General features: G+C 44.0%; 1 protein-coding gene and 2 non-coding genes across 3 annotated transcripts; 2 read left to right on the top strand and 1 right to left on the bottom strand.

The window, feature by feature from the left end:
• Positions 1 to 37,561: 37,561 nt before the first annotated feature.
• On the top strand, positions 37,562 to 37,675 carry trnal-caa (transfer RNA leucine (anticodon CAA)). The gene is made up of 2 exons: positions 37,562 to 37,599; positions 37,630 to 37,675. It is a non-coding gene; the product is annotated as a tRNA-Leu (tRNA).
• Positions 37,676 to 38,982: 1,307 nt separating this feature from the next.
• Positions 38,983 to 39,099, top strand: trnal-uaa (transfer RNA leucine (anticodon UAA)). The gene is made up of 2 exons: positions 38,983 to 39,020; positions 39,053 to 39,099. It is a non-coding gene; the product is annotated as a tRNA-Leu (tRNA).
• A 6,643-nt stretch (positions 39,100 to 45,742) lies between these two features.
• Positions 45,743 to 84,188, bottom strand: LOC140208010 (uncharacterized). Its single transcript, XM_072276542.1, has 7 exons — positions 84,125 to 84,188; positions 80,854 to 81,188; positions 73,450 to 73,555; positions 70,835 to 70,930; positions 61,294 to 61,611; positions 51,924 to 52,050; positions 45,743 to 47,983 (listed from the first exon to the last, which is right to left on the bottom strand). Exons 1-7 carry the CDS (start codon positions 84,186 to 84,188, stop codon positions 47,980 to 47,982), a joined length of 1,050 nt encoding a protein of 349 aa, XP_072132643.1. The 3' UTR covers positions 45,743 to 47,979.
• Between the last annotated feature and the right edge of the window lie 59,991 nt (positions 84,189 to 144,179).

Here is a 144,179-nt window from a genome sequence, read left to right on the forward strand (position 1 = left end):
ACTTGTAATAATGATCAGTGAGGTACAGATAATCTGTGTTTACCGACAAATAACTTTGATTGTCTCAATGTAGATTCATAGACTCTCTACATGTATGCGCCCTACTAGAATCCCTGACTCTCCATGAATAGTCAATAATGGGAAAAGCTATTACCCGATATCACCAAGTAATCGTCTCCAAGTACCTGTCTTTTCTCCATAATCCTTAATTACCCTACTATGCAAAAATCTATGCAACTTATTCTTTCCGATATTTACTGGGGTAGTCTGCATTGCTACATTGGGCAGAGAGTTCCGTAGATTCACCACACTCTGGGAAAAGCAGTTCCTCCTCATCTCCGTCCAAAATCTACATCGTGAGGCTATATCCCCAAGTTCTAGTCTGATCTATCACTGGAAACAACTTTCCTCTCCCTATCGTATCTATCCGTTTTATAGTTTTATGTGTTTCTATCGCGTATAACTCCAGGCAAGGGTCTTCGAAAGCATCTTGAAAAGAAAGTAAAACAGATAATATGGATAGAAATTGAGCTCCTTCTGAAGATGCAAGCAAAACAGATTCCGTTAGGCTCCATCATCCTCAGCTCCGCCCTCTGATTATAAGGGAGGTATCACACTAAATGACTATACCTTCACTCCATCATTAAGGCGTTAAAGAATAGAGTTACCGATTGAAGGTGCGTGTGACAAAGATCCAGTATAGTCCAAATCTGTTACTTCAACGGTGGTAATGGCCATTTTAAGCCTGATACTGTGCAACAAATCGATAACGTACTCTCAATCCTATGTTTGGTCAGTGATTGGGGATGAGAGCAGACTTAAATCGTTGGAGGTGTGGTCACGTGGTGACATCATGCTTTTATTATGTTGAATATTAACTTGCGCAAGACACATAACTACTAGCGCCCTTTGCCTTAGACTTGAAAGAATTTCTTAAATGGTGTATGATACTAATCATAGATTATTTGTTCGCTGTTCAACGCTAAAAAGTATGCTCTGCGATAGACTGAAGTTTGAACGGATTGAGAATGTTAAATATTTCACAAGGACTGGACATTTGCGAGTTCAGTTGAAAGAGAAACACTGATAGTCCGTACGCGAATGAACCGAAGTTAGTTGTGTGATTTTTAGGACTGTATTGCAAAGATGTTTGAATTAATCCTTTCTTTCACAATAGGATCTCACTCATTGCAAAGGTCTGCTTTAATTGGTTGAAATAAATTTGCAGGAACATGTGAATATCAGAGACTGCTTCCTTTACCGAAGTCTTGGTGTATGGAGGCTGCAATCACCCACATCTGGATTCCCTGTGTTCTTTAGAATACTCAATAAGGATTTTACTCTCCGAATTTCACACTGGCCATGTGAAAGCAAGGTTAAATTGATCGATATATGAATGTATTTATTCGGGTACGATAAACACGCTGTTCAAAGGTAAATTAACATTCAAACAAAATCGTGTGTATTTGAATTAGGAATTTGAAATTCGCATTCTGGGAGGCTTGTTCATTTAGGAAGCGCCAAAGGATGCTGCAGAAAACTTTGAAACGCTGGTTTTGAGTAGTAGTGTTCCATTGGAAAAGATTGTTCTGATGTAATCGTAGCATCTGCCCTGTAATAAGTACACGGAATTTCAGTTTAGATAGCGTGCAGTTTCACTTCGGATTCAGCATTTTGCTTTCATCATCAGCCTTAACTCAGTAAATTATACAAGTTCTGCAGGATGGTCAATTTACAGTCAGTCTAAGAACGCCGTAATAATACATTCTAGCTATAGTTGTAGAGTGTACTAAAGATATATACCTTCCTTGCGGAACATCTGCATCCACTGCCTCATCGGCCTTCCCTTGCTAGCCAGTTCTGATTCTGAGCAGACGGGTTTCATTAGATCCCAGGCCATCTGACGATCTGAATGCGTGCAGCATGGGGAACCCAGTCAAGCAACTTAACAATTAATATACCTCAGTTCGACTGTTCTGACGTCATCTGTCTATTTTGCACTTGCTCATGAAATTATTCTGGCTCATAAGGAACGACCTTACCTTACAAAACCGTGCTGAATAACCCTAACCAGGATACCTTTCTCCAGAGGCTCATAAACACTATCTCTAAGAAACGTTTTGTATAGCTTGCCCACCACTGACCGGCGACTCACTGGCCTGTAACTCTCAGGACTCCATAATATTTCTGGATAAGAGGAATAACATTTGCCATTCTCTGTGGCCAGTGATGACACAAATGTCACGTCCTAAAGTGCAGCATATCTTCGCTCGCTCCCTCTAATTACCTGGATTACATACCTTGTAGCACCTGGGAAAGATATACTTTCATGTTTTCACAGGTTCCAGCTCGTAATTCTAAGCGTCTGCATGTCCCAGCACATCTGTCCTTTCTCCCTGCATCCACATTAATGTGGCACTGACTGGTGAATATCGAAGCAAAGTATCAGTAAGGACCTGCACTCCCTCCTTGCACTCCAGAGACATGCTTCCTCTTTTATCGCTGATCTCTCCCACTCTCTATTTAGTCATCCTCCTATTTTATACCAGCCTTAATGCGGCTCTCCGAGGCCTTCTCATGCCCCCTTCTAACACTTCTCGGTCCATTGCTAAATTCCTCCTGGCTATATTGGGTCATCCATAGCCCTGCCTGATCCTTTCTTCCCAAACTTTAAGTTTATTTATTCCTTCTTCTTGAAAAGGTGTTCCTTATCTCTTCTCAACCATGGTTACTTTAGGGGCCATCCGTTTCCCGCCTCAATGAAACAAGGCTATATTGAACCCCAATCTAATGTTCCATTTACATCCTCAATACTTCAGCTGTGCATTTGAAGGTACACATCACGTTAATAAATTCGGCCTCCAAGTTCGTACGTAATAGCATCAATTCCTCACTGTCTCCTCCTTTCCCAGCGTAAGGTATTAGTAAATGTCGAATAGCTGTGCTCTATCGTTCTGAAATGACCTGCGGAGAGATCTGTTTCACTTTCCAGCACTAGATCTAGGATGGACATTAGTGAAGTTTCAGTTGCCTTTGACGACAGCCGTGTTAAATGGCACCGGTCCAAAATCTATCTCCCGATCTGTCACTGTCTCTGTGTGTTGTTTTCGTTTTGGTGATGGGAGCTCTGTACAGAATAATCTCAAACGAGTGTTTGTTCCCTTCCTGCTTCTGAGTTCTACTCACAGTCCATTAACATACAATCCCACCACATTGTCCCCGCTTTCCGCAGCTGTGATACCATCACACCGTCCCTGTGTTTAAAAGGCGTTTCCTTTACTCTCTTTTACCCGACTAAGAACATTTTGAACGATCCGAACCCAAGATGTCCGAAAGTCATTCCTCCCCTTGAGATTGAATTGACCTTATTTCCTCTGCAGACATGAGGAATAAAAATCTTTAGGTTCCTTGTCCGTCAAAATATACAATGTGCAATCCTAGTAATTTATAATAATTTAAACTGTCAATGTAGATAGCAAAACACTCAAATCAGCGTGAGTTAATCAGTTTTATGGCACGGTGGCTGAAGCTGTCCCGGTGCTTTTGGGTCTGCCTTTTATGCTGCGTTACGTTTTCCCGGATGATTTTCAAGTCTGGCGATAGTTTGGAATTTGTTCATTTCAGGATGACCAGATAAACGAATGTTTGAATTTATGACATACTTGCCAAACCTACTCATTTTGGAAGTGTCTTATTGGAAAACTCCGCTGAATTTCAATTAGACATGGATGTTATCTCCACAGATGGCCATTTAATGTAAACGCATACTTCATTCCATTCTTCAATTCTTTTCTAAATTTCCTCTGTGTCAGTGTATAGACACTGTGGTTCTCAACCTCGGTATCCTTCTGATTATCACTGCTGTTCCGAAGCCCTTTGCGCACTCTATTTGCCGCAATGATATGTCTTACTGTTAACCCATTGAACACTAAAATTAAACCGATTGGTAACAACGGTGTTAACATGCTGTCCAGCAATTCGTGTCCTTTCCATACGGGTGAAGTAGCGTATTCAAGTGTGAGGACGCAACGCCACGGTATGTTGTCAATGATGACGTAAGGTTCAAAGGCAAAGTAAAACGGGACACTTCTCCCGCAGCTCACTATAACCACCGTCACCATAACCACCGTTACTGTTCTCTCAGTGCAGTACCGTTCCCGGAGCTTTCGACAACTTATTGCAATGAAACGATCGAAGGTAAAACTGACCGTAAACCAAACAGAACAGTCCATTGTTACAATCCTAAATACAGCTATCAGAGAGCATACAGGAGTGATGAGCAGGAATCTGGAATAAATGTGGATATTGTTGGTCTGTTCCACTAAAGCAACAACGATAACCACCATCAGATCCGCTGTTGCCATTCCAACCAGGTAACGGGTGATGCATTTGGAGAGTCCGCATTTTCCCGGAGATAGGATCACAATCGCCGTTAAATTCACTACAAGTAGTTAGAAACAAAACAACAATATCGTTTTGGAAGTGAAAAGCTGAAATTCAATGTGTGCCGGCTCCATCGCTAGACTCCTGCTGGAGGACCACAATGGACTGGAGACGTTCCGACAATTTAGAGCGAGGCATCTGTTTTCACGACTCACCTCCCGTGAGCGGTCGATCGCTCCAGGAAACATCACCATGAGCAACCTTATTTCCATTATTAGAGGTAAAACAGCGGAAGGGATTATTTGAAGTGAAATTCAGGAAGTTTAAAGCATAATTTAGTGATTTGTGGGAGAACAGACCCGCGTGTCGATATTCGACTGGCCGGTCATTCGAAAAACCTGTCCATCTGGAAAAGCGATCACTGTCGCTTCTGAAAGCCGAGCAAGGTCCAACTATTAATCTATCGGCAACAACGTATTCGACAAAAGAGAAGAGAAAAAAATCACATGGAGGAAATATGGAAACGGAATTTAAAAAAAATTGTCAGATGCTTGAATCCTCAGTTCTGGAAACAGAATTCAGGCGATGGCAGTATCTGTGCTGAGTAAAAGTCCGAACAGAGCAGCGGAACAAAATGAAGACAACGGCGATATACATATAGTGACCAGCTCCAGTATCTTACCAGGGACATCGATCGCTACAATTGCAGGATAGAAAACGCCCGCGATGTAGTAAATCGCTGGATATCCCATATTCCGTCAGAGGCAGCGTTCAGTTGTACGGAACGTTCCAACTGCTCATATGGACGGGTGATTGGTTTTACAGAGTTATATGCAATTCAGAGTAATTCCACTGAGGCAATTAGTGTGGTTATCACATCTGTCGCATTAGGATCAAACAGCAACACAGACAATTACATTAAATTGTTTTTCTCACTCTGTCATCGAGTCATGAATTCGTATCCCCAAGGGATGTTACAAGTTATTAACTTTTAAACAAAAGATAATTCGAACGTTGCTAATTTAATTTCCAAGACACCTGGCTTCAGCTGTTCAAATGGGACATTTTATAATCAGTGTGGTTTCTAACGTAAACAATCATCCTGAACAATGAACACGCACAATCATCTGCCAACAGATTTATTTTGTCACACCGGCGGAGCACATTCGATTCCAACGTTGGGGTCGGGACATTAGCTCGGCATGTGAATGGACTACGCGTCATTGAAGGGAAAGATAGGGTCATATGTTTTACGCTTGTGCTGCTCATTTCCAGTCATTTGAATGACGAACGTCACAGTAATAGCTGATGACATGTTTCACAATAAAATACACTGTACGTATGTTCTTCTAAGCATATTAATGAGATCGAGAGCAATATTCCAGGGACATCTCATAATAAAAAATTAAGGCTCATAGGACTTTATCAGCGGATTGTGAAAAGAGTAATAAACGTTCTTTTCTGGATTAGCAGAGAGTGGATGGTTGAAGTTTTGACTGTGACAAGTATACTGCAGGGATTGATGTTAGGTCGGTTATTATTTATCATGTATTTTAATAACTTCGATGTCGATGTAGAAAACTGAATCTGAAAAAAAATCGGACGAATCCTAGGTTGGGGTCGTTGTTACGGCCAGGAACTCTATCCAAGCTGTGGTTTGATGTTGACTGGCTGGAAAATGAGTTGAAAATGGCAGATGAAATTCAATAGAGGCAAATATCAGTTCGTCTGCATTGTGAGGATGGATACAACAGGTTAAGATGCACATTGAATAGGTGGAATTTAGTGTGCAGAATGAGACCTGCGAATATAGATCGATAATTCCAGGAAAGCAACGTCACGGCAGATCGGCTTGTATTGAGCTCTAATCTCTTCGACCTTCACAGTCAGTTCACTCGGTACAGGAGTTGGGACGTTATTTTGAAGCTGTACAACACATTGGCGAGGCCATAGATAGAATATCGTGGGCTGTTCCAGCCACCTACCTACAGGTCTACAATGTCAATAAGCTTCAAAGTGTGCAGCGATAATTTGAAAGCAAGAGCTCGGGAACTGAGGACAAGAGGTAGAAGGAACTGTTGAATTGGAATTTATTCCATTGATAGCAGGAAAATTAATGGTCATCTTACAGAAGTATGCACGTTTGTGAGAGTTACGGAAAGGGTAATTTCTTCACAGATTTTCCCCACCCTTTCAGGCAAAGTTTCAAGGTAAGTGCAGGAGAGACGGGCCGAGGGTGCAGGTACATGGGCGAGGCGAAGGTTCACAGAGGGATGATCCAGATGGGCGGAAGAGCCTACTCCTCTGTAGTAATAATCTCTGTCTCCATGACTATCTCCGTCCCATTACTCCATTCAGTGTCTTCTTACTTTCCACTTCGTCACCAATTTATGTACTGCGTGTGCAGAACTGTGGATGTGTTCAAATTCACATTTCAACCACACTTCCTTCTGCTCTTGCAGTTCATCACTCTGTGCCTATTGAGAAACTCGTAACGATGAGCGGCTCTCGGCTTATTGGAAAAAACAAGTCTCACCGCTCTGTAGCCATTGTGGAACTAGGATCGCTGTGCGGCCCTCTGATCACTCTGGGATGACTCACTTCTCTGTATCCATCGGGTGCTGGTATCGATGAGCAGCCGTCAGCCACCCTGCATTCATTGTGGAACTCGTACTGATGCGTGGCCCTCGGCTCATCTGAGAATTTCTCAGCGCTGATGCACGCTTTCCGCTCTTACACTTTGAATACTATTTGTGAGGCTGACTGCACCAGTCTCATCGTTTTACTCACCTTTTCTTGTGACTTATTTTCACCCCTAACTCGTGAATAGCTGCTCTTTTTTTCCAACAGCTGTTTACTCAATTCCTACTACGCTATTTTATTGCCAACGGCGCCATTAATCAATACATCGGATTAATTGATTAATATATCCGCGCCAGCACTGGTTTTGTTTACTTCTCTGATATATGCGTTGTTACCCAGGCATCATTTATCATCTGTCTCCAACTACTCCTCAGATGGAACCGAATACCTTTTCTTCTGTACGATTGCAGCCCCTCCAGTAGCGGATGGAAAGATGCAGACCGAATAACAGTGACGGACGGAGATATTATTTCTGGCAAAACATGTGTCTGACTCGCACGGGATTCCTGAGGTGGCGAGGTTTCCCTGCAACTGTGGTCATTGCTCCAGACGCTTGAGATGCTGCCTGGACGATCACTACACTGGATGCACAGTGCCGAATGAAATATGATAAAGAGGAGTTCCTTTTCTGGATGGTATTAATCATCCTGCAACTTGCTGAAGACCCATTTACCCGTTTAGCAGGCAATATTCAACCATTACGCTTGCTGTGTGCCCTGTGTGGATAGAAAGTAGGATATTTTAAGACTGGAGTTACAGAACAAGTCCCCACCGTGAATATGTTTCTCCTGTTGCAGGACAGTCAGAAACTCAATTTCCAGCCAGCCTGAGAATCACTGGATTCCATGCTTATAGACCGGACGCATATCCATTTGGATAGGAGAGTTGTTTACACTTCCATTCGCTAATGCAAAGGCCGTGGATTGTACAGGGTGACTGCAGACGATGGGGTTCCACAATGCCGAACCCCATCTACATTGGGTCTCATCAATGTGGGGGCTGCCATAGCGGCAGAACCCGATATATAAGCCTGACCTGGAAGGCCAGATTTCCGTGAATGGTGGCTGGTGAGGGAGGAGGTGTAGATGCTGGTGTGACACTTGCAACGGTTGCAGGGATAAGTGTCAGGATGGAGATCAGTAGGAAGGGATGGTGGGACAGGGATTGTTGCGATACCTGCAGATAGCGTAGAAGGCGGTGGAAGTGGGATAGGAGATGCGAATCAACGTAAGATCCTTTTGGAGACTGAAGGAGTTGCGGAGGATGAAAGGCCGTGGTATGATAGGTGACGATATGAAGAACCTTTTCCCAGTTGTGACACGGGGAGATGGTACGAGGTCAAACTGCCTCTTTAATTGTACACAAATATGAGCGTATTCCATAATTCTGCAAGTGCTATTACGGGTTAACTGCATCCAAACTTGTGCAATAATTCTCCCTTGTTGTTATTACACAGCCCGATTGAAACAACGAAAATAAACACGCACATTTATTCGCAGCATTCAGCACATTTTTCTTCAATAGCTTTTTCTTTCAACATATATTTAACATATGATTACGTGTACACAGCGTATTTGGACAACTATATTTACTATTTCATTCCTGCTGTGAGACATCAGAGGAAATCATATCGGTTGTGTGAAGATGATGAAAGCTCGGCATTCGCATGTTCCCCGGTGGTTTCCATATCTGAACTGACTGAACACAAGTTGCATCGATTCTCGTCAATGCGGTTATTTATCCGCCAACACACTGTCTGGATTTATTTTCGTGCGGACTGACTAAATAAAAGACTGTAACAGGACCTGTAAATAAATTTGCACCGAATTTCATTTAGATATACGCAAATAAAAATGTGGATCAATCAATATATAATTATGCGCCCAGTGTGGTAATAAAAATAATAGAGTGAATATTTTTCCTTAACCGCCGGATCACTCCTGATTTCTGAATACGAAAGTAGGAACAAATGCTGAGGTTTAATACCTATAAGTTGCACTGCTATTTTGATCAGTGGCCGCTCATCTCTCTCCTCTGAATGTACAGGAAGAAGTGCAAGTCCATTACGAGAGGATGCACGGAAATTCTGTCCCGACACTTCAGCCAACCCCCGCTGTGCAGAGTGCTATAAATATTATTAATGATTGCACATTTTGAGGTATTGATTTTGCAGCTGGTAAGTCGTGCATTATTAGCATTTTAATTTGTTGCAAGGGAGCGGGCATTGACAAAAACATTCATGACCGATTTCTTCTGATATTCAGTGACAGTGTGGTCAGTGACTACTGGGCGTTATCACTAACAGTGTGATTGTGCTGACAAGTACTTTATGAAGCGGGATATTGTTATGTTTTCATTGTCTTATGGTCATATCTTGTTTTTGCGGTGTCCATCGTGAGGCTGGACAAACAATGATATTACCGATATACTGACAGATAGTTCCGAATAAGCAGTGATATTCGCTTTGTCTGTTCAATCGTGGGGCAGAAAGAGCTGTGATTGTAACGTTGCAGTATTGACTGAACTGGCAATCAGTAAACGTATCTATCGAACGGTGGCATGTCAGAATAAGCGCTGATAACGCCATTGTGGTCAGGATTGTGCCTGTACGGTATAGACAGTTGTGTTCATTGCAGTAATGGATCGTTCCTCGTTTGCCCGTTGTAATTTCATGCAGTCTGTCACTACGCATGGGGTTCAGTGACACTACTATGGCTGACAAGTGAATTCAGAGCCAAAGTAAAAGCAAAATAGAGGACATACAAGAAAGCCAGAGCTAGTGGAAAGATAGAGGATTGGAAAGATCTTAAAAACTTGCAGAAGGAAACTAAGAAGGTGAATGGGAAGAGAAAGATGAATTCTGAAAGGAAGCTGGCAACTAATATCAACAAAGATACTAAAAGCTTTATTTTAAGTATATAAGGATAAAAGACAATAGAGGGTAGATATACGTATGACCAATACAAAATGATGCTGGAGATATTGTAATGAGAGATGCAGAGATGGTACAGGACCTGAATGCGTATTTTGCATCAGTCTTCACAGTGGAAGAAGTCTGCAGTATACCGGACATTCAAGAGTGTTAAGGAAGTTGTTCGTGCAGTGAAAATTACGACTGAGAAGGTGCTCAGGAAGCTTAATGGTCTGAGGGTGGATAAAGCTCCTGGACCTGATGGAATGCACCCTCGGGTTCTGAAGAAAATAGCTGGAGAGATTGCGGAGGCATTAACGATAAGCTTTCAAGAATTGATAGATTCCGGCATTGTACCGGATGACTGGAAAATTGAAAATGTTACTCCACTAATTAAGAAGAGTGGGAGGCAGCAGAACGGAAACTATAGACCTGTTAGCCTGACATCAGTGGTTGGGAAGTTGTTGGACTCGGTTGTTAAGGATGAGATTACGGAGCACTTGAATGTACATGACAAGATAGGCCAAAGCCAGCATGGTTTCCTGAAAGGGAAATCCTGCCTGAGAAACCCACTGCAATACTTTGAGAAGACTACAAGCAGGGTAGACAAAAGAGATGCAGTAGACGTGGTGTACTTGGATTTTCAGAAGGCCTTTGACAAGGTTCCCTACATGAGACTGCTTAGCAAGTTAAGAGCCCATGGAATTCCGGGGAAGTTGATAGCATGTGTGGAGCATTGGCTGGTAGGCACAAAGCAGAGAGTGGGAATGAAGGATCTTATTCTGGCTGGCTGCCGTTTACCAGTGGACTTCCACAGGGGTCGGTGTTGGGACCGCTGCTTTTTATGATGTATGTCAATGAATTGGACTACGGCATTAATGGATTTGTGGCTAAATTTGCCAATGATACAAAGCTAGGTGAAGGAGTAGGTAGTACTGAACAAACGGAGAGGCTGCAGAGAGACGTAGATAGTTTAGGGGAATGGGCAAAGAAGTGGCAAATGAAATACAATATTGGAAACTGTATGGTCATGCATTTGGTGGAAGAAATAAACGAGCAGACTATTATTTAGACAGGGAGATAATATAACTATCATTTCTAGATGTATAGAACATAAGAGCAGGGATGTGATTTTGAGGCTCACCAAGGCACACGTGAGACCACACTTGGAATATTGCGTGCAGTTTTGGGCTCCTTATTTTAGAAAGGATATACTGACATTGGAGAGAGTTCAGAAAGATTCACAAGAATTATTCCAGGAATGAAAGGGTTGCCGTATGAGGTACGTCTGGCAGCTCTTGTGTTGTATGCCCTGGAGCTCAGGAGAATGATGGGGAATCTCATATAAACATTCCAAATGTTAAAAGGCTTGTACAGGTAAGATATGGCAGAGTTATTTCCCATGGTAGGGGATTCTATGACAAGAGGGCACAACTTCAGGATTGAATTTCCATTTAGAACAGAGATGCGGAGAAATTGCTTTTAGTATGAGTGTGGTAACTCTGTGGAATTTTTTGGCCACGGCTGACTGTGGAGGCCAAGTCATTGCGTGCGTTTAGATCCATAGAGCCATAGAACCATAGAACATTACAGCACATAAACAGTCCTTTTGGCCCTTCTTGACTGTGTCGAACCATTTTTCTGCCTAGTCCCGCTGACACGCATCTGGACCATATCCCTCTAAACACCTCTCCGCCATGTACCTGTCCAAGTTTTTCTTAAATATTAAAAGTGAGCCCGCATTTACCACTTCAACTGGTAGCTCATTCCACACTCCCACCACTCTCTGTGTGAAGAAGGCCCCCTCCCTAATGTTCCCTTTAAACCTTTCCCCCTTCACCCTTAATCCATGTCCTCTGTTCCCGCCGCACCCCACCCCCTGCCCCCCAGCCTCAGTGGAAAAAGCCTGCTTGCATTCAGTCTATCTATACCTATCATAATTTTATATACCTCTATCAAATCTCCCCTCATTCTTCTATGCTCCAGGGAATAAAGTCCTCACCTATTCAAGCTTTCTCTGTAACTCAGTTTCTCAAGTCCCAGCAACATCCTTGTAAACCTTCTCTGCACTCTTTCAACCTTATTTATATCCTTCCTGTAATTTGGTGACAAAAATGTCACACAATGCTCCAGATTCGACCTCACCAATAGCTTGCACAACCTCACCATAACATTTCAACCCTTATGCTTAATACTTCGATTTATAAAGGCCAATGTACAAAAAGCTCTCTTTACGACCCTATCTACCCGTGACGCCACTTTTCGGGGATTTTGTATCTGAATTCCCAGATCCCTCTGTTCTACTGCACTCCTCAGTGCCTTACCATTAACCCTGTATGTTCTACCTTGGTTTGTCCTTCCAAAGTGCAATACCCCACACTTGTCTGTATTAAACTCCATCTGCCATTTTTCAGCCCATTTTTCCAGCTGGTCCAAATCCCTCTGCAAGCTTTGACAACCTTCCTCACTGTCCACTACACCTCAAATCTTTGTATCATCAGCAAATTTACTAGTCCAATTTACCACATTATCATCTAGATCATTGATACAGATGACAAATAACAATGGAGCCAGCACTGATCCCTCTGGCACACCACTAGTCACAGGCTTCCACTCAGAGAAGCAATCTTCCATTACCACTATCAGGCTTCTTCCATTGACCAATGTCTAATCCAATTTACTACCTCTCCGTGTATACCAAGCGACTGAATCTTTCTATCTAACCTTCCATGCAGAACCTTGCCATAGGCCTTATGAAGTCCATGTTGACAACATCCACTGCCTTCCCTTCATCTACTTCCCTGGTAATCTCATCGAAAAACTCTGATAGACTTGCTAAACATGATCTACCACGCACAGACAGAGATAGATAGGTTCTTGATGAATCAGGGCATCAAAGGGTATAATGTGAAGGCAGGGGAGTGGGGATGACTGAAATAATTGGATCAACCCATGATTGAAAGACGGAGCAGGCTCGAGGCCGAATTGTCTACTTCTGCTCCTATATCTTATGGTCTATAGAAGTTCCAAAGACCTCATCCCTCTCTATGTTAAAAAATCATGACCTATTCATCCCCTTTGAACTTATTGGAGAGAAGTATAGGGAGATGTCAGAGGTAAGCTTTTTTACACAGAGTGGTGGGTGTGTGAAATGAGTTGCCGGGGTGGAGGTAGAGACAGGTACTTTAGAGACATTTAAGAGATTTAGATTGGTACGTAGAAGAACAGTGGAAAGCTATGTGGGACGGAATGGTTGGATTGACCTTGGACTAGGTTGAACGTTCAGAATCTATAGCTGAGACACCGGATGATTAGAAGCTGCGGATGTGCAAGTGACTTGTTATTATGTTATTGATTTGGATCTAATTGTTTCTCTGCATTTAAGTTACTTTGCAGTGGCTTTATGAAAAAGACCAGTTTGATGAAGAGTCTTGGTCTAAAATGTTGACTGTTTAATCATTTGCATAGATGATCCCTGACCTGCTGAGTTCCTCCACCATTTTGGGTGTGTTGTTCAGTTTCGTTAATTACTTAAGGTATCTCAAGCTGATCCACTGAAATATAACCCTCAAATATATAAAATTGAGAGATATCTTGGAGGATTAAAAGGAGAGAGAAGGTTATGGAAATAATATGTTCATTCATGCTGCTTCCCTCGCAAGTCCAGTCCATTGCAAAGAATGCAATGATCAACAATATGGAACTTTTTATTGCTGGAAATCCCAATTGTCAATTTATGAACAGCAAGGTCTCACATGATGCATAACATGAAATCTGTTTTTGTGGTAGTAAAGGATACAGATGGCCTAGAAATTAAGGAAAATATTTGCCATGGGATCCTGAACATTCACTTTGGCAGTTAAATCAGTTTAGTATCCCTTATGTCTTGTATACAGTGAAAGAAAACTACTAGAGTGTCCCATGATCCTCTCGTATCCCATTTGCCTATCACCTGTCCAGCTCTTGGCTCCATCCCTCCCCCTCCTGTCTTCTCCTATCATTTTGGATCTCCCCCTCCCCCTCAACTTTCAAATCCCTTACTCTCTCTTCCTTCAGTTAGTCCTGACGAAGGGTCTCGGCCTGAAACGTCGACTGCACCTCTTCCAAGAGATGCTGCCTGGCCTGCTGCGTTCTCCAGCAACTTTTATGTGTGTTGCTTGAATTTCTGTTGTTTGCGTTTTTAAATTCACTACTGCGAAGCCTCTTCCGGTGATGCCTACACCGAAGAAGTTTAGATCCTCTCTTCGAGGGGAGTTTAGTGAAACCATCTCTCACTGCTCCCCATCTGTAATTTCTTCAGCTCTTCAACTTTTCGACCACACTTTGACTCAGACTCGCTATCACAGCCATATATCCTTTCTTGGGACGTGCCTCCGTCGCCAAATTACTCCAGTTGGCTTTAGGATTCGTTTCCAAGCCTCTCAATTTGGACCCTCTGAGGATCCCAGGTACTCACATTTTATTGACTCTGCCTCTCGTCGCTTCTCCCGTCAAGCTCTGAAGGTGACTCGCTCCGCCATGAGGAAGTACTTGGTGTCCCTATCCCAGACCCTTCCACACCTTCGGGACACTTTCTTCGCCGTCTGTAATGGTCCTACCCGTTATTTCATCCTCCGTCGGATCCACCCCTGCAATTGCCGTATTTTTGACTTTGTCATGTTAGGCAAAGATCGCAAGATCCTACATCTACGGACTCCAGAGCCTGCTGGCCATGAAACTAGCAGGCATGAACTTCAGATTGCGGCTCCTGCCATTGATCTCGCCAGCTCCAACATCTCAGGGCATATTCAAAACCCGGACTCCAGCAACGACCATGGACACCTTCACAGCGATCGCGCAACCACCAACTGCGACGCCAGCCTTGAACTCCAGGCCAGGTCTTTACGTGCTGCTGTTGTGACTCCCGTCTCCCCTTCCCCCACCACCACTCCGCAGCCCCGTCTTCCTCAGATCTCACCGTCAACTCCTGGGCCCTCGGAGGCTCCATCTTCCTCTCACCCCAACCCTCCCCTCTCTATTGACACCCCCAGCCTCCCACCTCCCCCCTCTGATCCCAGCTCTCATCCGTGCCGGGTCTTTACCATCCCCTCCGACCTTCAACTGTCGGAGGCAGAACGCTCTGTTCTCAGTAAGGGCCTCACCTTTGTCCCCCTTCGCCCACACCTCAGCGAGTTCCGTGTTCGCCATGATGCGGAACTTTTCTTCCGCCGTCTCCGTTTCCGAGCCTACTTCTACGGCAAGGACTCTTCCCCCCCACCGATGACCCCTTCTCCCGTCTTCAACCCTCTTCCTCTTCATGGACACCCCGCTCTGGTCTTCTGCCTGCTCTGGATCTCGTTATTGCTAACTGCCGACGGGACATCAACCGTCTCGACTTCACCGCACCTTGTTCCCATTCCAACTTCACTCCTTCCGAATGCTCTGCTCTCCACTCCCTCCGCACTAATCCTAACCTTACTATTAAACCCGCCGATAAGGGGGGTGCTATTGTAGTCTTGCGTTCTGACCTCTACCTTGCCGAGGCACAGCGACAACTCGCGGATACCTCCTCTTATTTACCCCTCGATCGTGTCCCCACTAAGGAGCACCAGGCCACAGTCCCCCACACCATCACCAACTTTAGCCGCACAGGGGATCTCCCATCCACTGCTACTAACCTTATAGTTCCCACACCTCTCACTTCCCGTTTCTACCTCCTACCCAAGATCACAAACCTGCCTGTCCTGGCCGACCTATTGTCTCAGCTTGTTCCTGCCCCACCGAACTCATTTCTGCATACCTCGACACGGTTTTATCCCCCCTTGTTCAATCTCTTCCGACCTATGTTCGTGACACTTCTCACACTCTTAAACTTTTCGATGATTTTAAGTTCCCTGGCCCCCACCGCTTTATTTTCACCATGGATGTCCAGTCTCTATATACTTCCATCCCCCATCAGGAAGGTCTCAAAGCTCTACGCTTCTTTTTGGATTCCAGACCTAATCAGTTCCCCTCTACCACCACTCTACTCCGTCTAGCGGAATTAGTCCTTACTCTTAATAATTTCTCCTTTGGCTCCTCCCACTTCCTCCAAACTAAAGGTGTAGCTATAGGCACCCGTATGGGTCCTAGCTATGCCTGCCTTTTTGTTGGCGTTGTGGACAATCTATGTTCCGTGCCTATTCTGGTATCTGTCCCCCACTTTTCCTTCGCTACATCGACGACTGCATTGGTGCTGCTTCCTGCACGCATGCAGAGCTCGTTGACTTTATTAACTTTGCCTCCAACTTTCACCCTGCTCTCAAGTTTACCTGGTCCATTTCCGACTCCTCCCTCCCCTTTCTAGATCTTTCTGTCTCTGTCTCTGGAGAGAACTTATCCACTGATGTCTACTATAAGCCTACTGACTCTCACAGCTATCTGGACTATTCCTCTTCTCACCCTGTCTCTTGCAAAAACGCCATCCCCTACTCGTAATTCCTCCGTCTCCGCCGCATCTGCTCTCAGGATGAGGCTTTTCATTCTAGAACGAGGGAGATGTCTTCCTTTTTTAAAGAAAGGGGCTTCCCTCCCTCCACTATCAACTCTACTCTTAAACGCATCTCCCCCATTTCACGTACATCTGCTCTCACTCCATCCTCCCGCCACCCCACTAGGAATAGGGTTCCCCTGGTCCTCACCTACCACCCCACCAGCCTCCGTGTCCAACATATTATTCTCCGTAACTTCCGCCACCTCCAACGGGATCCCACCACTAAGCACATCTTTTCCTCCACTCCCCCCGCATTCCGCAGGGATCGCACCCTACGCAACTCCCTTGTCCATTCGTCCCCCCCATCCCTCCCCACTGATCTCCCTCCTGGCACTTATCCGTGTAAGCGGAACAAGTGCTACACATGCCCTTACACTTCCTCCCTTACCACCATTCAGGGCCCCAAACAGTCCTTCCAGGTGAGGCAACACTTCACCTGTGAGTCGACTGGGGTGATATACTGCGTCTGGTGCTCCCGATATAGCCTTTTATATATTGGCGAGACCCGACGCAGACTGGGAGACCGCTTTGCTGAACACCTACGCTCTGTCCGCCAGAGAAAGCAGGATCTCCCAGAGGCCACACATTTTAATTCCAGATCCCATTCCTATTCTGATATGTCTATCCACGGCCTCCTCTACTGTAAAGATGAAGCCACACTCAGGTTGGAGGAACAACACCTTATATTGCGTTTGGGTAGCTTCCAACCTGATGGCATGAACATCGACTTCTCCAACTTCCGCTAATGCCCCACCTCCCCCACGTACCCTATCTGCTACTTATTTTTTATGCACACATTCTTTCTCTCACTCTCCTTTTTCTCCCTCTGTCCCTGTGAATATACCTCTTGCCCATCCTCTGGGTTCCCCCCACCCCCTGTCTTTCTTCCCGGACCTCCTGTCCCATGATCCTCTCGTATCCCTTTTCCCTATCACCTGTCCAGCTCTTGGCTCCATCCCTCCCCCTCCTGTCTTCTCCTATCATTTTGGATCTCCCCCTCCCCCTCCAACTTTCAAATCCCTAAATCACTTTCCTTCATTTAGTCCTGACGAAGTGTCTCGGCCTGAAACGTCGACTGCACCTCTTCCTAGAGATGCTGCCTGGCCTGCTGCGTTCACCAGCAACTTTGATGTGTGTTGCTTGAATTTCCAGCATCTGCAGAATTCCTGTTGTTTGCGAGAGTGGCTGTAGCATCTCACAAAAATAATAATTGGGCAGGTAATTAACGAATCTGTTTTCAGGTGAAGTTACAGAAAAATGTGATGTCATGTTCCCTTGCTGTTACCAAGAGGAAGGAGGTCCCATACAATCTTGTTCAGAAAGTTATTACAACTCTTTGCTACCTGGCCTGCTTCGTTCCCCTGTGTTGTTTGGATTTCCAGCATCCGCAGATTGTCTCTTGTTTGCGTATGTATTTATTCGTTCGTTTATTTATTATTTGTTTCTTTTGCCTTTGCACAATTTGTCAGTGTTTGTGTGCAGTTTTATTGATTCTATTGTACTTGGCCAGTCAGCGGACAGTGGTCGCTCCGTGCTCTCCTGAAGTCAACATCCATCTCTTTTGTTCACATTCAGAGACAGGGTGTTGGCTCTGCAGCGGTCCGTTAGCCGCTGCACCTCCTCTCTGTATGCTGACTCATCGTTCTTGCTGATGAGACTCACCACGCTCGTGTCATCGGCGAACTTGATGATGTGATTCGAGCTGTGTATTGCTGCACAGTCGTGGGTCAGCAGAGTGGACAGCAGTGGACTGAGCACACAGCCCTGGGGGCCCCCGTGCTCAGTGTAATGTGTTGGAAATGCTGCTCCCGATCGGGACTGACTGAAGTCTCCCAGCCAGGAAGTCTGGGATCCATTTGCAGAGGGAGGTGTTCAGACCCAGCAGGTTCCGCTTTCCAATCAAGTGCTGAGGAATGATTGTGTTGAATGGTGAACTAAAATCTATGAACAGCATTCTAACATACGTGTCCTTTTTGTCCAGGTGGGCGAGGGCCAGGTGGATGGTGTTGGCGATGGCGTCGTCTGTTAAGCGGTTGGGACGATACGCGAAATAAATGGGTCCTGTGATACACGTCATCAGTCGTTACTGTGAATTTCGTCATTCAAGTTAACTGAGTGGTTGTTGCGCCAGTTGTAGATTCACTCGGAGGATGGGAAGAATCTCCGGGCATTCACCCTGTCTGTAACTCTCACAATTGTGTATACTTCTGTAAAATCTCCATTCATTTTCCTGCTCTCAAGCAAATAATTTCCTGACCCTTTCACCCTGTCCCTCTAACTCTTGCCTCAGTTCCCGAACTCTGCCTTTCAAATTATCGCTGAACACTTTGAAGCTTATTGAGATTTCAAACTGTAGGAGAGTGGCCAGAGCAGCCCACGATATTCTATCAACAGCCTCACCAACGTGCTGTACAGCTTCAGCATAACGTCCCAATCCCTGTACTCCGTGAACTGACTGTGAAGGCCAATGTGATTAGAGCAAAATGTGAGCCGATCTGCCCGTGACTCCGCTTTCCTGGAATTATCGATCTGTATTCCCAGGTCTCGTTGTAAATACTGCAAACTGAAGTCCAGTTATTCAATATCTGCTTCATAACCTGTATATATTTCCTCTCAACACACACCACCTCATACTAGTCCGTATTAAATTCCATCTGTCATTTTTCAACCCGTTTCCCAACCAGTCAACATCAAGCCACAAGCTTGGATAGAGTCCCTGGCTGTAACAATGCCCCCAACCTAGGAGTCGTCCGCAATTCATCTGATTCCGTTATCAACACCGACATCAAATTCATTAACATGCATGATAAATAACAGCGGACCTAACACCAATCTCTTCAGTAGATGATCAGAGTCGAAAAATCAACCATCCACTCTCTGCTAATCCAGAACAGAACGTTCATCAATCCGTCCACAAGCCGCCGCTAATGTCGTGTGGGTGAATACCTTTTTCTTATGAAATGTCCTTGGAATATTGCTCTCGATCTCTCTTATATGCTGAGAGAAACATATGTACAGCGTGTTTTATCGTGAAACATGTCATCGGCTGTTACTGTGACTTTCATCATTCAATTAACTCGAAATGACTAGAACTAACGAACGAAAAAAATAGTCGTATCATCCATAAAACCATAAGACAAAGGAGCAGAAGCCGGCCATTCGGCCCATCGAGTCTGCTCCGCCATTTTATCATGAGCTGATCCATTCTCAGATTCAGTCCCACTCCCCCGCCTTCTCACTATAACCTTTGATGCCCTGGCTACTCAGATACCTATCAATCTCTGTCTTAAATATACCCAATGACTTGGCCTCCAGTGTTGCCCGTGGCAACAAATCCATAGATTCACCACCCTCTGGCTAAAAAAAAAAAATCTTCGCATTTCTGTTCTAAATGGGCGCCCTTCAATCCTTAAGTCATGCACCTTAAGTCATGCAGTCATGCCCTCTCGTACTAGACTCCCCCATCGTGGGAAACAACTTTGCCACGTCCCCTTCAATGAAGTGAACTCCATTTCACCTGCTGAGCTAATGTCCCGCTCTCAGTTCCAGAAGCGAATGTGCTCCGCCGATGTGACAAAATAAATCTGTTTGAAGGTGATTGCCCGTGTTGATTGTTCAGGATGATTGCCTATGTTAGATAAAACACTGATCAGAAAATGTCCCATTTCAGCAGCAGAAGCCAGGCGTCTTAGAAAATAAGATGGCAGCGTTTATATTTTGTTTAAAAGTCAACGACTTGTAACATTCCTTGGAGATACGTCTTTATGACACTGTGACAGAGTGAGAAAAACACTTTGATGTCAGTGTTTGCGGAGTTGAATGAGCCTAATGTGATGATGTGACAACTACACTAATTGCCTCAGTGGGAATTACCATGAATTGCATATAACTCTGTAAAACCGATCACCAGTCCATAGGAGCGGTTGGAACGTCCCGTAGAACTGAACGTTGCCTCAGACGGAATATGGGATACCCAGCGATTTACTACATCGCGGCCATTTTCTATCCTGCAATTGTAGCGATTGGTGTCCCTGGTAAGATACTGGAGCTGGTCACTATATGTATGGTGACGACCTCTTGCATTTGTTCCGCTGCACTGCTCGGAATTTTACTCAACACAAATGTTGCCCTCGTCTGAAATGTGTTCACAGAATTGAGGATTCAAGCATCTGATAGTCTTTATATTCAGTTTCCATATTTTTTTTTCGGTGTGATCTTTTTATTTTCTTTTGTCAATTAGGTCGGTGCCGATATTGCGGTAGTCTGTTTGACCTTGCTCAACTTTCTTAAGAGACAGTGGTTGCTTTTCCAGATCGGCAGCTTTTTCAAATGACCGGCCAGTCGTATATCGCAGGTCTATTGTTCCATAATTCACTAAATTATAACTTATGCTTTAAACCTCATTAATTTCACAGAAAATGATCTCTTCAGCAGTTTCACCACTAATAATGGAAATAGCGTTGCTCATGGTGATGTTTACTGGAGCTATCGACCGCTGACCGGTAGCTGAGTCGTGGAAATCAGATACCTCGCTCTATACTCATGGCAAGTCGCCAGTCCATTATGGTCCTCCAGCCGGAGTGCACCCAATTCCTGCTTTTCGCTTCCATATAACATACCCTACATAGCATTGAAAGAATTCTGGACATTCAGACAGTTGTAGGTAATGATGATTCTATTTTTTTTTCGGATTTCGTTTAGTTAATTTGACGGCGATTGTGATCCTACGTCGGGGAAAATGCGGACTCTCCAAATGCATCACCCGTTACCTGGTTGGAATGGCAACAGCGGATCTGATGGTGATTATAGTTTTCGTTTTAGTGCATCAGATCAACAATATCTACATTTATTCCAGATCCCTGCTCATCACTCCTGTATGCGCAGTGACACTTGTATTACTTCTTGTAACGAGGGACTGTTCTGTTTGGTTTACGGTCAGCTTTACCTTTGATCGTTTCATCGCAATATGTTGTCGAAAGCTCGGGGAACGATACTGCACTGAGAGAACAGCAACGGTGATTATGGTGACCGTGGTTATAGTGAGCTGCGGGAGATGTGTCCCGTTTTACTTTACCATTGAACCTTACGTCATTATTGACAACATGCCGTGGCGTTGCGCCAGCACGTATGAATACACTACTTTACCCGTGTGGAAAGGATACGAATTGCTGGACAGCATTTTAACACCGTTGCTACCAACTGGCATAATTCTAGTGTTCAATGGGTTAACACTAAGACACATCATTGCGGCAAATAGGGTCCGCAGGGGACTTCGGAACAACAGTGATAATCAGAAGGATACCGAGGTGGAAAAGCGCAGAAAATCGATGATTTTGTTGTTTGCTATATCAGCTAATTTCATATTACTTTGGATGCCCTATGTAGCTCATTCGCTCAAGTGGCAAGTGATAAATTACTTTTACCTGGACAGGTATTTGAGTTCCCCTGTATATATACTACAACAATTTGGTTCCATTTTGCAAATTCTGAGTATGTGCACCAATACTTGCATCTATACACTAACACAGAGGAAATTCAGAGAAGAGCTGAAGAATGGACTGAAGTGTGTGCTTACATTAAGTGGCCATCTGTGGAGATAACACCCAGGTCCGATTGCAAAAATGACTAGGATGGCAAATATGTCCTAAGTGTAAACAACCATGTGTCTGGTCATCCTGAAATGAATAAATTCAAAACTATCGTAGAGACTTAACAATCATCCGGGAAACGATACCGCAGCATAAAAGGCATGAGCGACAGGTTCCGGCACAGCTTCTTCCACCAGGCCATCAGACTGATCATCTCACGCTGATTTGTGTGTGCTATTCAATGTTACATTGATTATTCTACTTATTGTAAATTACTGTGATTACACCTTGAACATTTAGACGCAGACGTAATGTGAAGATTATTACTCCTCATGTCTGTGAAGGATGTAAGAAATATAGCCAATTCAATCACAAGGGGAGAAAGGACGTCCGGACATCTCGGGGTTCAGATGTTTCAAAATGCTCATAGTCGGGTAAAAGAGAGTAAAGGGAAAGCCTTTTAAACACAGGGAGAGTGTGATAGTATCGCAGCTGCAGAAAGGGAGGACACTGTTGTGGGATTGTATGTCAATAGACTGCGCCTTCACTGGACACAGGATTGAATGCAAATGTTCTTTCTTGTTCAAGAAATGTGATAGGGATAGTCCTGAGACTTACAGGCCAGTGAGTGTTCTGTCAGTAATGGGCAATCTATTCAGAGGATTTTGAGAGACAGAATTTATGAGTATATGTAGAAACGCATCTTGGTTGGGGATAGGCAGCATAGTTCTGTTAGGAACCTCATTGAATTATTTGTAAAAGTGAAAAATAACAAGATAGAGTTAGAACATTCGAAACTCAAAATCAGCATTACAACGTCTTCAGCGTATCTTTTGGTGCACCCCATATGAAACAGCCTCCCAAAATGGGAATTTCAAGTACACAAGGATTTGCCCTAATGTCAACTTACCTTTGAACAGTGGCTTTATCATAACCGGAATAGATACACTCACATCCCGACCTCTTTAACCCTATTGCCACGTGGCCGGTGTGGGTTACGCGTCTCCATCTGAAATCAGTAGCAAAACAAACACATCAGTAGCAAAGCAATCTAACTGTACAGGTAAGGCAAAACAAAAATCTAAGCTTGCACTGTTTTACTTTCAAAACCGTTGCAGGTAACTGGTGTATAGAGAACAAAACAATTAACTGCCAGAGTGAAATTCCTTATCAAGTATTCTAAAGAGCACAGGGAAGGAAGACGAGTGTGGCCCACATACACTAACACTTCATGCAATTTCGGAAAGAGACGCACCCTCTGAAGTTCACAGCAGTTCCTGCTAATTTATTTCACGCAGGGAAACAGACATTTTCAGACGGTTGGCTCCTATTGTGAAACAGAGGATTAATTCAAGCATCTTGTCAATTCAAAACTAACAAACATATCGCCTGCCTTCTGTTCATTCACGCACGCATTACTTCTCTTTCTCTTTGAAGTGAACTCAGAAATGTCCAGTCTTCGTGCAATATTTTATACTCTCAATGCATTCACACTTTAAACTATTGCAGAGCATGATATACATTTAAGCATTCAAACGTTAACTGATAATCTATAATTGGAATCATACAGCATTTAGGAAAGCCTTTGAAGTCTAAAGCAAGAGGTCTGTGGAAGTTATGGATCGTCCGCAAATTAATGTTCGCACATTTAAAACCTGACGTCTCCACGTCACCAAAATCTCCAACGACATCCACGTTTCCTCGTCTCCAATCTTTGAACAAGGATACGATTCAGATGTTTTGTATAGTATCAGACTTAATGATCCTCATTACCAGCATTGAATTAATAGATTTGGCCATTGTACTCGAACCCTTTCCATACACACCTCCAGTCCGGAACTCTCACTGCCTTCATCACCTGACTGATGAAGTGAAGATATATTCCTTCAACGTGATACCGCTCTTATAATCTCACACGTGCACATTCATATTTATACGCTACAATCATTCATTGTACATAGTCTCCATGCTTCACTATGCGTAAGGACAGAAGGATCACACAGTCCCAAAGTCTTTCTACATTCGTCGGTGCTGCGAGACACTAAAACACTTCACCAAATATATGTGATTTCTGGCTCGAAATTGTCCCGATATAATGTTGCTTGGAACACCATTCATGGATCTTACGTAAATGTAGTTGGGCGCTTGCCGCTCGTCTGGTTACATTTGGTTAGCACGTCCAGCAGTATCTTCTGTTCACACGCAGGAGTAACTTAACGGAGTTTTAAATTGTTCGCTTGCTCCACTATACTTCCATTTTCAGCAAAGGCGAGCGTTAATGATGTAATTCCGAGGCTTTATAATGCTGCTATGTGTCATGGCCGTAGGATATGTTCGCCTGGAAACACAGTCTAATCGATTTCCTTTCTTGTGCTGTATCTGGACCGTGCACGGCTCTCCGATGATCAGTTGCCTGTAACAGCACACTATAAGCTTCCGCGGGTACTAATTGCCCAATATCCTGAGAAATATCTCTCAGATGCTGAAGCACAGAGCATTTAGTGCACGTTATATTCCGGTTTCAGTTTCCTGGTCCTGATTTCTTACATTGCGACTTCTCTTGGAGGTGGAAGTAGTGGCGCCGACAGCAGTACTGGGTTATTTCGTTTGTATGCTGGCAGGAGATGTTCGGAACGAGGCTGACTGTCACCGTTATAAACGTGCGGAGCTGCGTCTCTACGTCCATCAGTAACATCTCCTCCTATTGCAGATGTAAAAACCCATATTCTTTCTCTCTTAATGGAAAAGTTGGCACTGGACCTTTCCATCTGCTTTTGACACTTCATGTGATCGTGATCATGTGACACTTCATGTATTACGTTTCTTTTCTGTTCAAAAAATATCCTTATTGCATTCATAATGTAAACAACAGGAATTCTGCAGATGCTGGAAATTCAAGCAACACACATCAAAGTTGCTGGTGAACGCAGCAGGCCAGGCAGCATCTCTAGGAAGAGGTACAGTCGACGTTTCAGGCCGAGACCCTTCGTCAGGACTAACTGAAGGAAGAGCTAGTAAGAAATTTGAAAGTGGGAGGGGAAGTGGGAGATCCAAAATGGTAGGAGAAGACAGGAGGGGAGGGATGGAGCCAAGTGCTGGACAGGTAATTGGCAAAGGCGATAAGAGAGGATCATGGGACAGGAGGCCCAGGGAAAAGGCAAGGAGGGGACCTAGAGGATGGGCAAGGGGTATAGTCAGAGGGACAGAGGGAGAAAAAGGAGAGAGAGAGAGAAGAATGTGTGTATATAAATAAATAACGGATTGGGTACGAGGGGGAGGTGGGGTATTAGCGGAAGTTTGAGAAGTCAATGTTCATGCCATCAGGTTGGAGGCTACCCAGACGGAATATAAGGTGTTGTTCCTCCAACCTGAGTGTGGCTTCATCGTGACAGTAGAGGAGGCCGTGGATAGACATATCAGAATGGGAATGGGATGTGGAATTAAAATGTGTGGCCACTGGAAGATTCTGCTTTCTCTGACGGACAGAGCGTAGTTGTTTAGCAAAGCAGTCTTCCAGTCTGCGTCGGGTCTCGCCAATATATAAAAGGCCACATCGGGAGCACCGAACGCAGTATATCACCCCAGTCGACTCACAGGTGAAGTGTCGCCTCACCTGGAAGGACTGTCTGGGGCACTGAATGGTAGTAAGGGAGGAAGTGTAAAGGCATGTGTAGCACTTGTTCCGCTTACAAGGATAAGTGCCAGGAGGGAGATCAATGGGGAAGGATGGGGGGGGGGGGAACGAATGGACAAGGGAGTCGCGTAGGGAGCGATCCCTGTGGAGAGCGGAGGGGGGCGGGGGTGCTGTGGAGGGAAAGATGTGCTTAGTGGTGGGATCCCATTGGAGGTGGCGGAACTTACGAGAGTAATATGTTGGACCCGGAGGCTGGTGGGGTGGTAAGTGAGGACTAGGGGAACCCTATTCCTAGTGGGGTGACGGGAGAATGGAGTGAAAGCAGATGAGCGTGAAATGGGGGAGATGCGTTTGAGAGCAGAGTTGATGGTGGAAGAAAGGAAGCTCTTTTTAAAAAAAAAAAGAGCCTGCTGCGTTCACCAGCAACTTTGATGTGTGTTGCTTGAATTTCCAGAATCTGCAGAATTCCTCGTGTTTAAGTGTCACTACATTCTGCAGCGCTTCGTTGTTTCTTCTAATCAGTCCCGCTGTACTGTAGCTCGCTGTCGATATTCTACCCGATCCTCAGTGAAGCATCATTCCGCTGTGGATTCGTTTAAATTCTGTGCCTAACATCTTTCCGTGGGTAATCATGCAAACCTTAATCATAGCGTTTGTAAATTTTCCTTCATATCTCCATGACCAGCGTAGTCTCCGCATTGAGGACAATTCCTCTTTATGCACTTTTCTATCATAGATTTAGAAAAAAATATATTAAAATAAAACAAGTTCTGATGGTGATGTTACAGTTCGACTTCAATTTCCCAAATATTGAGTGGGAGAACCCAATGACTAATGGATTACAGGAAAGGTAATTCGTTTAGATTCTAAATGATTCACTTTTGAACCAGTATGTTAAGCACCAGCTAAAGGAGAGTCCTGTCTATATTTGATATTCCGTAATCGTCAGGGCAGATTTAGTGTAGGGAAGCTTTTAAGCCTTTTGGAACAATTGATCATAGCATTGTTAGTCTCGAAGTTTTTGTCATAGTATATTAGTAAAAGCCAAAACAACAAAAAAAAACATTTCGGAAAGACAAAGTCCGTGCAGATGCGGCTTAGACTTTAGAAGTTGAACTAGAAGGAACTGCTTGGCATTAAGCCAGTTGAGGAACAGTGCAGTTGAGTTTTCCGCATGGAGTCCAGGAAATATTCATAACCAAAGTCGGGAGAAACAACAAAAGGAATAGATCAATGTTCAAAGTTCAAAGTAAAATTTATTATCAGAGTAAATATATGACACCACATACAACCCTGAGATTATTTTTGTGTGGGTGTAGTTAGTAAATCTATAGAAGAGTGCATAGATGAATAACAATATGCATAAAAAAGATTGACGAAAAGGCAACTATATAATGAATGCAGAACAATATATATATATAGCAAGCATGTTAACTACAGGGCGCATGAAGATATGAGAGCTAGAGTGAAGAAGGGAATTCTAATTGCCAAAAGGCATGTTGAGAAGGATATTGCCGATAATGCCAAAGTTGACCCCAAGAGATTTTTTCCCTCAATAATTTAGTAGCAAAGGAAGAGTAATGAAGGAACTTAAGTTGATTAGGAATAATAGTGAGATATTAAATTATGCTGAGAATGACATAGCGGGTGCTGTTGAAACATATTTTGCTGAAGCATTCACCTGCGAGGATGTTAGCGATATGCCAGTAAGTGTAGAGGGGGAAAAATAAGGATATCTTAAGTTAATTAGCAAGCTTAGAAAGTGAGATAATATTCATCTGAAAAAAATGGAAGTTAATAAATCTCCAGGGCCAGACAACAGATATCCAACGGTACTTAAAGAGGTCTCTGTTTCTATATACAAACCCTGAATATGTATTTTTGAAAAGTGTTTGACGACTGTGGAAGTCCATACGGAGTGGAAATTGGCTAGATTTGTCCCTATATACAAGAATGAGAAACGCAAGCAGCTGGTAAGATCCAGCATGTTAGCAGAAAGTCAGCATGAGAAACGCAAGCAGCTGGTAAGATCCAGCATGTTAGCAGAAAGTCAGCATTGGCTCAGAAAGCGGAAAACATGTTTTGCTAACATGCTGAAGTTCTATGATAAATTAAATTTATGAAAACATTAGAACGGTTGATATCATGTACCTCGACTTTCAGATTATGTTAATCATCAAATTACAGGAGGTGGGAGTCAAAGGAAAGTATCCGAATGGGCGGAGAATTGGCTCAAATGCAGAAAGCAACAAATTATGGTGAGATAATCATTTTCACACATAGAAGATGTCAAAAGCGGAGTTCCGCAGATATTGGTTTTGGGACGGCTTCTGTTTTAAATTTACATTAATGATTTGAATAACCACAGAGAAAATAGACTGGTAACGTTTGCCGATGACACAGAATTAGGGGGACAGGCTGATAACATGCAGACAGCAGAATCAATACAGTCAGATCTAAACAAAATCCAGATGTGAGCAGATAAACATCAGAACATTTATTGTAAGTAAATATAAAATATTACATTTAGGAAGTAGATATATGAGATATAAATAAACAATAGCGGGTCTTGAGTTATATAGTGTGAGAAGGATTTGGGAGTTGTGTTAGACTCATCACTATCAACAGCTAGAGAACGCACAGAAGCGATTAAGAAGGATAATAAAACGCTGGGCTATACAATACGCTCAGTGGGGTTCATATCTAGAGACTTTCAGCTTGATCTGTATAATGGGCTTCTGAGGACACACTTGAGTACTGTGTACAATCTTGATCTCCAATAATTGTGGTGCACACAATAATTGTGTATTTCAGAAAACCATGTTTTTCTTATCTAATCGCCCGTCTCTATTCCTTCTCCCTCTCTGGCTTTCTGAGGGTTAACAGAGGGAAGGCCAAAGAGTGCCCAGACTAATAGTAGAACGGAAAGAGGGGCAACAAGCGACCATCTAGTAATGGATTGGAGCAAGGGGCAAAGATAGATCATACAGCTAACTGAGCGGAGGGAAGGCGAAAGAGTAACCAGACTAATAGTGGAACATACAGTCATAAAGCATCAACTTTTGTTATTATTGTGGTAATGGCGTCAAGAATGACCAGTTGATTATGAGGAATTTATCTCACTGTATCTTTGTTATCACCACCTTCGGACATATTTACACTTCTACGGTTCTAGGAAAAGCTACAATTATCCTACACATTTTTATTACCAATGATACAAAATAAATTTGGTAAGAAATTTCTCCTGGACCTTTGCATTCATAGTCATAGTCGTAGTCATAGGCATACTTTATTGATCCCGAGGGAAATTGGGTTTCGTTACAGTTGCACCATAAATAATTAAATAGTGATAAAACCAAAAATATTTAAATAGTAATATGTACATTATGCCAGGAAACAAGTCCAGGACCAGCCTATTGGCTCAGGGTGTCTGACCCTCCAAGGGAGGAGTTGTAAAGTTTGATGGCCACAGGCAGGAATGACTTCCTATGACGCTCTGTGTTGCATCTCGGTGGAATGAGTCTCTGGTTGAATGCACGCCTGTGCCCAACCAGTACATTATGTAGTGGATGGGAGACATTGTCCAAGATGGCATGCAACTTCGACAGCATCCTCTTTACAGACACCACCGTCAGAGAGTCCAGTTCCATCCCCACAACATCACTGGCTTTACGAATGATTTTGTTGATTCTGTTGGTGTCTGCTACCCTCAGCCTGCTGCCCCAGCACACAACAGCAAACATGATCGCACTGGCCACCACAGACTCATAGATCATCCTCAGCATCGTCCGACAGATGTTAAAGGACCTCAGTCTCCTCAGGAAATAGAGAGGCGCTACATTGTTCAACATTAAATCTGCTGTGCCAAATGAAACCAATAAGTGCAAGTAAAAAAAAAAAAAATAACTCTTGAGAATATTTGCTGTAAATTGTTCGTGGAAGTTTGTACTTTCCAAGGAACCAAATAAAGGAAGATTTGACGAAAGAGAAGGAGGTGAACCATTGCCTGCTGGATCTGCTCAAGCTCTCCAGTCGGTGCATTGACTGTCTACTGTGTGACGTGATAGAGTGCTGTAACCGGATTCAGAAGGGGAGCAGATGAATACACAGCAAGAAATACAACCCTCGGGACTGAGAGACTCGCAGGCATATTTTCTACGGTCATTGAATACTTCATATCGATACAAAGAATAATCTCTGTCTCTACAAAGACATTAGTGACCACGGTGATGTTAACGCTGTATTTCCAGAACAGTCTCTGAACAGAGATGAAAATAAAGGTATCGACCATGCTGAGCAAGTCATTGCTAATCCAGGCCGAACACTGAACAACTGATAATGTTGCTGCTTCTGCAGATTCATCACTGACCTACGCGATGATGTCACTGTGTACCATGGACATCCATTCAAATGCATTCCGAGACATTCATATTTTAATTCCTTTACTTTTTCAATAATTCGGCTGTATTTTACGTAGTTATTCATGTGTTCACTGAAACCACATGACCGTCCACGAGTAACGGTACATCGAGGGTCGGAACCAAGTGCATCCATCCACCGTGTACATTTCCGTTTTAACCTGTTCACTGCTTGGCACACGATAGAGATGCTGTCGCACATTGTAGTAGAACTATCAATGCAGATACATCATTGATGCCGTTTCTGCAGCTGTAGAGAGGCGCCCTCAATCACAAATGCCCACTCAATGTCCTCTCCTTACATGATAAACAGCCGACACTGACCGCAATTATGAATCGTTAAGCAATAGCAAAAGGCACTTTTAACATATGGAATAACTGCTCACTCCCTAGCAAAGAAAATGCTATAGAGACATTGACTGCATTTGTGACTCGTTAAGCAAGACCAATCAAGAGCACACTCGTAACATATTGAATTGCCAATACCTGCTCACAATATACACCACCAACGCTTCACTTATCACATCGATTGATTGCATTTATAGCATTCTACACACCAGCTTGATTACCGAATGCATGGGCCGAAATTTCGTGCAATTTATCGGCACGTTCCTGATCATTACAATTCGGAGGAGACAGATATTGAAACAAGGAATCAATGTGTGACCAACAATTAACCAACGTAACTGAGTAAGCTGCAGGATTTAGGCATCGAACATTGTTATAATCGTGAAACGTCATCGGTAAAGATGGACGCAGTTAGAAAAACCAATAGTGTTTGCTATAATCGTTATCATTCTATTGGGCTATGTTACACTCTGAGTAAACGGGAGAAGTCGAGAGCTTTCTTGACTTTTTTTTTTATTTCCACCAGGTTGTGTCTGAACAATGCATTGGATAAGCGTATGAAGAAGCTAATCTGGGAAAGAGTCTCCTGTTAGATCCTGCAGTCCAATGGAAATCAAGGTAGTAAATGCACAATATTGATACTTTGATAATTTACCTACAATGAACATTTGTACTTTGGAAACGAATCTCTTATTCGAAACATATCGAAAATCATATGTTACCGTTTTATTTTGATTTTGAACAAACCGATGCCAAAGTGTATTCTGCAAGTGATGAAACGCAACGGGTTAAAGACATCTCCACTTGACTGTAAGTAATCTCCTGTGGAATTTCCACCTTTTTTTCTCTTGTGGTTGTTTGCAGAATGTTCAAAGAAAAAAAAATAAATGAATCAATGCAATTGTATTGGTAGCATGCATCACAACGAGCTCAGTATTTTAAACGTGTGTGTACTGGTATGTAACATACTTTTTTTAATTGTGTAAAATGTAAACCTTGCTATGAGAATAGCTTTATATTTGATGATATTTCTTCATTGTAAGGTTTCCCGACCTCCACCACGTCCAAAACACTGGAACAAAGCTACCATTACAGCACATTTGAGGTTGGGTATCAACTGTTTCAGGAAATAGTATCCAGGTTTAATGCTGAACAACAGAGCGCTCAAGTGAATGCGAGAGTTCATGAAAACCATTTTTTTCTATTGTTCGCAAAAAAGTAAAAATATGTAGGCAATCTGTAGCTTTCCCTAGAACCGTCGACGTGCAAAGATGGTAGAAAGCGATGATAAAAAAGATACAGGGAGATATTTTCCCGCAATCGGCAGGTCATTCGTAACGTTGTTACCATAATAATAACAAAAGTTGATGCTGAATGACTCTCTGTTCTACTATTAGTCTAGTCACTCTTTGGCCCTCTCTTATTTCCACTAATACTCTTATCAGTCTTTGGCCCTATCTCCGTATCTCCGTTCCACTATAAGTCTGGTCATTCTTTGTTCCTCTCTCCGTTAACCTTCAGAAGGAAATAATACTACCACCACCAGAATAGCCCAGAAGTTTCTAGTAAATGAGAATTCAAGGTACTTGGAAATGTTCGTACCTCATAGTTCACCAGCTTGAGGTGAGAGGAAAAAAAAGAACAAATAATACATAGATTTCAGCAACGTTAGACATGTCCGGCAGAATTGGTGCAATGAAAATATTTTAGCTGTCTATTTCGAAACAACACCTTAGACATACGCTGCAATAAATCTTCAAAGCTTTAGACCAGGTTTAGACCAGCTTTAGACCAGTCTTTCTGACTGTGTGAAAGCTGCTAGTTTGCGCGGGCTCCGGGGGAGAAGGCGCGAGGAGGATGGAGAGAGAAGACGTGGCTTTGGGAGACGGTTGCCGGACCCACTGGGCCTGGGCTCGGGGCGGGAGCCCAGGGGTCGACGATGAGTGAAGGAGGATCAGCGAAAGGGAATCCGTGAGCTCCAACCTTTGTGCACTGGACATGTTTATGAGATTATTGGCGCCTTTTATTTGTTCTCCTTTTCTTTGGTTCTCTACTAACCCCATACTTAAGTATAAAATTTTAATCGTTTAACCGCACATTGTGGACTGAATGCTATTTCGGGGTACCGATGTTACATATGGTATAGTATAGGTGAAACAGGTTATGTTCTCAGGGCATGTTATTACATGAGCTGAAGGGCCTGTTCGTGTACTGTTCTGCTCTATTGTTTATAGTTTTGGCGGCTGCTCAGCGCATCATGGCAACCTACAACCACTCCATGGTCTCAGTCTAGACTTCCCGCCGCCTTGTTGGAGAAGCAATATAATCGACAAACTTACCCCAGACCTGTAGTCTTCTTCCGATTCCCCTGGGCAGAGGGAACATGCGCCTGATAACAGAAACCACCAGGTTCAAGGAACAGCTTCAGATTCTCTGTTTTCAGCCCGCTGACGGTAGTAAGCAACAGTAAAATTATAGTCGTGGAAATTGACTTGTACCATAGCAGAGAAATATGGGGCATATAACTGTAAGAATACCAGGCAGAGAAAGTCTATAACAACTGATCTACGCCACAGAATATAGCCGAATGTTCACTCTGATCACCTCACTAACGTGCCAAGAGCTTCATGGAACTCCAGAACAGAAACTCGCCATTGTACATGAAATGTAAATGCGGAACTACGCACGGTTCGCATGAAACATAGTTACTGAATATTGAAACTGCAAAGGGCTTACTGCAGTCTGTCTATACACAATACATGCTGGGCAGGGTGTGAAAATCGTAAGAAATAATAGAAGAATAATGTAAAATTATGATCAAGGTACATTCGCTAGAGAACACAGGACCCCGCTCTTGACATCAGGTTGCATATTGTTTTAAGTTAAATCCCGGAGTCTGTATAGACCTTTTCATTCTGCACTCCTGACCGCGCAGTCTATCTCCTTGTACCCTTGCTCTTTATTATCCACCTGCTTTGCGTTCCTTCAGGGCTAAGGTACAAATCAGCGTGCCAACAGACAGACGCAGCAGAAGACATTTACAGCACCTGTAAAATAGCTGTGACAATACAGTCATAGATTAAAAAAAAATAAACATAATGTAGCCCAAGTCCCTTCATCCCTGCAAATTTATGTCTGCAAGAACAGTGCTCAACAGTCCCAACATCATCCGCTCGTACAATAGCAGACGAACCGAATCACATTTGTTTCCAACCGAATGAGCACTGGGGGAGTGGGGAAGAAATACCGAGGTGATGGTCTGGATTCCAAACCAGCAACACTGTTTCGCGTTCTCAGCCTCTCTGCTTTCTCCCACACCGCCTTCGTTGCTATTAACTAATCCAAAAGAGATGATACGGACTATTGATTGGAATAAAAAATTCTCAAGAACAGGTGTGATTGATGGTTGTTTTATTTTCATTTTTTATCCGTGAGGAAGTCGGCTTTACACTTCACTAACAGACTCTTGAACTGGAAGTCCACGCAGAATGGGTTGTCTGGAGTACTGGCGGGGGAAAAAAGTGGAAATTGGAATGTATGTCACGCAGAATCCGATGGCCTTCCAGTACGTGCTCACACAGGTAAGTGTCACGTGTGCTGTTATCGGTCAGGAATGCTGCACCGACCTACATTGCCGACGAGTCGAGGAGCAAAATTCACCTGGAGGATTATATTCGACAATCGGTAGATAAGATTTAGGCAGTGCCGGAAGGGGAGATCAAATGCAAAGCTGTTACACTTCGCGTCAAGATGTTGCCTTTCCGGGGCACTGGGATGCTGGTGCGGTACTGAATATTTAGTATTGGAACTTTAATAACTTAAGGGGCTGTACATGAATACCTGTTCGACTTAGCGGAGATGTTTAGTCGCGTATTTTAGAGATTTCTGCAAAAATAACGTTTAACGTGCATGTTCCAAATCAATTTCGTCTCTCCCACTTACGGAATCTTCGAATCTGCTTTCCCGAAGCAATGGTCTCACGCCAGTTTGCCACGTCGATCCAAATACCCACCATTCGTTGCGAAATCCACTCTCACAGATCTCCTTTGAAATTATGTACTTTGATATTTAATGCATGTATGTAGTATCGTGTTCTGGCATAGTGAACAACACGGATTATTTTTCGTGATAAGGAACTCGGGGTGCTCTGTCGGTGTATAGAATGTCATCTTCCACGCGTACAGTCAACCCCGCGGAGGACATGGACCTGACAGTGATCTACTGCCCAGGCGTAGGTTCTATGTGGTGGAAGAGTCTAGAACTTTCTCTTACTGAAACCTCTTCGAAATACTGGTAAACGGATTTGATTTCTAACAAATTGGGTGCTGCTATTGCCCCGGATTCTTGTTCCGAGGATGACCTCTGAAACTCCATTGGTAGCGAGAGTGTTTCGAGTTTCTTTGTTTCAGAAGTGACAGAGCAGGATGGACCCAAAACTCTCCCTCAGGTGCCTACGTGTCTTTAGTAGAAAGAGAAGCCAAATCACAGTCGGTTTCCTCGTCCGTCTCCGACGCATCGGGAGTGAGGTGCAAGAAATCAATATCTCTTGTAAACTAAGGTTATTTCCTCTTGTTATCTTTACCTTTTATGCTGACAGCCCATATGAGCTTTGTACGCTCCGAAATTCATTTCTGAACGCGTCCCACTGACCAGAAAACATCCCGGCTCCAATAGACACTTGCTAAACGGTTTTTGATACCGTCAAAATTGAACTTTCCGCAATGAAAGATCTCAATGCATGGACTAGAACGATCTTTTTTTTTCCATATTTACTTTGAAATCAATGGCATTGTGATCACGAGTTACAAGGTGTTCGATAAATCAAATTTATTTCTCTTGCACAGTCTCTTTTATTTCATAATGGCAGATCAAGTATTGCACGCGTTCTCCTTGGGACGTCTGCACACTGATGAAGGGGAAGAGAATTTTTGAACACATTGGACTAACTCTAACCTATTTAGTCCTTTAAAAGTGTGGAAATAACAGTCAACGTGCGGAATGTCAGAAGCACCAACTCTAACAACCGTAATGCCCTAGCGACAGACAGCGATATATCCTCAAATTAGACCGTCTAAATACCACTGACTATTGGGCGGTCAGTAATCTATCCCTATTAATGTGATCATACCTTTCCTCTTTTTCAGTTTCATCAATAGAGCCTCAATAGTCGAATTCTGCATCTGTCGTGACGGAAGACAGCCGTGACATTTCCCCTGTCTATTAACGCTACTCCTTCTCTTTTAGTCCATCCCGCTCTATCGCTTCTGAAACAAAGGAACTCCGAAATACTGAACTGTCACACTAAACTCCACTGCAACCAAGTCTCTTTAACGGCAAAGTACCATGATTCCGGGTTTTGATCCAAGCCCTGAGTTCATCGGCCTTTTCTCCGATACTTCTACCACTGAAGTATGCGCAGCTCAGAACATTAGTCCTACCTTGCTCAACGATTGCATTCCTGACGTTGTCTGAGACCTTATCAACGTGTCTGCACAATCTCCTCACCAGCTGTTCTGGCACCCTGGTTCCCATCCCCCGTGCAAATGTAGTTTAAATCTAATCATGCAGCACTCGCTAACCTTCCGGCAGGATATTAATACACTTTCAGTTCACGCACGAAAAGTCTTTATCCATAGGTCTTGACTTTCATGGAAGAGAGATCAGTGATCGAAAACTCGTATGGCCTCCCTCCTACACCAAACCCTTAGCCACGTGCTAATATGTATCATGTTTCCATTTATCGCCTGATTAGGACGCGTCACGTGTCGCTGTCACAACACCGAAGATCCTGCCCTCCACCTCAGCACCTAACCCTCTGAATTTCCATTGCAGAAATTCGTCACTCTTCTTACCGATGTCATTGGTCCTCAATAGACCACAGCTGTTGGCTGCTCACGGTCCTACTGAAGAATATTCAGGACTTGATCCAAGTTGTTTCGGACCTTGGTACCCGGGAGGCAATATAACATCCAGGAATCTGTTCTTCCCCTTCCCTTCTGAGGCATAGAACCAGACACAGTGCCAGAGATCCGACCTCTGTGGCTTTCCCCTGCTAGATCATGCAACCACAAACGGCAACCAGATGTTGGTGAGGGTGATGGCCATAGGGATAGTCTGCACTGGCTCTCTAAACCCTTTCCCCTTCCTGACTGTCACCCAGTTTCCTGTGTCCTGCACCCTGACTGTATCTACCACTTTATATGTCCTAGTCCATCACGCCTGCGGCCCCCAGTGAACCGGGGTTCATCCAGATTCAACTCAAACACCTCATAGAATCTGCACCTTGCAGATTGTTACCAGCTGCAGCTCTGTGTACTTCTCGCAACTGTTGTCATCAGGAACCATGGAAGTCTCCCCGCCTTTCCACATCCGCGAGGAGCATTCCACTCCGGCGAGGGCCGCCCCCTTGTCCCTGCCTTACTTTAATGTCTTCTGTGCATTTATCTCAGGATTAGCAAACCCGAGCGAAATACGTTCTCTTAAGCGTCTCATCTGTCAGAAAGGCCGCTGCTCTACAGTGCAAAACGCCCTGCTTCTGTCTCCTCTCCATCAGAGTAAACATTGACCTACAAGCCTGAACAACATTCTGACTGTAATAACTCATCCATGATAGAATGATGAACAGACACAGCGGACCGAATGGCCTTTCTGCACGATATCTTATGTCCTTGTGAACTTAATCGCAGCTTCGCTTTCTTCCACAGTCATCAGACTATTGAGCCTTATAGTTCAGTTGCTAACATCCATCTGTAAAGCAGCGTTGCGAGATATAATTGAACTGTGTTCAGTTTCTGTTGACGTTGTCATGATCAACTCGCACTCAATGTTTTCAGACTCAATACGGTCTATTAACGTTTCTTCCCCGCTTCACTACATGTAAAAATAATGAGTCTTCCAAGCGTTCTCATTCATCCCAGCAAACCTCCTTCCCAAATTCTTGCTGAGACGCGTCTCACGAGTCTTCGATCTGTAATTATTTTGCTTCACTTCCCAAAGAAGCTGCCTAATCTGCGAAACTGTAACAAGCTCGCGTTCATTTCCGATTAGCGGGATGATATGTGTGTTTGTGCGTAAATAACTTTGCCTTCAAATCAGGCATTCATTCCGTTCCCAAACACAACAGTAGTCAGGGTGGCCGAGTGGTCTAAGGCGCCAGACTCAAGGTATGAAAATCCTTCCGACAAACGCGAGTGTTCTGGTCTCCAGCTGGGGTCGTGGGTTCGAATCCCACTCCTGACATCTTTTGTTGTTAAACATTCAATCCAAATGATGTTATTTCTGCAACAAAACGTCGGTTCTTAGTGTGGATTAGGAAAACGGTAGAATAGATTGTGTTTTTTGACACTGCTTATCACAGTACAACAGATCATCGTACACCGATTTTTGGGTGAGCGATTTATTCAGAAACAATCCCATGGAGAAGTATCTTGGCCCGTAACGTCGACTGTGTATTCTTTTTGACAGATGCTGCCTGGTCTGCTGAGGTCCTAGGATACTCATCTAATCAATATAGAATAGTGTTTAAAGTGAAATCATTGGCTGTCGGAATAGTCAATGGATGGGGACGTGAGTGTAAACTGTTCTTGCACCTGTCGGTGCGAGTCCTGATGCTCTTTTTACCTTCTACCTAATGGCAGCAGCGTAAAAAGAAAATGTCCTGGTTGGTGAGGACCTCTGGCGGTGGATGCAGTTTTCCGATGACAGCGTTATGCAGATGTGCTGAATGTTTTGTAGTGCTTTACCCGTGACGGACTGGGCCGAATCCACTAACCTTTTGAAGATTTTCCTTCAAAGGTAATGTTATTTCCGTGCTAAGTCCTGATGCAGGCAGACAATCCACTCTCTACTACACATCTGTAGACGTTCATCTAGGTTTTTGAGGCCATGGTGAATCCCTGAAGTCTCCTGATAAAGTAGAGGATATACTAATACCTACCAATTTAAAATTACTTCCTCCAATGAGAAATGGCTCATGGACCTGTGGTTTTCCCTCTCCTCAAGACCACAATCTGTCCTTGGTCTTGCCAACATTGAGTGATAGGGTGTTGTCACGTCTTCTTTAAAACTTCCCCTCTTAGTTGAAATGTATGCCCTATGATATAAGACATATCAGCTCTGGGATGGAGACAGCTTCTGTGTGCTCTACCTTTATCTATGCCTCCCAAAATCTAAGAGACGTCTATCAGATTCACACTCAGCCTTGCTGCTCCAGAGGGAAAAACAACACAAGATGGTTGAAGCTCTCGTTATTGCAAAACCAAACTGTCTAATTCAGGAATCATCTTGTTAAATCTCTTCTGCACACTCTCCAAAGCCTCGTCATCCTTTCTATGACAGATGACCTAAACTGTGTGCATTACCAGTTCCAGCGCGCTGTGCTGCTGTGAGCTTTAAATTCTCACATGCTGGAAAACCTGAGACAAGGCATCACTCCATTTTCATTTCAAATCCCACCATATAGTGAGTGTTTGTATGTATGCTCTCTCACCAATGTAGTCGTTCACTCTATTATGAAACACAGCTGCTCATGTGGGTTTGAAGTGAGTTGTCAGGTGGCCGAGTGGTCTAAGGCGCCAGACTTAAGCCGAGAAAGTCGTTTAATAATAGACGCGAGTGTTCTGGTCTCCACCTGGAGACGTGGGTTCGAATCCCACTCCTGACAACTGTTGTCTTTTACAATTGGTGTTTTGATAATGCAATCACTAATTTTATTGCAGCGATCAAAGTATGGGTTGGGAGGATGAGAAAGACGCAAGAAAGATAAAGGTTTTGTTTTAGTCACAGCAGACAGCAGTACAATGGGTCACATTACATCGGATTTAGGCTGCCGAGTTTGAAGAGAAAGAGGATTCGGTGAAGAGTGTCTGTGTCACCGTCTCAGCCATGGCTATTTGTTGGACAGAATGACATCGGTTCCATTCAGACATGTTGTTGGTCGCTATAATGAAAAGGCATTTCACATCGTCGTTCTTAAGCATACCTGTACATCTGCCGCGGAGCTCAGTGTCGTGCGTTTAACGCCACTCTGCACTTGGGAATATCGGATTGATCATTCTGGGCTGTATTATATTCCCTTTCTGTGGTTTAATAGGACACACTTTTTTTTTTTTTTTTTTTACAAAGCATATGTTTTAATACATACAGCGTGGAAAAGAACCTTCGGCCCAACTGGTTCAAAGTTAAAAGCGGAAAGCAAATTCTGCATCACAGCAAATCTATATACATATATCACCATGTACAAAAATGAAATTCACTTTCCCGCGGATATCCAAGGAACACAATAAAATCGTTGAAGGACCGCAGTAACAGGACGGTCAAAACACCTGATGTGTATAACACAACAAACTGTGAGAAGTCAAACGAAATAATAATGATAATAACAACATTAATTGTTATTTTACGCAATAATCCTGGGCGACTACGAAGCCCACCAGAATTTCTTCAGATTTAAACACCCTCTCAGAGACAAACAAATGAATTACACCTTGATGGAGGATCGAACATGAACGATTTGAAATTATTCGCGTAAAGCTGAAACGTTTAATACAAGTAGTAAAAATGATTTCGAAAGTTATAAAAAATAAAATCTGGACAAGATAAGCGTATTAGATTAAACAAAAAGGAAATTACAATTGAGGTAGCACAATATAAAATAGAACAGCAGGATGCCATACAATTGATGGATGGACACCTTTACTTTACATCTTTATGATTTGGATGTTGGAATTGATGATTTTACGGGCAGGTTTGAGGACTAGATGAAGATAGGTGAAGATGAAGAAACTCTGCAGGACGTAGAGAAGCTGCAAAAGGATTTGGACAGATTAGGAGAATGGGCAAAAAAGTAGCACATAGAACACACTGTCAGGGATTAACAGTGCTTCCGCACTTCGGCAAAATAAATAAAGTTCAGGCTATTTTCTGAACCTACAGAACAGTGGAAAATCTGAAGTGCAAAGGTACTTAAGAGTGTTCATGCTGAATTCCCTGAGGGGAATTTCTTAGTTAGCGAAAGTGGTCAGGAAGACAAATAAGATGTTAGCAAACATTGATGGAAGAATGTAATATAATCTTGAGGCTTTAAAACGTACATGGTGTGGCCTTACTGTGAGTATTGTGAGCAGTTTGGAGGCCCTTGTCTTAGAAAGGATGTGCTATCATTGGAGACATTTCAAAGGTGGTTTAGAAATTAATTCAGGATGGAAAGACTGATAGCTGGAGCATTTGATGGCTCTCGGCCTCTACGCACGACAATTCAGAAGATTGAGTGTTTCTCTACTCACGGTCATCGGGAAGATTGAGTGTTTACCCTATTAATGTCCCTATTTGACCCTTCCTGACTACTAGAGGTTGTGTCCCCATATCTATCACTCGTGTGTTCCGGTGGCTTCAGCGGGTACTGAAAAGCATCTTGGAACTTTGCTGGAAGCAACCGGCAAGACTTCTTTCAGAAAGGCGTGTTCTCCGTTGCTCTAATAGTGCGGCAGGTACTATCGGAGAAATCAAAATCAGAACTGTCAGTAGAAAATACTTCTTCGCATTCCAACATTTTCTCAGTTTAATCCCCTTTTGTATTCCTCGAGCACGCCGGTAAATGCAGGGATTTCCGTTACCCTAGCTAAGCCCAGTACAGAAGTTGATAGGTTTAGACTGGGTGTAGCTCACAGTTCCTCCTTTCCGTTCATCATACTACTTGGCAGGAACTGGCACCTTCTCAAAAGCAGCTCTGTACACAGGATGAATGGACAAGGGGTTCAAAATGATCTTCCATTTCTCTCCCGCATGCTCCCAGGAGCCTTCTCACATTGGCAGTATTTGTTCCCACAAGAATAGAAGCTCCATCCTTCTCAATCGGATCCGGGTAGAGCAAGACCAGTGTGTCAATAATCTCAGTTACTCCAACATCTGCTCCGTAAACACCAGCTTCAACAACACGTAACCATTGTATAGATACTCACCGGTACTAAGCCCCGGAATCTGAGGGGCACTGAGTGACGACAATGGTAAGTGCGCCCGATGCCGGTCGGAACAGGATCTACAAAGCAAAGTAATTTCAGAACCTGTGTCCACTGTGGCTCTAGCATAAGCACCTTCAGTCCGTAGAGATACACCAGAGTATAGTCTCACTAGCCCTTCAGGAAGAGTGTTTTGTACTTTAGTACTGTTTCCTTTGATACACTAATCCTCTCCGTGACGTCAGCCTGTTCCTTTACTGGGTCCCTCCGTAGCTTGATCTCTTTTCGTCGCTGTTTGATTAACCGCTGAATTGTTTTCTGAAGGTTTTCCTGTCCTTCACACCCCCGCTTCTCCACATTTGTAACAGAAAAGTTTGGAGGGCTGTCAGATGTTAAATCGGAGCATTGGTAGGATGCAAAACTGGGCTGAGAAATAGCAGATGGGATTTAACCCAGATAGGTGTGACGTAGTTCATTTTGGTCGGTGAAATATAATGGCAGAGTATAGTATTAATGGTAAGACTCATGGCAGTGTGGAGGACAAGAGGGATTTGTGGGTCCGAGTCAATGGGGCACTCAACACTGCTGTGAAGGCTGATTGCCATTCAGAAAACACACGGCACATTAGCCTTCATCAATCGTGGGGTTGAGCTGAGGAGCTGAGAGGTCATGTTGCACCTACTGGTCACACCTCACTTGGAGTACTGTGCTTAGTCCTGGTTGCCTCACTATAGGAAGAATCTGGAAACCATAGAAAGTGTGCAGAGGAGATTTACAAGGATGTTGCCTGGATTGGGGAGCCTGCCGTATGAGAATAGGTTGAGTGAACTCCGCCTTTTCTCCTTGGAGCGACGGAGGAGGAGAGGTGACCTGATGGACGTAAGAACATAATGAGAAGCATTGATTGTGTGGATAGTCAGAGGCTTTTTTTCCCAGGGCTGGAATGGCAAGCACGAGAGGGCATAGGTTTAAGATGCTTGGAAGTAGGTACAGAGGAAATGTCAGGGGTAAGATCTTTACGCAGGGAGTGTCGAGTGCGTGTAATGGGCTGCCGACGACGGTGGTGATGCAGATACGATAGGGTCTTTTAAGAGACTACTGGACAGGTACATGAAGTTCAGAGAAACAGAGGGCTATGGGTAACCCGAGGTAATTTCTAAGATAAGAACATATTCGGCACAGCTTTGTGGGCCGAAGCACCTATACTGTGCAATAGATATTTGTTTCTATCTATGTTTCTAAGCTACATAGCGGAGGAAGTAAGTAAGATCGCCATGTCAGTCTTCAAAAGTGAAGAAACGTGGATTTTGCCCCACATTCAGGAGATTCAGTGGACACAGGTGAGGGCCGATGTCAGTAAATAAGAAGACGTTGTTGGGGATACCGAAACTCCCCAACGGGAGTAAATCACCTGGACCAACTTGCTACTCTCCAGAGTTCTGAGGGAGGACATGAATAGTAGTGAGCTTTTCAGAAACACTGGAGTCATGGAGACTCCTAAGGGAATGGAAATTGGTAAATGTGATCCATGCCTAAGAAGCTGGGGAACTAATGAGCATTTAACCTGACCGACGTGATTGATAACATTTTTGAGTCATTATTCAGGGTAAAATTCTGTTGTCAGGAAAGAGCAGAGAACGGAACCCAATGCACTGTTACCTTACAGGGGTTGGACATTGTCTACGGCAGCCGTTCACAACGGTCCTTCCTATTGTAGGAGCAGCCTGAAGAGATTGGCTTCTGTCTGTCACCTCGTCGTCAGTAAGAACCGCCAACATTCACTGTAGCCCCTCTGGTTCTTTTGTCGCCCGGCTCACAGTCAGAGTGATCTACGACTGTTTACCCTTCCGCCGTCTCACCAAGGTGATCTGACACCCCGTTCGGGATAGTGGAGAAAATAATGAACTCGGCACTCCGTATGCTCCAGTTACCTGTCACTGCTGCTCCTCATCTCACTCAGACCTAATTCCTGAACCTTTCTAGAAGTTTTCAGAGTCACCAGCGGGACGCCAGCCCGCCGTCCGTCTGCGCACGTTGCAGCTTGTAGGACTCAGCGTCAATTTCAACACGTCCAACAAACCGCTTTCTTCTATTTCAGCCAGCATCGGGCAGAGTCCGGTAGAGTTCCCTTGAACACAACTTCTTTCTCCCTACATGCCCTGCTGGACGAGCTGGATATTCACAACACCGCTCATCTACTGTCAAGTCTTTGCCACAGTCTGAACTGCCTTTCTCATCTTTCCTGCAACTCCGGTATTTCTTTAACAGTCTCCCCGTATACCTGCTCTCGTTAAGCCAACACGCGGATCCTCCTTCTGCAGGACTGCCCTTTTATCCTATCACCCCGTCCAGTCCCACTGTCACTTACTGGCTGCAGGAACGTTTAATCAGGACAGTTAGGAATTGGGTTCGACTGAAGTACGTGAAGAAAATAAAATATCGGAGGGCCTGTGTGAAAAGAGCGATGCTTAGCGGCACGGGAAGTGTCACCAATAGGGGACAGAGAGTGGGAGATGAGACATGGATTAGATCTCCGGTGAGTTATTAAACAGGGCGAAAGGATGAGCATATGAACTGGGCTGAAGATTTGGCTTTGGATGGTCACGTGAGATCTCTACAGTGCACTTGCGCGATTCAGGCTGACAACAGAAGACAGGGACGAACAGGATTTAAGACATAAAGGATAAGCGAGAGTTTAGAATGTATCAATTGGAAATTATGCTGGAGAGATTGGAATGAGGACAACCGAATTGGCGAATGAGTGCATGCATCTTCACTGTGAAGGACAAATTGACAAAAATTCAAGCCGAGTGTGCCGGTCAGACTACCAAGTAACCTCCATTTTGGAAAACGGCTGGGAGAAAAGGCCCTCCGTCCCATTTTATACTGATCGCACCAGAGAACCAACTTTACCCCTAGGTGTGTCACCTACTGCATGCAGAGAGTCACAAAGAAGATGTAATTTGTTGAAGGGAACATTCTGCTTCATGAGCGTTTGAAGTCATTTGCCTGGCTTAGGATATCCCTACGAAGCTTCCCGGCGAACATATCCACACTCGGGAAACGAGCTATAAATGCCTGAAAGATGCAACTACCGTCTAAATGGGAACAGGGCATTTCCGATACACCACTCCTCCTCTCCTGACCCTGCTCTGTCATTCCATCACGTGTCAGCTCATATCTGAGATCTTCTTCCGGTTCCGATCACTCGAACCCCACCCTCGAGATCAAGGACACATTCCCTTGCAGTCCCTACACCTCCTCCCTCATCAGCATCCCTGGACATAGACAACACTGCCATCAGAAACGGGCGTTCAACAGTAACACACATCAAAGTTGCTGGCGAACGCAGCATGCCAGGCAGCATCTCTAGGAAGAGGTGCAGTCAACGTTTCAGGCCGAGACCCTTCGTCAGGACTCAACAGTATATGCTCATAAACCACCAAACCACTCATTCACCCAGATTCCCTGCATTCACTCCTCCTGCTCTGGCATCAGATTCAGATTCAGATCAATCGACTTATCATCCGCTGACTCCCTTTTGCCAATCCTGACTCATGTTTCCGCAAAGAATTCCAATCTACTTGTCAGGAATGATTTCCCCTGAAAGGACGCAATCTGAGTTCACCTTATTTCATTCTGTGCCACTCAGTACCCCCAAAACTGGTCCTTGATATCTGATACCAAAAGCGTACTGATGTGCAGAATTTCCCGACCTCATGGAAACCATTACTCCGTGCTGAGAGATCTCCGGATCTTAACATCCCACAGCTGGGCCGCTGCCAGTTCTTCCTCCCGCACTCGAACTCGTAACCGGCTTCGGTAGCTGAGACGCTGATAAAGAAGTAATCATCAACACGTACAGCAGGCCTGGATATTCTCACTCCTCACCCACCTGTCGGGTCGAAGATAACAAAAAAAAAACAACAAACAGAAAACATGCAGCCAGTCTGAAGGACTATTTCCATTGAGCTTTTACAGGCAACTTGAATGGTCCCCGGTATAACAAGATGGACACTTGCCCTCACAATGTAACTCGATGTGACGTTGTACCATATGACTACCTGCAGCCCACTTTCTCTGTGACCATACTGCTTTGTTGCACTGTGTTAATGTTCTGCCTCGACTAATAAATACAAGCATTCCATTTGTCTTCTTAGCCGCCCTATCAGTCGTTGCAGCCACATTCAGGGAGCGATGAACTTGGACTCCAAGATGCCTCTGTCCATCAACACTCTTAAGGGTCTTTCATTTAACAGTGTACCCGCTCTTTACATTTGACCTACCAGGATGCCAAGATGACCGTCACAACTCAAATCTCACTGAGTTTTTTTTTTCTAGTCCTGTTGAATTTATTGCCAGGTGCACAGGTACAGGTGCTGAGAAACACCAAGTTGAATTTATTGCCAAGTGCACAAGTACAGGTGCTGAGAAACACCAAGTAGCATCAGCATCGCGGGCAAGTACACTCAGATCAGACAAAGAACATAAATTATACAATTCTCTGTCATTACCAATATAGAATTACATATTATATATATAACAATAGACTTGGAAATGTTGATTTCGGCCCCTCGGGCAAATTGTTGACACAATTTGGGAACAACAGGGCTCCAAGCCCCGGTTCCTACAACAATACTGGGACATCCTGCAGACCCAGAAAGGGTCTGACTATTCCTTCTCTTTAAACACACAGACAACAGGTACAGGAGCAGTCCATTCGGCCACTTCAGCGCGTTCTGTCATTCAATAAGACCCCGGGCCGTTCCATCGACCCGCAAAGCCACTCCTTTACACACTTTCCACAGACCATTAGCCCTACTTGCGATCAAAATTCTGCTGGTGTTTGCCTATCAGTGTGGTGAATCCCTCTGCTCGCCATTACCGTGGGATCGGTCATTTCTACAGATGAGGTCCCCGCTGTCCACCTCACCGAACCGCACCACTTTATTCTTTTAATAAAATCCCCCTCCCCCCCCTCTGTCAGGAACCCTCCCGGGAAGGCGGCACCCAGCCAATGGGCCGAGCGGCCTCCTTCTACTTCCCAATGATGCATCAGATTCGGCCGCAGGAGACCGCTTCACGAACGTCTCTCACCCCTTCTCCTCCCTCAACATCCCTCGGAAGGAAATAGAAATAAATCGAAAATCAGTGCATTTACTTTGAAATTTGTTCCGCTTTGACCGGGAGTATGGGGGAGGAACTGCTGATGGGATCACCGGGCGTAACGCCCTCCCGGCTGGCGCGGCTGCTATTGGGAGTAACCAGTAATTGACATATCTTCGCATCAATGAGAATAACCCAGCCCGTAAACACTCTGTTGACAGTCGGGAGTGGCGGTGGGTGGGGGGGGTGGGGGAAGGGGCTGTCACGTGATAGTTGCTCAGCCGTTAAGAAGAACCAAGCTCGAGCTGAGTAGCGTTCTGTGACGTAATGCGCCGCGCACGTGTCGGCTGATGTTGGTGAAGGGAACCCATGTGTGATGACAGACGCGTGGGGGCGCTAGTGTGATGTTACTTGTGGGACAGCGCTCATATTTAAAAACACCTTGATGCATGTTTCTTATGATTTCCGTGGGACAACGAAATCAATCACAGGTTTCATCACTGAATCCAATGTTTTCTGATGCAAAGTTCCCTGCAATATGCCAAACTGTACCTTGTTGTTGGTGGAGAAAAATGCTTGGTGTTTGTCTCGACCAGAATTGCCAGCGGGTTCCACACATCGTGTATTCAATAGATCTAATTGATTCAATGGGCGTATATAGTGTTAGATAAATGTATAAAATATACGTCCTGAAATTATTTTTCTTCGCAGACATCCACGTAAACAGAGCAGTGTCCAAAAGAATGGATGTCATTCAAAACGTTGGTACACCAAAGACCCCCAGATAATAACCACCCGCAACGCACATGCAGCAGCAAAGCAACGACACACCCTCACCCTCACGGGCAAAAAAATGCATCAGCACCATCCAGCGAGCATGCAAGCGTGCAATAAAGATACGGACTTGCAGTACCCCAAAGACTACTGATTCATCTGACAATTCTGCACATCACAGGCTCTCGCTCTCTCTAATAAGAGAGAAGGGTGTTTCACAGCGAAAGCTGAGACATATTAGTCATCAGAAAGGTTGTTGTCCATGTAGTCTTTGTTTCCTGGTAAACTAACACTGAAATTATGTACCATAGCTGGCCCTTCCCCTTAAAGTCAGTGAATCATTCAAATAGCTGATGGCTGACAGGGCATTAACCTTTGCCCAGAGTGCAGTTGATATTGAGTTCGGTGCTTTCACAGCGAAGGGAACCGTTGGCCGAACCCTCCCCATTGTCGAAAAGGTCCTTGCAGATGAGGCAACAATTGACCGCCAAATCCTTTGGGGTGGTCTGTTATATCCAGTGCTCTCGATGAGCCCTCCTCTACATTGGTAAATCCAGTTCCTTCGCATTTGTGTCGACAGGGTTTTTGGGGGGTTGGGGAGATGCGTTACAGCAGTTGATGATCGGGATGTCATTCATTTTCGTAGAGGGAGGGGAGTGTGATGTTTTTTTTTCTGAACGGTTTTCAACTGCATCCTTTGTTTCGTGGTTATCTGGAGAAGAAAAAAAATCAGAGTTGCATATGATACATATTTTATAATAAATGAACTTTTGAATCATCCACGATAAGCTGAATTTCCCTGTGTCCAAACATTTTAATTTCGATTCTCATTACCATTCCGACTCTCAACCCATTACCTTCTCTTGGGCCAACATGAGGCCACTCTCAGGGTCCAGGATCAGCACCTTATATTCCGTCTGAGTACCTTCAACTTGAGTGCATGAATATCGATTTCTCCTTCATGTGAATAAATTTACCTCTCACCCCAACTTCCTCCCTTCCACTATGACCTTTCAATTCCACTGACCTCTTTATCACCTCTCGCTGGGTCCACTCCTCCGCACCTTACTCCTATTATCCACTTTCCTGAAGGGGATTTCCCACAGACATATCCTTACACTTACTTCCGAGTAACCACTTCTCTGCCACAAGCCAATGGTATGTCTCTTGTCTGCACATGGGGTATGTTCCCTTCGGCAAACATAACGCTGGGTAAAACAGAGAAGCCTGGATAGAGCTGAGCAGCCGATATTACACACACACACATACACAGCTCCAACACCAGCCCCCGACACACAAACACACACACACACACACACAGACTCTGTCTCTCATACAATCTCAGTCATACAGTGGTACACACAGATTCTGAGACACTTTGATATACACAGATACACACACTTGCACACTTATTCACACACACTGACATACAAACACATACAGACACTCTCGCACACTCACAGATACTGAAACTGACAGATGCCCACCCACACCGACAAACACTTACCTACAGACTCTCTCACACTCTGTAACACGCACTGATACTCACAGAAACAGAAGATTTCCGTCCAGTATTCAATCTGGCCATTAGTTCCATACTTTCCCCCATACGCCATTAACACTGGAAGGATATGGCAGTCCGATTGTGAAATCATCATCGAACCAACTGGAAGAATACAGTCTGCCAGACGAACTCAATAGGTCGAGCTGCATTTCTAGGACAAGTGGGGGACATTGAGGTACTGTGGACAATTCCTTTCCCCCAGCATATGCTGCTCGGCTCCACCCATCTGAGTACCTTCTGTAGACTATCTGTTGTCCTGGCGTCTAGCATCTACAGTGTCAGAACTCTTGACTGGGTTCATTTCGATATCAACTGCTGCCTGTGCCTGTCTGCAGAGTATCTGTAACCTCACATCTTGAAACATCATCAGGCTGAACGGCTTTTTGTAAAAGCTTCAGATGGGTCTAGGCCTGTATCAGTAGAATTAAGAATAATGACGGGTGATTTCATTTAAATCTGTCGAATGGTGAAATGTTTTGATCAATTGGATGTAGACAGAATGTTTCCTATGCTAGGCGAGCCGAGGGCCAGAGGACACAACCTCAGAATAGGGTGGCGTCCATTTAGAATGGAGATAAGGAGGAAATTATTTAGCCAGAGAGTGGTGAATCTGTTGAATTTGTTGCAACAGGGGTCTGTGGTGGCCTAGTCTTGACACATATTTACGACAGATGTTGATAGATTCTTGATTGGTCATGGCAGGAGGGATAGAAGAAGGCAGGAGATTGGGGCATGGAGCAAAACGGAATCAGCCATGCTGAAATGGCGGAGCAGACTCCATGGGCCAAGTGGCCTAATTCTACTCCTGTATCTTATCTTCATGCACTTGGAAAGATAACTTTGCTATAAAACTTTCGGCTCAGTGGTGAATGGGGAAGGAACACAGTGAAGTCACTGAAACCAAGAGTGGGCGACCTCAGAGGGCATTGTAACGGTTTCCAACAAGAGAGTTCTCGTTGTACTAAGGTAACCTCAAGGACAGGATGCTGAGATGTCTGGACTCTGGTTGCCATGGGTGTCAAGAGTACAGTTGTGGCAAAACTCTCCGGAGTTCCAACTAATCGCGCCATGTATTTACTGTTTATGATGTGTCGGTGGTTACTGGTTAGCAGCCTCATTAGTAAATGCTGGGGATGGCAGCAATAAATTTTTATATTTAGAATTCTGCTACCACCGCACTGCCAGCGAATGCCCCACTGTTTCATGAGCTCCTTCAGATGACTCGTTACAGTGGCTGAGATGGCTGCAAGCGGCGGGGCCCATGCCTTGCCCACAGTAGCGGATCTCTGGAGAGCAGTAAATGAGTTCTCGGGATGTGGTCCTCCGTGTGTGTGCGTGGGGGGAAGGGGTAGGAAGCTTATTCGTGATCGGTAGCCGGGCCACCAAAGGTGAATGGAATAACCCTTGGTGAAGGTTCATGGAGCGGGCAAAAATAGACCATTCGACCCCACGACTGTGCCCATCACTAAGCACCCATTTGTCCAAATCCTTGTCATTGGCAGATGGTTGGAGTTTAGGAATAAGTAGGTATGGATACACAGCCGATATGTTGGCAAGGCCACACCGGGACTGACGGGCATGGATTGGGTTCATTTGTTTAAGGAGAGACTGGAACTGGAGGCAGTCGAAGGGAGATTCGTTGTTCTGATACGTGGAGTGACTCATCATGAGAGGCTTAGCTAGGGGTATAGTATTATTTTCCTTGCATTGCAATGTCTAAAACCGGAAGGAATGCACTTAAAGTGGGAGGGATACATTCAAATTAAATGTGGGAACGTTTTGGACACAAAAAGTAGTGGCTGTCTTGGGTGGTGATGGAGTGATATGCGATGGTGTTGTTCAAAAGGCTCTTAGATAGGGATATGAATGAACAGAAAATTGGAAGTCTACATTTCGTAGGCAGAATGGAATCATTTGGTTGGGTTTGGTTACTAATATAATTAGTTTGGCACAGTGCTGTGGGACAGAAGGTCTGTTCTTGTGCTGCAATGTTCTGTGTTCTAATTTGTGTGCATGTTGCTCGGGCTGATAGAGGATTGGGGGTATCCTTACTGAAACATAGCGGTTCCCGAGGGTAGAGGACAGGACGGATGTGGTTATGTTTTACACCTCGGGAGAGTCTTGATCTTGGGGTCAGTAGCACAGGATTGGTGGGTGGGGGGTTGGCAGGAACCGCGGTTGTTTATTACTCTGAGAGGTGGGTGCTTCTGGCAGAGGTTGGAGGATCTCTGGATTTCGCAGTCCTGCTGTGAGGTGGAGGACAGGTCATTGTTGGGGTAGGTTGCATGGAAGGTTAAAGGCAAAGAGGAATTTGGGCAGAATGGGAGATGTGGACAGATGGCATTGGATTGTGGAACACGTTAGAGGGGCCGATTAAACGAGTCCTGCCTCTAATTTTTGGTATTCTCATTAATCCCCAATGACTCCACCTCATGACTAATTAGAAGTGAATGAACCAATCTGCATCTTGTTGGGATGTAAGGGTAACCTCACGTGGTAAAATCTAGAGCAAATTCAACAGGCAGATAACACTTGAGGTCTGGTTGAAACCCACGCCACTGGAACTACCGGCCGGCGGCTCTAGACACTGTGTCACGTGGTGATTTATAGTCACTCAGGGTTTTCTAGGGGGAAAATGACCACACAGACTGCAGTAGTCCACCGAGGTGATGACTTGCCATTGCATACATGGCATCTATATTAAAACTATATATTTTCGAGTAATGAGTTCTCCTTAATATAGATGGCATGTGTCCAGTGGCACGAATTTAACACTGAATATCCCGAAGGGATCTGAAGAACATGCACGCGTAGCAGAAAGCGGGAAATTAAGTTATTCGTAACAAAGCAGTGAAAGTCACTATCAGCCCACCCTGACCCCTTCACAGAATTAATTAGATCCCTGTACAATAAAAAGGAGCAGATTTCAATGAACGTTGAATAACTGACAGACAAAATGCGAGTGAGGTTATAGCTGGAATGATACACAGAACGACGTGTTAAATTTCGTAATCTCTGGTTACACTTGGCATCATGCATCGGAGAGTATTACCAAAATGCAGGGCAGGTTTGAATGAAATTTATGTACCTGCTTGTCATTGTCTTGATGATCCAGAAAACTAAACCACTCGCCAGCGCCACTCCAGCAACGACTCCAATCACAATCCCGGCTATTGCTCTACGTGATAACCCGCTTGGAGGTGGTACAACTTGTTCTGGAAATGAAAACGAAGAGATAATGAGATACCATTGAAAACCTTTGAAGAATTGAAAGGCCGAGATAGAGTGGATGTGGACAGGATGCTTCCTATAGTGGGCGAGTCTAGATTTAGTGGACAAAGCCTAAGATTAGAGTGATGTCCATTGGAACAGGGATGAGGCGGAATTTCAGCCAGAGGGTGGTAAATCTGTGGAATTTGTTGCCGCAGCTGCATGTGGAGGCCAAGTCACTGAGTATAGTTAAAGCAGAAGTTGGCAGGTTTTAGATTAGTCAGAAAATTATAGGTTGTGGGGAGAAGGCAGATGGATGGAGTTGAAGGGAGAACAGATCAGCCATGGTGGAATTGCGGAGCAGAATCTGGGACGAATCGCTTAATTCAGCTCCTATGTCTTAGGGTCTTATGCGATTATGGTAATACAGTGGAGAAAAACACAGTCAAAGTCCATTCTCCTTTGATTAACTTTGCAAACCGGGGTTTTGTTTTATTACAGTTTAAAATGCATACTCAAAATCGTACTGGACTCAGAGGAATAAAGATTTCCAGCGTGGACACATGGCCTTACTGTGACTGGTCTACACTGACTCAGATTCCAAATTAAGGTAGTCCCAGTTGCCACCTTTGGCTCATATCTCTCTAAATCTTTACCTTTCTATCATCATACCTTTAATTATCGTTACTGCCCCTATCTCAGACTCTTCCCCTGTCATTTGCGCCATATATCGATCACCCTCTTGGTGGTAATGTTGCCCTTGAGGTTCCTGTTAGATCTCTTCTCTCTCACCTTTATCAAATGCCCTGCAATTAATTATGCCCCAACTCGCGTGAAAAAAAAAACTGTGACCAATTTATCTGTGTGCTCACATGATTTTACACATATACCCGGTCTGTTTAGTGTTTGAATTAACCAATAAAGTTTATGGAAGGGATTAGACAATAAACTCACTCGATTACCTTGTTTTAAGCAACTTACGTGTTCATTGCAGAACACACGAGTGATGCAGAGACAACTTTCTACAGTAGGTTATTGGAAGACATTGCTCAATGGAGCGAATAGTTTTGGTGGATTGGAGATTGTTCACAATGGAAAAAGGCTTAAAACATTTACAAAAAAGAACAGTTGTCAATGAAATTGTGAGTCTGAACTGTTCTCTACTGGTAATGGATCACAGAATATGAACCAGTATATATATATACAAACAAGGCATTTGGCCCTTGATATGGCTGCCGGCCACGGTGCCACTTTAAAATGCACCTCGGCCTGCACAGCTTCCATATCATCCATTCCACGTCTGCTCCTGTGTGTGTTTGAGTCCCTCCTAAACGTCCGTACCCTGAATCCCTCTCACCTCCATGGGAGCCTTTCCAGACCTGCAGCTGTCAGTGCAAAAATAAAACTTGTTATGATCATCTTGTTTAAATTTCCTGCTTCGGTTCATAAAACCCTCGTCTCCAGAGTGACATTTCCGCAGTAGTAAAACGTCTCTATCCACTTTGTTCATAACTTTATAAAACTTCTGTCAGGTCTCCTCTCAGTCACCAATGCTCCATAGAAAACAGTCCAGCTTTGTCCAACCTCTCCGCCAGGCAGCATTCAGCTGAACATTTTCTGCATTCAATCAAAAACCTCTATTTACTTCAGGTAATGGGGTGACCAGACTGCACAGAGTACTCCTGATGCGACCCGTCCAAAGTTCTGAACACTGCATCATTACATCCCAACCTTTAAACTGAAAACCCTGACCGATGAAGGCAAGGATAATGTGTGCCTTTCTACTTGTGTTGCGAATTAATTGGCCTCTCATTCACACTTGCGGACCGAATAAAGTCAATATCTTCCACACAATGTCCACCCCCCACTCTTAACTAGTGTGGATTTCTGCACAGTGGATTGCATAGAAACACAGGTAACAGGAGGAAAGACGTTTCATATGGTCACCCTCTGCTAGTACGACGTAGTTAATCTGGAAGGAGTACTCCAGAAATAAATACAAGGATGTTGGCAGGACACGAAGACCCGGGTTGGAGGTAATGGTGTTGAAGGTTCCGAACGTCACAGAAAATGTGCGTGGTAAAGGTCTTTTTACCGAGGTTCAGGTAGTCCACAACAAGGGACAGGTGTCTAGGGTAAGAGGAGAATGATGTGAAAAACACTCGACACAGGGTAGTGAGTACATAGAACCAGGTGCCAGAAGAAATGACTAAGGAAGGTACAATCGTATCATTTAAGAAACACCTGGATTAAGGATGTGTTTGGAGGTGCACGGGCTGAACACATGAAACAGGAACGAGCTGGATGGGCACTGTGGTCAGCTTGGAGTGAAGGGATTGTGTTTGTGCTGTTTTGCTCTCTGACACTGTAACTCTAATTGATCAATTCCACCGTCAATCTATCACATACATTTACGAGCCGAGCTCCGCTTTGAATGACTACATTCCTGCCTTTGTTATGACAAGTTGCTGCATAATTTGACGGTCAAAAGGCTACTTGAGAAGTTGATATTGCTGGTGGTTTGAGTCAATTGATAAACAGTAGCGGAAAAGCGCATGGCTTATTTGATTTGCAATGTCAAAAGACACCCATTTCAAGAAAGGTTATTTCAAATAGAATTCGGCTGAAATTGCTGGAAATATTGGAATATACTGTTATCGTTTTTGAGCGCTATCAACTTCAACCTTAAGTCTGATATGCAAGATGTAAGCTGACGTCTGTCACATAATCTAGCTGCGAATTAGTGTCTGGAGCAATAACAAGCACCCTGCTTGGCAATTGAGGAGGAGCGGCCACTGCACAGGATCGGAAAAAGCTGTTGACGGTTGTAAACTCAGCCTGTTCCATCATGGGCACTAGCCTCCCCGTCATCGAGGACACCACAGAAATTTGATACTTTAAGGCAGCACCCATCTTTAGGATCCCCCATCATCAAGACCAAGTCATCTTCTCGTTATGGAGGAGGTACGGAAGGTTGAAGACACACAGTCAGCGTTTCAGGACCAGCTGCTTGATCCGATTGCTGATTGTACAATAGTACCTACTCACTATTTCCCACTCGTTTTATACTAATTATTTATTTTTCAATATACATATTGTAATTTTAACTTATTGTTCGAATGTTGCATTGCAATGTACTGCCACAAAACCGCATATTGCATGACATATACCAATTATATTAAACCTAGTTCTGTTACCGATTCTGTTATTCCTGGTTTCATGTAGAGAGAATGATTTAGTCACAGTACAATGCAATATTAAAATCACTCTTCTAATTCTTGCTTGAAGCAAAGTAATGCCAAAAGAAAAAAAAATAATAATGAAACACGACTGGACACAATCATTCGGAGGTCCTTGAAATTCCAGACCACGTTTTACCAATACAAGTGGGCCACTCAACCCTTTGTGTCCATGCTTTCTACCGGTCGTGTGAACATCTCAATCCCCTTCCCATTGACTAGGCCTGCTTGTAATGAGTCCTGTCCTGCAGAATGGTACACTTTACTATTGTCACATTGTATCATGGTGCATGCCTTTTCTTGCATACTGTTTCCACAGATCAAATCATTAGACAGTACATTGGGCTAGAATAAGGTAAAAGAGGAACAATGAAGAATAAAGCGTAAGAGCTACCACAAGAGGTCATCACCGTCAAACGCTAAGGGAGATTGCAAAGGCAAGATTCCATCTTATGACCTTATGCCTGTTGGTACGTGCTCTCACGCTTTGTATTGTTTGTCCGAGGGGAGGGGTAGGGGAAGAGAGAAGAGAGAAGAGAAAATGTCCATTGTGGGTGGGGTTTCGATTATGCTGGCTGCTATATCGCTGGGAGTGCACATCACTGGTCCTCCGTCTATCAGGGTGGGTTAACTGAATATTTAGTTTCATTCTCCCGTTGATTTGGATTTAACAGAATTTTAAGCAAAAGAGAATGGAAACTTTGGAGACGCAGGAAATATTAAATAATAATAATAATAAAAAAAAAAAACAGTAATCCCAGTAAACACTCCAGCAGTCAGGTAGCCTCAGTGTAGCAAGAAACGATTCAAGTCTAAAATTCTCTGTGGAATTGTTTGAGGAATACTGTCCCTACCCAGTGATAGTTCATTTCACATTTGAGTGTGCCGTTATTGTTCTCCCGCCTCTCCGTCCTACATTAGGTTGCCAGCCGCTGTTTTTCCTTTCACAGACGCTGCATGACCTTCGGAGGGTTTCCAGCGCTTTCTGACTATACACCTGAACGTTGTGTTCTTTGAAGCTCTGCAAAAACTACAAGGTTAGGTCGTTTAGTTTATCCAGTGGCTGTATTTTATTACCGAAGGGTTTGCTTCCTCAACTTCGTGAAGTTACATTCGTACTGCTCAGGGCTCTGTGTTGTGAGAAACATTTCTACTTCTCAGAACTTCGGGAGCGTCACTCCACAATACGTCATGATGTCAAATGATGTTGCATTGTGAAGACTGGATCTGAACCATCCTGCTTACAAGCATGGGCTCAGTATGCCCCTCGGTTACTGCCGCAGATGAGCAGACATAGCTCTCCATTATTTTAACTGAGCAGTTCTACCTGCTCCTCAGTTACCAGAGCTCTGGCAAACACGACCTGGAAAATTATTCCCTGTAGACTTAAATGAACAATTACGGCAAATTGGCTGCTAATTAACCATAGAACCATAGAACATTACAGCACAGAAACAGATTTCTTGGCCCTTCTTGGCTGTGCCGAACAAGTTTTCTGACTAGCCCCACTGATCTGAACCTGGACCATATCCCCCAAACACATCTTATCCATGTACCTGTGTAAGTTTTTCTTAAATGTTAAAAGTGACCCCTCATTTACCACTTCATCTGGCAGCTCATTCCACACTCCCACCACTCTCTGTGTGAAGAAGCCCCCACCCCCAATGTTCCCTATAAACTTTTCCCCCTTCACCCTTAACCCATCCCCTCAGATTTTTTCACACCTCGCCTCAGTGGAAAAAGCCTTTCTCAATTCACTCTATCTCTACCCATCATCATTTTATATACCTCGATGAAATCTCCACTCATTCTTCTACGCTCCAGGGAATAAAGTCGTAACCTATTCAACCTTTCTCTGTAACTGAGTTTCTCAAGTCCTGGCAGCATCCTTGTAAACCTTCTCTGCACTCTTTCAACCTTATTAAAATCCTTCCTGTAAGTTGGTGACCAAAACTGTACACAAATCTCCAAATCAGCTCTCACCAATACCTTATACAACCTCACCAGAACATTCCAATTCTTATACTCAATACTTTGATTTATAAATGCCAATGTGCCAAAGGCTCTCTTTACGACCCTATCTACCTGTGACGCAACTTTTAAGGAATGTTTTAATTGGATTCCCAGATCCCTCTGTTCCCCTGCACTCCTCAGTGCCCTACCATTTATGCTGTTCCTTGGTTTGTCCTTCAAAAGTGCAATACCTCACACTTGTCTGCATTAAACGCCATCTGCCATTTTTCCGCCCATTTTTCCAGCTGGTCCAAATGCCTCTGCAAGGTAAATTCCTCACTGTCCACTACACCTCCAACCTTTGTATCATCAACAAATTTGCTGATCCAATTTACCATATTGTCATCCAGATCATTGATATAGATGACAAATAACAATGGACCCAGCACTGATCCCTGTGGCACACCATTAGTCACAGGCCTCCACTCAGAGAAGGAATTCTCTACCACCACTCTCTGGCTTCTTCTATTGAGCCAATGTCGAATCCAATTTACTGCCTTAGCGACTGAATCTTCCTAACTAAACTCCCTTGCTGGACCTGGTCAAAGGCCTTACTGAAGTCCATGTAGACAATATCCACTGCCTTCGCTTCATCCACTTTCCTGGTAACTTCCTCGAATAAATCTAATAGATTGGTTAAGCATGACCTACCACACACAAAGCCATGTGGCTTTCCCTAATAAGTCCCTGTCTATCCAAATACTTTTAGATCCTATCTCTCAGTACTCCTTCCAATAATTTACCTACTACTGACGACAAACTTACCGGCCTATAATTTCCCGGATTACTTTTAGAGCCTTTTTTAAATAACGGAACCACATGAGCCACTCTCCAATCCTCCAGCACCTCACCCGTAGATACCGGCATTTTAAATATATCTGCCAGGGTCCCTGCAATTTCAACACTAGTCTCCTTCAAGGTCCGAGGGTATACCCTGTCAGGTCCTGGGGATTTATCCACTCTGATTTGCCTCAAGCAACCTCATGTCTTCTTTTAGCCCTCCTGATTTCTTCCTTAAGTATCTTTCTGCATTGTTATACTCCTCAAGCACCTTATTTGCTCCCTGCTTCCGATACATGTCATATATCGCTCTCTTCCTCTTTATCAGAGTTCCAATATCCCTTGAGAACCAATGTTCTTTATTCCTATTCACTTTGCCTTTAATCCTGACAGGAACATACACACTCTGCACTCTCAAAATTTCACCTTTGAAGGCCTCCCACTTACGAATTACATTCTTGCCAGAAAACAACCTGTGCCAATCCACGGTTTTTAGATCCTTTCTCATTTCTTCAAATTTGGCCTTTTTCCAGTTTAGAACCCCAACCCGAGGACCAGATCTATCCTTTCCATTATCAAGTTGAAACTAATGGTGTTATGATCACTGGAACCAAAGTGCTCCCCATACACCCACTTCCGTCACCTGTCCTAACTCGTTTCCGAATAGGAGATCTAATATTGCATCCACTCTAGTTGGCACCACTATATATTAATTTAGAAAACTTTACTGAACACATTTTAGAAACTCTAACCCGTCTAGACCTTTAACAGTATGGGAATCCCAATCGACATGTGGGAAATTAAAATCCCCTGCGGTCACAACTTTATGTTACCATCCATTATTTCTCTGTCCTTAATTACCATAGTAGACTGAAAGGCCCAGTGCGTAAATTCCAAATTAAAATTGCTTAGGAGTCTACGAGGTCGATTGAAGTAGAATATATGTTAGAAATTTGATTTGATATAACGCAGAGGTTTTGGTATTGGTCAGACAGCACTTAGAGTACTGTGAGCAGTTTTGTGTTCCACTTGTGAGAAATTGTATCTCTCGTTTGGAGAGGATCCCGAGGAGGTTAACAACTAGGGTTCCCTCTGAGCTGTGCAGATGCGCGTCCAGACAGTAGCTGAAATATTCCCGCGCACATAGCCTTTGTTACCGCGCATCTCAAATTGTCCTTTATACTGTATAATGTCAATTTAAAGTGATGCAAATTTTCAGCCTTTTTTCAGCTCAGAGTAATAGTTGGACTGCACACTGGAAAAGAAAAAAAAACATAAGGATGACTCTTCACAGGAAAAATTCCAGGACTGAGGAGGGTGGGGAATGTATGATGCCTTTGGGCGTGTAGTCACAATAGCTTAAAATACTGAGAGGACATCGCAATGAAACACACACAAATTAAAAGTCCAAATGTCCCAGGTGGAGTACATATGGCGAGTTTCCATGTTGTATGACTCTTTGAATCTATAGTATATTTCTTTGCTGTTAGAAAGTGAAACTGGCTTAAAAGTCTTACTTTGTTACGACAAGCATTGCTCACAATATTGAACAGTGTGAAGCTCCTCACTCAATAACCAAATTCTAGCTCGAAAGCAACAATGAAATGTGTGGACAGCATTTGAAGGTGAGTGTGTATTGGTAACCAACACTGGTATCGTTGTGTTTCCACACGTGTTGAAACAGTGACCCTGAACGTATACTGAAAGCATGCAAATATTTACTTTAACAACCCAAAAGCTATCCTGCAGATCTGTCAAAGTATAGTGTTGTCTGCATTCAATTCTTAACATAAACTAAAGAATTAATAGTTTCTAGGTCACACAGCAGACTTTGGATGAAATCTACCTCGATCAGTTGATGATGCAGTGATGTGGTCAAGTTGCAACAGTCATAGTCATAGACATAGTCATAGTCATATTGATCCCAGGGGGAAATTGTGTAAACAGGGCGTACATTTTCCCGTTCGTGAGAATCTGGTAGCACACATGCAAAGCAGAACGGAGCCCATGGTTTGCTGAGAACATCACTGATCTCTCAGAACGGGATCCAAGGAAATGTCATCCATCTGAGCGCCTGTTGTATTAAATTTATCTCTCCATAACGTCTGCCTAGCTTGCTGACGTTTCTGGTAATTTCTCTTTTTAAATTCAGAGTTATGTCATAACGCATTATTTGTCCTTTTCGTCACCAGAGTAAAATGCAACAATTTCCTCTGTGGTTATTTGAGATGGTTGAGCAGAATCTGAAAGGTCAGATTACACAGCACTGGCGGCATCATGAGAATATTTTAGGGCAATTAGCGTGGTTGAATAGATTTTCTGGAAGTTGCTTCGCACTGAAAGCAAATGGGCATCCTTCACCTGAACTCCATCCTTGCCAGCAGCAACGGGAGCAACTTTCCAGTTAAACACATGAGCCAATACAAACGAGACATTTGATCAGATTGATAATTTCATCAGGTGCCAAAACACATTCTTCTCACCCCCGATAAACACATTTTTTCACACCCTCTGTTTTTCTATTAATCGTTTTATATTTCAACGCGGGATTCTCTTCTGATTCTGAACTTCTGCATTATAAGTCTACTTTGAAAGAGTTTATCAGTGTTCCAGAGCGGTGACATTATTGTCAGTGTGTTCCGGGGCGTCACGGGGTTCTTCAGCTGATATTCCGGGGTTAAACTGCCCTCAAGATCACACAAAGCGATATTAGCTCAATGCCATACACACAAACACACACACACACACACACACACACACACACAAACACACACACACAAACACACACACACACACACACACACACACACAACCAGTCATACACACACAGTTCGAATACTAAACGGAAATGAGTGAAAAATTGAAATGAGTCCTGTGTCAAAGAGCAGTTCATTTTTAAAGTAAACTGGCATAATCATGCTAGATGTGAAAGCCAGGCTGGGCTGGGGTCACACGGCCTCGGTTTCCACACCCACAAACCCCCAAGATCTTATTTTTTTTGATCCAGCCGATGCCTAACTGGCAAGATTCCATACTAAATGCAGGGCAAAGTTATCCTATGTATTGGCTAACATTTTCCGTTCAACAAAAGATAAACCATCTCAGTGACTTATTGTGTAACAAAGTAAGTTGGAAGGTAAAGATGCAACAAAGAAAAAAAATTAAAAAAAAACAGCCCTCCAATAAATGAGCGACCAAAACCAACGTCTCACTTACCAGTGACTTCGAGAGTGACGGTCGCTGAGGTTTGTGGGCCGCTGGTTGGAACCATGTTCACCTGGTACTCTCCACTGTCTGCCTTGTTCACCGTCTTTAGCAGCAGCGACCCGGTGGAGGTGGATAGCTCAGCTCGCGATGTATAAGAATTATCAATAGACACGAGTTGATCGATCCACTGACAGACCGTTTTCTCGTTAAAGGTCCAGCTTCCACTTGACATCTCCCCCGACGGCTGCACTGAAAATGATGCATTTCCCCCGACGGTTGCGGATATTTTACTGTGCTCTACGTCGATGGTAAAACGCTGAGACTCACCTGAGGATGAGAATATCGTATGAGGTTAAAGCAACAAATGCCCAGAGACCAGAGAAATGCATGCAGCTCAATAATTACAGATATTTAAAATACCATACCCAGCTCAATACGTAGATCGTCTCTTGTAAACTAATCTTCTATCCCGCATCCACGCACCGCCCTGTTGATTCTCTGAACACCAACCGTCCGGGAGGCCCTCACAAACAGTTATGAAGAAACACAGAACAAGCGCTGGGAACGGCAGCAGCGCCATATCGAGAGCACAACATCTGCCCTCCATTACACTCGGAGATAGAACCGCACTTATCTGGGCTACATCATTTGATTCAGTCGTCAGATGCGGCAGAGCTCGTTGGATAGAGCCCCGTCCAGCGACTCCGATTTGTTTTCGCGCGCACACACACACACACACACACACACACACACACACACACACACTCACACACACACACACACACACACAAGCGAGAGTGCCCGTACGCACACAGTACCGCTGTTATGTAAGACCCTGATTTTCCTGGTTATGTTGTTATCCGAGTCCGCTTACAATTCGTTCTACCCTATTATACCACCCATCTGCACCTCTGGTGTTTGAGCACCTTCTCATCTCAGGATCAGAATCAGGATTATTATTGACGGCATGTGTCGTGAAATCTGCTACACTTTTGTCTTTGCTTAGGATCTATTAGTTTCATGTAAGATCCTGAATCGGTGTGATTTGGTGGGCGAGGATATCCAGAACTGGAGGAAAGGTTCTGAGTGAGTCGTCATGTAATTAAAATGCAATCATGGACGTGTTTCTACTCAAAGCGGGTGGTGAACATTTGACATTCTCTATCTTAGAGAACTCTGAATATGGTGCTGGTTGGGGTCGGGGAGGGGGAACGCCTAGGGGCTCTCATTTACTGTTTCCAGCCGAGACTAAAGAGTGTTTGGACTTCTTGGATGCTATACGTATCGGAGCAAGGATGCGAGACTTGGGTCAGATTAGCCTTCATCGTCTCGTGGGAGGAACGAAACGGGGGAGCCACATGTTCTCATGCTTACAAGTCTTATTGATGGCCGGTTCCCAAGTCCAGATTTCGATCTTAGAATAAGGAATTGTAAGTCAGAATTGTCACTCTCTACCTTATCAATCTCTCCCAACATTCTTATACATGATCAATGACTATCCATTAGCGTGAGCTCTCAATGAATGTTTGGCCGAACCTCGCTAGATTTCATGTGTAATTTTCCCCAAGCCCTGTGCACTTTAAACTATATTTCCGACTTCGATTTTCCAACATTATTATTAGAACAGCAGCATCATATATGTCTATAGAGCATGCTATAGGTTCATGTCAAAATAACGGTGTTCCCCACCTAAAGTTTTTTTTAAAGACTTCTTCGAGTGCAAGAAGGGCGAAACTGCGCAGGCGCGTGAAGTCAGGACTGCGCGGAGTGTTTATAAAGGCAGGTTGCTACCAACGGCTCTCTTTTGGATCGGGACTACAGAGCGTCGTGGGAGCTGAAATCTGATGGAAGCCAGGTTTGAAAAAAAACTTCTTCGAGTGGAAGAAGGGTGAGACTGCGCAGGCGTGTGATGTCAACAGGACCGGGCGGAGAGTTTAAAAAGGAGACCACCCTGTACAGCGGCAGCTGTCGGAGCGGGCAGCTGAGTGAGTGGGAGCAGAGTGTAGGGCTTTGGCTTCAACGGGCTTCGGAGGTAAATGGGAAGAGGCGAGAGCCAAGCGCCAACTCTTTTTTTTCTCCCCCCACCCCCCGGCCTGTTTGGCGAGGTAAGTGGGTGAGTAGACGTAATTTTCCTGTTTCATTCCTGTAGAATTAGATAGCATGCCTGCAGGGTTAGTGCTTTGTTCGTGGTGTCTGATGTGGGAATCCTGGGAGACCTCCAGCCTTCCTGATGGCCACATCTGCGCCAGGTGCACCGAGATGCAGCTCCTCAGAGACCGTGTTAGGGATCTGGAGCCGCAGCTTGATGACCTACTGCTTATCAGGCAAAGTGAAGAGGTGCTAGACAGGAGCTACAGGGAGGTAGTCATCCCTAGGCTACAGGAGTCAGAAAACTGGGTCAATGTCAAGAGAGGGAAGGGAAATGCCCGAACAGTGGAGAGCACGCCTGTGGCTGTCCCCCTTAGCAACAGATATCTTGTTCTGGATGCTGTTGAGGGGGATGACCTGACAGGGGACGCCTACGGTGACCGGGTCCCTGGCACTGAGTCCAGCGCTGTTGTGCAGGAGAGAAGGAGGGAGAAGAGAAATGCGATGGTCGTGGGTGATTTCATACTCAGAGGAACGCACAGGATATTCTGTGAGCCTGATAGAGATACCCGCGTGGTGTGTTGCCTCCCAGGTGCCAGGGTACGGGATGTCTCGGATCGGGTCCTGAATATTCTAAAGGGGGAGGGTGAGCAGCCAGTTGTCTTGGTACATGTTGGTACCAATGACATAGATAGGACAAAGGAGGAGGTCCTGAAGAGAGATTTCCATGAGTTTGGAAGGAAACTGAAAAGCAGGACCTCCAGGGTAGTAATCTCGGGATTGCTACCTGTGCCACGTGCTAGCGATGGCAAGAATAGTCGGATCAGGCAGATGAATGCGTGGCTGAGAGACTGGTGTAGGGGGCAGGGCTTCAGATTCTTGGATACTTGGGATGTCTTCTGGGGGAAGTATGACCTGTTCAAAATGGACAGGTTACACCTGAACCCGAAGGGGACCAATATCCTGGTGGGAAAGTTTAATAGAGCTGTTAGGGAGGGTTTAAACTAATTTGGCAGGGGAATGGGAACCGGAATGACAGAGCGGAGGAAGGAGAAAACAGAAATAAATCTAAGATAGTGAGCAGTAAAGATGTCAGGATAGACAGGCAGGTGATGAGGCAAATTTGTAGCCATTGGGATGAGTTGCAATGCAATAAAGTTGCAGTGAAATCAAAGCGAAAAGTATCAAATACTGGTCTTAAGGTGCTGTACTTAAATGCACACAGCATAAGGAACAAGGTGGATGATCTTGTTGTACAGCTACAGATTGGCAGGTATGATATTGTGGCTATCACTGAGACGTGGCTAAAGGATGCATGTCTCTGGGAGCTGAACGTCCAAGGATAAACGGTGTATCGGAAGGATAGGAAGATAAGCAGAGGGGGAGGCGTGGCTTTATTGGTAAGAAATGATATTAAATCATTAGAAAGAGGTGACATAGGATCGGAAGATGCAGAATCTTTATGGGTTGAGCTAAGAAATAGCAGGGGTAAAAGGACCCCGATGGCAGTTATTTATAGGCCTCCAAACAGCTGCAGGGATGTGGACTACAAATTGCAACTGGAAGTAGAAAAGGCTTGTCAGAAGGGCAGTGTTATGATAATTCTGGGGGATTTTAACATGCGAGTGGATTGGGAACATCAGGTCGGGACTGGCTCTCAAGAGAGAGAATTTGTAAAATGTCTGTGAGATGGCTTTTTAAAACAGCTTGTTGTTGATCCCACTAGGGGATCGGCTGTACTGGATTAGGTATTGTGTAATGAACCGGGGGTGATAAGAGAGATTGAGGTGAAGGAACCGTTAGGGGGAACTGATCATAACATCATTGAGTTCACTGTGAAATTTGAAAAAGAGAAGCCGAAATCTGATGTGTCGGTATTTCAGTGGAGTAAAGGAACTTATAGAGGCATGAGAGAGGGACAGGCTAAAGTTGACTGGAAAGGGACACTGGCGGGAAAGACAGCAGAGCAGCAGTGGCTGGAGTTTATGCGAGAAATGAGGAAGGTGCAAGACAGGTATATTCCAAAAAAGAAGACATTTTCGAGTGGAAAAAGGATGCAACCGTGGTTGACAAGGGAAGTCAAAGCCAAAGTTAAAGCAAAGGAGAGGGCATACAAGGAAGCAAAAATTAGTGGGAAGACAGAGGATTTGGAAGTTTTTAAAACCTTACAAAAGGAAACCAAGAAGGTCATTAAGAGGGAAAAAGATTAACTATGAAAGGAAGCTAGCAAATAATATCAAAGAGGATACTAAAAGCTTTTTCAAGTATATAAAGAGTAAAAGACAGTTGAGAGTAGATATAGGGCAGATAGAAAATGATGCTGGAGAAATTGTAATGGGAGAAATGAGATGGCAGAGGAACAGAACGAATATTTTGCATCAGTCTTCACTGAGGAAGACATCAGCAGTATACCGGACAGTCAAGGGTGGCAGGGAAGAGAAGTGTGCGCAGTCACAATTACGACAGAGAAAGTACTCAGGAAGCTGAATTGTCTAAAAGTAGATAAATCTCCTGGACCAGATGGAATTCACCCGCGTGTTCTGAAGGAAGTAGCTGTGGAGATTGCGGAAGCATTAGCGATGATCTTTCAAAAGTCGATAGATTCTGGCATGGTTCCGGAGGACTGGAAGATTGCAAATGTCACTCCGCTATTTAAGAAGGGGGCAAGGAAGCAAAAAGGAAATTATAGACCTGTTAGCTTGATGTCGGTGGTTGGGAAGTTGTTGGAGTCGATTGTCAAACATGAGGTTACAGAGTAGCTGGAGGCATATGACAAGATAGGCAGAACTCAGCATGGATTAATTAAAGGAAAATCCTGCCGGACAAACCTATTGCAATTTTTTGAGGAAATTACCAGTAGGCTAGACAAGGGAGGTACAGTGGATGTTGTATATTTGGATTTTCAGAAGGCGTTTGACACCGTGCCACACATGAGGCTACTTAACAAGAAAAGAGCCCATGGAATTACGAGAATGTTGCATACGTGGATAGAGCGTTGGCTGATTGGCGGGAAACGGAGAGTGAGAATAAAGGGATCCTATGCTGTTTGGCTGCCGGTTACCAGTGGTGTTCCACAGGGGTCCGTGTTGGGGCCGCTTCTTTTTACATTGTACATCAACGATTTGGATTATGGAATAGATGGCTTTGTGGCTAAGTTTGCTGCCGATAAGAAGATAGGTGGAGGGGACGGTAGTGCTGAGGAAATGGGGAGTCTGCAGAAAGACTTATATAGATTGGGAGAATAGGCAGAGAAGTGGCAAATGAAGTATGATGTTGGAAAGTGTATGGTTATGCACTACGGCAAGAAAAGTAAACGGGCAGACTATTATTTAAATTGGAAATGAATTCAAAGTTCTGAGATGCAACGGGACTTGGGAGTCCTCGTACAGGATACCCTTAAAGTTAACCTCCAGCTTGAGTCAGTAGTGAAGAAGGCGAATGCAATGTTGGCATTCATTTCTAGAGGAATAGAGTATAGTAGCAGGGATGTGATGTTGAGGCTCTATAAGGTGCTGGTGAGACCTCACTTGGAGTACTGTGGGCAGTTTTGGTCTCCTTGTTTAAGAAAGAATGTACTGACGTTGGAGATGGTACAGAGAAGATTCACTGGAAAGATTCCGGGAAAGAGAGGATTAACATATTGAGGAACGTTGGTCCGCTCTTGGACTGTATTCCTTGGAGTTTAGAAGAATGAGGGGAGACTTCATAGAAACATTTTGAATGTTGAAAGGCATGGACAGAGTGGATGTGGCAAAGTTGTTTCCCATGATGTGGGAGTCTAGTACGAGAGGGCATGATTTAAGGATTGAAGGGCGCCCATTCAGAACAGAAATGCGAAGAATTTTTTTTAGTCAGAGGGTGGTGAATCTATGGAATTTGTTGCCACGGGCAGCAGTGGAGGCCAAGTCATTGGGTGTATTTAAGGCAGAGATTGATTGGTATCTGAGTAGCCAGGGCATCAAAGGTTATGGTGAGAAGGCGGGGGAGTGGGACTAAATGGGAGAATGGATCAGCTCATGATAAAATGGCGGAGAAAACTGGATGGGCCGAATGGCCGACTTCTACTCCTTTGTCTTATGGTCTTATGGTCTAAATCGTCCTATCAGCATTAACAACAACACACACCCCTTCACCATCATTTCTGCAAAGTAGATTTTTCTTCGTGCATTCGAGGAAACTGCGACTGTTTCTGCATAATATCATTTTGAAAAACAGTATGAATAAAGAACGACTACAGTTTTGCATTCTCTGGAGCATATAATCATTAATTTAGCTGTTGTGATATTGGCATTTTTTGGTCCAACATAAAAGTGTTTTTTTTTTGTTTGTTTTCCCCTGTACCTCTCTGTTCTGGAAATGAAGACGAAAGCGTTGTGAAAGTTCAGATATTTCTGATGCTATCTCCCTTTGTAATCATATATATATGTGTAGATCTGTATGTGTGTATGAGTTATGAAATGCAAACTTCCTGCATAATCACTCAAAGGGTTGAAATGTGCGTGCATGTAAGGAGAGCTGTATAACTCATCTCCTTCTGCCTTAGGTCACGAACTTATCAAACACCTATAGAACCATAGAACACTACAGCACAGAAAACAGGCCATTTGGCCCTTATAGTCCGTGCCAAAACATTATTCCGCTAGTCCCATTGACCTGCATCCAGTCCATAACCCTCCGACCTCACCCATCCATGTACCTGTCCAATTTATTCTTAAACTTAAGAGTGAGCCCATATTTGCCACGTCAGATGGCAGCTCGTTCCACACTCCCACCACTCTCTGAGTGAAGAAGTTCCCTCTAATGTTCTCCCTTCCCCTTCCTAGTTGTCCACAGGCCTCCAATCCTAGTGTCATCAGCAAACTTGCTGATCCAATTTACCACATTATTATCTATATCATTGACATATTTTTATTTCATTGATAATATAAGCATCCGTTAGACTCGTGAGGCCATGGATTTGCGCCTTGGAAGGTTTCCAGGGCCCAGGCCTGGGCAAGGTTGTATGGAAGACCGGCAGTATGCTGCAAGTATCCCCTATCAGTCGCACCGATGTTGTCCAAGGGAAGGGCATTGAGGCCCATGCAGCTTGGCACCGGTGTTGTCGCAAAGCAATGTGTGGTTAAGATCCTTGCCCAAGGACACAACACGCTGCCTCAGCCAAGGCTCTTACTAGCGACCTTCAGATCACAAGACGAACGCCTTAACCATTTGGCCACGCGCCAACACAACCATATAGACAACAAACAACAATGGTCCCAGCACAGATTCTTGAGGCACTAGTCACAGGCCTCCAGTCTGAGAAGCAATTATCCAATACCACTCTCTGTCTTCTCCCACACAGCCAATTCCGAATCCAGTTTACAACCTTTCCATGGGTACCTGATGTCTGAACCTTCAGAACTAACCTCCCATGTGGGACCTTGTCAAAGGCCTTATTAGAGTCAATGTAGACAACATCCACAGCCTCCTCTTCGTCTACTTTTTTGGTATGCACAGCCCTACCTTTGTCTGCTTCCTTGGTACTACCCCTGGTACTTCTATAGAATATGTCCCCGAGTAGACAATGGATATTGCAGAGATTGAGAGAGTTTAAAAGTAACAAGTTTCTTTTACCTGCTCTACTTATGATTTTGTAGCTAAGCAGATTTCCAATGACACCATCTGACACCTCAAGCATAGGCCACATCAAAGGGAGTGACGAATCGGGGGGGGGGGGGTCGGTATAAGTTCTCTCAACGTTACTTGCTGCATCACATTGAAGGATTCTTCAACTTCCAAACTAAGTTTATTATCACTGCACATTTACATCACTATAAACAGCCTGGAGGTTCATTTTCTTCTGATAGAATAAATCTATATAATAACTGTAATAGAACCAGTGAGTGTGCAAACGACAACAAACTGTGCAAAGCAACCAAAAAAAAAAAATTATATGAAATGAATATGCAATAAATCCGTGGTTGGGAAGGATACGGAGGGCTCTCCGAGTTACAGGTGCTGGTGGATGGGAGTAGGCAGATTCATGGTTTGCCGTGGACTATATGGATCAAAGGGCCTGTTTTTGTGCTATGACTATGATAGTGAGATATGTGGTAGAAGTGATTGTGTCTACAACCCTCTGCAATCTCTGTCGATCCTGTGCTTTGGAGCCTGTATACTAGACGGTGTTGAAACCAGTCGGAATGCTTTCCACATTGTATCTGTCGACATTTTCCAGTCTTCAGTGGCATACCAGATCTCTTTAATCTCCTAACCAAAGTGTGGTGAATCCGTGGAATTCCTTGTCACAGGCAGCTATGGAAGACCATGTTATTAGGTGTGTCTAAGGCTGAGGTTCGTATATTCTTGCCAGAGCATCAACGCTTACGTGGAGAAAGCGTTCGAAACCCCTACGCCTGTACATACTATGAAGGAGTTTAGAAGAACGAGGGGAGATCGCACTGAAACCTATCGAATATTGAAAGGCCGAAATAGACTGGAGATGGAGAGGATATTTCCTTTAATGAGGAAGTTTAGGACCAGAGGGCACAATTTGGAATATAGGGGCGTCTTTTTTTAACAGAGATGAGGAGCAATTTCCTGAGCTGGAGGGTAATGTTTCTGTGAAATAATTTGCTCCTCGTCTACGTTTTTTTTTTTTTGTGGCGTTCACGAATCGGGTCAGGACTATTATTTTTTTTCTCTCTCTCTCGTGGCTGTATCATACTGACATCTTTATATGGTTGATATCTTGTTCTCTGCGATGTGTGCTTTCTGCTGTGTGACTGTTGGCACTACGTTTTTCACCTTGACCCCAGAGTACCGATGTCGCATTTGTCTGTATTCATTGCTATTCATGAATGACTGACAATTAAATCTGACTTTATTCAGACGAACACCTTGACAGCCCTGTCTCGGCTTTGTGAGGCCAAGCCAGCATAGAATCAGTCTACTGAGACTCTTGGCCTAAATCATTGATTATTCCTCACCCTCCATGCATACGGTTAACTTTCTGAATTCCTTCAGCACTTTGTTAGATTGCCCTGTTTAAATATATACCATGCACTGGGATTCCATTTAACCCTACTTTATTGCCCTGATAGCCCTCCGGTTCCTTGTGCAAGCCACCTTTTATTTATATCCTTCAGAGTCCTGTCACATTTCACAGAAGAACATGAAACACCTTTGGCCCTCAGGCCGACCATTCATTAATGAAGCAACACATCAGCAAATGCAAGTTATCTACAATGATCCCTTTCCTCATGGGGAGAACAGTAATTCGACCATTTCTTGTGCTATATTCCTGTGCTGTTGCTATTTGTTTTTCCAGTACTCAAGGCCGGTTTATAGGATTGATGAACCCATTAGATGGTATTTCTGTCTCTTCCACTTAGCGCCCGTGTAAGTCTCTTTCAATGGGCTTTTTGGCGACATTTGCACCATCAGGACAAAAGTTTAATTATACAGATCGCAGTGAACATACCTGTGTCCATTCTGACTCTGACTGACGATTCTTGATCCTCCTCTTCTTGTTTACAATTTTGTCCCGGTGCAGGAACCTCCCCCTGCTGGTGATTCTCTGAATTACACACAACAAGCAGACAGTCAGTCAGACAGAGTATGATTACTTTGCAAAGTATGATGGTATGTCCATCCCCTGTATCAGAACAGCAGTTGGCTTAGGGACCAAGCTTTCCCCGTTGCCATTAATTCCCACATCATGTCTGTGTGTCTGTCCAGTGATATCTAGCGCATCCCAATGATAGTCACAGAGCAATACCGGATGGAATCTGACACTTTGGCCCAACGAGACCATGCTGACGTTGATGCCCACCACGATGGTCCCAATTTCCTGTGATGGGCCAATATCCCGCCACACCCTACCCCTCCATGCACTCGTGCAAACTGCTTCTGCCTCTTCCTGCGGCATCTCACTGCACATAATCAGCCACCCCTATGTGACGAATGTTGCTGTTTATGTTTCTTTTAAATCTTTCCATCTCATCCTAAATCTATTTCCCCAGTTTTGGTCTCCATCTACGAAAAGGAAACCTGCGAAGAGTTCTGTCACCAAACGAGGTTCGTTATTTTGTACTAGATACAGTATGGAACATCGTCTAGATGGGCCATCTACACAGTATGTCAGAAATCCTTACCCGACACCCAGCATATATTGCCAGTTTTCACATTTATGAATCAGGAGATGAGAACGAATATCAGAAACAATGACGACGACTATGTGATATTTGTAGCTTTCCAAAACCTGCCGACTGATCTGCTCCTCATTATTCCAGTGGGTTTTTTTTTTGGTTGAGTGTGGGGGGGGGGATATAGATTACATCGAGAGTGATTACTCTTTCACGTTTCTGACTTTTATCCACACTAGACGACCTCCCCCCCCCCCCGATATCATTCATTTCTGCAGCTGCGGATTACCAATTCCACTTGTCCTCCTCAGAGGTAATTCGGTTGGTACAGTCAATGCTCACAACATCCTCCCCACCCCGTTATCAATCTGTTGCATATAGCCCTGAAGCCACTATCTCGCAATGAGGGGCAGTGACCAGCGATAAATATGTGCAACACTCCCTGCAGTTCTGGCAACACACATTAAAGTTGCTGGTGAACGCAGCAGGCCAGGCAGCATCTCTAGGAAGAGGTGCAGTCGACGTTTCAGGCCAAGACCCTTCGTCAGGACTGACTGAAGGAAGAGTGAGTAAGAGATTTGAAAGTGGGAGGGGGAGGGGGAGATCCAAAATGATAAGAGAAGACAGTAGGGGGAGGGATGGAGCCAAGAACTGGATAGGTGATTGGCAAAGGGGATATGAGAGGATCATGGTACAGGAGGTCCGGGAAGAAAGACAAGGCGGGGGGAACCCAAAGGATGGGCAAGGGGTACAGTCAGAGTGACAGAGGGAGAAAAAGGAGAGTGAGAGAAAGAATGTGTGTATAAAAATAAATAACAGATGGGGTACGAGGGGGAGGTGGAGCATTAGCGGAAGTTAGAGAAGTCGATGTTCATGCCATCAGGTTGGAGGCTACCCAGACGGAATATAAGGTGTTGTTCCTCCAACCTGAGTGTGGCTTCATCTTTACAGTAGAGGAGGCCGTGGATAGACATGTCAGAATGGGAATGCAGTTCTGGCAGGCTGTTGCACTGGCAAAGGAGGAAGTGACTCACACAAAAATAACCGAAACAGGAAATAACAGACTTAACTGTAAAAGCCTCCAGTTTCATAACAATGATTAACACTGTAACTAGTTTGCAATGTTGAAGTTAAAATTGTAATTTTTTTTTTTTTTTTACCATCTCTCGTGCTGTGTTCAATAAAGCCGAGTAAGCAAAACACAATTCAAGAATTAAATCAGTTGGGCAAAATACGTCACAAGTAAGATAAAGTTTAGAAGAAAGGTGGCTGATATATATCATGGACGTAGTGGGTACAGACTGGACAGAGGTTGAACAACATGGTTGATACATATCATTGAGGGGTGGGTACAGTCTGGACAGAGGATGAACAAGACGTGCAGGGAACGAGACGATGAAACGAGGTTGGTGAAGAGAATGAAGGACATTCACTGAAAACCCTCCGGAAGAAGGGATACTGATACTGAATTAATAGTACATACAATCGTATAAAATATCCTAAATAACAAGGCTAGAGCAAACGATATGTCATTTGTCCCTCACCAAATTTTATGAAGGGACCGTAGAGAGTATCCCACTAGGATACATCAGCCTTGGTAAGGCAACTGTTCTGCCACGACTGCAGAGAACTGTGGTCACAGCTGAACATATCACAGAAACAAGCCTCCTCTTTGGATCCGCTACCGGTGCCGGATGATGGACGGAAAGTTCCCCAAGTACAACGAATGTGCGTCGTCCCGGCATCACCGCCTCATCCCGTTCTTAGGGCCAGAGCACCAGAAGCTGAGTGGCGGCTCGTCTCAGGCGCTTCAGTTGAAGATCCCACAACGCCAGATCGCCTCAGGCAGTTTCTGTCCAGGAAGTGGGACGAGGACACCAGTTCGAACACGTTAAAAGGTCTCCCTGCCCAGCACCAAATCACAGCCGTCGGGACCGGCCTCTATACTCACCTACGGGAATAGATGTCTTTTCCCCACAGACACTAATCCGTTCCCAGAGTCCCGACGCTGTCCGCTTCAATACACAACGGAAAGAAAACCACCGGCCATTTCGGAACTAGGCATGCGCAATGTGACTGTCACCTCACACATCGGGGTGGGACCTCGGAAACAGATGCTGCAGATTGGCGCTTATCGGGATCATGTGACCGGTGTTGGGTCTCTGAAGGCAATATCCGAAACAAGTTTAATATCACGGGCATATGTAATGGAATGTGTTGTCTTTACAGCAGTAGTACAATGCAAGATATTATAATAGAGCAAAAAAAAAACACAACTGAATATTCCGTAAGTATATATATATATTAAGTATTTAAATTAAATACGTCGGCTAAAAAAAACAAATAAAATTCTTTAAACTAATGCAATAATCTAATTATTTGGGAATAATAGACAACCTGCGTTGCTGCCTTAGAAGTTCTGGAGAGACGCTTAACTGGTGTACTCAATTTTGAGAAGACCAGATAAATCAAAAGATTAATTCTCGCATAAATAGCGTAATTTCGACAGAAACATTGGCTGCACCTCAGCAGACCGCAACAGTGGAATGGAGTCCAGAAACAATTGTCTATCAACAATGAGATCTGGTTCTCAGTGCCTTGTCTGAACGGATGAAAGATGAAACTTCACATACACATTAAACAACCACGCAGATGCTACAGATCTGCAGGAAAATTGGAGCGGGTGACGGAATTACGTGATCGGTGGAGGGTATCACTATCGCCCTGGTCCTCACAACTCATAACCGGCCTGGCGCACCTGTTGCATTTTTTCCAATCATGTCATATTTTCATTATCTAGATTTTTAAAACTTTCGCCCGTCCCTTCCCATTTTCTCTCCCCTGGGTCACAGAATCACGGATTCGATCTCCATCCTGGCCGAACGCACAATTCACACACAAACTGCAAATGTGCCGGCATATTTCAAACCACTTATATGAATGTACTGTGAAAACCCACGGGGATATGGCTGGGATTAGACGACATGAGGTGTAAGGAAAGAATGAATCACTTAGGATTTCTTCCCCTTGGAATTTAGAGGATTTGGAGGAGATTTGATTGAGGTACAAAATTCTGAGGCGCATAGATGGGGTAACTGAAGCAGCCTTTTTTTCCACTGCGGCTCCCTGGGACAACAGGCGGAGGTCATGGGTTAACAGTGAAATGTGAAACGTTTTTGAGGTAATATGAGGGGAAGCCTTTTCTCTCAAGAGGTAGTGAGAGTGTGGAACCGGTTCCCAGTGCAACATGAAGAGAAGTTTGCATAGGCACATAAACGTTAAGGACATTGAGGGTTAGTATCCTGGTGCGGATCAATGGGAGTAGGCAGTTTAAATAATCTGGCACGGACTACATGATCCAAATAGCCTGTTACTGTGCTATACTTGGCTATGACTCCACTAAAGCCCAAGTTATTGCTAACGTCCTTTTCACTCTGATACACAATAATTCTTCCAATAAAAACGCCATACCTTTGAGCTATCTCACTGCCCACTGCACCTCAGTCCGGCACCATATAAGCACACTCGGCGTTTCTGTTTCTGCTGCAGAAATGGGTGTTCTCACATTTCTCTCGCTGGACTTCAGCTAACCTGTTGTTTTCATTCTCTCGTTTAGCCTCCGTGACCCCGAAACCACTCGACATGGGATACAGAACACAGAATAGCACAGGAACATCTCCTTCGGCCTATAATTTTGTGCCGAACCGAACAAATGGCAACTAAACTAAACAGTCCTGACGAACGGTCTCGGCCCAAAACCTCGACTGTGCTTCTTCCTATCGATGCTGCCTGGCCTGCTGGGTTCCACCAGCATTTTGTGTGTGTTGCGAACTAAACGCACCCGTTTTGCCGACACAATGTCCATATCCTTACATTTTCCAAATATTCATGTCCCGATCTAAACGTCTCTTAGAAGTCCCTATTGTATCTGCCTCTGCCACCACCGCAGCCAGCACAGTCCACCACTCTCCATGTGAAAAAAAAACACTTGCCCCACATCTACATTAAAATTTGTCCCTCTGACCTTAAATACATCACCTCCTATTAGGCGTTTCAACCTTGGAAAAAGATGTCTGTCTCCTCTACCCATATCTCTCATAATGTTACAAACCTGTCAAGTCTTACTCTAAGTGCGCAGCTCCAGAAAAATCAGCCTAAGTTTGTACACCTGCCATCTAAACCACGTCAAATGCTGGTAAACCTCTCCGAAGCCTCAACACCATTCCAAAAATAAGGCGACTGGATGAATACTCCAGGTGTGGTCTAAGTGGTGTTTTATAAAGCTGCAACATAACTTCCTGAGTTTTGAACGCAATGTCTCGTCTAATATGGCAAGCATGCCGTTTTCCTTCCTAACCACCCTATCAATCTGTGTAGTCACTTCTAGTGAACATTGAACTTGGATACCAAGATCCCTCTGCTCATCAACACTGTTAAGGGTCTTGGATTTACCAATGTACTGTCTCTTCATATTTGACCTACCAAGGTGCCAAGATGATCATTACCTAATGTTTGCATTTTCTGTGTTTTTTTTTCGCAGAATCGGGAATTATTGCCTGAAAGAAGTTATCAATGCCAGTTATTTCTCGAATGTTTCAGGATTCACAATAAGGATGAAAACGTCGACAGATTATAGAATAATGTTCCGTTTGGCAAACAGGACACAGAAGGGACTGGTGGAATGCTGCATATGGACGTGTGGAATATGCACTTTAAAGGTAGCATTAATGTGCAGAAAAAATTCTAATTCCGGAGAAAATTCAGAAGTAAAAGTTTCAACTGAACTTATGACTCTTAGCTCCGGATTTCTTCCAGTTCTAGCATCCTAATTGGATGGCCCACGATCCTCATTATCGCTTATCTTCAACACGAAACCAACAGGCTGACAACAATACAGGTTGCCCTTACAGAACTGCTAAATGAAACACATAGAGCATAACAGTGAAGATGTGAACTAGCATTAGACGCTACCCTCCCCCCACATATATTCATGGAATTCTCTTACTAAAAGACTCACACATAATGCTGGAGGAACTCGGCATCTGTGGAAAGGTGAATAGTCGACTTATCAGGCGGAGACTCTTCATCAGGACTGGAGACCAAAGATGAGACAGATTTGGAAGTTGGCGGAAGGAGAAGAAGAACCACTGAAAGGGGAATGGGGGCAGGGTTGCGGTAAAGAGCTAGATATGTGAGTGGTGAAAGTAATAAAGGGTGGAAAAGGGGAATCCAGAAGGAGAGGTCAGAAACCCATAGAAGAAAGAAAATGAGCAGGAGGACCACAGGTTGGTGAGGGGCAGGTGTGGAGATAAGGTTCGGGAGGGAAATGGTTAATGAGGGATGGTGAAGTGGGGGAGCATTCGAGAATTCGATGTTCATGCCATCAGGTTGGAGGCGACCCAAGCAGAATGTAAGGTGTTGCACCACCAAAATGAGTCAGTCTCAACCCGACAGTAGAGTAAGCCATGGACAGACATGTCTGCATGGGAATGGGATGTAGAATTTAAGGGGTGGCGGCTGGGAGGTCCCGCCTTTCCTGATGGACAGAGCGTTGGTGCTCGGTGAAGCAGTCTCGCAATTAAGGTCGGGTCTCACCGTTACACAGGAGTCCACACCGGGAGCTGCAGATACAAAAGATGACCACAGCAAACTCACGGTTGAAGTGCCCCCTCACCTGGAAGGACAGTTTTGAGGACATGCATGTCAGTGAGAGAGGATGTGTAGGGGTGGGTGTAGCACTTGTTCAGCTCGCAAGGATAAGAGCCAGGAATGAGATCAGTGGTGAGGGAAGAATGGAAAAGGGAGCCACGTAGGGAGCGGTCCCCGTGGAAAACGCAAACTGAGGGGAGGGGGGAGGGAAGGTGTGCTTGTTGGTGGGTTGCCATTTGTGGTGGCCGAATTTACGGAGAATTATGTTGTGCACGGGGAGTCTGTTGGGATGGCAGGTGAGGACAAGAGCTCGCTATCCTAGATGGCGGTAGGGTGGTGTGAGGGCCGACCTGCGCGAAATGGAAGAGTTACAGTTGAGGACAGCGTTCATGATGGAGGAAGAGAAGCCCATTTCATGAAAGAAGAAAGACATCGTCTTCGTTCTGAAATGAAAGTCTCATCCTGAGAGCATGAGCGGCGGAGATGACAGGAATTGAGAGAAGCGGATGGCATTTTTGCAAGCAACAGGATGGGAGAAAGTATAGTCCAGGTAGCTGTGAGCGTTGATGGTTTTCTAATAGACAACAGTAGATAAACTATATCTTGGGATAGAAATAGAGAGATCCAGGCGGGTGGTGTCGGAAATAGTCCAGGTAAATTTGAGGGCAGGGTGGAAGTGGATGAAGTAAACGAGCTGCGCAGGCGTGCAGGAAGCAGCACCAATGCAGTCGTCGATATAGCGACGGAGAAGCTGGGAAATGACGTCAGTGTAGGATGGAACATGAACTCTTCCACAAGCCGACAAAAGGCGGGCATATCTGGCAACCATGCGAGTGCCCATGGCTACAAGGGGTTTCCAACGGCGGAGGGGCTGGGGTGAATACTTTTTTACAGGTACTCTACTTGCGATCAGTTCAGCGAGAATTGCCAGTTCAATACATTTAGACGAAAATAATCTGAATTGGGTCTGGATAACCAATATCATTACTGCACAGTCATATTTCGGATTATCTGTGGTAGTCTGGTTCTGCTGACTGACGTGTTTAAATTCGGATATTGTCGTTATCTTAGTGATGCGACAAGGTAAGGAGCGACGTTATTGTGAAAAATAAAATGATGGAACTACATAAACATCTTAACTCTCAAGGACTGGACAAAGTAGATGTGGAAAGGTTGTTTTCCTTAGTGGGTGAGTCCAGGACAAGAGGCCATAGTCTTAGAATTAGAGGGTATCCAGTTAAAACAGAGATGAAGAGATTTTTTTTTTTTTTTAGCCAGAGGGTGGTGGATTTGTGGAATTCGTTGCCACATACAGCTGTGGAGGCTCGATCTTTGAGGGTGCTTAAGGAGGAGATCGACAGGTATCTCATTAGTCAGGGTATCAAGGGATATGGGGAAAAAGCCGGAAATTGGAACTAGATGGGTGAATGGTTTAGCTCATGGGGGAGCTGCGGAGCAGACTTGATGGGCCGAATGACCTACTTCTGCTCCTTTGTCTTGTGATCTTGTGATTCCAGCGATGGGACACCATATGCAGTGAATTTATCAGAATGTTTTTGGAAGACACATGCAATGTATCTGCTGATATAATACTTGAGGAAAGGTCAGCTGTGTAACGCCGTTGACCCATCGATCTGCACTGAAAGAAGTTACAATGTTATTGTTAGTTTCCCGGCGGTGCATATTGACTTCAGCTATTGCACACAAGGTGCAGATGTGCTGTCCACTAACTACAATGTGTTCATGATAACTTCCAACAGAAATGAATCTGAGATTCACGTGAGAAAATGTCACCACTTATGCAGCTATTCACGTGTTGGGAAAGCATTCGGTCACATCGGATCCCTCCAAATATAAACAGGGTACAATGTGATTTTTAATAAATAATACAGAGAGATTTTCTGACAACAGTTTAGGCTATTCCCGATGTTACTGCAAACAGAATAACAACCATCAAAGTTAATTGAAATCTATCCGCCTCTGTCCGTGTGGTCACTCGCTAGGGCCCTTGTTCATAAATGTCTCTCCTCCAAACTGTAAAATATCAAACTCAGAACAACCTTCAGGACAATTCTCTCCGCGGCATCGGTAATACCTTGCTCTGGCAGGGATTATAAAGGACATAACTGCTGACAATGGGTTTTGTCGATTCTAGCTGGATGGATTATCAGCATTTTATTTCTTGCAAGGGAGCGAACACTGGAAATGAAGTGTGTTACCACTCTGGCCTCCGTTGTGTTTGAATAGCCAGTGCCCGTGTGGAAATAATGTCTAGAGTGTGGTGACAGGAATAAGGGAGACTTGTGAGCAACGACGAGTAAACGACGTAGTCGCCAGAGAACGATTTTTGGAAAGCGGAGATCCGGAAGGGAAAGCCGTTCCTGATGGTAGAGTCGCTATGGAGATGGTGAAATTTATGGAAAATATGTTGAATACGGAGGCTTGTGACGTGCTACCTGAGGACGGAAAGACCCTGTTTCTTTCATTATTTTGAGTGCGATGGAGTGATGTTACCTGTCGGTGACGGCAACATCGATCATGATGGAAGGGAATCTCCATTTACTGTAAAACGTCTTGGCAGGAAATTCTGATCCACGGAAATTATAGAACGGAATATCACTTTTGCTAGTGTCCGTGTGGCAGGAGGTATCGTCAGGATACCTATGAGAGTCAGTAGCATGGCTTTGCAAAATATGTCAGTCAATAATCTGTCTCTGGAATTGGAGACAGAGTGATCGAGAGACAAGTGAGGTGTCAGAATGGGACCAACCTGTTCTGAGGGCGGCGAGGGAAAGTGTAGGCAGCGTAGCTGAAATTGACGAGCTCAGCCTGGGTTCGGGAAGCAGCACCATTTGAGTCGTCAATGGACTGTCAGCACGAATTCAGTCGTCACTGTTGGGGATGAAATGGTTGTTTCGGGAACACAGACGCCCTCGCAAGAGTATGGCCTTGCAGCTGGACCAAAGTATCCAGGCGGCCAGAAGTACTACACGGTGGAACTATGGACAAAGTGCACTATGATTTGAAGGACTGAGATGGGAAGATAGGCCGGCGAATGAGCGAAGTGCATTGCGGCTGTATCAAGTACCCTTCCATGTTATTGAACCTTGGGGGACGTGAGTAGAAGAAGAATAGCCCCGGCCCAGAGGAACAGAAAATCGCTGCAATGTATGAAACTTTGGTTAGGTGCGGGGGGTCGGGGGGGGGGAGGACGTTGGGTGGAGGTGATGCTACGTCACGACTTCCTCACTACAATGAGAGGAAGCGGAGATTTTAACACATTTTTTAGCTGCTCTCTGAACTTGGTCTGCGTAACGGCGTAAAGTGCCGTGTTTGTACAACAGCTCAGAAGCTGTATAATGATGTCCAGCTCTCGCAGCGATTCGGGCGGAAGCACAGACACGGTAAGATTAAGGGATTTTCTGCGTTTCTACATCTCCGTGTCTCTGGTACCCTGTCGGTTGCCGGGAACCCTTAGTCTCCTACGAGCTCTGCTTGAGAGTAAGACGTGCCTGGCGGTGAAGACATTCGTCACCAGAACCAGAACAAATGGGAGTACAGGCCTGATGAAGTAATAAAATAGGTCAATTTGAGTTGTGAAATTGAAATCAAGTGAAATACAAATGAATGGATTGATTACTCATGTGTATACCTCTGAGAGCCGAAAATAACAGTACCTATTCTTTAAGCAGCTGATCGCACTCACTGTCCCCAAAACTACGGCCGCGGTTTTCCCGGTGCAATATTTTGTTTTCAGCTTCTGGCAACAAACGGCGATAAATCGATCAAAGGTGAAAGCGACGGTAAACCAGACCGAACAGTCGGTGACGGTGTAAAGCAGAGCAGCGTGGATATTACATCCCTTGGGCATTGATCGGATGAAAACGCTGATTGGGATGTACATAAGTGGAATCTTGCTCAGTATCAGGTCCGGGATAAGAACCAGAAGATCCGCCACGGCCATGGCAACCAGGTAGCAAGTGACAACTCTGGAGAGGCTGCACTTTTCCCGAGACAGGATGAATACTGTCACCATGTTCACTGCGAACAAAATAAACAATCGGCGTAAACACACCAGGAAGCGTTCTCGTAAAGCGACCATGTAATGGGTACCAATGATAGAAATTATTCTACTTGACAGAATACTATAATCAATACAACTAAACCGTTTTGCAAAGTAGTGGAAACTCAGTGCAATCTGTTCTATCGAATATCAGCAACAAAGCAGAAAACGACGGACACAGATAAAGATGGCTGATGATTGGGAAATTCCGTACGTGTTGAAGGGAAAAGAGCTGAATGATGCACCTGCGGAATCTGTGGAATCTCAACTGTCGCGAAAGAAGTGTCCTTCACACCAACCAGGTTTAGCTGAAGCGCAGATTCCCGTCCCTAATCGTTTCCCAGGGCGGCTGGACTAACAAATGGAGCAGCAGCCCAGAACCTTATCATTGTAGCTGTTCGTCGACATCACCTTCAAGTCATACCACGAGTCTCACCGCCTCCTTCTTGTACTTTCGTCGTTACAATCGAATGCCATTCGTTGAAGTGTCGATGATGCTTTGTTTTTTCAGCAACAATGCAGGTGATTTGTTACCGACAAAATACATCATGATCACCGACAGGCTGCTGTGTGCTACGATTGTATACAATGTTATGAACCCCTGAGGTTCATATTTTCTGGTGGACTGTCACTAGTACTTATATACGCTTCTGTAATGTGCTACATGATAATCACACATGTATTTCTTTATATTCTGTAACGTATAGTTAAGGAAGAATTTTGCTCTCTGATCAAAAATTTTCACGAAAGGAGGGAGGTGTTATGAAGCCATAAGGTTCGTATTTTCTGTGGACTGTCACTTGAAAACGTCGCTAGAATGAGAATGACTTTTGGACACTGTTTGAGCTGTTACAGAGAGAGAGAGAGGAAGAAGCCTGCCTTGAGATGGTGTTTATACTAGCTCTAAAGCATGTTTACACTTATACAAGGAGACTGCCTGCTTGTGAGTTCGGAGAGGGAGAGCACCGAGCAGCTCGTGGGTCGTCATGGGAACCGGGGGCGGCGTTATTTGATGGACCATCGATGTTATGGTTTCTCTGCAGCGTGCTTACTTTTTTATCAAGGACAGTTACAGACACAGCGAAACACATGCTCAGAGTTAAGCTGGATTCGATCAATGAAAGACACCAGTGAATGAGGTCCTGGTTTAAGCTTCCAGTAGCCCGAAAAGGGGTAAGTTGAAATCGATCCTGAGTATTGATAAATGACTCTCGCAAGTTTTCTGCAACTGGAACGAGTTTTCAGGAAGAGAAGAGAGGAGAGGAAGGTTTGAAACAGATGAAACCTAGCGACAAAGAGGTCACTGCTTGAACTCTCTCCAAGTAGCTCGTAAGGGTGAGTCTGAGTTCATTAGAACACGAATATGTGGTTGTCACGTAGTTAACCCACAGGAGTGGGTTCTATGGTCAGGGGAGTACCGTTGTGAATACTGTACCACTTGTGTGTTCCCCTTGTTTGGGTGTGGTAGTTCACTGGAAGAAAGACACCCCCGTGGCAAACCACAGTTATTCCGTATATCGTGGAACTGGATAAGTGGCTATCACGTTGTGTGTTTCGGGTAACCTTGTGGAATCTACCGGTGTCTTGAACTTTGCCTGGGTGGTGGTTCCCTTGAAGAGGGTCCCCTCAGTGATAGACTACTGTAGGTGATAATCCATATGTAGATTCTGTTGGAGTATACTGTGGCCACAAATTTAGGATGACCCGTAGCTGAATTCGAGTGCGGCACCACTTGTTTTGAAAGGATATTCGTTGAAGATCACTGTTGGTGATATTTCGTGTGTGAAGTGGAACTAATTCGGAGATAAAACGTACAATTATCTTGTATTGCTGCCGTGGAATCCGTGGAATATCGACATAATTGCCATCTCTCTACATTTACCCTGGATTACAAATATCTCTCTCCAGCACTACTCAACACAATACCACGAGCTGAACTGAACCCTACTCTTCACCGTAAGAATGTATCCATTTACCCCCAGGCTTGAAGAAGAAGCTTGTTGTTTTTGTTGTTTTTCCCCCTTTTTCCACACACACACACACACACTCACACACACATATATAAAATCACTGCTGACCTATTTAATATATATGAATTTATATTATTGTATTGCGTAGTTACTAATAAATAACATTAGTTAATAGCAATATCAGACTCCAAAGTGTTTTCTGTTTCTGCTGGTTCTTTAACCCGTCACAGGGTACGTGACAGTAAGTTTACTCATCAGAAATTCGACCATTGCATGCGGAGCATTAACTAAGGCAGCCTGACCAAGCACGCGATTATAAGCCATTCAATCATTTCACTCCCAACACTGTCCTCTTGCCTTCTCTCCATAAACTCTGATGCCCCTCTTAATTACGTACCTATTAACCTCCGCTTAAAATACTCCCAATTATCTGGCCACATCAACCGTCTATGGCAATGCGTTCCACGGACATACTGCACCTGGCAATAGAAATTCCTCCACAGCATTGTTCTGAGGAGGAATTCATCTATTCGGAGTTTGCATTCTCTGACCCTAGACTCTCCTATTGTTGGACGCATCCTCTGCACGACGGCTCCATCTGAGACTTTCAATTACAGGTAAGTTTCCCTGGTCTCACAGCCTTATTCCACTTAACTCCTGCCAATACAGGCTCTGGGCTATCAAACACGCATCAAGCATTATATCTTTTATTTCCTGAATCAGTCTCCTGAACCTATTCTGGATCATCATAACCTCCAGCACAAATTTTCTTAGACACGGGTCCTCAGAACAGTAAATTACCGAAGTTCATAGAGTAAAGATTTGCTGAATCAACAGCCGGTGTGTGCGAGAGCAGCCTTAATTATAATTATGAGAGGTGCACGTGACAAGGAAACTATACAGTTCAATACGGTTTCATAAGTTATCTTCGGAAAGAGACTCACCGGGAAGAGCAATGATAGCGAGGACGGGGAAGAAAATCTCTTGAATGGTGATAAACACACTCATCATTCGAAAATCTACCGTTAGCGAATCATCACCTGCAAAGATATATGGAACCATGCAGAAGATACTTTTCGCATTTCCTGTTATATTCCAAGCTGTCCTTCCCAGATTCTGATCCATGACGGAACGAGCCGGTCTGTCCTTACTCTCCTCTCGGTGCCCCTCCGGATCTCTGTCCGTGACAGGAGAGGCTGCTCTCACTGAAACTGGGGGAACTGAGTGAAAGCGACTCTTATTAATAAGAGAGAGAACCCCCCCCCGGTGACGTCAGCAGCATACCTTGAATTGACGTAATTTATTTTCCACGAAATGACAGGAAGAGTTAAACTTAGTTTAACCAGTAGCTGAGGGAAGAGTGTGTAGAGAAGTGCTGCTGTTTGGAATTAACTATTTAAAGCAGAACAACATGTTCCTTAAATAAGAAAATAGAATGCATTTTCTTTAGAAATTCCGTGTAAAGAAAGAGGTAAATTAGTCAAAAATCACATATAGATTTCTCTTTGGCTGGCGTAAAATGGGGAACACAGAGCTGCATCAGCTTGGAATGTGGAACTTCTATGAAAGAGAAAAGGACTATCAGCATTCTCTGCAAGCGTGTTTCCGTGTTAGACAAGAGTCACAAGTAGACAACAAAGGCAGAGATGGGGAGGAAGGGAAGAATGAGTGAGAGAGAGATGGGGGTGGGATACAGAAACAGGAATAATGAAATTAACTGTCAGTAACTGGGTTCCCTCCAGCACAATGTGCATCATATCACTCACTGGTCGATAAGTATTCTTTGTAAACGGTCCTTCTGTGGTCTTACAAGTGGTTCATTAGTATTTCTCGTGTCATCCTGATATAGTAAACAGTCATAGCCATAGTCATAGTCATAGTCGTACTTTATTGATCCCCGGGGAAATTGGTTTTCGTTACAGTTGCAGCATAAATAATTAAATAGTAATAAAACCATAAGTAGTTAAATAGCAATGTGTAAATTATGCCAGTAAATTATGAAATAAGTGCAGGACCAGCCTATTGGCTCAGAGTGTCTGACCCTCCAAGGGAGGAGTTGTAAAGTTTGATGGCCACAGGCTGGAATGACTTCCTATGACGCTCTGTGCTGCATCTCGGTGGAATGAGTTTCTGGCAGAATGTACTCCTGTACCCACCCAGTACATTATGTAGTGGATGGGAGACATTGTCCAAGATGGCATGCAACTTGGAGAGCATCCTCTTTTCAGATACTGTCAAATATAGGTGGCAATAATATTCATATGTGTTCACTGCCTCACTTCCTGGCGAATTTCTGATGCTGTTGAAACAGAAGGGAAAAAGGAGAAACATAATGTCCTTACAGCCCATACCCCGTACCCGTATACTATACAAGAGTCCACGCCGCAGTCATACAGACATTGTCACTGCATTGCAGCTGGTGCTGTTCCGCTGGGTTTAAAAAGTCGGTTATACTCAAAACTGGCCTTCCCGGATTCTGATCCATGACAGAACAGGCTTTAATCCAGGGGCATCAGCATCTTTCTATGAAATGACTTTGTATTTATTAGCAAGCAACGGTGCCGTTCTAACATTGTACAATTTAGCCTCCAGTTTTCATCACACAAAAACAGAGAAACACCAGTGCTCTAAATCCGTTATTAGGATAAGTTCAGTATTCTGCTACTTGAGCAGTACCCCATTCATATATTATTTGAAAATCCTTGGAAACTGGTCTTGTATTCATTTTCCCGAAACTAGTAGCATAGCATATCCGTGAGCCTGCAAATGTCGAACGGAAACTCGTGAAACTTATCTCTTCTTGACTGTTATTAATCTTTGTTGTGGTTTGCAGTGAGCTTCTATTAAAGCTTAGAAATGTAGAAACAGCGGAGGGGCACTTTTATTGGCATTGCTGATCGCAATACATTTGAAAGAAAGGTGTTTAAAGCTGTTAACCGTTTGTTTAAAAGTATATAGGTTAAATTAAAACATATTTCTTGTCACACAAAATATCAGAGAAGGACAATTGTTCTATAGACCATTGCACACTAAGCGTCGAACTAAATACATTATTAGATTCTCCTGTCGCCACCATTACGTCCAGCCACTGAATACAAGAGGCCGATGAATACGTAACTTCAGTTGCTGTACCAACTGAGCAGTGATCAGATTTAAATTTGAACCTGTAAGTCACAAATTTCTTCAGTGTAAGTACAACAGATTCCTTTAGCCTTATGGGTGTGTAACTCTGTGCGTTAAACAGTCACTTTCTCCTCTCTGCTCGTAGTGTAACCCCGGACTGATGTTATGATAAGAATAAAACACAGCGAGTGTTCTTCCGCAACAGCTTGTTTGTTTACTCATATTCTTCTGAAATTTAAAAAAAAAATCATATGATCTTGAAGTTTATATCCTGCAAGTAAAATCAGTGATGCCAATGCTGAGGTATTGACTGTGCACTTTTGCGTCTTGCTGAACAAACAGCCGTTATATTTTCTGGCATGTGAGCGGGCATTAGCAATTCAATATATAACAAATATTGTCACACTTTCCTTTCGTAACCTGTGACAATGGGATCGATGATATTTGGACATCAACTTTGGTGGTATTGTTCTGCTGAGCGACGTGTTTAAAGACAAACTTTCGCATTGCCAGTGACAATAATCGTGTGGAGCATATTGGGACAGGGCAAGCAGCTTAGTTCTCCGCGTGGACAATGATGTGACTGGACATGCAGCGAAATTATCACTGTGACCAGGGATGTGGGGTTTGATCATAAGGGGCCCGGTCTGTCTCGTCGGTGAAGTGTCTGGATCTGCAATGATAATATCGGAATTGCTTCTTTCCCTTAGCCATCGGGTTTCTGAAAGTCTATTGAACCCATAAACCCTCCCTCACGATATTTTGTTCCCTGTTTGCACGGATATAATTTAGCTTTGTTTTTATTGTTATGAATTGCAATGTACTGCTGCCGCATAACGACACATTTCATGACGCATGCCGTTGATATTAAACCTCATTCTGGTTCTGATTGTGTAGAGTCGCTGATTCTCTTCTAAGATCGGCAGCTGCTTTATTTATTGCTGCGTCAGGTCCGTTTAGGAAATTAACTGCGCCTACGATAGTTGTCATGTTCCAGGAGAGCAAACACTTTGCCTTCTCTTATCTGGTAACCCTCTCAACTTACTGTGCAATATTACACTTCTAAATGTTTTGAGTTTACCTTCTACCACTAATGTGTCTGTTCGTGTCCGCTGTTCGGCAGTTCCAATCCAGCGAGTGGCTCTCCTGGAGGCCAGAGAAAGGAGTCTGAGTGTGATTAGTGGACATTTACAGCAGATTGATCAAGGTTGTGTCTCACATCCGTCCCCATCTGCAGAGAACTCTTCCTTGAAATGTTTACTCCTATTGGAGCAAATATTTTAAATTATCGCAAATCCTCAATAATCACCTGTCTTACTGTCATCTTATAGCAACATGTGGCGTATTCCATATTTCTGCCTGTGCTGAACTACAATGGGCTAACTGCTTCTATTTCTGACTGCAATTAACCGGATTTGTGATGTGCAATATTTCTCTTTGTTGTTGTACACAGCCTGGTTGAAGCAACACAGCCATAGAAACCATAGAAACTACAGCACAGAAACAGCCCTGAACATTTATTTCCTGCAACCTTCAAAATATGTTATAGTGTTTATGTATGTTTCCGGGTATACAGGTATTTTCACAGTTATATCTGCTATGATACAACCATTTTTCCAGATCAGAAAAGTAAAAAGAAACAAGCTGCACCTCTTTTCGTACTTTCGGTTCTTTATCCACTTCACCCTTGAGCAATGTCCGGAATTATGTTGTGCAGATAGACCAAATAAAAGAGATGTAAGGGGCTGCTTAACTCTGCTAGCGTTCGGGTCATACTACAGCATGCTGTAGGGTCTGATTATGGCAAACCCCCCACCCACCGCGCCCCACCCACACCCACAAGTCACGTTCACGTGCAGCCACGGGAGCTGCTGGAGGATGGACGTATGAGCAGTTGTTGTATATCAGAAGCTCTTGTTAAACGACCACTGATGACAGACAGACAATCGTTGAAGGGTGTTGATTATCGCTGGGCTCATTGAATTCAGGGATAATTTCTTGCCGTTCTGATGATCGGCATAAACGATTTTGAATGAGATTGTTGAGGAGATTCTGGGGAAGGTACGACCTGGACAAAAGGGACGGGTTATTCCTGAACCCGCGAAGTGCAATATCCTTGGGTTAGAGCATTGTCTGATCGGTAGGAGGCAGGGAGTGGGAATAAAACGATCCTTTTCTGTTTGGCTGCCAGTGACTAGTCGTGTTCCGCAGGAAGTGGTGTTGGGACCGCTTTCTTATGCTGTATATAAGTGATTTAGATGATGGAATATATGGCTTTGCAGCCACGTTTGCAGATGATACAGAGATTGATGGAGGGGCAAGTCGTGCTGAGGAAACAGGATGCAGAAGAACTTCGCCAGATAAGGAAAATGGGCAAGAAAGTGGGAAATGGACTGCAATGTTGCAACATGTATGCTCATGCACTTTGGTAGTAGAAACAAATGTGTAGACCATTTTCTTAACAGGAAATGTAAGATGCAGAGGGACTTCAGAGTCCTGGAGCAGAACACCCTGAATGTTAACTTGCAAGTTGAGTCTGTGGTGAGGGAGGCCAATGCCATGTTAGCATTTATTTCAAGAGGTCTCGAATACAAGAGCAAGGATGTGATGCTGAGGCTTTATAAGGCATGGCTGAGCCCTCACCTTGAGTATTGTGGACAGTTTTTTTTTAACCAAATCTTAGATAAGATGTGCTGGCATTGGAGAGGGTCCAGCGAAGTTTCACATTCCAGGAATGAAAGGGTTATCGTACGAGGCAAGTTTGATCGCTCTGGGTCCATACTCACTGGAATTCAGAAGGATGGTGGTGGTTGGGTGGGGGGAGGGGAAATCGGAACTCATTGAAACCTTCAGAAGGTTGAAAGGCCTAGGCAGAGTGGATGTGGAAAGGAATGCTTCCAATGGTGGAAGATTCTAGAACAAGAGGGCACAGCCTCAGAATAGAGGGACGCCCTTTCAAAACAGAGAGCAGATACATTTATTGAGACAAAGGGTAGTGAATTTGTGGAATTTGTTGCCATATTCTGCTGTGGAGGCAAGGTCTTTGCGTGTATTAAAGGAAGAAATTGATAGGTTCGTGACTAGTCACAGCATCAAATGTTACGGGCAGAATGACAGGGAATGGGGTTGAGGACGAGATAAAAAAAAGATCAGCCATGATTGAATGGCGGAGCGGACTCGATGGGCCAGATGCCCTAATTTGTCTTTATGGTCTAATGCGGGCAGGTTGGCTGAAGTGTTTTGGAGTGGGTTAAAATTAATTTATCACTGAGATGTGAACCGCCGTTATAGTGCTGAAGAAGTTGTAGTTGTTTGACAAAACAGATGGATTTTGTAGTGAGACTCTGATCAAGCAAAGGCTGATGATAAGGCAACATTGCAGGCAAGAGGTTGAGTTGAAACGTAATAGGTGGACAACATCAAAATGGGTGAATAATGGACTGAAGGCATGATATATGAATATGGTAGAAGATCTTGTACCATAGCCATCAGGATCTCATGTTCTGTCGGTTGTTTTGTATTTCGAGCATCTGCAGATTTTCTCGTGTTTGTGTTGTAACTTTGTTTATCACATTGTTTCCATTTACCCACAAGTGGGGGAACAGAATAAGCGGAATGACTGTGGCAGAATTTTAATGCACACTGCATTTATTTCTAACGCTTAATGAGTGTTAAAATCCGATTCACTGGGTCTTTCACCGCATTCTTGAGTTCCTCTCGAAATTTGCTCTGGGTCAGGGCGTAAATACAGGTGTTGGTGCAGGAACTGAGAACCTGCAGCATTCCCGCTGTCACTAATACGACGTAACGGGGATCCGTGTCAGAATAATACATTGTTCTCATTGAAATCCGTTCATAGATATAAAATACCACTTGTGTTACCCACAACAATATGAAACTACCGGTTATGCTGAAGAGCAAAACGATCGATTTGTGTCGTTTCTCCATCTCCCGGTCTCTCCGCTTTTTCGTCCCCGGAGCCCCCTGCGGGCTCGACTAGCCGCTAGAATCCGCCTGACAGTCTGAATATTTAGCAGCAAAATCAGAATGAATGGGACACAAGGGGTTAAAATCCAGTGAAACAACTCAAATGTCGCCCATAGCGGAGAGTTTTGGAAGCTCTGTGTAGGAACACAACCCCAGGGTCACCATCAATTATTACAAAATGCTCCTATACAAAGCCCCAGGGGACACACTCCAAACAGGCCAGCACACTCACTGTCCCGATAACCACAGACGCCGTTCTCTCGGTGCAATATTTTGTTTTCAGCTTCTCACAGCAAATAGCCACAAATCGATCGACGGTGAAAGCGGCAGTCAGCCAGACGGAGGCCGCGGTGCTCGCAAAAACCAGCCATCCACAGAATCTGCAAACGGGGTGCTGAGCAGGAATGATCGGGGAAAAGAATGCCAAGCAGTCCACTCCAGCAACGGATCCGAGATAACGACCAGGAGATCGGCCGCTGCCATTCCCACTATGTAGCGAGTGACACATTTGGAGAGACCGCACTTCCCCGGGGAAAGAATAACAATCGCCACCAGATTCGCTGGAAGACAGACGGAGAACAAGTTCAGGATATACTGAGCAGAAGCCAATCCATCTGTTTGAGGGGATCCTGAAATATTTCCACATTATCCTTGCATTTAGCGGTGGAAAGTACGACAGAGGGTACACAAAGTGCGTAGAAAAAGAAATTTACACCGAAAACTAAAGTAAACTTAATACGGATAATTTCCCTATGACCGAAATGTGAAATGTGAGCGGAACGCATAACTTGGGTAACTACCTCCTTGAGTTAATAGTGGGTGGAATATTTACTAACAAGGCCTCCCGGATTTGTGTAGGTAAAAATGAGTAAATCCGGAATTCTTCCATTAACCAGTCAAAACTTCCATGGTGCTGTCTGTTAGCGACACAACATCAAAGGACAAAACAGGATCCGAAAATGCTGGAAACACACATGCAGGCAAAACAGAATATGTGGAATAACAGTTAATGTGTCTGTTCTGAGCTCTGTTCTCAGAGACGCTCCTGGCAAGAGTGTTAGTTGGTTTCGCATTCTATACAAGCTGCTTGGGCTTTAGCGCTTCTACCATTCCCCATGTTTGTTTCCTGGTCCAGTATTTGCCACTTCATTGACTTTACAACAGAATATTGACTGATTCCAACAGATACAGCGCGATCAGAAACAACCTCACAGACAGACATGACACCTCGGTACGGTAGTCAGATGTCTGTAACGGCGTATTGATAACTACGAAGCCACACTCTGGTTGTCATCACTGGCTCAACAATGACCTCATGTGTTGTCCATTAACTGCTTCACACTCAATCACAGTGCACACATTTAATAATAGTTTGATTCCTACGCTTATTTCAGCTAAGCGCTCACATACCATTTCAGACAATCAATTGGTATAAACTCTGCGGATGAGTAAATACAATATTTGCAAATGCAGAGCAGCTGCTGCAAAACCAAAAGTACACAGACCCAGACATCATATCATTGAACACAAACGGATGGAAGAGCGCTGCTGAATCCATTGATTTCCATAGATGTTGGCCAAATCGCTGCATTTCTGCAGCGTTCCGTCTTTAGATACACAATCCTCAGCCCTGAGTTTCCATTACGTTCTTGAAAATCGGAATACTAAGACTGGACATGTGGCAGGGGATTCCAGCGATTGAAGCCACCATAAGATTGGAATTAAGCTTCATTTCCCACCGACTGTAGCTGACACTGCGGCTTACCGGGAATTCCAAAGTCTGAAACAGAAGGATACAAAACTTTTTCTATCCGCGAGATGGGAGGATTCTCCATTTCTGAGGATCTGTGACTGTTGTTGCTCCTGCATTCACAGTTCTGGCAGACACTGAGTTAATGCATTCCAAACAGTTATGCTTTATACAGAGGATCAGTCTCCGGAGATACGGTTATACCGCAGACTAACTTTCTTACTCACAGTAGATTGAACAAACACTCCAATTCTACACCATAGATTCCTATGTAAATATTGGACTGATTAAAGATAAACACATCACATTTTTTGAGTCAATACCTCAGTAGTGATTCGTCTGGTGAAAATAATGTCAGAGCACTAATGACAAAGACTGAGCTTTGTCACGAAGTAGCCACATTAACAGATTTCACGTTATTGTTGGCTAATTGCTCATCTGTAAACAGAGTTCACCAACAGCGTCCGAACCCTAACATTTGTCCCTGTGGTTCCCATTCTGAACTGTCTTTCAGTCCTTCAGCTCCTTCACACACATGCACACACACACAGAAATGCACAAACTGAAAAAAATAATTCTATCTGCAAAGGAATGAGAAGACCAATTAAAATACAGAAAACAATATTCTAAAGTGGGAGATGATTAGGTACAGGATGGCTGGAAGTGAATAATAAGTGTCAGCTAGGATGTTAGAAATGTGAGAAGGAGAGAGAAGGAGCGAGTCAGACAGACAGATTCACACTGGCACCGGCTGTACCGACCACTTCACATGACAATCTGACTTTTATCCCCTCCCGCCACCATCACTGACACAGTTTCCTTCTACCCACAGGGAGACACTTCAGTCAGCTCCTGTCAAGGCAGGAGGTACAGAGTAGCCACTCGACACTGTTGTAGAGCTCGGTTCACAAAACCAGTAGCTGGAAGTTTGCAGAGAGGGTTTGGGGATGCGGACTGAAGTGAAAGATTGAGGATGTGGAAGATGGGCGAAGTATGGGGAAATGTGGCGTAATCCATTCCGGGAGAGACACCCTGGGAAAAGACATTTTTACATGGCGACAGACATGACGTTTCAGAGCAACCTGACGATCCTGCTAAACAAATCACTGAGCATTAACGTAAAGATACATTATGAAATAAGGGAGACAAACAGAATGTTGTGCCGTGATGCAGGAGGATTGGAAAAGAGATGTAGTGTTGTCTTACTGAGATGTGTTATAGGACTCTGGTGAGAATACACATTGAATCTTATTTACAGGCCTCTTCACACTTCCTCAGGCATGTTATTCCACCGGCAGTGGGAGTGCAGGAACGATTCCTCACACTGACTGGACTGGTTCCAGCGATGCCAGGCTTCCTGTGCATGGGGAGAATGAGTGCACTGGGTGGAATTGTGAAGATAATTGATGGATTATTTCATATTATTCAGAACAATTGCAGGGCTGTCTCCCCTGAATAAGAATTATATTATTATGGATCACAGTCAAGGACAGAAGGAACAGCTATTAAAGATGAGAGTAAAATAAATTCCCTTAATCAGTGATTGTTTCTCGAGTTAGAACATATACCAGTGCAGAACAGGAAGCGGCCCTCTGCTCTGTGAGGTTTTGCTGACATAAATGACCATAAGACGATAAGATATAGGAGCAGAAATAGGCCATTTGCCAATTAAACATGGGCTAATCCAATTTTTTGGAATGTTTCTATGAGATCCGCCCCCCGCCCCCTTCCTTTCTCCTGAAATCCAGGGAATACAAACCAAACGCTGCCAGACGTTCCTCGTATGGTAACATTTTCATTCCTGGAATCATTCTCGTGAATCTTCTTTGAACCTTCTCCAATGTCAGTATATCCTTTCTAAAATAAGGAGCCAAAACTGCACAAAATATTCCAAGTGTGATCTGACGAGTGCCTTATAGCGCCTCGACATCACATCCCCGCTCTTGTATTTTATACCCCTAGAAATTAATGTCAACATTGCATTTGCCTTCTTCACCACTGACCTAAGCTGGAGGTTAACCTTTAGTGTATCCTGCACTAGGGCTCCCAAGTCCCTTTGTATCTTTGCATTTTGAATTCTGTCCCCATCTAAATAATAGTCTGCCCGATTATTTCTTTCACCACAGTGCAAGGCCATACACTTTCCAATATTTTATTTCATTTGTCACTTCTTTACCCATTCTCCTAAACTATCTAAGTCTCTCTACAGGCTCTCTGTTTCTTTAACACTACCTGCTCCTTCACCTATTTTGTATCATCGGCAAATGTAGCTATAAATCCATTAATCCCAGAGTCCAAATCATTGACATACATCGTAAAAAGTAACCGTCCCAACACTGACCACTGTGGAACTCCACTGGTAACCGGCAGCCAGCCAGAATAGTATTCCTTTATTCCCACACTTCATTGTCTGAGAATCAGCCAATGCTCGACCCATGCTTGTAACTCTCCTTTAATTCCATGGGCTATTATCTTGCTAAGCTGCGTCATGTGTGGCACCTTGTCAAATGCCTTCTAAACATCTAAGTACACCACATCTGCTGCATCTTCCTTATCTACACTGCTTGAAATTTCCTCAAAACTTTGCAGTAGGTTAATCTGGCAAGATATTTCCGATGCTGGCTTTGGCTTATATTCTCATGTGCCTCATTGAGCCAGTGATGGCTAATTAAACTAATCCATTTGTCAACATGTTTTCTACATCACTTCATTTTCTGTGTGTTTGGTTGCCTGTGTAAGAGCCTCAAAAATGCCACCAACACCACCCCAGATATGCATTCCAAACACCACCATTCTTTGTTATGTTTTTTTTTTCTTTTAGTTACTTCAAAACACATGTCCTTTGAATGATTTCTCCTTTCACCCTACCTTCATGCCCTCTGGTTTTCGGTATTTTGATGCTCTGAGAAAGATACCGGCTGTCTACTCTATTTACGACTCTTGTAAACCTTTGGCTTCTGGCACTCTGGGAAGAACGACAAGTTTATGCAACTCCCCCTTTTATATCTCCTCCTCAAACTCCTCTTTTAAACCTTTTCTAAACCCTGTTCAGCACCCTTCCTAAAATAGGGCGACTAAAACTAAATGCAACACTCCAGATGCACCTTAAATTGAGGCTTATAAATCTTTCTGACTCCTGAAGTTAAACCATTCAGTCATAAGTGCAAGAATGTAATAGACTTTCATGAACTTCTCTAATCCGCTAGAGCGCAAATGAAATATGAGAAGAAATGCTTCACTATCCAAATGAATGGGCAGAGAAGTTAAATAATAAAATTTGTACGTAAATTGGGAGATGAATAGATTCTGTATGGCTCTTTGTGAATGAAAGAATGCGAAGACTCAGATACAAGCAACGAAGCAGCCGCTCATCTCTCACACACAAGGTGTGTTACAGAGCACAGAGACACTGCCAGCTGATCAGTTCCACAGTCGCAGACCACAGAGACATTCGGTTCACACTGAGACCAAGTCTTAGTTACAGATTTCCTACAGAGCGTTTACGCAGAGTTTCAGATAGATGATCAATATTTCCATTGTATGCTGCACCAGTTTCCTACAGGTAGAGATGCAGACTCAGACTCCAAGTCCCAACGCACGGGACTGGGAGGACAGTAACGACAGGGAAACGGTACACAGATTGGAAATTTGGCAACTGGTGAATGTGGGGATAGTGGAATTTAAGAAATGTAATGATAAGGAACTGGGATTGCTAAAATGTGCTTGTGTGGACTAAGAATTAGGCAGCAGTTCGAAGGCAGAGAGTGAATTAATGGATCGTTCTCAAACTGGGAAGCTGTGACCAGTAGCATAACACAGGATTTGCTCCGAGACCACATCTGATCACGGTCTACATCAGTGATTTGTATGTGGGAGTATATCCATCTCTGCTACTGTTACAGAGCTGGGTGGGAGGGTCAGTAGTGAGAAGGCTGTAGCGAGGGTTTGGGGATGCAAAAGTGAAGGACTGAGGATGTGAAAGCTGGACAGAAAGTGGGGAAATGTGACGCCATGCACTCCGAGAGGAACAAACTCGGTGGCATAGTGAAACATACATGGGGATCCCTGTAAAGAAAGTGCTGCAAGTTGACATTCAGGTATTGCAGATAATTAGGAAGCCAAACTGTATTTTCTCCTGTGATAGAGCACAGATCATAGATCACAGAATAGATAGATTAGATCATAGAATACTACAGCGCAGTACAGGCCCTTCGGATCACAATGTTGTGCCGACCATTAAACCCTGCCTCCCATATAACACCCACCTTAAATTCCTCCATATACCTCTCTAGTAATCTCTTAAACTTCACTAGTGTATCTGCTTCACCACTGACTCAGGCAGAGTCTTCCATGCACCAACCACTCTCTGAGTGAAAAACCTTCCTATAATATCCGCCTTGAAATTCCCACCCCTTACCTTAAACCAACATCCTCTTGTATTGACCAGTGGTGCCCGGGAGAAGAGGGGCCGGCTGTCCACTCCATCCATTCCTCTTAATATCTTGCATATCTCTGTTATGTGTCCTCTCATCCTCCTTCTCTCCGGAGAGTAAAACCCTAGTCCCCTTAATCTATGATCATAATGCCTACTCTCCAAACCAGGCAGCATCCTGGTAAATCTCCTCTGTATCCTTTCCAATGCTTGCACATCCATCCTATAGTGAGGCGACCAGAACTGGACACGGTACTTCAAGTGTGGCCGCACCAGAGTTTTACAGAGCTGCATCATTGCTCCTCGACTCTTAAAAACTATGACTCGACTTATGAAAGCTAACACTCCATTAGTTTTCTTAACTACCCAACTACCTGTGAGGCAACTTTCAGGGATCTGTGGACATGTACCCCCAGATCCCTCTGCTCATCCACATCAACCTCACTCATATTCTCCTCACCGTCATCAAGTTCCCTCTCATTGATGAATACCGAAGAGAAGTATTCATTGAGGACCTCGCTCACTTCCACAGCCTCTAGGCACATCTTCCCACCTTTATCTTTAATCGGTCCTACCTTCACTCCTGTCATCCTTTTTTTCTTCACATAATTGAAGAATGCCTTGGGGCTTTCCATTACCCTAGTCGTCAAGGCCTTCTCATGAGCCCTTCTTGCTCTTCTCTGCCCCTTCTTAAGCTCGTTTCTTGCTACCCTATATTCCTCAATAGACCCATCCGATCCTTGATTCCTAACCCTCATGTATGCTGCCTTCTTCCACCTGACTAGATTTTCCACTTCACTTGTCACCCATGGTTTCTTCACCCTACAATTCTTTACCTTCCTCACCGGGACAAATTTATCCCTAACATCCTGCCAGAGATACCTAAACATCGACCACATGCTCATAGTATATTTCCCTGCAAAAACATCATCCCAATTCACACCCGCAAATTCTAGTCTTATAGCCTCATAATTTGCCCTTCCCCAATCAAACATTTCCTGTCCTCTCTGATTCTATCCTTTTCTATGATAAAGTTAAAGGCCAGGGAGCCCGTGGTCACTATCTCCCAGATGCTCATCCACTGAGAGATCTGTGACCTGACCCGGTTATTTACCTAATACTAGATCTAGAATGGCTTTCCCCCGAGTCGGCCTGTCAACATACTGTGACAGGAATCTGTCCTGGACACACTTAACAAACTGTGCCCCATCTAAACCATTGGAACTAATCCGGTGCCAATCAATATTAGCAAAGTTAAAGTCACCTATGATAACAACCCTGTTATTTATGCACCTTTCCAAAACCTGCCTCCCAATCTGCTCCTCGGTATCTCTGCTGCTACCAGGGGGCCTATAGAGTACTCCAAATAGAGAAACTGTTCCCTTCCTGTTCCTGCCTCCGACCTTTACTGACTCACAAGAGGATCCTGCTACATTACGCACCCTTTCTGTAGCTGTAATAGTATCCCTGACCAGTAATGCCACCCCTCCTCCCCTTTTTCCCCACTCTCTATCCCTTTCAAAGCACTGAAATCTAGGAATATTGAGAGTCCATTCCTGCTCCGGTGCCAGCCAAGTCTCTGTAATGACCACTGCATCATATTTCCATGTATGTATCCAAGCTCTCAGTTCATCACCTTTGTTCCTGATGCTTCTTGCATTGAAGTACATGCACTTTCTCTTTCCTCAAATCCTCTTTATATGTTAGATCTGGCTTTACTCCATGATCTATACTTGCAGTTCTCGCATGACTTTTATCCTCCCCCAGCTCATTATCTGCTCTATCACTCTGGTACCCCTCCCCCTGCAAACCTAGTTTAAACCCCCCGGAACAGCATTATCAAACCTTCCTGCAAGGATGTTAGTCCCCCTCCAGTTCAGGTACAACCCGTTCCGTCGGAACAGGTCCCATCTTCCCTAGAACAAGGCCCAATTGTCCAGAAACATGAAGCCTTCCCTCCTGCACCAACTCCTTAGCCACGTATTTGCATTATCTTCCTATTTCTAGCCTAACTAGCACGTGGCACAGGTAACAATCCTGAGATTGCAACCCTCGAGGTCCTGTCCTTCAACTTTGAACCTAACTCCCTAAATTTACTTCGCAGGACCTCCTCCTTCTTCCTACCCACATCATTGGTCCCTACATGGATCAGGACATCTGGCTGCTCACCCTCCCTCTTGAGAATACTGACAACCCGATCCAACATATCGCGGGCCCTGGCACCAGGGAGTCAACAGACCACTCGGGATTCTCGATCTCTCCCACAGAATCTCTTGTCTCTCCCTCTAACTATCGAATCCCCTATTACTACTGCTCTCCTCTTTTCCCTCCTTCCCTTCTGAGCCTCGGTGTCAGAGACGAAACCACTGCAACTTGTCCCTGGTAGGTCGTCCCCACCAACAGCATCCAAAACGGTATACTTATTATTGATGGGATCGGTCATAGGGGTGCTCTGCTCATTCTGTCTATTTCCCCCCCCCCCTCCCTCCTGACAGTCACCCAGCTACCAGCCTCCTGACTTTTAGAGGTGACTATCTGCCTGTAACTCCTGTCTATTTCTGCCTCTGCCTCACGAATGATCCGAAGTTCATCCAGCTCCAGCTCCAGTTCCCTAACTCGGTTTGTCAGGAGCTGCAGCTGGATGCACCTATTACCGGTGTAGTCATCAGCGATAATTGTTCCCGCCCTGACTTCCCACATACTGCAAACGGAGTACTCGACTGCCCTAACTGCTGCTTCCATTATCTTCTAGGCAGCACGGCACGGGCAGCAGCGGCCTTTCGGATCTGGTGTTACTATAATTTAGTTTTTAAATTTAATTTTAAGGCACAATTTTTCTATTAGGGTACATGGATAACAGAGCGAATATCTACCATCGCAGATACTGCTACAATACAGAGATCGCCCAAAAACAAACCTTCATGAAGACCTGCTGGTTAAATTGCGCGACCTCGGCTTGCTGAGGGGTTGGGGCCTGCAGTCCTCGGAGTCGCCTGATGACGGTGGCCGAAGGTGTGGACGCCGTAAGCGGTGTGCAAGGAAGCGGAAGCGAGGCGAGCGGGAAGGAGTACGTGCTGGGCGAAATTAAAGCCCTAACCGGTCAGTTCTCCCGTCCATTCTGCTCTCCAGTGTCCGCAAACCTGGACAATAAATTGGACTACATCCGACTCTAACGAAATACTCGGCGGGAGCACAGTAAGCAACGGAATCCCGGACGCCGCCTTTCGGCTGTTTATTTATGTAGCAGTTTCTCTGCCGAGCTATCGGACTCAATGCCCAGAGCCTGGACTGACACCACCCTGCTGCCCTCTGCTGTGCCCATTGTCTTGTTTATTATTTATTTCAATGCTTGCAGTGTTTTTTTTTGTACTTTATGCAGTCCTGGGTAGGTCTGTAGTCTAGTGTAGTTTTTGTGTTGTTTTACGTAGTTCAGTGTAGTTTTTGTATTGCTTCATGTAGCACCATGGTCCTGAAAATCGTTGTCTTGTTTTTACTGTGTACTGTACCAGCATTTATGTCGAAATGACAATAAAAAATAACTTGACTTGACTACTCCTAAGTTAATTAGAGTTATTGGAGGAACCTACCCGGCCTTACCTCACTGGGAGCAAGCTCGTCCTCAGCCTCTGCCTGCCGAAGTCCCGTTAAGCCCAAGGCTTCCTACTCTGTCTCCCACTACTGCTCCACCCGCTCCTACGACGCCCGCTTCGTTAATCTGCTCGCTTTTTAAATTCTTCCGCTGTCTCACGGGCCGACTTTCAAGCACTTGCGCAGTCGTGCCCCCTTCAAACTGCCGAACTTTAAAAGTCCCCACTCACTGATGCTTCATTATATGGTCTTTCGTTGACGTTTATGCAGTCGTTAACTGCCCTTTTAAGCCACAGGTGCCTACTCCTGCCATTTGAGATCTACTTCTGAGGGACAGTCCTGCGCCTTGTGACCTATTCCCAGAAGCTTCAGCTAGCACTGCTGTCCTGTCAACCTCACCAGTATCTCCCTCCAATCCATCTTCTCTCATGCTTCTGTAGTTCCCTTCATTCCATTGCCATTCTGATACATCTGACTTGCGCTTCTCAGATTGCAGTCTGCATTCAATCATATTATCATCACTGTATCCTACGGGTTCCTTTATGTTAAACACCCTAATAAGATCTAGTTTATTACACAGCCCTCTTTCAACAGGAGAAGATGGCGGCGCGCCTGCGTGTGCGCAGCCCTCCGGTGAAAAATGATATCATATCTGTTAAATAGGGGCCGTGGACATTTCTGATTTGATGGCGAATGGACATGAAAGCACAGAGGAACATCTGGAGAATTTTCTGAAACTCCCGTTCGCTGCTGTCGTTACTGTGTGGTCGGGATCTTTCGGAGGGTAGGCCTCAAAATCCCCGGCCTTGCCTGCTTTTGGAGAACAAGAAGGAGGTCGAATCGTTCGGGCAGAGATGGCTCTCAGTACTCGGTGTCGGAGAGCTGATCAGAGCTCAACGTTTTCGGATCACTCAGAGTCGGATAGTGGTCAGCATGGCAGGGAGAGTTTTTCTTCCTTCTCCCGTCTGCGTGAGAAGTGGGGCATTTGAGAAACTTTGAACTTTACTGTGCTCATGGACTTCTTCATCAAGTTATGGTATTTTTGCACTGTTTGTAACTATATGTTATCATTATGTGGTTTTGTCAGTTTTTTCAGTCTTGGTCTGTCCTGTGTTTTGCGATATCACACCGGAGGAAATAATGTATCATTTCTTAATGCATGCATTACTAAATGACAATAAAAGAGGACTACATATCTTCATAATCTAATCTAAGATGGCCCATCCCGACTAGGCTCAAGCACAAATTGCTCTACAAAGCTATCTCGCAGGCATTCAACAAATTCCCTCTCAGGCAATACGTCGCCAACCTGATTTTCTCAATTCTCCTACAGGAGGAAATCTGCAGATGCTGCAATTTCAAGCAACACACATCAAACTTGCTGGTGAACGCAGCAGGCCAAGCAGCATCTCTAGGAAGAGGTACAGTCGACGTTTCGGGCCGAGACCCTTCGTCCTGACTCGTCCAACAGGTTAGATTGCACGGAATCCAGAGGACGAGAGCTGATTGGATTCACATTTACCTGAATGGTAAGAGGCCGAGGGTGATACTTGAAGTTTGTTACCAGCAACGTTGATGTGTGTTGTTCTCAATTCTCTTGTTGATTAAAGTCCCCATTGCAATTGTGACATTACCCACAATATGTGCATTTTCTAGTTCCCTTTGCAATCAGCACTCTACATCCCGGCTAGAACTTGGAGAGCTATATTCATTCAAATGTGTGTTTTTTTCCCCCCTTGCGGTTTCTTAACTTCCACCAGAAAGATTCGACATTCTCCAACCTTATGCCCCCCTTTCTAAAGATATAATTCCATCTCTTACCAACACTTTCCATGTCTTGCCAATCCAAATCTCTCATTCCAAGATGATCCTCTTGATGTTTTTCTTGGCCATCTACACTATCTGCAACACCACCTGTTTCAGTATCATTTGCAAACTGGGTACATTCACATCCAGATCATTCATATAAAGTTTAAGAAACAAATGCCCCGGACTGACCCTTGTGAGACATCAGTAAATATGTGACTCCTGTCCGAGAAACAAACTTCAAGTATCACCCTCTGCCTCTTACCATTCAGGTAAATGTGAATCCAATCAGCTCTCGTTCTCTGGATTCCGTGCAATCTAACCTGTTGGACGAGTCTGCCATGACAGACTTCGGCAAAGGCCTTGCTAAAATCCACGCAGAGAACATGTACTATGTTCTCTTCATTTACAATCCTAGCTGCTTCCTTGTAATAATCTGAAACATTTGTCAGGCATGACTTTCCATGGTGTCATAATGACGGTTCCGTATCAGACTCTGTCTCCTGAAATGCTGCTGCATGCTGTCCCTCAGTATCCTCTCCGGCGACTTACCCACTATCGACGTCTGGTTGTTTATATTCCGACTGGTTTTTGCGATCCATTTTAAGAAATGGTAACAGTTTGTCTACCCTCTTGTTGTCCAAAATCTCACCAGAGGACAAATATGAAGCAACAAACAAATCTAAGGGTTTCTGTAAGGTGTTTCCTCATTTTCCACTAAGGCCCTGGGGTTGTATCTATCTTCCTGGACTGTAAGGATCTAACACCCCTGCTTGCTGATTAACTTACGGAAAAAGAAACATCATTGATGAATTCACGTTTTTGCTTCACTTCTGCTAGTTCCTACACCGTCAAAACGTAGAGACATGTTTATTAAAATATTTATATGTCTTTTGTAACACACACAGATGGTGATATTGATTTTTAGCAGAACATATTTTCTCCCTAATGTCCGTTTGACTCGTCATATATGTACAATCTTGGGAATTCGTCTCATCTTGACTTCCAGGTCCTTCCCATACCCACCTTTACCCCGCTAACCTTAATAACACGTGTAATTATCAAGAAATTAACTAGTTCAAAATTGCTTATGTGCAGAATATACTTCCCCCTTTCCACAGACTCAGTTTCTCTCATTAGCCAGCTGCCCAGAGACCTGCCAGTCTTATCTTTCACCCGAACAGGAAGATGCAGGCCCTGAACTCCTGACCTCACGCTCTTCTTATCACTATAACATTCCCACTTGTGAGATGCTACTTTCCTGTAAGCATTAACCACTGCAAGATCCAACGTTATTGCTCAAACCTCATTCAGTTTCTGTTCAGGAAATTCACTGTTCTGTGTCAAGTTACGGTATTGCTTTGCACAGTTATAACTATATGTTATAATTATGTGTTTTTGTCAGTTTTTTAGTCTTGTTCTGTCTTGTGTTTCTGTAATATCATACTGGAGGAACATTGTATCATTTCTTAATGCATGCATGGCTAAATGACAATAAATGAGGACTGTCTGTCCTCATAATTTAACTTGTGAGCAGATCACGTGCTTTTCCAGAATCACTTAAAATTTATTAGTATTCTGTTCATTGGAGGCAATGTGCTCACCGGCAAGCACATCCGCCATTTACCCTACCTAATTTCTCAGGAGCAGATCCAGTACTGTACCCTGTCAAGCACTCCGCCGTTATATTGAGGAAAGAAGCTTTCTTGGACACATTTCACAAATTCAACACCATGTTTTTACACTATGATAGGCCAAATCAATTTAAGAGAAACGAAACTATCTTACTATTACTACTACCTTAGTAGTAAACTGCACACATTTTCTGTGTTTAAAAAATGAACCTAAGACTCCCTCTATTCTTTCGGACAATCACCTTAAAATTATGTTCTCTTGTTTTCGCCACTTCCAAAATCCTCTTGCTGTCTATTCGAATTATGCCTCTTATAATCTTGCATAGCTCTTTGAAGTCACCTCCCATCCTTCGTCACTCCAAAGAAAAACATCCTAATCTTACTCAACTGTTCCCCACAAGACATGCTTTGTAAAGTTCAATGTTTAAAATAAATGTATTGTTCTTTTACTACCCTGAGTGTCACTTTTGCGCAATACACCGCATTTACAAGAAAGCACAATGAAATCAATGAAAAACTGCAGACAACAACGGCGGCCAAAAAGCCAATACACAAAGACAACAAAGACGATAAATTGCGCAAATAATGAAAAAAAAAGAATGACAATAAATATGAAACAAATATGGAGAACATGTGTTTTAGAGTACTCGAATGTCATCTCCTCGTTGGGGTGTGTGAAATTATCTTCTGTGCTTCAAGAGCCTGAACCTTGTGTTCCGTGAACTGACTTTCCTGTAACTCGTTCATGATGAGAATATCGTGAAGCAAGAATCACCTGGACGATGGGGGGCGGGGTGCGGGTGGTGGTTGGTCCTTAATGATGAAAGCTACTTTCCTGTAAATTCCCTCCTTGTAGATGGCCTCAGTGGAGGGGAGTGGTTTACTGTGAAGGGCTGGCGGTATCCGCAACTTCCCATTGGCTGTTCCATTCAAGGACATTGGCGTTTCCATAGAAGACCAGATGCAGCCAGTCAAAATATCCTTACTGTACATCTATATAAGCTTGTCAAAGTATAGATGGCATGCTAAATTTGCACAAACTTATATATTATAAGCTGTGAATACCGGAGACGCTTTCTAGGATGCTGCCAACGAATTCTGCTCCTCTGAGCCTCCACACTATGCATCCCAGTCAGAAATGGAGAAACTAGTCACACAACACTCTGTTGCTTTAACAACTTTCCATTACCTGCCTACATTTCTGCTCCGCTTTCTGCTGACGGCATTTCAGGAACCTTTGGAAACTGAAGCGCACAGCATTTCAAGCTTATCATTTATCAACAGCCTGAAAAATGCCCAATGGGAGGGAAGTAATTAATATTGCCCATGAATTACATTCCAGTGTCAGGGTTGTACATGTCTCTGTCTTTGTAGAGCTGGGGATACACTAGTGTTTAACGGTGGAGTACAATGCTGGGTGCGTACAGTTCTGTGTGCTCACGGCAGGTTGCTGAGAGTTTTATAGGTCTGCGTCCAAGTAATGAATGTCTGTATATTGTAATTTAAATGGTCCCTCTAGTCCACTGCTGACTGTTCCTCTAGGATCTCATATGCAGAGCACCCTGCACTTTCTCTCCATGTTAATCTATAGCAAATGGTGTCTCTGCAGTACACTGCTTGGTTAATACGTGTCTACCTCCCTGCTGTGCAGTGCTGGAGCTATGCTGGGCAGTATGGTTTTAGAGGTCTGCATACCTCCAGTTTTGCTGAAGTCTGGTACACAGCGGGCTGAGTATTGTTTGCTTTGGCATGTGTCTTCATACTGCAAAGTGTTTCCCCCCCCCCCAAGTCTTTCTATTTACGGCAAATGTCTGTACTGGAAATCTGCGTCATCACAGAGCAGTGTTGGTTCTGTTGGGGTTTGTATTTCTCGAGTTTGGTTCTGTGTAAGTCAGCTCTATGGGTTTGTCATGGAGTGCAGAATATAATGATGCTTGTATGACTGTTAAATTTCTGTTCGTTGCAGCTATTATACAGATCTCTGTTCACACCATGCAAAGTGTCCGTGTATAATAATAAGTTTTGCCCCTCCACTGCTGTTCCAGTATGACCAGATGTTGTAAAGGCCTGTGTGCTTACACCATGCCGCTAACAGTTGTAAAGATTGGTGGCCTTGACGTATGGGGCGATTTGTTGTGTCGATATGTATCAACACAGTACCATAACAGCTGTGTTTAAGGTCTATGTCCTTACAGCATGATGCTAACTACTGCAAACGTCATTGTCCTTTGTCTGGAGCCAGCTGTTGTAATGGTCCGCATCCTTACAGTGCGGTATTGTAAGGGCCAGCGTCCCTTTTTATGCAGTGTTGGTGTTTATATGTCTGCGTAACAGTGCAAAACTGGGATTGTCCAGCTCTGGGTCATCAGTGTCATGTTTCGAGAAATCTCTGTCCATGTGTTAGAATCTTGTACTAGTCACTGCCTTTATTGGCCTTTGCTGTGCTTTGGCAGATCAGAGTTCTCGGAATACAGTACCAGCATTTTTACAGAAGTGAGTCCTTATTACACAAGCTGGCCGTGTACTCCGAGGTAAGTTTCAAATCTCGGGGAGACCAGACTGAGTTTTTGATATCATTAGTGGGCACGAGATCATTGCGGGATGGAGTAAACCAATCAAAAAGTCAAATCCAATCGAACTGCTGGTGTAACATTCTCACTGTTCCGTTTTCCACTCTCTTGCTGCAACTCGGACGGTTAATGATCCTGAATTGCCTGTCCAGTTTCTCTTTGAACACTCTGTCTGTTTGTTCACATCACCTCTGTAGGCAGTCTGTCTCAGATGAGAACCACAGTCAGTGTGGAAATAAGAAATTTGTCACATGGCCGTGTGATTCTTTCCTCATTGGGCGTCAAATTATTGACCAACCATCAGTGAAGAGTACGGAACAGAAAAGTCCCCTAACTGTATGTGTGCTGGCCATGACAACAAAATTAAACTGCATGTTTCCCGATATGTTGTCTGACTCCCTCAGTCGGGAAAATCGATCAAAGGATTTACTCACCTTTGTACCCTTTGACCCAACACCACCTCCTTCTTAGTATCAACACGTCTGTCAATATCAACATACATCCTTCCTGACCCGCTTCATCGATGTCCTTCTCCTTAGTGAACAGCAATTGATTCAAAATATTCACTTTGTTCCTCACATATTAACTTTGCCTCCAGGGATAAACTTCTTTCTTTGCCCGTCAGTGGCGCTGTGCTCTCCCCAGTATAGTGTTGTTTTCAGTGTATGCAGTGTATGATTCTTGTTAATCCTCTCACTGAGGATATGTGTTGGTCATTTTTTACTCTCCTGATTCACAATATGACTTGTTTCTTCGTGTCTAAATGTTCTTCCAGGATCTTATTATATTTCCGCTTCCTAAATCTCACATATCATTCCTCTTAATTTGTTAAAATAACTGCAATATCTCTGATCATCCCAAGTTCCTTAATGTCCCCATCTTCTGTACTCTCCTCCCAAAGAATTTTGACCAACAGGACGGTAAGTGACATTCATATACTTTACTTAACTAATAGTATCGGCACAATGACAACTCTCTAAAATTCCAGCACATTTCTACTGCCATTAGCCTTCTCCGAATCTGCATTTATCCTCCTGCAGGTCCACTCTTACTCTTATCAATAACCGTTTGAAAAACCTCCAGAATTATACTCCGTAAATATTTCCCAATGGAAATCCAATTATGTTATTTCCCTATGCTAAGTCAAGAATATCTCTTTCCCTGGTCTTCCAACTACATGTTGATTATGGAAACCTTCTTGAACACACCGAAACCATAAACCCCATCCAAACCTAATGCTATAAGAGAATCACAGTCACGCTGGGGAGATTATTCACCCACTTTCGCTGCCCTATTGTTTTTTACATTAGCCCATAAGCTCCCGGCACATCTCTCTTACAGGCTACAGATACAATCCCATTACGGTGATTCCACATGTCTAGTTCTTGAGCTCGCTCCGCATTGTCTGATTAGTTGAGCATCTGGGATGACTTTACCTCTGTGACATTTTGCATCATCAGCAGCGCAGCTCCTCATCCTCTTCGTCCTTCGTCTGGTCTGCGTGAGTCATCTGGAATGTTTAGCTACTAATCCTGCCCTTCTCTCAAGCAAACATGTGTAATGGCTGAGTCACTGCGTCGCCCAGTAATCTGTGTTCTAGTCCGCTGAATGATAATCTTCCAGTTTGTGCTTGTTCAGAGTGACTGTCCAACTTTCCGCTTCCGTGATTTCAAAAATAACGGAACCTTGGTTCAATCAATTATCATGTGTCTATTTCTGCTTTCTCCAATCTATTAGACGGTCGTTTTCATTCATTATTCGCTTCATGTTTGTCTTGGGTCGGTTTCGTGTTGGCACCGTCCAATATCACTCTGATATTGACCAGGATTAGACGAATCACAAACAAGTAAAAGTCTGGAGATGTCAGAAATCCAGGTAACACGCACAAAGTGCTGCAGAAATTCCGCAGGCCAGGAAGCATCTATGGAAGAGAGTAAGCAGTCATTGTAATGAGCTGAGAACCTTAAGCAGAGCTGGATCTTTTTTTTTTATTCCCAAACCTGTTGAAGAGCCTTAGACCTAAACGGCGAGTGCACAATTTCCAATAGTTGCTGCCTGACATCGATTCCTCCTACACTTTGCATATGAGTAGACCATATCTGGTCCTATTTCGCGTCAGTCGCTCCCGTTCTTCTTCTGCTATTCTCTCTCTCTCTACCTCTCCTCTCTCTCCCACACTCGTTCTCTTTCTCTCTCTCTCATCCTATCTCTCTCTCTACCTCTGCCACATTCTCTCTCCCCCACTCGTTCTATCTCTGTTTCTCTTGCCCTCCCTCTCCCGCTATCTGTCCCACTTTCTCTACCACGCTCTCCCACTCTTACGCTCTCTATCTCTCTCACTCACCCTCTCCCTCTAGCTCACGCTCTTCCTCAGTCTTTCTCTCCCTTTCGCTTTCCCTGTCTCCGAAAATCCCTCCCTCTCTGTCTCCCTCTCGCTCTCTCTCCATCACATCTATCATTCTCTCCCTGTCTCTCTCTGTCTTTCACGCTCTGCACACTCACTATCGCTCTCGCGCTCCCTCGATCTCCCTCTCCCCACTTGTTCCCTCTCTCTATCTCTCTACCTCTTCCACACTCTCTCTATCCCCCACTCGTTCTATCTCTGTTTCTCTTGCCCCTCCGTCTCCCGCTATCAGTCCCACTTTCTCCCTTACGCTCTCCCACTCTTGCGCTCACCATCTCTCTCTCTCTCTCCATCTCTCTCAATCCATCTCTCTCTCTCACTCTCTCTCTCTAGCTCATGCTCTTCCGCAGTCTTTCTCTCCCTTTTACTCCCCCTTTCTCCGAATCTCCCTCCCTCTCCGCCTCCCTCTCGCTTTTATTCTCTCCCTGTCTCTCTCTGACTTTCGCGCTCTCCACACTCACTATCGCTCTCGCTCTCCCTCGCTCTACCACTCTGTCTTGCTTCCTTGTCGTAAGTTTTAAAATCGCAAAATCTGCTACCGGAAGATAGTTCATGGTGGCAGAGAGAGGCTGCAGGTACAGAAAGAGGAAAATAAAAGAGGTTTAACGAAGAGATGGGTTATATCGGAAGCAAGAGCTGTTGATAAAAAGGAAAACATGCTGCAACATCAGGAAGCATTGTCAGAACAGAGAAACCAGAGTAACAGATTCACTGCAAGCTTTACTCGGGGCCGGAGGTGATGTGCAAGGGGGAGTTTTCCGGCGCGCTGAGGCCGGAAACGCCGTGGTGTAAAGCTGCAAACAGCGCTTTTGTAACTCTGCTGCAATGCACACAACATGCTGAAGGGTCTCAGCAGACCAGGCAGCAATTCTGGAAAAGAGTAAACAGTCAACGTTTCTGGCCGACACTATTCGTCAGGACGCTGATTTTGTGTGTGTTGTTTTGAATTTCAAGCATCAGCTGATTTTCCCGTGTTTGTGTTGTAACTCTGTTCATCACGTTGCTTACATTTACCCACAAGTGTGAGTACAGAATGTGAGGATGAAGGCAGCTGAAATACGAAACTTTACAGCATATATTTCTAACGCTTAATGAGTTTCACAATCTGGTTCAGTGGGTATTTAACCGCATTCCTGAGTTCCTCTCGGAATTTGCTCTGAGTCAGGGCATAAATACACGTGTTGGTGCAGGAACTGAGAATCTGAAGCATTCCTGATGTCTCCTCTGTGATGAAACGCGGATCAGAAACAGAATAAAAAACAAAACTCATCGAAATCCGTCTGTAGACATAAAATACCACCTGTGTTCCCCACAACAATATGAAACTACCAGTTATGCTGAACAGCAAAATGATGGATTTCCGTCGGTTCTCCATCTCGCGGTCCTTGTCATTCTGTACACTCTTTTGTCCCCGGAGACTCCTGCGGGTTCGACTGGCCACTAAAATCCGTCTGACAGTCAGAATATTGAACAGCAAGATCAGAAAGAATGGAACACAAGGGGCTAAAATGCGGTGCAATATGTCAAATGCCGCCCATGAGGGAGAGTTTTTGTAGCTCGGTGTATGAACACAATACCAGGGAACACCATCAACTATTACCAAAGGCTGGTATATGAAGCCCGAAGGGACACTCTCCAAACAGGCCAGCGCACTCACTGTCCATACAACCACCGCCGCCGTTCTCTCGGTGCAATATTTTGTTTTCAGCTTCTCACAGCAAATAGCCACAAATCGATCTACGGTGAAAGCGACAGTCAGCCAGACAGAGGTTACAGTGCTCGCAAAAATTAACCATGCACCGAGTCTGCACACAGGAGTGATGAACAGGAAAGACTGTGGAAAATAAATCCAAGCAGTCCACGTCAGCAGCGGTTGCGAGATAACGACCAGGAGATCGGCCGCTGCCATTCCCACCAGGTAGCGAGTGACACATTTGGAGAGACCGCACTTTCCACGGGAGAGGATCGCAATCGCCACCAGGTTCGCTGGAAGAGAGACACAGAAACTCAAGTTCGGAAAATACTAAGCAGAAACCAATGCAGCAATTTGAGGGAATTTCGTAGCATTCCACTTCATTATTACACGTGAGCGTGGAAGGGCGACGAAATGGTGCAGACCTGGACGAGGCAGAGAATTATACAGTAAAATAAAATCAATGTGATCTAAACACGGATTCCTTACTGATGACCGAAATATCAGGTAGGAGCGGAAGCTAACACTGGGTAAATACTCCATCACAGTGAGTACTGGATGGAACATTTTCCAGCGGCGCCTCCACGTCTTGTGTGAAGCAAATGAGTAAATCCAGACGCTGATAGCAGGGCTCTTCCATTAGACAATCTTTAAATTGCATGGTGATCCCTGTCAGCGACAGAACAGCCGAAGGGCAAAACAAAATTAGAAAATGCTGGAAACACTCATCGAGACAAAACAGAACCTGTGTGGAAAAGCATTAAAAGTGTATCTTCTCAAACCTGTTCTCACAGAGGGCCCTGACACGCGTGTTAACTGGATTCTCTTTCCATACACACTGTCTCGGTCTCAATGCCTGCAGAATTGTCCGTGTTTGTTTCCTATTCCTCACTGACTTTACAACAGAACATTGACTGATTCCAACAGATGCAACACAGTTTAACACAACCTGATAGACAGAGGTGTCGCCTCCCACTGAATCCAACACCGGGAAATCGGGGAGAGGAATTGAACGTCCAGCAGCAAGCTAGGTACCGCAGTCTGATGTCTGTAACGGTGTCAGATGTAAGTAGAATAGAGTGCATTTCAGAGTATTTGTAACTGTAAAGCAACACATCAGTTAATTTGCTCAGTAACAGCTTCATTTTGCTGCTCATCAGCTGCTTCACATTCAGTCAGAGTACACGCATTTTTTTTTAAGTCCCCAATCTCCGTGCTACCACATGGAATTCCTCTCATTAGCTGAAGAGTTACCACAAGTCGATGGTTTGATTATTACAGGTCACACAACCGCTCACATACAAATACAAACAATCAGTCGGTATAATCTCCCTGAGTGTTTAATCACAATATTTGCAATTGCTGTGCCGCTGCTACCAGACTAACAGCACAGAGACACGAGCATCACAGTATTGAACAGAAACAGCTGAAAGAACGCTGCTTAACATGTCGAATTCCACAGCTGTTGGCCGATTCGTTAAATTTCTGCAGCGGTGTGTTTTTATATCCAAATCCAAGACCCACAGTCCGAGTGTTTCCATCCAATTCCTGAAATGCGGAATACTGGGACTGGATATGTGGCAGTGGAAACCAGCGACAGAAACAATCACATCATTGGAATTAAACTTAAGTTCGCAACAACGGCAGCTGACTCTGCGACTTACCGGGAATTCCAAAGGCTGAAATAAATGGATAGTAAACTTTCCCTATCCGCACGATGACTGGATACTCCATTTCAGTGAGAATCTGACATTCGTTGCTCCTGAATTCACAGCTGCGGCAGAAGCTCTGAGCGTATTAATGCAAAATGGCCATGATTTATACAGAGGATCGGTCTCCAGAGATTCAGTTAAACCCTTGACTAACATTCCTAGTTGCAATTACTTCAACGGAAACTATGATTTAACATCATTGACTCTGATCAGAATCAGAATCCTTTATTATCGCCAAGTATGTGGACAAATACAGGGAATTTGATGCCGGTTTCCCTGAGATCTCGCTCTACAGAATCAGAAAGCAAACAGAACAATAGTGCAAGTAATCGTGAGCTATATACAATGAGGTTTATCTGTGTATGTCCAGGTGGACTTGGTTTATAATAGACGAAAATTCAAGTGTTCATAAGACTGATGGCATACGGAAAGAAATTGTTCTTGTACCTATTTGTCCTGGCATGCAGTGATCTAACGCGCCTACCAGAAGGAAGGAGTTGGAGCAGGTGATGTCCAGGGTGTGGTGGGTCTACAATGATGCTGCTTGCTCGCTTCCTGACTCTAGATGCATATAAGTCCTGGATCGAGAGCAGCTTCACACAAATAATCCTTTCCGCAGCCCTGACGGTTCTTTGGAGTATATTCTAATCTTGTTTGGTAGCTGATCCAAACCAGACAGTGACGGACGAACAGAGAACAGACTGAATTGTTCCTGAATATAATTGAATCGGCAGCTCCTGAGGCAGGTTGTACTTCCTGAGTTGACGTAGGAAATATAACCTCTGCTGAGCCTTTTTGATAAGAGTGTCCGCGTTGGGTGTCCACTTCAGGGCCTGGGAGATCGTGACACCCAGAAAGCTGAAGATCTCCACAGCAGACACAATACTGTTAAGTATAGTGAGTGGGGGGAGTATTGGGGCGGGGGGCTCCTCCTGAAGTCCACTGTCATCTCCACAGTCTTGAGGGCATTTAGCTCCAGATTGTTCTGACCACACCAGAGGGCCAGCGGTTCCACCACACGTCTGTATACAGACTCATCACCGTCTCGGATAAGGCCAAAGACATTTGTGTCGTCTGCAAACTTCAGGAGTTTAACAGATGGTTCCTGTGAGGTGCAGTCATTAGTGTAAAGAGAGAAGAGCAGTGGGGAAAGCACACGTCCCTGAGGGCCACCGGTACTGATTGTCCGGGTGCTAGAAATGACGCTCCCCAGCCTCACTTGTTCACCCTGTCAGTCAGGAAGTTTGTGATCCACTGACAGATGGCGGGGGAGACAGTGAGCTGGGTGAGTTTGGAGTGGAGGTTTTCTGGGTGATGATGTTGAACGCCGAGATGTAAATATTGTTCCGATTGCGGAAAAAAAATATATCAACATTCTTCGGAATTACCTGAGCACTGATTCATCTGGTGGAATCAACGCCGCAGCTCTAATGACAAAACTGAACTTTGTCACTAAGCAGCCACACTTACAGATTGAATGTTTTTGTTGTCTAATTGTTCATCTATAAACAGAGTTCACCATCGCCGTTCGGCCCCAAACTACAGAGGGAAGTGATGTCGAGCCCAAAGCTGGAGTTAGTGAAGAAAAAAAAGTTATAGTAGAGTGCACAAAAGCAAAAAACAAAAAAATCGCATAGGTCACTAGATTGTAAAAGGACAATGGGTGGAACGGCTCTTTATCTAAATGCCCCTAGTATTAGAAAAAAAAAGGTTACTGAACTTGTGGCACAGATCAGTACAAAGGCATATGATTTAGTGGCCATCACAGAAACGGGGTTTCAAGGTGTGATGACTGGGAATCATATATCCAAGGCTATCAGGTAATACGGATAGACAGGAAGGCAGAGGAGGTGGGGTGGAACTCTTGATTAGGGATGAGATCAGGGCAATTGTGAGAGACGATGTAAGATCTACGGAGCAGAATGTTCAGTCCATATGGGTAGAGATTAAGAATAGTAAAGGGGAAAAAAATCAGTGGTGGGTGTTTTCTATAAGCCACCTAATAAAAATATTGCAGCGGCACAGGCGATTAACCAAAAACGGAACGACAGTTGTCATGGGGGATTTTAACATCCACATAGATTAGGTGAATCAGGTTGGTCAAGGAAGTCTCGAGGAGGACTCCATATAATGCATAAAGAGAAAATACTGTCTTAGGTCTAGTCCTGTGCGATGAGGCAGATAAGATTAACGATCTTGTACTCGGGGATCCTCTTGGGAAGAGTTGCCGTAGTATGACTGAACTTCTTATTCAGATGGATGATGGAATAGTTAGATCTGAAACTAGTGTATTGTGCTTGAACAAGGGAGACTACAACAGGATGAGGGAGTAATTGGCTAATGTGGATTGGGAGTACAGGCTATTTGGTAGGACAGTTGAGGAACAGTGGAATACTTTCAAAGAGCTCAGTGCTCAACAAAAAATCTATTTCAGTCAAAAGTAAGGACAGTAAGTGTGGGGAGAGCCAGCCTTGTATAAATAAGGAAATAAAAAAAAATAGTATCAAATCAAAAGCTCGTTTGTGCAAAGTCGTAAAGAGTAATGAGAGACTGGAGGATTAGGAAAACTTTAAAAGGCAACAAAGACGAACTAAACAAGAAATAAGGGAAGGGAAGATAGAGTATGACAGTAAATTAGCACAAAATATAAAAACAGATCGCAAACGATTTTATAAATATATAAAACGGAAGTGGATAGCTAAGGTCAAAGTAGTCCCTTCAAAGACGAGAAGAGAAATTGATATTGATCGATAAGGAAATGGCTGAGGCATTGAACGACTATACTGTGTCGGTATTCAAGGTGGAGGACACGTCTAATATGCTAAAGAAGGATGTTATGCACGAAATGGGTGTGGGAGGACCTCGATAAAATCACTGTCACTAAAGAGATAGTGATGAGTAAACTAGAGGATCTGAAGGTAGATAAGTCCCCTGGTCCTGATGGGATTCATCCCAGGGTGCTGAAGGAATTGACGGAGATTATAGTAGACGCGTTGCTAAGCATTTATCAAAACTCTTTAGAGTCCCGGCGGATTGGAGGACAGCAAATATCATACCACATTTTGAAAAAAAAAAGGATGTAGGAAAAAGACAGCAACTATAGGCCAGTTAGCTTAACATCTGTAGTTGGGAAAATGCTTGAAGCTGTCATTAAGGAAGAAATAGCAAAATATTTAGAACAGAGTGGTTCCATTAGACAGACGCAGCATGGATTCAGAAAGGGCAAGTACCATGCATCCGTATCTTATTCATAAGTCCCTTATGCGGCACCTTATCGAACGCCTTCTGGAAATACAAGTATACAACATTCACCTGTTCCCTCTATCCATTGCACTCATTATGTCCTCAATTGGCATGGATAGTGGATTGGTTCACCAACAGAAGGCAGAGAGTTGGTGTAAATGTGTCTTTCTTCGGTTGGCAGTCTGTGGTGAGTGGGGTGCCGCAGGGGTCGATGCTGGGCCCGCAGCTGTTCACTATTTACGGTGATGATTTGGAAGAGAGGACTGAGTGCAACGTAGCAAAATTTGCTGATGACACTGAACTGAGTGGAAAAGCAATTGTACAGAGTATCTGGAGAGTCTACAGGGGGATATAGATAGGCTAGTTGACTGGGCGATCAGGTACAGCAGCTTATCAAGAAGGCAAACGGAATGTTGGCCTTCACTGCTACAGGGATTGAATTTAAGAGCAGGGAGGTCATGCTGCAGCTATATAGGGTACTGGTGAGGCCGCGCCTGGAGTACTGTGTGCAATTCAGGTCTCTATGCTTGAGGAAGGATATACTGCCTTTGGAGGCAGTGCAGAGGAGGTTCACCAGTTTGATTCCAGGAATGAAGAGGTTAACTTATGAGACCAGGTTGAGGCACCTGGGACTATACACTCTGGAGTTCAGAAGAATGAGAGGGGATCAGATAGAATCATAAAAAAAAAAGAAAGGGATAGATAAGATAAAAATAGGAACGTTGCTTCCATTGGTAGATGAGACCAGAACTAGAAGACATTGCCTGGAGATTCAGGAGAGAAGATTTAGGGCGGAGATGAGGATAAACTATTTTTCCCAAGAGTAGTGAATCTGTGGAATTATCTGCCCAGGGAAGCAGTTGAGGCTTCTTCAGTAAATATATTTAAGAAACAATTTAATAGGTTTTCACATAGTAAGGGAATTAAGAGTTATGGGAAAAAGGCAGGGAGATGGAGCTGAGATTACGGACAGATGAAACATGATCTTATTGAATGGCCGCGCAGGTTCAATGGGCCGGATGGCCTACTCCTGCTCTGATGTTCTTATGTTCTGATGTTCTTATGTACTGCCCCTGCGGTTACCCATTCTGACCTCTCCTTCTGTCCATCAACTAACACACACACACACACACACACACACACACACACACACACACACACACACACACACAACAGACAGAACAATGTCGGGATGGCAACGGTCAGTTGACTACGTTGCTGATGTAGAAAATATGAGAAATGCTGCCGATTTTAGAAATAATCTGCAACTTCCGTATTCAAAATTCTATCCTGATTGTTACAGAATGTTAAATCTTGACAGACCTCCCCTTTTCTGCGGTGCTTTCGCATATTGGGTCAAAAAAAAACAATAACTCAATGAATTCACTTCCCTGCAATCCATTAGTCGCTGGGTGCTCCCATTCAATGTTTTTGAAAGCAAGTTCTCGATAGCTATAGATCACACTCAAATCTGCCTTTTTTAAACACTCTGATGGTTAAGTAGGTAACGTGGAATTGTCCTCAATGTGGAGACATCTCTGGTCATGGTGGTATGAAGGAAAATTTAAAAAATCTGTGATAAATATTTGGAGGATTGCTCACGAGACTTCGTAAGCCAATAAATTTAAACGTAGCCAATTCAAAAGAATGCTTAATTGGGGAATTGGGTGGAATGGAGGCAGCAAGCCAAATGACAGAAGGACTAATTAGAAGTAGCAATTTTGATTTATGACCCGTCTTGAAGATAAGCTGACCACCTTAATAAGAAGGCAACATATTTGCGAGGAGGGCAGCTGCGAGGGGCATTTCCGTGATATACTTCTATCAGTTTTAGAAGGCTTTTGAAAGAAAAGGGTGATAAGAAGTACATTAGCTAGTAGCAAAGTGGAAGGATTGCGTAAAATGTACACTGATTTAAACGCATTTTGAATGTAATGCCGAAATCATTATCAGAGAAGAAACGTAACAGTGGAGATCAAACGCAGTGTCTAAAGCAGATAGAAAAACTGCTGGGCCAACAACTCCATTCAGAGAGAAATAATAAACAGGGTCTGGATTTCAAATAGGACGTTGGTGCTGGACGTAGTGACGCAGCCTGGTATAGTTATCCTGCCAGCATACAACCAAACAACCCAATACTATTGTCACCACTCCTTCCCCTTCTCCATTTCCGACCAGCGAGAAAGTCACTATGGAAAGAAACAGGGGCCGGAATCTTAAAGAAGAATATAACATGCATTACCCATCCTTCGTGCCTCAGCATCTGAGAGGTATTGATCATGATATTCGGACATTACTGCCCGCGGATAACCATAGTGAGCTGATACGGGCAACCAATCAGCGGAAAACAGTGGGCACTCTCGGCAATGCAGATGAAAGAGAATTGATTGGACTGTGTTTCTATGCGAACATATGATGCGACCATAACACCGAGCAGCCTTTAAAACCTCAGAATTATATTCTTAACACTTGACTTTGCCGAATACACAAGGACAGCCAGTGAAGAAGTAAAGAATCCGTTAAGTTTCCTTTGGGTGTTAACAAAGGTTACCGCTAGACATACCAGCCAAATGTACCCAGACGAGCGACAAGGACAGAAGTCCATTTACATCAGATGTAAGAATGGTGTTCCAAGCGCTGTAATTAATCAACATTATATCGAGAAAATTTAGGGAAAGGACTTACACATATTACGTTCAGAATTTTAATGTCTCAGCACCGACGAATCATAATCATAGTCATAGTTATAATTTATTGATCCCGAGAGAAATTGATTTTCGTTACAGTTGCACCAACCAAGAATAGAGTATAAATATGCAATATAAAGCTAAAAATAGTTAAATAATAATACATAAATAATGCCAGGAAATAAGTCCAGGACCAGCCTATTGGCTCAGGGTGTCTGACCCTCCAAGGGAGGAGTTGTAAAGTTTGATGGCCACAGGCAGGAATAACTTCCTATGACGCTCTGTGTTGCATCTCGGTGGTATGAGTCTCTGGCTGAATGTACTTCCTTGTCGTAAGTTTTAAAATCGTAAAATCTGCTACCGGGAGATAGTTCATGGTGGCAGAGAGAGGCTGCAGGTACAGAAAGAGGAAAATAAAAGAGGTTTAACGAAGGGATGGGTTATATCGGAAGCAAGAGCTGTTGATAAAAATCGAAAATGTGCTCCAACATCAGGAAGTATTGTCAGAACAGAGAAACCAGAGTAACAGATTCACCGCAAGCTTTACTCGGGGGCGGAGGTGATGTGCAAGGGGGAGTTTTCCGGCGCGCTGTGGCCGGCAACGCCGTCGTGTAAAGCTGCAAACAGCGCTTTTGTAACGCAGCAGACCAGGCAGCAATTAGGGAAAAGATGTGAGCCACGACCCATCCTTGCTTGCAAAGACTGAGCCTTTGATGGACGCTACTTTTATACCCAGTCATGATACCTCACCTGCTACCAATTAGCCCGCTTAATGTGGACTCTTCCAAACCGGTGTTACTTGAACATTCTGTGCACTTTTCAATCTCATTTCAACTCTGTCCCAACTTTTGTTGAGTGTGTTGCAGCCATCAAATTCTAAATTTGTGTGTGTTTACAAAATACAATTAAGTTGGTCAGTAAATCTTTTGAAAATCTTTTCTTTGTACTTTTGTCAGTTAAATAAAGTTTCATATCCATTAACTTATCACAGATTTTTGTTTTTATTGCATTTTGCAAAATATCCCAACTTTTCTGGAAATGGGGTTTGTAACTCTGTTCATTACAATGCTGACATTTACCCACAAGTGTGGGTGCAGAATATGAGGATGAAGGCATCTGAAATGTAAAACTTTACAGCATATATTTCTAACGCTTAATGAGTTTCACAATCTGGTTCAGTGGGTATTTCACCGCATTCCTGAGTTCCTCTCGGAATTTGCTCTGAGTCAGGGCATAAATACACGTGTTAGTGCAGGAACTGAGAATCTGCAGCATTCCTGATGTCTCCTCTGTGATGAAACGCGCATCAGAAACAGAATAAAAAACAAAACTCATTGAAATCCGTCTGTAGACATAAAATACCACCTGTGTTCCCCACAACAATATGAAACTACCAGTTATGCTGAACAACAAAACGATGGATTTCCGTCGGTTCTCCATCTCGCTGTCCTTGTCATTCTGTACACTCTTTTGTCCCCGGAGACTCCTGCGGGTTCGACTGGCAACTAAAATCCGTCTGACAGTCAGAATATTGAACAGCAAGATCAGAAAGAATGGAACACAAGGGGTTAAAATGCGGTGCAATATCTCAAATACCGCCCATGAGTGAGAGTTTTTGTAGCTCGGTGTATGAACACAATACCAGGGAACACCATCAACTATTACCAAAGGCTGGTATATGAAGCCCCAGGGGACACTCTCCAAACAGGCCAGCACACTCACTGTCCCGATAACCACCGCCGCCGTTCTCTCGGTGCAATATTTTGTTTTCAGCTTCTCACAGCAAATAGCCACAAATCGATCTACGGTGAAAGCGACAGTCTGCCAGATAGAGTTTGTGGTGCTCGCAAAAATTAACCATGCACCGAGTCTGCACACAGGAGTAATGAACAGGAATGATTGTGGAAAATAAATCCAAGCAGTCCACGTCAGCAGCGGTTGCGAGATAACGACCAGGAGATCGGCCGCTGCCATTCCCACCAGGTAGCGAGTAACACATTTGGAGAGACCGCACTTTCCACGGGAGAGGATCGCAATCGCCACCAGGTTCGCTGGAAGAGAGACACAGAACCTCAAGTTTGGAAAATACTAAACAGAAACCAATGCAGCAATTTGAGGGAACTTCGTAGCATTCCACTTCATTATTACACGTGAGCGTGGAAGGGCGACGAAATGGTGCAGATCTGGACGAGGCAGAGAACTACACAGTAAAATAAAATCAATGTGATCTAAACACGGATTCCTTACTGATTACCGAAATATCAGGTAGGAGCGGAAGCTAACACTGGGTAAATACGCCACCAGGGTGAGTACTGGATGGAACATTTTCTAGCGGCGCCTCCACGTCTTCTGTGAAGCAAATGAGTAAATCCAGACGCTGATAGCAGGACTCTTCCATTAGACAATCTTTAAATTGCATGGTGATCCCTGTCAGCGACAGAACAGCCGAAGGGCAAAACAAAATCAGGAAATGCTGGAAACACTCATCCAGACAAAACAGAACCTGTGCGGAAAAGCATTAAAAGTGTATGTTCTCAAACCTGTTCTCAGAGAGGCCCCTGACACGCGTGTTAACTGGATTCTCTTTCCATGCACACTGTCTCGGTCTCAATGCCTGCAGAATTGTCCGTGTTTGTTTCCTATTCCTCACTGACTTTACAACAGAACATTGACTGATTCCAACAGAAACAGCGCAGTTTGACACAACCTGGTAGACAGGCGTGTCGCCTCCCACTGAATCCAACACCAGGAAATCGGGGAGAGGAATTGAAGGTCCAGCAGCAAACTAGGTACCGCAGTCTGATGTCTGTAACGGTGTCAGATGTAAGTAGAATAGAGTGCATTTCAGAGTATTTGTAACTGTAAAACAACACATCAGTTAATTTGCTCAGTAACAGCTTCATTTTTTTGCTCATCAGCTGCTTCACATTCAGTCAGAGTACACGCATTTTTTTTTAAAGTCCCCAATCTCCGTGCTGCCACATGGAACTCCTCTCATTAGCTGAAGAGTTACCACAAGTCGATGGTTTGATTATTACACGTCACACAACCGCTCACATACAAATACAAACAATCAGTCGGTATAATCTCCCTGAGTGTTTAATCACAATATTTGCAATTGCTGTGCCGCTGCTACCAGACCAATAGCACAGAGACACGAGCATCACAGTATTGAACAGAAACAGCAGAAAGAACGCTGCTTAACATGTTGACTTCCACAGCTGTTGGCCGATTCGCTAAATTTCTGCAGCGGTGTGTTTTTTATACCCGAATCCAAGAACCCACAGTCCGGGTGTTTCCATCCAATTCCTGAAATGTGGAATACTGGGACTGGATATGTGACAGTGGAAACCAGCGACAGAAACAATCACATCATTGGAATTAAACTTAAGTTCGCATCAACGGCAGCTGACTCTGCGACTTACCGGGAATTCCAAAGGCTGAAATAAATGGATAGTAAACTTTCCCTATCCACACGATGACTGGATACTCCATTTCAGTGAGAATCTGACATTCGTTGCTCCTGAATTCACAGCTGCGGCAGAAGCTCTGAGCGTATTAATGCAAAATGGCCATGATTTATACAGAGGATCGGTCTCCAGAGATTCAGTTAAACCCTTGACCAACTTTCCTAGTTGCAATTACTTCAACGGAAAACTATGATTTAACATCATTGACTCTGATCAGAATCAGAATCCTTTATTATCGCCAAGTATGTGGACAAATACAGGGAATTTGATGCCGGTTTCCCTGAGATCTCGCTCTACAGAATCAGAAAGCAAACAGAACAATAGTGCAAATAATCGTGAGCTATATACAATGAGGTATTCCTGTGTATGTCCAGGTGGACTTGGTTTATAATAGACGAAAATTCAAGTGTTCATAAGACTGATGGCATACGGAAATAAATTGTTCTTGTACCTATTTGTCCTGGCATACAGTGATCTAACGCGCCTACCAGAAGGAAGGAGTTGGAACAGGTGATGTCCAGGGTGTGGTGGGTCTACAATGATGCTGCTTGCTCGCTTCCTGACTCTAGATGCATCCAAGTCCTGGATCGAGGGCAGCTTCACACAAATAATCTTTTCCGCAGCCCTGACGGTTGGTTCTTTGGAGTATATTCTAATCTTGTTTGGTAGCTGATCCAAACCAGACAGTGACGGACGAACAGAGAACAGACTGAATTGTTCCTGAATATAATTGAATCGGCAGCTCCTGAGGCAGGTTGTACTTCCTGAGTTGACGTAGGAAATACAACCTCTGCTGAGTCTTTTTGATAAGAGTATCCGCGTTGGGTGTCCACTTCAGGGCCTGGGAGATCGTGACACCCAGAAACCTGAAGATCTCCACAGCAGACACAATACTGTTAAGTATAGTGAGTAGTGAGTGGGGGGCGTATTGGGGCGGGGGTTCCTCTTGAAGTCCACTGTCATCTCCACAGTCTTGAGCGTATTTAGCTCCAGATTGTTCTGACCACACCAGAGGGCCAGCGGTTCCACCACACGTCTGTATACAGACTCATCACCGTCTCGGATAAGGCCAAAGACATTTGTGTCGTCTGCAAACTTCAGGAGTTTAACAGATGGATCCTGTAAAGACAGAAGAGCAGTGGGGAAAGCACACGTCCCTGGGGGGCACCTGTACTGATTGTCCGGGTGCTAGAAATGACGCTCCCCAGCCTCACTTGTTCACCCTGTCAGTCAGGAAGTTTGTGATCCACTGACAGATGGCGGGGGAGACAGTAAGCTGGGTGAGTTTGGAGTGGAGGTTTTCTGGGTGATGATGTTGAACGCCGAGATGTAAATATTGTTCCGATTGCGGAAAAAAATATATCAACATTCTTCGGAATTACCTGAGCACTGATTCATCTGGTGGAATCAACGCCGCAGCTCTAATGACAAAACTGAACTTTGTCAGTAAGCAGCCACACTTACAGATTGAATGTTTTTGTTGTCTAATTGTTCATCTATAAACAGAGTTCACCATCGCCGTTCGGCCCCAAACTACAGAGGGAAGTGATGTCGAGCCCAAAGCTGGAGTTAGTGAAGAAAAAAAAGTTATAGTAGAGTGCACAAAAGCAAAAAACAAAAAAATCGCATAGGTCACTAGATTGTAAAAGGACAATGGGTGGAACGGCTCTTTATCTAAATGCCCCTAGTATTAGAAAAAAAAAGGTTACTGAACTTGTGGCACAGATCAGTACAAAGGCATATGATTTAGTGGCCATCACAGAAACGGGGTTTCAAGGTGTGATGACTGGGAATCATATATCCAAGGCTATCAGGTAATACGGATAGGCAGGAAGGCAGAGGAGGTGGGGTTGAACTCTTGATTAGGGATGAGATCAGGGCAATTGTGAGAGACGATATAAGATCTACGGAGCAGAATGTTCAGTCCATATGGGTAGAGATTAAGAATAGTTAAGGGGGAAAAAAATCAGTGGTGGGTGTTTTCTATAAGCCACCTAATAAAAATATTGCAGCGGCACAGGCGATTAACCAAAAACGGAACAACAGTTGTCATGGGGGATTTTAACATCCACATAGATTGGGTGAATCAGGTTGGTCAAGGAAGTCTCGAGGAGGACTCCATATAATGCATAAAGAGAAAATACTGTCTTGGATCTAGTCCTGTGAAATGAGACAGATAAGATTAACGATCTTGTACTCGGGGATCCTCTTGGGAAGAGTTGCCGTAGTATGATTGAACTTCTTATTCAGATGGATGATGAAATAGTTAGATCTGAAACTAGTGTGTTGTGCTTGAACAAGGAAGACTACAACAGGATGAGGGAGTAATTGGCTAATGTGGATTGGGAGTACAGGCTATTTGGTAGGACAGTTGAGGAACAGTGGAATACTTTCAAAGAGCTCAGTGCTCAACAAAAAATCTATTTCAGTCAAAAGTAAGGACAGTAAGTGTGGGGAGAGCCAGCCTTGTATAAATAAGGAAATAAAAAAAAAATAAAATAGTATCAAATCAAAAGCTCGTTTGTGCAAAGTCGTAAAGAGTAATGAGAGACTGGAGGATTAGGAAAACTTTAAAGGCAACAAAGACGAACTAAACAAGAAATAAGGGAAGGGAAGATAGAGTATGACAGTAAATTAGCACAAAATATAAAAACAGATCGCAAACGATTTTATAAATATATAAAAACGGAAGTGGATAGCTAAGGTCAAAGTAGTCCCTTCAAAGACGAGAAGAGAAATTGATATTGATCGATAAGGAAATGGCTGAGGCATTGAACGACTATATTGTGTCAGTATTCAAGGTGGAGGACACGTCTAATATGCCAAAGAAGGATGCTATGCACGAAATGGGTGTGGGAGGACCTCGATAAAATCACTGTCACTAAAGAGATAGTGATGAGTAAACTAGAGGATCTGAAGGTAGATAAGTCCCCTGGTCCTGATGGGATTCATCCCAGGGTGCTGAAGGAAATGACGGAGATTATAGTAGACGCGTTGCTAAGCATTTATCAAAACTCTTTAGAGTCCCGGCGGATTGGAGGACAGCAAATATCATACCACATTTTGAAAAAAAAAGGATGTAGGAAAAAGACAGCAACTATAGGCCAGTTAGCTTAACATCTGTAGTTGGGAAAATGCTTGAAGCTGTCATTAAGGAAGAAATAGCAAAATATTTAGAACAGAGTGGTTCCATTAGACAGACGCAGCATGGATTCAGAAAGGGCAAGTACCATGCATCCGTATCTTATTCATAAGTCCCTTATGCGGCACCTTATCAAACGCCTTCTGGAAATACAAGTATACAACATTCACCTGTTCCCTCTATCCATTGCACTCATTATGTCCTCAATTGGCATGGATAGTGGATTGGTTAACCAATAGAAGGCAGAGAGTTGGTGTAAATGTGTCTTTCTTCGGTTGGCAGTCTATGGTGAGTGGGGTGCCGCAGGGGGCGACGTTGGGCCCGCAGCTGTTCACTATTTACGGTGATGATTTGGAAGAGAGGACTGAGTAAAACGTAGCAAAATTTGCTGATGATACCGAACTGAGTGGAAAAACAAATTGTACAGAGTATCTGGAGAGTCTGCAGAGGGATATAGATTGGTTAGGTGGCAGGGCCAATGTCTGGCAGATTGAATACAACGTTGGTAAATGCGAGATCATCCACTTCTGAAGGAATAATAGAAGAGAAGATTATTATTTAAATGGTGAAAGACTGCTGCATGCTGCTTTGCAGCGGGACTTGGGAGTGCTAGTGCATGAATCACAAAAAGTTGGCTTTCAGGTTACGCAGGTAATTAAGAGGGCAAACGGAATGTTGGCCTTCATTGCAAGAGGGATTGAATTTAAGAGCAGAGAGGTCATGCTGCAGCTATATAGGGTACTGGTGAGGCCGCGCCTGGAGTACTGTGTGCAATTCAGGTCTCTATGCTTGAGGAAGGATATACTGCCTTTGGAGGCAGTGCAGAGGAGGTTCACCAGTTTGATTCCAGGAATGAAGAGGTTAACTTACGAGGCCAGGTTGAGGCACTTGGGACTATACACTCTGGAGTTCAGAAGAATGAGAGGGGATCAAATAGAATCATTAAAAAAAAAATGAAAGGGATAGATAAGATAAAAATAGGAACGCTGCTTCCATTGGTAGATGAGACCAGAACTAGAGGTCATTGCCTGGAGATTCAGGAGAGAAGATTTAGGGCGGAGATGAGGATAAACTATTTTTTCCGAAGAGTAGTGAATCTGTGGAATTATCTGCCCAGGGAAGCAGTTGAGGCTTCTTCAGTAAATATATTTAAGAAACAATTTAATAGGCTTTCACATAGAAAGGGAATTAAGAGTTATGGGAAAAAGGACGGGAGATGGAGCTGAGTTTATGGACAGATGAAACATGATCTTATTGAATGGCCGCGCAGGTTCAATGGGCCGGATGGCCTACTCCTGCTCTGATGTTCTTATGTTCTGATGTTCTTATGTACTGCCCCTGCGGTTACCCATTCTGACCTCTCCTTCTGTCCATCACCTAACACACACACACACACACACACACACACACACACACACACACACACACACACACACACACATACACACACACATACACACACACACAATAGACAGAACAATGTCAGAATGGCAACGGTCAGCTGACCACGTTGCTGATGTAGAAAATATGAGAAATTCTGCCGGTGCTAGAAATAATCTGCAACTTCCGTATTCAAAATTCTATCCTGATTGTTACAGAATGCTAATTCTTGACAGACCTCCCCTTTTCTGCGGTGCTTTCGCATATTGGGAAAAAAAAACAATAACTCAATGAATTCACTTCCCTGCAATCCATTAGTCGCTGGGTGCTCCCATTCAATGTTTGTGAAAACAAGTTCTCGATAACTATAGATCACACTCAAATCTGCCTTTTTTAAACACTCTGATGGTTAAGTAGGTAACGTGGAATTGTTGTCAATGTGGAGACATCTCTGGTCATGGTGGTATGAAGGAAAATTTAAAAATCTGTGATAAATATTTGGAGGATTGCTCACGAGATTTCGTAAGCCAATAAATTTAAGCAACGCCAATTCAAAAGAATGCTTAATTGGGGAATTGGGTGGAATGGAGGCAGCAAACCAAATGACAGAAGGACTAATTAGAAGTACCAATTTTGATTTTCATGATGTTATGACCCGTCTTGAAGATAAGCTGACCACCTTAATAAGAAGGCAACTTATTTGCGAGGAGGGCAGCTGCGAGGGGCATTTCCGTGGTATACTTCTATCAGTTTTAGAAGGCTTTTGAAAGAAAAGGGTGATAAGAAGTACATTAGCTAGTAGCAAAGTGGAAGGATTGCGTAAAATGTACACTGATTTAAACGCATTTTGAATGTAATGCCGAAATCATTATCAGAGAAGAAACGTAACAGTGGAGATCAAACGCAGTGTCTAAAGCAGATAGAAAAACTGCTGGGCCAACAACTCCATTCAGAGAGAAATAATAAACAGGGTCTGGATTTCAAATAGGACGTTGGTGCTGGACGTAGTGACGCAGCCTGGTATAGTTATCCTGCCAGAATACAACCAAACAACCCAATACTATTGTCACTACTCCTTCCCCTTCTCCATTTCCGACCAGCGAGAAAGTCACTATGGAAAGAAACAGGGGCCGGAATCTTAAAGAAGAATATAACATGCATTACCCATCCTTCGTGCCTCAGCATCTGAGAGGTATTGATCATGATATTCGGACATTACTGCCCGCGGATAACCATAGTGAGCTGATACGGGCAACCAATCAGCGGAAAACAGTGGGCACTCTCGGTAATGCAGATGAAAGAGAATTGATTGGACTGTGTTTCTATGCGAACATATCATGCGACCATAACACCGAGCAGCCTTTAAAACCTCAGAATTATATTCTTAACACTTGACTTTGCCGAATACACAAGGACAGCCAGTGAAGAAGTAAAGAATCCGTTAAGTTTCCTTTGGGTGTTAACAAAGGTTACCGCTAGACATACCAGCCAAATGTACCCAGACGAGCGACAAGGACAGAAGACCATTTACATCAGATGTAAGAATGGTGTTCCAAGCGCTGTAATTAATCAACATTATATCGAGAAAATTTAGGGAAAGGACTAACACATATTACGTTCAAAATTTTAATGTCTCAGCACCGACGAATCATAGTCATAGTCATAGTTATAATTTATTGATCCTGAGGGAAATTGATTTTCGTTACAGTTGCACCAACCAAGAATAGAGTATAAATATGCAATATAAAGCTATAAATAGTTAAATAATAATACATAAATAATGCCAGGAAATAAGTCCAGGACCAGCCTATTGGCTCAGGGTGTCTGACCCTCTAAGGGAGGAGTTGTAAAGTTTGATGGCCACAGGCAGGAATAACTTCCTATGACGCCCTGTGTTGCATCTCGGTGGAATGAGTCTCTGGCTGAATGTACTCCTGTGCCCAACCAGTACATTATGTAGTGAATGGGAGACATTGTCCATTATGGCATTCAACTTGGACAGCATTCCCTTTTCAGACACCACCGTCAGAGAGTCCAGTTCCATTCCCACAGCATCAGGCGCCTTTCTATCTAGAATCGAGAATGTCTTTAGTAATGTTTGATTCCTTTGTCTTTGCACACAGTGAAAAATTGAGACTTAGTTAAAAGTTGTCGTGTGTGAATAAGAAAGGGCAAATGTGAGATTATAAGGGAGGTAACGACTAAAGGAATATACCTTCCGTAAGGCGATAAAGGCGATAGATCCGGACTGGATTTGGTAGGGAAATGTTCCCAATACAGTGTCTAAATATATTCATTCAGCGATGGTGATGGGGATTACATCACCTGATACTACACAGCAAAACGTTCATTTAATCTAAATCCTATCCTTGGTCAGAGATTGGAGGCGAAAAAACGTGCGCGCCGATGGATATTTGGTGACGCGGTGACGTCATGTTTTAAATTGTTGAATATTAACTTGCGGATGGTAAATATCTTCCAGTGTTCCTTTGTTTTAGACTCGAAATAATTTGTTAAATGCAGTCTGATTCTAATTATAGTTTATTTGTTAACTCTTCAACACTTAAAATTATGCCATTTTCTGCGACTGAATGCATTGACAATGTGAAATATTGAAGGAGAAGTGGACTGCGGTATTTTCGACTCTCGGGGTATTATGCAATGCTGATCGCTCCATTTATTTGTGTAGATACCGCAGATTATGTGTCTTTATTTGTCGCAATGTCAATTGACTTATTTCATAATCTTCTCACTCCTGTAATCCCATTCCTGCTGGTCCTCCTGACGAATGCATTAACCATCCGGCATGTTCTATTCACCAGCAGAGGGCGCAGGGGACTCCGGCGTGCTGACAAGGGACAGAGTGCCAGAGACCCGGAGATGGAGAACCGCAGAAAATCACTCGTTTTACTGCTGATCATCTCTGGCAATTTCGTCCTGCTGTGGGCACCGTTCACTGTTTATACTGCTTGGAACCGACTGTCTGCTTTGTCTGCCGTGACGCTTCCAGATGATTCTCTGCGAGAACCGGGCTCGATGCTGCAGCTTCTGAGCTGCTGCACAAACACGGCTCTTTACGCCGTCACCCAGACCAGGTTCAGGGAGCAACTGAAGGACGCGATAAAACATCCCCTGGCTCTCATTGCTGCAAGGATGTCATGAGTTAGTGATGTTTCCCTGCCTGGCCCAAATAATTCACCACCCATTGCAGGCAATCTCTGCACCAATGGAGACAGGCGTTCTCCTTGTTTGTCTCATTCATCGCCGGCATGATTCCTCGCACTGGCTCACTGAAGATCATTTTAATCGTTTTTTTCCTGCATTCACCAGTTTCTATCCCCCCTCTCTTCCCCAGTGGAACGACCTATATTTGTTAGTGTAGACCAGCGCCATCGTTGTGACCCACAGTTCGCCCGTTCCAGCCGCCCTGCTCCGCTCCAGCGTGAAACCTCTCCTGTGTTCCTGAAACCTCTCCCGTTTAACGGTGACTGCGAACGGTCCGGTTCACCCAGCTCGCAGGTCATACAGGTAATTAGCTCTTGTCCCGGGTACCGCTCTGATAAATTCTAGCATTCCAGAAACATCATGCAATCACAATGTTAAGAGAAGTTTGAAAAATCGATGTTAGTGTTGAGGAAATGCGAATGCCAATCCGCAATGAGGGGTGCAGTTGCTCTCGATTTTTTTTTAGTATTACCTTGGCCGCAGCGGCATCCGAGGACAGACATGTCGAGGGATTTGCATTTCAATTGCAGTCTCTCCCGACAGGGCTATTGCAAGGCCTGGGCAAAAGAACAGGTGTTGGTACAGATTTCCAGCTTTGTCCGTCTTTCCCAGCTAAATTGTTCGATCTTACGGTACTGTGTGGTGACAAAATTAACAATTTCTTTAGAGCACGGCCGCTATCTGGTTTTATCGAACGCGGCTGGTTGAAGAGAGCCGAAACTCTACGGGTTGCCGCCATCACAGAGGCCGGATTAGACCGAAACTGTATCACTGCATGTGTCTCACTGAGCAGAGAGGAAGGAGAGCTGACCGAGGAGCTGTTTTCTGGAAAGATCAGGAAAGCACGAGTAAAACTACAGAGTACAGCAAACACATAACTACAGGCTCGGGCAGGTCTTCTACTCCGCTGATAAAATATTGTTGAAATGATCCCGAGTACGATAATATTGTTTCTTCACCCCCCAGTTTATTCCGTTGTGATTTTCCTCCTTTTTTGTCTCCTTGTTGTTCAGTGTATCTGTAGTTGTTACATTTTATTCAGCATTGTTATTGTTTGACCTTTCTCCGTTTATTCTACTTCACGGCTCTATATAATGATTTGAACTGTACACAGGACTGGATTTTCACAGCATCTCAGTACATGTGACAATATTAAACCGATTCCAATTCCATCTATCTAGAGAACAATTCTGTATCAGTCTCCCCAACATGAGGAAGTCACAGTTCGTGGAAAAATTAGTCTGCTCACATGGAGTTCCCTTTTCCGGACCACAGTGAGAAGTGAGCGGCTACTTGGATATCACAGGTTCGCAAGTTCACAGAGTACGAAACGGCGTCACGTCATTTCCGGGAAAGGTGTTCTCCCTGACTGCAACTGGATGGCGAAACTTTCATGCCCCTTCTATCCAAATGCTCACCCAGATCCTTCTGATCTGTCAGACTGTCTGCCGCCGCCGGGCGCTCACGCAATCGGTTTCAGATCTTCAGCAACTCACCCGGTGAGGAACAAAGCGATCCGATATTCTCTGTGTTCGCTGTACTTCAGAACCAGCTATGGTGCCTGGCTGCTGACGCCTCCTTGCGTGGGATACATTACAAACTGGTTATCGTCTGCCGATAATCGCGATCCTCTCAGCCTCAGGGTGTTTCGCTACAGCAGTCACAAACCTATCCGGCTCATTGGTTTCCTGCTGGTTTCGGATTAGTCCTCTCACGTGTACCGAGATATAGTGGAACTGTGTCTGGCGTTTTGTTCCATGAAACTCCAATGATTACACAGTGTATTGAGTAGAACAATGTACAGCAATATCATGTCTCTGTTCTTGTGCACCGTGTCTCGTGTAATTAAAGGAAGCATGCATTCCAGTTTAGATGGAAATGTTGGGCTGGGGATTCATCGTTCACTGGCTCCGGGAATCTGTTGCATCCAGCAAGCCGTTCTGTTCTTACCCCGGTCTGGGTAAAGAAACGCGGGGGAAATACAGCGCATATTCTTTGGTGTTTTGCCTATGGGGATCTGTAGACTTAAAACTCTGGAACAGCTCGTTCCTTCAGACTTATCACAGATTTAATGTCATTGGCGTGAGTTCTAAATTTATCAGACTTCCCGAAAATCTGTTAGAGTCACTTAGCGTCTTTGGATCAGCCGGAAAATTGAGTTGAAAAGTGGTAGATGGAATTTCATGCAGAGAACTGCGAGCCGTTGAACTTTGGGAGGCTTACACGTTGAATGTTGGGGCACCGATGAGTGCGGTGGAACAGAGGGATCCGGGAATAGAGATCCATAATCTCTCGAAGGTGTCATCACAGGTCGACAGGGTGGTAAAGAGAACTTTTGGTACATTGACCTTAATAGGTCAAGGTATTGAGTATCGGAGATGAGATGTTATGTTGGAGTTGAATAAGACGTTAGTGAGGCCGATTAGGCATATTGTGTGCAGTCCTGGTCACCTTTCAGAAGGAAAGATAGCAATGAAATTGAATGAGTTCATAGAGATTTTTAGGGATTGGATCGGGTAATTGTAAGCAGGCTCTTTCCCACTGAGGCTGGGTGGGACTAATGGTCAGAGGTTAAGGGTGCAGGGTGAAATTCTTAAGGGGAACATGCGGGTGGTGAGAGTGGAACAGGCTGGCTTCGGGAGTAACGAGCGGAGAATTGATTACAACATGTGTGGGGTTCTCAGTAATGTTAGCTGCTAAGACTGCTGTAGTGGCTTCCTTGTAATGCGAACTGCTGATGTACTGGTTTCTCTGTAGCTGCGATGTTTGGGTTATACTTACAGATAACGGGAAACTAACCAATGGGAGACATGTTATTCTATCTTGTATGTCTGGGAACCGAGTTTGCTCGCGGGTTTTCGGTCGAGGCGAGGAAACAGGAAGAACGAGTGCGGGGAGCGCTCAGTGTTCAGCGGACGGAGAATATGGGAATTCGAGCGTCCGGAGAATGGCGGCGTTTCGGCGGAGGTCGTTAAAGGAGGGACCCCAGAGGCGTGAGCTTCAACAAATTGTGTGCACGAAATGTTAACTTTAATAAGAGTGGCGCTTTTGTCTTTTATATTTCTACTAACCACACAACAAAATAAGAGTTATAACGTGTCATCATTGACTCGGTTATTGCGTACTGTCTGAAATTGCGTTGTGAGTTTGAACTGGGGTACTTACACAACATCCACCCAAGTTTGAATGCTCTGTTTTGGTGGGGCCGAAAGCTGATTTCCCTAGACGAACGTGCGGGCAAGCCTAGTCGGCTACACATGCAACAGAAGTTTGGATAAGTACAGATGCAACAGAAGTTTGGGAATGGAGTGCAGGGCTATGGTCATGGTGCAGGTCAATGGGACTCGGCAGAATAGTTCAGCATGACTACACGAGCCGAGTGGCCTGTTTCTGTGCTGTGTTTCTCCATGTCTTTAGAAATTTCCACCCAGACTACCACACACGCCATGGGATAAGATCTCTCTCAGCCCTGGGAATTTGTTCTTTTTTTACGGACATGAGAATATCGATAATTATTTATGGAGAACAGCAGTAGAATTTCCTCTTTCTTTTAGTGAACACTACAACTGCAAAGACCGATTTTCTGACGAATATCGACAGGAAGTATTATTTTTGTGTCCTGTCTCTATGTTTAGAACTTCTGCTCTCCGTTTAGATTGAATATATTGTACCCCTACGGTACCAGCACTTTCCACCAGCGTTTGCATGTCCATGTTATGCTGAAAAAAAACCTTTGCATTAATCCTAATGTCGTCAGCTGGGGAATTCCCTTCATCTCCAATTGGTCATATTGACAGTTTCCTGAACTGGACAAGTTACTGTGAATTCGCGCAAACAATATGCTATAGATTCAGGTATTTCATGAATGAAAGCAAAGTTTCACCATCGAGCGTGAAGATTAGCAATTAATTTCTTTACACTTCTCGAACGTGAGTGAGATCACTGGCAGGACTTCCTCCTTCAAAGTGACCCATCACTTCAACATACAGTAAACGGAACGATCAGACTGCTGGTGACGCAGCACTGACATCCAGTTTACTTTTATTTTCTTCAAGTAATTTCTCACACTTCAACTGAAACTGTTTCATATGCATCAAACCCGTACCTCTCTGACCCTGTAACTCAGTAATCCTTTCTCTGAAGGTTTCCACCTCCTTTCTTTCTGTTTCAATCTGTTATACTGAGTTTCAAATTGATAAACATAACAATGATAATAATACAAATAGATCGGGATTACATTGATAACGGTTAACGGAAACAGACGCAGAATCCAAGTAATATATTTCATTTAAACCTCCCAATCTCTTAATAACTGAACATGAAAAGAAAATCAAGCAAGTTTTTACCCCCTACACTAAAAAAAAACAAAATAAAACAAAACAAAGACTGGGCTGCCATATTTCATCGGTTAAAATCATTATTTGTCATTAACTCCGCTCCTCTATACACAAACAAAAAGTTATTGAAAAAGATTTGGAAAAGGTCAGCTGTTGAAAATGTTGAATAAATGGCCTCCAGGTTTTTTTTTTCAAATTTAACGGAAGGATCGATAGTACCTCTCCTAATTGTTTTACAACTTTAAACATGTTATGGTTTGGGGAAAAAACATTGAAATGTAGTAGGGGGATTAGAATCTTTCCATTGCAAAAACGGATCTTCTGGATATTAATGTAACAAATGCAATCAAACGACAAACTGAAGGGGATAAATGACTGGAGTCCATCACTGGCAGTACAAAAAAAATTGGAGTAATAGGATGAGGTTGTTAATGAATCCGCAAAACTACTGAAATAATATCAAAAATGTCTTTCCAATATTTTTCCAAAAGCATGAAAAACAATAAGATATGTGTCAAGGGAGCTAGCTCAGAATTACATCTGTCACAGACAGGATTTATATGACCATAAAAAACAGCTAACTTATCCTTAGACATACGGGCCCTATGAACCACATTATATTGTATCAAAGCGTGTCTGGCACACATTGAAGAAGTGTTAACTAGTTGGATAATTTTCTTCCATTTCTCTATAGGTAAAGATGCCTGAGGTTCTCTTTCCCATTCATTCTTATTTTATCAGCCATACCTAAAGGTATTTTCGTAATTAAATCATAAACAATTGCTATTAAACTCTTCTGATAGGAGTTTAAACCTGAAATATTTTCTGAAATTTCAGCTTGATGTGATATTGGAAAAGTAGATAAAATAACCTTCAAAAAGTTTCTAATCTGTAAATATCTCAAAAAATGTGATCTAGGCAAATTGTATTTATTGGACAACTGTTCAAAGGACATGAGATAATTATCCATGAATAAATCACGAAAACATGTTATTCCTTTCGTTTTCCATAAAAGAAAAGCTCGATCAGTTCTGGATGGTTGGAAGAAAACAAAATTGGATATAATAGGACTTGATAGGACAAATTTATTCAATCTAAAAAAAATTACGAAATCGAAGTCATACTCGTATTGTATGTTTAATTATTGGATTAATCTTTTGTGTATTTAGTTTATTAAGTACAAAGGGAAGACAAACCCGTAAAATAGAAGCCAATGAGAACCCCTGTACAGACTCACACTCGAGGTTCACCCATCGTGGACATTGAAATTCATCCAAATCTTGTATCCAGAACATCAGACATTGAATATTAATTGCCCAGTAATAGAATCTAAAGTTCGGCAATGTCAAACCGCCATCGTTTTTTGATTTCTGTAAATATTTCTTACTTAATCTAGGATTTTTTATTCTGCCATATATATGAAGAAATTTTAGAATCAATAATATCAAAAAAGGATTTAGAGATGAGGATTGGTACCACCTGAAATAGATACAGAAATTTAGGTAAAATAGTCACCTTGACCAATCAATGATAAGGACAATGGGGATCAGTTGGTAAGCAATTGTTTAACATGACAAATGAGGGGTAAAAAGTTAACTTTAAATAGATCCTTATGCTTCTTAATAATTTTAACAGCCAAATAAGTAAAAAAATCTGTAACCAGTCCAAATGGTGATTGTTAATAGATTGGAACTTGAATATTTAATGGAAAAAGCTCACTCTTATTAAGATTCAATTTATAACCAGAAAAAAAAAACTACTAAACTGAGCAAGTAGTAATATTACTGCAGGGATGGATTTCTCTGAATTAGAGATATATATTAACAGGTCATCTGCATATAATGATACCTTATGCGTCCCATTCCCACGAATAATGCCAAAAATATTGGGTGAATCACGAAGAGCGATTGCCAAGGGCTCCAAGGCAATCTCAAATAGTAGGTTTCTATGTCCTTTTGGAACCTTTTGTGTTCTCCCTCTAACCTCTCTCGCTTGGCGTCAGCTCTTTGCAGATATTCCAGAACTTACTGTTGTAAGCTATCTCGCTCGGCTTCTGCTTTATGTTGACATTCGTCTTCCCCTTCTAATCTGTGCCATTCTGCCTTAGCACTTTCTCGTAATTTAATCAAATCATCCATTAAACTAGCAACTACGACTGATTTTTGTAATTGTTTAAATTTTCTGCCAGTCATCCTCCATTCAAAACAATCCAAGTCTTTTGGACTTTCTGAATTTCCTGAATTCTTCTTCCTGGGGGGTTGGAGGTGGAAGCAACCGCTAACTACCCAGTCCCAGATCTCTCTGTACCTCACACACGGGGTCCGACTCGAGTCTCCAGCTGAACAAAGAGATTTCTCCTCGAACCCCAACAGGGACGCCAGTTCTGTTACAAGAATTACCCTTTGTAATAATGATCAGTGAGGCACAGAGAATCAGTGTTTGCCGAAAAGTATCTGCTATTTTCTGAACTAAAAAGCGCGGGTTCACAAACTATCTCCCAGGCGTGCACCCTATTTGAATGAAGAGAAAAGTTATTACCCTGGAAAAGGTGACTTGGCTGTCCAGGCATTGCCTGTGGTCCCGATCACCACGCGTCCCTGGGATCCACCTTATCCGCGGCGGTAGGTCTCTGGTTGCTGGAGAGTTATCGCCCCCGCGTATTTGGAGCTCCTGAGTCTTATAACGTCCCTCATCAACTGGACTGTTGGATCTCCATCCATTTGGCTCAAGCTCAGCTGAACTACCTGGGTGACCTTCTCACTGGTCATTGTACAGGGCTACAACCAACATTGTTTCGTGATTCTGCCTACTCTAGCCCTGTATCTTTCTGCCTTTACACTCTGACTGGTCCAGTACAGTTAAAAAAGGCAACCCATGCAGAGATTCACGAGATTACAGATTGCTTCTTTGGTAAATCTGGCATTGTACATAACAAGTAGCTACTCCCGTGAGAACGCCTCAGATTTAGCAGGTCAATACTTTATTGCTTATATCCATATTCAAATACTCCTATTAGATTATCCAACAGCAAGAATCAATTCAGCGTCCACAAAATAGGGGGAAACAATGACAACTAGTCTACCTGCGTCTCCTGTCCTTGATTAGAATGTAGTCTCTTCTGGCCAACACCAGGGAGGAAGTTATGTGTTGGAGCTAGGGACGGAGTTAAAAAGCCAGACTTTAAAATTGTCACCAGGGAGAGAGTGAAGCGCCGAGTTAGTATCGTCACTAGGAAGCGGGATGACAATGGTCACCAGGGAGGGAAAATACACAGAAAGAAAATGGAAAATACACAGACAGAAAATGGATATCAGGAAAGTGGCGACTTACTGAAATCCAAAGGGCGTGGCGGGCCGACATGAAATGATCACTGACGCCTTTGTTATTTTGGCCGAAAGGAGGGAGTGACGGGCAAACAGGGAAGGAGAGGCCCACCGGATAAAATGGCCAAAGGAGAAGGACTGACACATTGAGAAGAAAGAGAGGGTAATGGGTTGCTGTAAAATGGTCGATTGGGAAGGAATGACGCACTGACCGAAAGTGTCTGATGGGCTGGTTGGGTTAGTGATAACTTGGTTAAAAAGAGAGCCTGGAAGGAAAGGAGTAAGATGTCAATTGAAAACGACCGTCACTACGGTTAATTTTGTCGAGGCAAAGGGAGAAGTTTGCTGGCTGAAAGAGAACCCGTCGGCTGTGTTGAGATGGGAACCAAGGAGTTAGTGACGCCTTGGTTAAAGTGAGCGGCAGGGAAGGAGTGAATGTGTGAATGACACATCAAAAGGTCAGGGGAGACGTAGAGCGGTGTGGAAGAGGGAGAGTCACTGAGACAGGCAGGGGCGCAGGAGAAGGAGGGACGCGGAAGGGGCAGAGCGTAACCAGGTTCGGATATGACTCAAGTGCGGAGTGAGAGACACTGGAGCGGGTCGATATTTCACAGACCTTAATGCGAACAGTGTTAAAGGGAAAAAGAAAGCAATAACCGCTCGGCCAAACAGGGCCGTTGACCAAAATCCTCAAATGGAAAACGAAGCCAATACTGCGGCTGAAAAGAACAACCGAGAATAAAACGAACACCGCTCGTCTTCAGAGTCAGCTGAATCCACAGTCCAATTTTTCAGCCAAGGTGGAATACAGATTCAAAGCGTAGCTATGTCCAAGTCTCGAACAAGCACTACGAAGACGAGTATGGAGTTAAATATTACCACAATGAGTTAATAATTAGTTGACACGTGTATGCCCACAAGCGCATTGCCGTATCTACTGCGCTGCCGAATCCGTGGCTGTGACACAGAGAGGCTACGGGTGGATCTCAGAACCACTGCGGTTGACAATCACATGTGACTCCTAGGGACGAGAAGAAGCCCAGATTGACTCCAAATGCCCGCCGCGTCACTTGAAGTGGCTGCTGGAAAGGGAGTGATGGCAGAAATGAGCACAAAGTTTAGAGTGACGTACTGACTTAAAATGGGCGAATCCCTGGTTAATGTGAGCATCAGGGATGCAGTGAGACATTCACTTACAATGGCTGCTGCCGGACACAGAATGGCTGCGAAAGAACATCCAATGACCACGGACACAATCCAGGGGTCGACTGTGTTCTAGATGGCAATCGCGGTATTTAACCTTGAAACAGTAAATGGACTGTTTTGTATCGTCTTGCGTATATATGATTTAATTCTAAAAAATGACTCATTGAATGAACTATATATATAGAATCCACATGTGTAAATATGTTCCTGGGGGAGGGGGGGGCGGAGGCACCGATGGGCCGGAGTGAAGAGGAGCGATAGGACAAAGAGGACACTGGTGAGACTCTGGGCGTTGTGAAGTACCTTCTGCAACAATAGACGAAAGGAAGGGCAAGGAACTCTCATGTGAGTTCATTGTTGGGGTAAGTTAAATTATCCTCTCTACTGGAGGAGCCTGATCATTTACGAGTAGAAGTATTGCTGAACCTGTTGCTATGGGACCTGACGCTCCAGTCACTCCTTCCGGACAGCAGCATGGAGAAGTGAGCATCACCTGGGTGACGGGCGTCCCTGGTGATGAATGCTGCTTTCCTGTGATTTCACTCCTTGTCGATGTTTTCAGCGGTGGGGAGGGATGTTCATCCGATGGACTGGCTGCATCCACAACTTCTCGTTGTTCATTCTATTCAAGGAACTCTGTGCTTCCATACCAGACAATAAAGCAACAAATCAGGGTCCTCTCCACTATACTACTCTAGAAGTTGGCTAAGTTTCAGATGACATGCTAAATCTGCACAGCCTGACGTAGTATAGACGGTAAATATCACTCAGTCTTTCCAGGATAACGACGAACAAATTCTTCTCCTCTGAGCCTCTACACTAAGGATCCCATTCAATATGGGGGATATTATAGTTACAAATGGAAATATACTCCAAGATCAGGCCTTCTTGTCAGAACCGGGAAGCAGGGGAAACAGATTCACCACAAGCTTCAATTTAATCGTGGTGTGTTTACAGTGTTTACAATGTTTACAGTGTTTACAGTGTTTACGGTGTTTACAATGTTTACAGTGTTTACAATGTTAACGGTGTTTACAGTGTTCACAATGTTTACAATGTTTACGGTGTTTACAGTGTTTACAATGTTTACAATGTTTACAGTGTTTACAGTGTTTTACATGTTTACGGTGTTTACAATGTTTACAGTGCTTTTAGTGTTTACAGTGTTTACAATGCTTACAGTGTTTACAATGTATAAAATGCCTTGGGATTCCCGTTAATACTCTTCACTCTAGTCATTTCCTCGTCACTATTCACTCCAACGATTCACAATTTGACTTGCTTGTTGATTCCTCATGTTCCCCGAGACCCAGTACACTATCAGCATCCCAAACTTTACATTGTCTTCACTTATTTCTGACATTCAGAATATCTCCCTCCTATCCCTGCCACCACATCTCTCTCTCTCTCTCTTTCTCCCTCTCACTCTCTGCACTAAAGACAAAAGCGAGGGGGAAAGAAAGGATGGGTTATGACGCAATCAGCAGTGGTTTTACTGACGAAAGTATACCCCATGATCAGGCAGTTGTGTTAGAGCCGAGAAACAGAGGTAACGGACTCGCCACAACGTTCAATGTAATCCGGGAGTGAGGTAAGGTGCAAAGTGGATTTCTTTGGGACGCTGAAGCCAGTGATGCCTTCGGAAACAGCTGTAAACAGCTGGTTTGTTACTTTAAGGCAACAAACACAAAATCTTAAAATAACTTAGCACACCAGATAGCAGTTACAGAAAAGAGTAAATTAGGATTGTGTGTGTTGTTTTCTGTTTCAAGCATCAGCAGATTTTCTCCCGTTTTAGTTCTATAACTCTGTTCATCATATTGTTTCCATTTATACACAGGTGGTTTACAGAATAGGGATCATGAAGGCAGCTTGATTGTAATAATTTACAGTATTCATTTATAACGTTTAATTGAGCTTCAAAATCCGATTCATTGGGTATTTCAGCATATTCTTCATTTCTTCTCGGAATTTGCTCTGGGTCAGGGCGTAAATAAAAGTGTTGGTGCAGGACCCGAGAATCTGCAGCATTCCCGATATTTCTTCAGTGAGGTAGCGGGGATCTGTTACAGAATAATAAACAAAACTCATTGAAATCCGTTGATAGATATAAAATACCTGCCGTGTTACCCAGCACAGTATGAAACTACCGGTTATGCTGAAGAGCAAAACGATGGATTTGCGTCGGTTCTCCATCTCCCGGTCCTTGTCATTCTCTCCATTCCTTCGTCCCCGGAGCCCCCGGCGGGCTCGGCTGGCTGCTAGAATCTTCTTAACGGTTCGAATATTGAGCAGCAAAATCAGAAAGAATGGGACACAAGGTGTTAAAATGCGGTGAAACATTGCAAATGCCGCCCATGAGGGAGAACTTTTGTAGCTCGATGTATAAACACAATACCAGGGAACACCATCAATTATTACCAAAGGATCGTGTACAAATCCCCAGGGGACACACTCCAAACAGGCCAGCACACTCACTGTCCCGATAACCACAGCCGCCGTTCTGTCGGTGCAATATTTTGTTTTCAGCTTCTCACAGCAAATAGCCACAAATCGATCGAAGGTGAAAGCGACAGGCAGTGCTCGCAAAAAATTAACCATGCACAGATTCTGCACACAGGAGTGATGAACCGGAATGATCGGGGAAAATAAATCCAAGCAGTCCAGGTCAGCAGCGGATAGGAGATAACCAGCAAGAGATCGGTGGCGGCCATTCCCACCATGTAACGATTGACGCATTTGGACAGACCGCACTTTCCCCGGGACACAATCACAACCGCCAGCAGGTTCGCTGAAAGAGAGACAGGGAACAGCAAGTTGAAGAAAAATAACACTGACCGGGGCCAATGCAGCAGTATGAGGGGATGCTCTAATAATTACATGATATTGTTGCAGTTAGTCGTGGAAGGGTCCAAAGAGGGCGCAGATCTGGACGGGAGAGAGAAGGATTTTACACTGTAAAATAAAATCAATATAATTTGTATCCGGATTCATTACTGATGACCGAAATGTGAAGTGGCAGCGGAAAGTTGAAACTGGGTTATTACCTCCTCAGAGTCCGTACTGGATGGAACGTTTTCTAACGGCGCCTCCGCGTTTCGTGTCATAAACTCAATAAATCCGCACCCTGACTGCGGGATACTTCCGTGAGACAATCATCAACTTCCATGGCGTTCCCTGTCAGGACAACCGAAGGACGGTACAAAAAAAAAAGCGGGAAATGCGGAAACGCGCAACCAGACAAAACAGAATACGTGGGATAAACTGTTAAATTGTATCTTCTCATAAACGTTCTCATAGGGGACCCTGAAAAACCTCTTAAAATTTCTCTTTCCATTCAAGCTGATTGGGGTTTCGAGTTTAAAGTATTTCCCAGTCTCTTTCTTAATCCAGCATTTGCCAGCTCAGTGACTTTACAACAGAGCATTGACTGTTACCACAATCACAACGCAATCTGACACAACGTGAGAGAGAGATATGGATACGACACCTCCCATTGAAACCATCACAGAGAAGCAGGGGAGAGGCATTCATCGTCCAGGAGCCAACTCCATGTCGCTTTTAGATAACTGTATTGGTGTCAGAAGTAGATAATATATAATACATTTTATAGTGTTGTTAACTATAAAGCCACACGTCTGAAGTGATAATTGGCTCAACAACGACTTCATTGACTTGCACATCAACTGCTTCACAGTCAGTCACAGCGCATACGTTTCTTAAATCCACAAGTTTCAAGCTACAACATTGAACTCCTCACATTCGTAAGGCCAGTGAAGTTGTAGGGATGGAACGGACTCTCTCACGGTGGTGTCTGAAAAGAAAATGCTGTCCAAGTTGCATGCCATCTTGGACAATGTCTCTCATCCACTACATAATGTACTGGGTGGGCACAGGAGTACATTCAGCCAGAGACTCATTCCACCGAGATGCAGCACAGAGCGTCATAGGAAGTCATTCCTGCCTATGGCCATCAAACTTCACAGCTCCTCCCTTGGAGGGTCAGACACCCTGAGCCAATAGGCCGGTCCTGGACTTATTTCATAATTTGCTGGCATAATTTACACATTACTATTTAACTATTTATGGTTCTATTACTATTTATTATTTATGGTGCAAGTGTAACGAAAACCAATTTCCCCTGTGATCAATAAAGTATGACTATGACTATAACTATGACTATGATTTACGAAAGTGTTACAAACAGTCGAAGCTTTGATTATTCCACCTCACACAACCTCTCACATACAAATGCAGACAATCAATCCGTATAAACACCGGGAGCAGTGTAAACACAATATTTGCGATTTCAGTGCAGCCACTACCGGACCAAAAGCAGATAATCCCTATCATCACATTATTCAACAGAAGCAGCTGACAGAACTCTGCCTGACCCGTTGAATTCCAGTATCGTTGAATTCCAGCACCGGTTTGTTTTTAGATCCAGATCCCCAAATCCACATTCCCAGTGTTCATTGCATTCCTGAAATGCGGAAGACTGGGACTAGACATGCGGTAGTGGAATCCAGCGACAGAAACAAGCGCAATCTTGGAATCCAACTTCAGTTCCCACCTACAGAAGCTGAAACGGCGGTTTACCGGGAATTCCTAAGGTTGAAATAAAAGGATAGTAAACTTCCCCTATTCTCCAGATGACTGGATACCCCATTTCAGTGAGAACCTGACCTGTCGCTCCTGAATTCACAGTTCCGGCAGAAACCTGCGCTGATGCATTCAAGACGTCCCTGATGTATACAAAGGAGCAGTCTCCAGAGATACGGATATACCTCTGACTAACTTCATTAGTTACAATTTATTGAACAAACATTTTAATTCAACACCATTGACTCTGATGTAAATATCGGGCAGTTTGAAGGGAAATATGGTGGTACGTCAGTTGTGACTCATTTGGTGGAGATAAACACAAAATACTCTGCAGATACTGGGGTCAAAACAACACTCTCAACACGCTGGAGGAAGTCGGCAGGTCAGGCAGCATCCTTGGAAACGATCAATCAACGTTTCAGGCTGGAATCCTTGGTCAGGACTGAAATAATATCGACGTCTGAGCTTTCTTTCGGAGCAGCGACATTTACAGGGTTCATGTTTTGTTGGTTAATTGTTCATCCGTAAACAGATTTCACCGATACCGTACTTCTGTCCCTTCGATTTCCCATTTTCTACTGTCCTATAGTGCTTGAATTTCCTCCACAGGGATACTGAAGCTTATCAGTTCCACTGTCTCGGACAGAAGGCATTCAGTTTCACACTGAGCCCAAGCCAGATACGCATTCCACTGTTACACTGAACCACACACGTTCGTTATTTTCATTGCATTCTTTACCACTGCGTCGGAGGCAGTGGAAGTGAGCGAGATCCTCAATGAATACTTCTCTTCGGTATTCACCAATGACAGGGTACTTGATGATGGTGAGGACAATATGAGTGAGGTTGATGTTCTGGAGCATGTTGATATTAAGGGAGAAGAGGTGTTGGAGTTGTTAAAATACATTAGGTCAGATACGTCCCCGGGGCCTGACGGAATATTCCCCAGGCTGCTCCACGAGGCGAGAGAAGAGATTGCTGAGCCTCTGGCTAGGATCTTTAAGTCCTCGTTGTCCACGGTACCGGAGGATTGGAGGGAGGCAAATGTTGTTCCCTTGTTCAAAAAAGGTAGAAGGAATAGTCCGGGTAATTATAGACCAGTGAGCCTTACGTCTGTGGTGGGAAAGCTGTTGGAAAAGATTGTTAGAGATAGGATCTATAGGCATTTAGAGAAGCATGGTCTGATCAGGGACAGTCAACATGGCTTTGTGAAGGGCAGCTCGTGTCTAACAAGCCTGATAGAGTTCTCTGACGAGGTGACCAGGCATATAGATGAGGGTAGTGCAGTAGATGTAATTTATATGGATTTTAGTAAGTCATTTGGCAAGGTTCCACACGGTGGGCTTATTCAGAAAGTTAGAAGACATGGGATCCAGGGAAGTTTGGCCAGGTGGATTGAGAATTGGCGTGCCTGCAGAAGGCAGAGGGTGGTGGTGGAGGGAGTACATTCAGATTGGAGGATTGTGACTAGTGGTGTCCCACAAGGATCTGTTCTGGGACCACTACTTTTCGTGATTTTTATTAACGACCTGGATGTGGGGGTAGAAGGGTGGGTTGGCAAGTTTGCAGACGACACAAAGGTTGGTGGTGTTGTAGATAGTGTAGAGGATTGTCAAAGATTGCAGAGAGACATTTATAGGATGCAGAAGTGGGCTGAGAAGTGGCAGATGGAGTTCAACACG

This window comes from Mobula birostris, chromosome 13 (genome assembly GCF_030028105.1).
Source record: "Mobula birostris isolate sMobBir1 chromosome 13, sMobBir1.hap1, whole genome shotgun sequence".
NCBI classification, from domain to species: Eukaryota; Metazoa; Chordata; class Chondrichthyes; order Myliobatiformes; family Myliobatidae; genus Mobula; species Mobula birostris.

Excerpts from the sequence above, each read along its gene's own strand:
- LOC140208010 (XM_072276542.1), bottom strand. The coding sequence starts at position 84,188 with ATGAGTGTGTTTATCACCATTCAAGAGATTTTCTTCCCCGTCCTCGCT. Across the intron at positions 70,931-73,449 it reads AAAGACATCTATTCCCGTAG|AGAATCACCAGCAGGGGGAG; the intron begins GTGAGTATAGAG and ends TGTGTAATTCAG. Across the intron at positions 52,051-61,293 it reads CGTCACTCTCGAAGTCACTG|AACAAGTTGTACCACCTCCA; the intron begins GTAAGTGAGACG and ends TTTCATTTCCAG.